This window comes from Notolepis coatsorum, assembly GCF_963971535.1.
Source record: "Notolepis coatsorum genome assembly, chromosome: 13".
NCBI classification, from domain to species: Eukaryota; Metazoa; Chordata; class Actinopteri; order Aulopiformes; family Paralepididae; genus Notolepis; species Notolepis coatsorum.
This window is the reverse complement of record NC_140177.1, coordinates 40,996,407-41,140,585: the sequence shown is the minus strand read 5'-3', so window position 1 is coordinate 41,140,585 and position 144,179 is coordinate 40,996,407. Positions and strand designations below refer to the sequence as shown.

Below are 144,179 nucleotides of genomic sequence, written 5' to 3'. Positions count from 1 at the left end.
CTCCCATCTCTCATCTCCAATCTCCATCTTCCAGGAGAATAATGACTATATTTCTTCTTGGTAGCTCCCTCTGAGACACACATGTAGACATTTCACCATCTAATTTAGATTCTAAATGGCAAATGGACTGCATTTATAGAGTGCTTTTATCCAAAGTGCTTTACAACGTATGCCTCACATTCACCCATTTATGATTTCCATGCAAGGTGTGGTTATGTGTCTTGCTCAAGGACACTTAGAAGATTCAAGATTCAAGATTCAAGAGATTTATTTGTCACATACAAGACATGTAGTGAAATGAAGGTGGCCATGCCCGCCTTGATTGTGCAAAAATACAAATAATAAAATAGAATAGATAATAAAATAGACATGATAAAAAGTAATAAGAATAAAATACAAAATGGGCAGCTGGGTGGCGCAGCGGACATTGCACTCGTCACCAACGCAAGAGCCGGTATCGAATCCGGCTGTCAGCATTGCCTCCGGCTTGGTCCGGCCGTCATACTGACTCAATTGGCAGAGCCAGCGGGAGGGGAGTCAATGGGTGGTAGTCTGGTCGTTGTAAACAGCGACTCCTACAGGTCGGTCAGGGAACCTGCACAGCAAAGACAGGAAAATGGCGGGGGCAGTGTGAGCCTCCTACACGTTACTCCTCGCCAATGAGAGTCCGCGCTGGCAGGTGAAAAGATGTGACTGGCTGCCTCCACATGTATCGGAGGGGACATGTGATGGGCTTGTATCCTCCCTACGACCGGCCAGTGGGGGACACATGTGAGCAACGATCAAGACAGGGGAGAATTGGCACGGCTAAATTGGGATGGGAGTGGATAAAAAAAAATAAAAAATACAATACAGTGCTAAGCTTATTAATTCAAGGTAATGAGTACTATATACAATAATAATATACAATATACAGTTATGTTTTTTAAAGTGACCTTTTTTGTAGTGTGTTTGTGTGTGAGAGAGTGCAAGTGAGGATGTGTGGTGTGTGTGTGTGTGTGTGTGTGTGTGTGTGTGTGTGTGTGTGTGTGTGTGTGTGTGTGTGTGTGTGTGTGTGTGTGTGTGTGTGTGTGTGTGTGTGTGTTCATGTGTGCTTGTGTTTGGAGATATCAGTGTTCAGTGCTGTTGAGAGGAACCGGAATTAGGCATGTCCCGATCACGTTTTTTTGCTCCTGATCTGATCCCGATCATGTGATTTTGAGTATCTACCGATCTTTCCTGATCCGATCATTTTTTTTTTTTTTTTTATTCAACAAACATGACCATGTTCACGTCTTAAACTCATACTGAGGCCTTCGTTTTGGTTTTAAATTGCATATCATCATTCATTTATTTATTGTCACACAGAGAATTTTGCCAAAACAAACAAACAAATAGTATCCAGCTGCAGAACGGCAGACCAGCCACACTCTCAGACCCAAACGCATTTCCTTTGATTTAATTATACATCAAATGATTTATGTCAAGGATTGCAATGCCTTGCTTGAATGAAGTTAACTTTTCACCTGGATAACGTCAACATTCAGGGTGAATGTAATGTGAGAAATTGGGATTAAAAAAAAAATAAATAAAAATTAATTTGGGTCTGAGAGTTGGGTCTGAGAGTTGGGTCTGAGCCGCTCTGCAGCTGGATACTATTGGTTTGTTTTGGCAAAATTCTTCTGCTCTGTGTGACAATAAATAAATGAATGATGATATGCAATTTAAAACCAAAACTAAGGCCTCAGTATGAGTTTAAGACGTGAACATGGTCATGTTTGTTGAATAAAATAAAAAAAGTTAAAAAAAATCGGATCGGGACATCCCTAACCGGAATCGACTGGGAACTTTCCGATTACCAGATGACTGCTCTATACCTCCTGAGCCACTGTTGCCCCACCTCTCTCTGAGACACATGTAGACAATTCAGGGTTCAGAGGTCAGGGTCAGACATTTGCGGCGCCCCTTTTGAGCATGTAGGGGTTAAGTCTCTCTCTCTCTCTCTCTCTCTCTCTCTCTCTCTCTCTCTCTCTCTCTCCCCCTCTCTCTCTCTCTCTCTCTAGGTATAAAGTTAGACTTTAAGTCGCTGGTGTCGGTGGGTCTGTCCTTGGACCTGTTGAAGCAGAAGAATGTTAGCAGGCCGTTCAACAGGCCGGTGTGGCTCAACGCTGACATCCTGACTGGACCCAACGTCCCGCCCTTCATCCCCCCCGTCAACGGCTCCAGGTCAGGAACAGCTTATTATTACTTGGTATGGGGTGTATTATTACTTGGTATGGGGTATATTATTACTTGGTATACGGTGTATTATTACTTGGTATGGGGTATATTATTACTTTGTATGGGGTGTATTATTACTTTGTATGGGGTGTATTATTACTTGGTATGCAGTGTATTATTACTTGGTATGGGGTGTATTATTACTTGGTATGGGGTATATTATTACTTGGTATGGGGTGTATTATTACTTGGTATGGGGTGCATTATTACTTGGTATGGGGTATATTATTACTTGGTATGTGGTGTATTATTACTTGGTATGGGGTATATTATTACTTGGTATGGGGTGTATTATTACTTGGGGGTGTATTATTACTTGGTATGGAGTGTATTATTACCTGGTATGCGGCGTATTATTACTTGGGGGTGTATTATTACTTGGTATGGGGTGTATTATTACTTGGTATGGGGTATATTATTACTTGGTATGCGGTATATTATTACTTGGTATGCGGTGTATTATTACTTGGTATGTGGTGTATTATTACTTGGTATGGGGTATATTATTACTTGGGGGTGTATTATTACTTGGTATGTGGTGTATTATTACTTGGTATGGGGTGTATTATTATTTGGTACGGGGTGCATTATTACTTGGTATGGGGTGTATTATTACTTGGTATGGGGTGTATTATTACTTGGTATGTGGTATATTATTACTTGGTATGGGGTGTTGTCACGATGGGGTAGGTAGAATGCAATAATACAGAAAGGGAAGGAATGGAGGAGGCAGAGGCGAGGAGTGAAGCTTGGAGAAGGGTGTTTACTGTAGAATCCAGTGCAATACAAGGAACATACAGAAACGACATAACAAACTTCACAATACAAAACAACAAACACTAAGACTTACTAGAGGGAGAACGGTGCGACACGACGTGGATAGGAACAGGGGGTAACTGGAGGTATGTCGCCACAAAGAAGGGAGGACAGACAGACACCTAAATACCCAGACTAATTAACAAATCAAGAACACCTGGTCAACACAGAATCACAACACAACGACCAAAGGCACTGACAAACTAAACAACAACTAGACACTACGGCAATGACACACAACAACACAACAAGGGGTGACATCACACATAGACAGGAGTGGCCCAAAATAATAAACAATTAGACACAAATTCTATTATTTGGAACCAGAGCAAAATGGCCGCCTGTACCAACAGGCTAGTCTGGCCACTAGAGGGTAGGAGACCAATGTCAGGCCGAGGGCCAATGTCAGATGGAGGGCATTGCCCAAAGTTAGGTGGAGGGTACTGCCCAATGTTACCATCCTGCCCAGTCCAGCCAGGACCGGGCCTAGGATCATGACAGTACCCCCCCCCTCAACGGGGGGCTTCCAGACCCCCGAAAACAACGTCCATAAGCAGGTGAGGGAGGAAGCCGGAACCCCGGAGAGGACCCAAGGAGAGGACCCGAAGAAGAGGGACCAGGAGGCTGAACGAAAAACCCAGGAGGGGCATAGCAGCCAGGGGGGTTGAAAACGGGCGCAGATGCCCGGAGAGGGGGGGTGGGGACGGGAACAGAGGCCCGGGGAGGAGGACTGGACCTGGGAACAGAGGTCCGACGAGGGGGGGTGGGGATGGGCACCGAGACCCGGGGAGGGGGGCAGAACCAGAGAACCGAGGCCCGGCGAGGGGGAGTGGGGACGGGCACCGAGGCCCGACGAGGAGGGCTGGACCTGGGAAGAGAGGCCCGACGAGGGGGGGTGGGTACAGGTGTAGAAGCCCGGGAAGGGGAGCTGGACCCTGGAGCAGGATCCCGGGCGAGAGACCCTCCAGCCGCCGGACCCGGGGCCGGTTCAGGAGAGCCGGACCGGAGGTGCGGCGGCGACGACCCCTGGAGCAGTATCCCACGCAGACCACGGCGAAGACCACGGCGAAGACCCCGGCGAAGACCACGGCGAGGACCAGGACGCTGATCACGGCGCAGAGCTGGACCAGACAGGGAGCCAGGATCCGTCGAAGAGCCGGGAGCCGGCACGGCAGCCGGACCAGGTGTAGAGTCCGGGCAGGGCGTGGAGACCGGATCGGTCTCGGCGGCGAGGCTTGGTGTAGGATCCGGAGATGAGGAGCCAGGATCCGTCGAGGAGCCGGGAGCCGGCACGGCAGCCGGACCAGGTGGAGAGGCCGGGCAGGGCGTGGAGACCGGATCGGTCTCGGCGGCGAGGCGTGGTGTAGGATCCGGGGATGAGGAGCCAGGACCCAGAGCTGAGGCTGGACTGGGCGTGGAAGCTGGACCAGCTGTGGAGGCCTTACTAGCCATACTAGCCTCGGGGGCTAGGCTAACTGTGGGCCCTGGACTCACTGTGGGAACTGTGCTAGCTGAGAATGCCTGGCTAGCTTGGGACATCTGGTCCGTCTCAGGTACTAGGCTCACCCTAAACCTGGAGCCTAGTCTGGCAGTGGAGACTGTGCTAGCTGGAGACATCTGGTCTGTCTCAGATACTAGGCTCACCCTGAACCTGGAGCCTAGTCTGGCAGTGGAGACTGTGCTAGCTGGAAACGGCCGGTTAGCTATTGAAACGAAGCTAACGGGCGGAGCTATGTTAGCTGGGGACGGCTGGTTAGCTATTGACACGAAGCTAACGGGCGGAGCTAGGTTAGCTGGGAGTGGCTGGTTAGCTATTGACACAAAGCTAACCGGCGGAGCTATGTTAGCTGTGGACGTCTGGTTAGCTGTCTGAGCAAAGCTAACGGGTGGAGCTGTACCCACTGGAGACGTCTGGCCATCGATAGTGGCGGGACTAACAGGTGGAACCGTGCTAACTGGGGACGACCGGTTGGCTATTGGCACGAAGCTAACGGGTGGAGCTATGTTAGCTGGGGACGGCTGGTTAGCTATTGACACGAAGCTAACGGGCGGAGCTAGGTTAGCTGGGAGTGGCTGGTTAGCTATTGACACAAAGCTAACCGGCGGAGCTATGTTAGCTGTGGACGTCTGGTTAGCTGTCTGAGCAAAGCTAACGGGTGGAGCTGTACCCACTGGAGACGTCTGGCCATCGATAGTGGCGGGACTAACAGGTGGAACCGTGCTAACTGGGGACGACCGGTTAGCTATTGGCACGAAGCTAACGGGTGGAGCTATGTTAGCTGTGGACGTCTGGTTAGCTGTCTGAGCAAAGCTAACGGGTGGAGCTGTACCCACTGGAGACGTCTGGCCATCGATAGTGGCGGGACTAACAAGTGGAGCTGCGCTAACTGGGGACGACCGGTTAGCTATTGGCACGAAGCTAACGGTCGGAGCTATGTTGGCTGTAGACGACAGATCGGCGATGGACATCCGAGCAGCCTCAGCGGCTGTGGGAGGATCTAGGCTGACCGTAAGCCTGAGAACAGTCGGCAGGCTAGCTACCCTAGCCTTCGGTTTATGCTTCTCTATGAGGACAGCAACATGTTCAGCCATCTCCCACATCGCCGTCTGCAGTGTCGGATTCTCAGTGGCGACCTGGTCGATCTTCCGGAGTAGGAACCCCCATTTGGCCAGTGAGTAACTCTTCATGTCACCGGCCATCAGGGTCAGGACAACGGTGATGGTATCACTTGCCCTTCCTGCTGCATTCGTTACTGTTGGTGGCGACATTCTGTCACGATGGGGTAGGTAGAATGCAATAATACAGAAAGGGAAGGAATGGAGGAGGCAGAGGCGAGGAGTGAAGCTTGGAGAAGGGTGTTTACTGTAGAATCCAGTGCAATACAAGGAACATACAGAAACGACATAACAAACTTCACAATACAAAACAACAAACACTAAGTGTTGTGAAGGATCAGATTAAACCGAATATATATATTTATTTATGGATATATATTTAATAGTATTTGTATATCGTTTGATATCCCTTGTATATTCCTTGTACATATACACTGAATATCCCTTTAGTCTACTAACAGCCCATAATAGTTTCATTCTCTCATTGGACAAGAACTTGGCGCCAGCAGCCAAGCCCCTTGGTTCAAGTTCAATCGTGCCGACGAACATGTCGTTACTAGCCCGGTTCCGCGTAGGAATACGTCTGGCGAAATACGAATGGTACTATTTGTTCACAGCGCATATATATATGGCGCAAGTAAAGTAGAACTTTCTTTTAGTCCCTTAGCCCTTAGTTCTTTACCCTCCAACCTAGTGGCAAGACGTTAAGCCTCACCCACGATACACGTGTGGTGCAGTATGGTCAACTTGGCCTCAGAATGGCATTGAGACATCGTGTGGATTAATAGTTGAATTGTCATAGTTTGGCACTATACCGTCGAGTGGGACGTATTTCTATTAAGTTAATAATAGTCTATTATGTATGGTGCATCGTTCGGTTAGAGTTATACAGTGAGTAGTACCCCCATCGTTTCCTCGCGTTATCTAGAGTCTTAACCAGGCTGGGCAGACCACGTGTGGTGCTTTCATCCGAGGAGTTCTGGGCTAGGACGAGTGGACCTGCACATTGGATTACCTTACCCGGACGACGGCGAGCCCTACACGGCTTGGATTATCTACTTGCTTTGGGTGCTTTGATTTATGCCATGGATAACAGCCAACACTGGTGAGTGTTGGAACTACCCCCCGAGAGGAGTCCAGGTGAGACGGCGCTCTACCCCGAGTGAGGTCGCCTCACGTCTCTTCGTTGTGGACCGGCAGCTACCGTCTACAAGAGGGCCCAACTGTATTCATCTGTGGACCAAGGTTCTGTGGGCACCGTGTTCAGCACTCTGAATTCTCCCAAGAAATCGTTGGCCAGATGGGATATCGCCGGCGGCTCTCCTAACCCCCCCCCCCTACTGACTTACAACCAGCAGGACCCCCCTTTAGTATATCCAGCTATAATCATTAAGTACCATCGCTATGGTTCCCTAAAGAACCAGGTTGTATACTTGCTTCCTGCGTAACCAGAGATTGGACATTCAATGTTGATTTGCCTACGAATACTCATTTGCCTTACAAGTGCATTCAAATCATAAATGTCATTAAGTGAACATTGTATATACCCTTTGCTATATATTAAATATTCGACTTATACATTTGTGTGGACTTGGTTTCATGGTGGGAAAGTGTTCATCATATCTATATCATGTACTGTGTGGCCAGTAGTTAAAGTACATAAAGCGGTAGTGGTTTAATGATACCATACTTATCAATACAGTCAGGGAATTGTACCCCTCAGTTACAATTGGTCCTTCGAGCCGGAGGGTAACTAGTGTAATATTAATATAGTGTTATTAATATTGAAATGGCCTATGATGAACACTCCACGAAACGGTCCTCCTAACGTAGAACGCCCGCGGCGCAGACGACAGACACCTCAGTACTTAGAGGATTACGCTGTCAGTCAACTACCTAGCCTTCGACAAACGGTAAACGTGGTAAAAGTAGAAAGTAAAATTATGTCTGACCTTAACGACCAGGTTACCCCGACCACAGAGGCCCTAGTGGGTTCTAATGTAACTGACCAAGCTCACGGTGGGGACCAGGAGGGAGCTGACATGCCTTTACCCCCCGCCAATACCGAAGAAGTAGTCCCCGACCAGCCCCGGGAGGAAGACAACCCTACAGAGAGAGAACTCTGCACGGAACAAGATGAGGAGAGCGCCGAGGAGATAGAGCTCCAGGACTCCCCAACGAGTACAGCCAGGAGCGGCTCACCTCTACAACCGTCTTCCCCCAGCGAAGCGGAGAGGATGCTATCACACGTTCCTCGTCAGCCTGACAGCCTCTACCGAACGCGATCGACTCCAGGGTGAACGCGATCGACTTCAGGGTGAACGCGATCGACTACAGACGCAGCAACGGAGCGAAGAAGAGCGCATACGCCTGGAGATGAGACGCCTTCAGACGGAAGAGAATATGGCAAGAGACCGAGCAGACACCCAGCGCGCCGCTGACGGTGCCCAAAGAGAGGCAGAGCGCGACCTCGCTCTCATCCAGCGCGAAACCGAGCGCGACAGACTACAGGGCGAGCGCGACAGACTACAAGCGCAGCTAATGGAGCAGCTGATCACCAAGGCAACACCCTCTCCCTCCGCCAGGGGTTCAAGGAACTCGTCGAGACAACAGTCAAGGGCAGCATCCCCTAACCGAGCAAGCGACCCTGAACTTGACCAACAGACCAAGCCTATACCCCCCGCAGACCCCCTTCCCCGACCGGTCCAAGCGAGACCCAGCTACAAGGAAGGAGCGGCATACACTGTGGAGAAGCTAAATAAACGACTACAGGATCTAGAGGACCTGATAGAAGAAGAAGAGGGAGAGGAGGAGAACCAAGCCCGACGACAGCACAGTACTCCACCGGACCAGGAGGTCCAGTACAGCCCAGGCTATACCCCCGCGGCGCTGCGCTACAGACCCCCGACTCTATTCACGGGTGAGCATGACGCACGACCAGCCCCGAGGAATAGCACCTGGACCAGCGGGCCATGGTACCCTGCCGGTACCAGCCCACAGAGAGGCGCAAGAGGAGACTCGCCTAGGAGGCCTCTCCCCCAACGCTCGCCGATGTATCAGCCATCCACGGCGTCATACATTGGCACACCGACGTTTCCAGACTTCACCTATGAGAATCGAGCACAGTACACGGAGCTCCGGATGTGCTTAGAGACAATGATGGTGGATGTCGCTGATGAACGCCACAAGTATGCAATATTACTGAAGCACCTGAAAGTACCCCGAGCGCACAATATAGCGCTAGCCTATGCCACCTCTACGACCCCATACACCGCGGCTCTAGCAGCGCTGGACCAGAGATATGGACGTATATGGGATTACGTAATCCAAGAGATAAGGCATATTGACCGCCTACCCCCAGCAACAGACAATCGCTCATTAGACGACCTGTCTATAAAAGTGCAGTCCTTGGTAGGGATGCTGGGAGCGCAACGAGAAAAGGGTATGCACGAGCTATACGCCAACTCTAACGTCGAGAGGATTTTAGAGAAGCTGCCACCCGCCAGACAAGAGCGCTTCAGGCGGCAGAGAGACCACCGTGATCCTAACGGTCCCGAACCATCCCTCCTCGATCTAGCCGACTTCCTGGCGAGAGAAGTCAGCAGCCTACGACTGGATACGTTCGTGCGGAGCACACCAAGCTCCAGAGAGGGACCCAGGAGAATAAACGATGGAAGAAGATCGGTGACTGTCATGCACCAATCAGAATCAGTACCGAGCAGTAAGAACCACAGTACCCCCTCGAGAAAAGAGAAGTGGAAGATGGTGTGCCCGTACTGCGAGAAGGAACACTGGCTGTCACAATGTGACCTGTTTACAAAGATGAATGCAGAAGAAGTGAGTCAATGGATAAAGTCCAACAGGCGCTGTTACCGATGTGCGCGCAGTCACATGGCAGCCGAGTGCCGCCTAAAGAAGAGGTGCAGTCGGTGTGACGGAGCCCACCTAGATGTCCTACACGACAGTAACAGAAGAAAGCCTGCACCTGCACCATCGAGCAGCACAAAGGCAAGTGTCATGTACATTGACCCCGCCAGCAGCAGCGGCGCCCAAGTGCTCTTAAAGGTAGTCCGTGTAACATTGAGCTACCAAGATAAAGTCATGGACACTTACGCCGTCCTTGATGACGGGTCAGAGAAGACCCTTCTGCTCGCGTCCGCTGCGGCCCAGCTGGGACTGCGGGGGAGCGAGAACCAAATGACGATTCGGACAATAAGAAGAGATTTAAAGACGATAAAAGGCGAGAATGTCTCCTTCACTATCGCAGCAAGCGGGCAGCCAGAGCGACGGTATAGGATTACAAATGCTTTCACCAGCCAAGAAATAGGACTATCACAGTACACCTACCCCATCGCCAAACTGATGGATAAATATGTGCACCTGCGTCAACTACCTATCCCGCTCATAGACGGCGCCACCCCGACCCTGCTGATAGGCTCCGACCATGCAGACCTCATAGTCCCAATAGACCGGGTCCATACAGGACCCAGAGGCTGTCCTGCAGCAGTCGAGACCCGCCTAGGATGGACATTACAAGGCCCCCTCGCTAAATCTCTTAACCGAACAGCAGCCACTAGCTGCCTCCACTCCAGAGTGACAGAAGAAGACACCACTCTCCTGCAGCATGTCGAGAGGCTATGGACACTAGAGACAATGCCCTTTAAGAACGAAAAGAAAGACATTCGTTCTAAAGAAGACATTTACGCCATAAACCTCCTCGAGCAGGGGACAAAGAGAGTCACAGTCAGCGGAGTGATGAGATACGCAACTCCACTCCTGAGGCGAGAGGGAATGCCCACCTTTCACGCAAAGAAAGACGCTACGGAGCGGTATCTATTGAACACAGAGCGGCGCCTAGCCAAAGACCCCGCTCAAGAGAGTGTGTACCGCGCTGAGATTGAGAAGCTAATCACAGCGGGACACGTGACAAAGATTGACATTAAAGAGGCCGATCAGACGACCGAATCATGGTACGTGCCGCACCACAAGGTCCACCACAACGGCAAGGATCGCATTGTGTTTAACTGCAGCTACCAGATCGGATCCCAAAATCTGAATAAAGAGCTCTTGCCCGGCCCCACACTCGGCCCCTCTCTACTAGGCATGCTACTACGCTTCCGCCAGGACAAGGTGGCTATCAGCGGGGATATCAAAGGGATGTTCCTGCAGGTGAGACTAGTGGAGGAGGACAAGCCCCTGCTGCGGTTCCTATGGAGAGAGAGGATCGGAGATGAGCACCCCGCCATCTATCAATGGGAAGTCCTCCCTTTCGGAACTACATGCAGCCCGTGCTGTGCTACATTTGCACTACAGAAACACGTCGCAGAGGACCCAGCAGCAGATGAAGAGGTCCGACACAGTGTGAAGAACAGTTTCTACGTGGACAACTGTTTACAAAGTGTTTCGACTCAAGAAGAAGCCGAGGCTCTCCTACTCAAGCTACGCGCCTCTCTGATCAAAGGCGGCTTTGATCTCAGGCAGTGGGCCAGCAGCGACCCGCACGTATTGCGCAGCCTCTCCCCCGCGGACAAGGCTGCCAGCAGCGAGACCTGGATGGCGACAATCCCAGGAGAAGCCCAAGAAATGACACTAGGACTAGTCTGGCGCTTCAAAACAGACTCGCTCCACTATAGACACAAACCCCTGACCACGGAGCAGGGAAGGTCGACGGCGATACCGACCACCAGACGGAGTGTGTACAGAACACTCGCCAGACAATATGACCCGTTGGGATGTATTCTACCTTACACCACCAGGGCAAAGATGATTGTACGAGCACTATGGGACAAGGACCAGGGCTGGGACGACCCAATACCCGCACCCCTTGCCTCCACATGGAGAGAGTGGGAGACGGAACTCCGCTCACTCCCAGGCGTCAATATACGCCGCAGCTACTTCCCACCCACAGTGAGGCCAGAGACATGCAAGATGGATCTACACTTCTTCAGCGACGCCTCCGAAGTAGCCTATGGATCAGTGGCCTACTTGCGTGCCCAAGAGAAGGGAGGAGAGATACACACCGCCTTCATCCTGGCTCGCTCAAGAATAGCCCCACGAAAGCAACAATCTATCCCGCGTCTAGAGCTCTGCGCAGCCCTAGCAGGAGCGCATCTAGCCACGTTAATCCAACGTGAACTCACCATTCCGGTGCACAGAACAATCTTGTGGTCAGATTCCACGACAGTACTCACATGGATCAAGTCTGATTCATGCAGATACAAGGTCTTCGTGGGAGTCAGAGTCACAGAGATTCAAGAGTTAACAGAAGCAGCGAGCTCACGTCATCACCCGGGGAATGTCCCTAGATGACCTCACCCGTCACAACATCTACAGTGACGGACCAGAGTTCCTCAAGCTCCCGGAAGGAGAGTGGCCTACGCCCACCCCACGGGAGGCGAGTAAAGAGGAGGCTGAGAACAAGAAACCTATGTTCTGTGGACTGAGCACAGTCGCCTCCACAGACCCCAACATAGATGATTGCCTCACCCTACAGAGTGCGCAACTAAAGACATTTCTGTGGCACCACCCAGAGATTCAGCCCACTGCCGACATTTCAGCAGCTGACTACGAAGAAGCAGAACTTCTTCTACTACAACGAGCCCAGAGAGACTCGTTCCCCGACGAGCTAGACTGTCTACAGGGAGGAAAGCCCGTCCCATCAGACAGCAGATTGCTCCACCTGGCACCCGAGAGCGACGCCCATAATCTCATCAGAGTGGGTGGTCGTCTGCGGAGGGCCCCCAATCTACCGGATGACGTTAAGTACCCGATAGTCTTGAACAGCCGACACAAGGTCACAGAGCTGATCATAAAGAAATACGACAAGGATGTACACCACGCAGGAGCAGAGAGAGTCTTCGCGGAGATCAGACGTCGCTATTGGATACTTCAAGGAAGAGAAGCAGTGCGACGCTTCCAGCGAACCTGTCTAGACTGCCGAAAGTGGCGCGCGCAGCCCAGCATACCCCGGATGGCTGACCTACCTCCCTGTCGCCTCCGACTCGGCGACAAGCCATTCCACTCCACAGGCATGGACTGTTTTGGCCCGTTGTATATAAAGAAAGGAATAGGAACCGAGAAGCGGTGGGGTATTGTATTCAAATGCATGACCACCAGAGCGATACATATCGAACTCCTTCCAACCATGAGCACAGACTCATTCCTTATGGCCTTCCGAAGATTCACATCACGGAAAGGAAAACCGTCTACATTGTTGTCTGATCACGGGACAAACTTCAAAGGCGGAGAAAGAGAGCTGAGAGAGAGCTTCCAAGCTATGGGCCCAGAACTTAAGACCCACCTCGCTCCATCCCAGATTGACTTCCAGTTTAATCCCCCGAACGCACCCCACTTCGATGGAACCTGGGAACGAGAAGTACGTTCTATAAAGACAGCCCTGTACGCCGTGCTTGGGGCCCAGACTGTAGCGGAAGAAGTCCTAATGACAGTCCTCACGGAGATCGAGGGAGTATTGAACTCCAAGCCCCTCGGCTACGTCTCCAGTGATATAGCAGATGTCGACCCAGTCACCCCCAACACACTCTTGATGGTGCGGCTGGACCCCGCGCTACCCCAGACAATGTACAGGCCTGAAGAAGCGAACGGCCGAAGAATGTGGAGGTACAGTCAAGTACTAGCTGACAAGTTTTGGAACAGCTTTCTACTCCACTACCTACCGTCTCTACAGACCCGCCAGAAGTGGGTAAAAGAGAGAGACAATTTGACAGAAGGAACAGTCGTCATGATTATCGACCAGTCACTACCCAGAGCTATGTGGCCGGCTGGCCGCGTAAGCAGAGTGATCACCGGTGCCGATGGCAAGGTCCGAGCAGCTGAGGTGCTCGTCCAAGGGCGAACTTACACACGACCCGTGGCGAGGCTAATAGAACTGCCCAGACTCCCAGACACTATCGATGACGACCATGACCCCACGACTTTGTGAGTTGACTGACCCTTACAGCGGACCTTGAGTGGTAGACAGTGCGGTTAATCTGTCTCTGCTTAGCTAATTAGGTGGGACTAATTACGGGGCGGCTGTTGTGAAGGATCAGATTAAACCGAATATATATATTTATTTATGGATATATATTTAATAGTATTTGTATATCGTTTGATATCCCTTGTATATTCCTTGTACATATACACTGAATATCCCTTTAGTCTACTAACAGCCCATAATAGTTTCATTCTCTCATTGGACAAGAACTTGGCGCCAGCAGCCAAGCCCCTTGGTTCAAGTTCAATCGTGCCGACGAACATGTCGTTACTAGCCCGGTTCCGCGTAGGAATACGTCTGGCGAAATACGAATGGTACTATTTGTTCACAGCGCATATATATATGGCGCAAGTAAAGTAGAACTTTCTTTTAGTCCCTTAGCCCTTAGTTCTTTACCCTCCAACCTAGTGGCAAGACGTTAAGCCTCACCCACGATACACGTGTGGTGCAGTATGGTCAACTTGGCCTCAGAATGGCATTGAGACATCGTGTGGATTAATAGTTGAATTGTCATAGTTTGGCACTATACCGTCGAGTGGGACGTATTTCTATTAAGTTAATAATAGTCTATTATGTATGGTGCATCGTTCGGTTAGAGTTATACAGTGAGTAGTACCCCCATCGTTTCCTCGCGTTATCTAGAGTCTTAACCAGGCTGGGCAGACCACGTGTGGTGCTTTCATCCGAGGAGTTCTGGGCTAGGACGAGTGGACCTGCACATTGGATTACCTTACCCGGACGACGGCGAGCCCTACACGGCTTGGATTATCTACTTGCTTTGGGTGCTTTGATTTATGCCATGGATAACAGCCAACACTGGTGAGTGTTGGAACTACCCCCCGAGAGGAGTCCAGGTGAGACGGCGCTCTACCCCGAGTGAGGTCGCCTCACGTCTCTTTGTTGTGGACCGGCAGCTACCGTCTACAAGAGGGCCCAACTGTATTCATCTGTGGACCAAGGTTCTGTGGGCACCGTGTTCAGCACTCTGAATTCTCCCAAGAAATCGTTGGCCAGATGGGATATCGCCGGCGGCTCTCCTAACCCCCCCCCCCTACTGACTTACAACCAGCAGGACCCCCCTTTAGTATATCCAGCTATAATCATTAAGTACCATCGCTATAGTTCCCTAAAGAACCAGGTTGTATACTTGCTTCCTGCATAACCAGAGATTGGACATTCAATGTTGATTTGCCTACGAATACTCATTTGCCTTACAAGTGCATTCAAATCATAAATGTCATTAAGTGAACGTTGTATATACCCTTTGCTATATATTAAATATTCGACTTATACATTTGTGTGGACTTGGTTTCATGGTGGGAAAGTGTTCATCATATCTATATCATGTACTGTGTGGCCAGTAGTTAAAGTACATAAAGCGGTAGTGGTTTAATGATACCATACTTATCAATACAGTCAGGGAATTGTACCCCTCAGTTACACTAAGACTTACTAGAGGGAGAACGGTGCGACACGACGTGGATAGGAACAGGGGGTAACTGGAGGTATGTCGCCACAAAGAAGGGAGGACAGACAGACACCTAAATACCCAGACTAATTAACAAATCAAGAACACCTGGTCAACACAGAATCACAACACAACGACCAAAGGCACTGACAAACTAAACAACAACTAGACACTACGGCAATGACACACAACAACACAACAAGGGGTGACATCACACATAGACAGGAGTGGCCCAAAATAATAAACAATTAGACACAAATTCTATTATTTGGAACCAGAGCAAAATGGCCGCCTGTACCAACAGGCTAGTCTGGCCACTAGAGGGTAGGAGACCAATGTCAGGCCGAGGGCCAATGTCAGATGGAGGGCATTGCCCAAAGTTAGGTGGAGGGTACTGCCCAATGTTACCATCCTGCCCAGTCCAGCCAGGACCGGGCCTAGGATCATGACAGGGTGTATTATTACTTGGTATGGGGTATATTATTACTTTGTATGGGGTGTATTATTACTTGGTATGGGGTGTATTATTACTTGGTATGTGGTGTATTATTACTTGGTATGGGGTGTATTATTACTTGGTATGTGGTGTATTATTACTTGGTATGGGGTATATTATGACTTTGTATGGGGTGTATTATTACTTGGGGGTGTATTATTACTTGGTATGGGGTGTATTATTACTTGGTACGGGGTGTATTATTATTTGGTACGGGGTGTATTATTACTTGGTATGGGGTGTATTATTACTTGGTATGGGGTGTATTATTACTTGGTATGGGGTATATTATTACTTGGTATGCGGTGTATTATTACTTGGTATGGGGTGTATTATTACTTGGTATGCAGTATATTATTACTTGGTATGGGGTGTATTATTACTTGGTATGGGGTGTATTATTACTTGGTATGGGGTGTATTATTACTTGGTATGGGGTGTATTATTACTTGGTATGGGGTATATTATTACTTTGTATGGGGTGTATTATTACTTGGTATAGGGTGTATTATTACTTGGTATGGGGTGTAATATTACTTGGTATGCAGTATATTATTACTTGGTATGGGGTGTATTATTACTTGGTATGGGGTGTATTATTACTTGGTATGCGGTGTATTATTACTTGGTATGGGGTGTATTATTACTTGGTATGGGGTGTATTATTACTTGGTATGCAGTGTATTATTACTTGGTATGGGGTGTATTATTACTTGGTATGGGGTGTATTATTACTTGGTATGGGGTGTATTATTACTTGGTATGGGGTGTATTATTACTTGGTATGGGGTGTATTATTACTTGGTATGGGGTGTGTTATTACTTGGTATGGGGTGTATTATTACTTGGTATGAGGTGTATTATTACTTGGTATGAGGTGTATTATTTACTGTGTGAACCCTCCTCCTTCCAGTTTCCTCCAGCTGATCCAGCAGAGTTTCCCAGGGGTCACTGTGTCTCCAGGATGGAAGGTACTGCTGCTTAACCCTTTCACTGCCACACAGCAGAAGGTTAACCCTTTACTATCACACAACCGACGGTCGCCACTGCAAGTAAGGCCCCCATTGCTACTGCAGCTAGCAGGAACTCTACTGTTAGCTTAGCCCCTGTAGCTAGTGTAGCTTCTGCAGCTACCCCCCTAACCCCCTCTGCTAGCACAGGCCCTACTGCTAACAAAGCCTCTGATGCTGGGGCCACCCCTTCGGCCGGCATGACCCCTGTGGTTAGCTTAGCCCCTGTAGCTAGTGTAGCTTCTGCAGCTACCCCCCTAACCCCCTCTACTAGCGCAGGCCCCACTGCTAACAAAGCCTGTGATGCTGGGACCGCCTCTTCGGCTGGCATGGCCCCCGTGGTTAGCGTAGCCCCTGCCGCTAGTGTAGCCCCTGCTAGTCCCCTAGCTCTGTCTGCCGGTATAGCATCTACAGCTGGTCCCATAGCCCCTTCTGGGGACAGGACAGGTGAGGCCTTAATCTCCATCAACAAATTCCTAAAAGGGGATATCTTCTCCTCCTCCTTTTTTTTATCCACTTTTTCTCCCATTTTCTATACTTTCTCCCATCCCAATTTTTGGGGATTTTTGTTTCTTGCCTCCCACAAGCCGGCTGCAATGTGGACTAAGTCATACATAGCACAAGTCCCCTCCGGTACTTGAGGTAACAGCAGTCGCATCTTTTCACCTGCGCAGCTCGATCTCTCAGTGGCGAGGAGTAACGCGTGGGGCTCACGCTGCCCCCGACACTTCCTGATTCTACTGCGCAGGCGCACCAACCGACCTGTAGGAGTCGCTGTCCACAACGCCCGATCCCCACCCATCAGTTTCCCACCCCCTTATACGGCCAATGTGTATTAGTACGGACGACCAGCTAAACTGAAAGCAATGTGGAGGGCTGGGAGCCTGGGATCGAACAGGCGATCCCAGCGTCTCCGCATTCGTGGCAAGTCCTGACCTGGCCCCTCAGCTGGAGGAGCAGGGCAGGAGCTGGATCAAACATTTGTTCCGGGATCTCCGGCCTCCTGCCTCCAGCCAAGCCACTGCTACCCCCTCAGCCCCTCCTGCTAGAGTAACCACTGCTAGCACCTTAGCCTCTCCTGCTAGAGTAGCCCCTACTGCTAGCACCTCAGCCCCTTCTGCTAGAGTAACTGCTGCTAGCACCTTAGTCACTCCTGCTAGAGTAGCCCCTACTGCTAGCACCCTAGTCCCTCCTGCTAGAGTAACTCTTACTGTTAGCACCTTAGCCCCTCCTGCTAGAGTAGCTCCTACTGCTAGCACCCTAGTCCCTCCTGCTAGAGTAGCTCCTACTGCTAGCACCCTAGTCCCTCCTGCTGGAGTCACTCCGACTGCTAGCACCTTGGCCCCTCCTGCTAGAGTAACTTCTACTGCTAGCACCTTAGCCCCGCCTGCTAGTGTAGTCACTACTGCTAGCACCCTAGTCCCTCCTGCTAGAGTAACTCTTACTGCTAGCACCTTGGCCCCTCCTGCTAGAGTAGCTCCTACTGCTAGCACCCTAGTCCCTCCTGCTAGAGTAGCTCCTACTGCTAGCACCCTAGTCCCTCCTGCTGGAGTCACTCCGACTGCTAGCACCTTAGCCCCGCCTGCTAGTGTAGTCACTACAGCTAGAACCTTAGTCCTTCCTGCTAGTGTAACCACTACAGCTAGCACCTCAGTCTCCCCCGCTAGTGTAGCACCTACAGCTAGCACCCTAACCCTCTCGGCTAGTGTACCCTCTACAGCTAGCACAGCCCCCACTGCTAGCAGAGTCTCTGCAGCTAGTGGAGCCTCTGTAGCTCACAAGTCTCCTAAGGCTAGCCTAGCCCCCGTTACCCAAGCCACAATCGGTGTGGTCACTTTGGTCCCCACAGCTGAATGAATGAATGAATGAATGAATGAATGAATGAATGAATGAATGAATGAAAACTTTATTTAACAGATTGCAGAATGGGTACAATACAGTACGGCTCACTACACACAATTGTTAAGGGGATGCAGACCAGAGAAAGACGTTTGTCTTGTTTACATCAGGGTCCCCCATTTTCAATTCATATTGACATTTATGACATACACAACATACATGACATTTATGGCATAGGGACATAGGCCTACAGGTATTTAGTACTGATACATTTGTGACATAAATGGTATTCAAATATACAGTACTGTTACCCATAGATCCTGACAGAGTATATACATATGATGGGGAGGGGACTGTACATTAGGAGGGGGTGGGCGGGTGGGAGAGAAATATACATACGGCGGGTAGAGAATATATACATGCGGTGGGGAGGAGACTGTCTAGACTGAGGGGGTGAGGAGACTGAGGGGGTGGGGGGTTTGGACATTTACGGTGGCCAGTTTCGAATTGCAGCCTCCCGTAGGTGCGGTTTTGAATGTGGGTAGGGATTCACATTCCTTTACAGCTTTGGGTAGGGCGTTCCACATTGATGTGGCATAATTGCAAAACGTGTTTAGTCCCTTGTTTGAGCCGAATCTGGGTTTAACATGATTTGTTGAGCTTCCTCTGGTGTTGTGGTCATGGTATTCACTGACCTTTGGGAAGTATTTTGACATGTACATGGGTACCTTAGTCGTATAGTGTATCTTGTAGACCAGGCCCATTGCAAGTTGCTGTACTCTGTCGTTTACTCTAAGCCATCCTAGGTTGTCAAAGTGGGCAGGGGTGAGGTGGGTTCTAGGGGTAAGGTCAAGTAATAGTCTGACCAGTTTGTTTTGTGATGTTTGTAATCTTGTTTTTAGCACCTTTGAGGTGCTTTGGTACCATGAGGTGCAAGCATAGTCGTAGTACCCTTGAGTGCTCCTGCCAGAGTCTTCAGGGTATTCTTGTTTACCAGAGAGGAGATCCAGTACAAGAATCTAGTTTGTTGGTTGACTTTTTTTATTACATTGGATGCCATTTTGACACAGGAAAGATTTGCCTCTAGGATGGAACCCAGGTAGGTAATTTCATCTTTCCTTGTGACAATATTGTCACCCACTGTAACTGAGAAGCCGTCGGTCTTGCTGAGTTTGTTATTTGAACCGAAGAGAATGGACTCTGTTTTGCCCATGTGTAATGATAGTTTGTTATCAGCGAGCCATATGCAGATTTTGCCCAGTTCCGAGCTGAGGGTTTTTTCAACCTGCAACTTGTTCTTCTCAGAGACCAGCAGGGCTGAGTCGTCCGCAAACAGGAACAAGTTGCAGTCACAACTTGGACTGCTCCTTCAGCTAGCTTGTCCTGCAGCCAGCACAGCCCAGGAAGCTAGCATGGCCCTTACTGCTAGCTTAGCCCCCGCTTGTGCTGCCCCGGCTGCTCCTGTCCCTGCTCCGACTCCTGGTCCGGGTCATGCTCCTGCTCCTGTCCCCGGGTAGTCACCTGCTTCCGGTTCTGCTTCTACGCCCGAGTCCGGCTCTATGCCCAAGTCCGGTTCTATGCCTGGTCCGGCTTCTATGCCTGGCCCAGCCGCTACGCCTGGTCCGGCTTCCACGCCCAGCCCAGCCACGCCCAGCCCAGCTTCTATGCCCGGCCCAGCCTCTACGCCTGGTCCGGCTTCTACGCCTGGCCCAGCCGCTACGACCAGGTCTGCTTCTACGCCTGGTCCCGGCTCCACGTCTGGTCCTGCCTTTGCGCCCAGGTCTGCTTCTACGTCTGGCCCCGGCTCCATGTCTGGTCCTGCCTCTGTGCCGTGGCCCTCACCGGGGTCTACGCCAAGGCCCACGTCTGGGCCTGCCCCTAGGTCTACGCCTTGAGAGACCCCCGTCCGGGGCCCTACTCCGGGGCTGTCGACTTCGCCCCCCCCTGCTCCAGCCCCCCTCGTTGGCCCTCTGTCCCCATTTCCGGCCCCCCTCGTCGGCCCTCTGTCCCCGTTACCAGCCCCCCTCGCCCGGCTTCTGTCCCCGTTTCCAGCCTCCCTCATCGGCCTTCTGTCCCCGTTTCCAGGCCCCCTCATCGGCCCTCTGTCCCCGTTTCCAGCCCCCCTCGTCGGCCCTCTGTCCCCGTTTTCCAGCCCCCCTCGTCAGCCCTCTGTCCCCATTTCCAGTCCCCCTGATCCCCCTGATGATTGGCTGCACTGATGCAGTGTGTGTCAGTGGGCTTGATTTCTACAGCTGCGCACAGTGGTCATTATTACTTGGCAGAGGTCTGTTATCGAGTAATAATGGACCTCTGACGAGCGCTATTGACCAATCACAATTAAGCATTTCTGCTAATGTTAAAACACCATGTAATAATGTAAGTTCTGTTCCATTAGGGGCTCTGCTTGGCATCACACTGCACTATCTCGCGTACGTGCACGCGCACTGAATAAATTCCACAAATGTACCTTTAATACCAGTATTAGTCTGACCACACCCCTCATCAGCTTACCTTCATAAGCAGGTGTGTGGTCACCTGCTCTCCTCCTTCTCGCTTTCACCACAAGGAAGTGCCTGGTAGTACCCCACTTGACGTGTTGTTAGTTGAAAAGAGTTGTGACGGGTTTACATTGTGCTTAATTTTTTCTTCTCTCACATTTGTTGTACAAGAAAAAGTTGGGTCATAATGTATTCCGTGGAGAGTAGACCCGCTAGACCTACTCTTCACCAGCGGTTCTCCATTCCCGCCTCCGTCGTGCGCCTTGGTGCTGGGCTGTTGCCACTTCGTGGTTGCCGACCCAGCCCGGGAGACTGCCGGTGGATAGTTTGCCTCACCGAAGAGCCGAGGAGTCGGTGCCGTTGCTCCGGCGATGGCCTGATCTCGACTCTGGTTCCTCTGGTTCCGGGGAATCGCCCGTTGGTGAACGGGGGGTTGTCTTGGAGCCAGAGGATTTGCGACGCAAACTTTTCGCGTCTGCCCGTTCACGTCGCAAGATGGTAGCGTGCAGGCGCGAACGGCCTGGGTTTGGGGAACTGCTGGAGACCAGCGAAGATGTGTCCGGCTCTGGATTTCCAATGGAAACTGAGGACTTCATGGAAGAGGCCGACGGGTTTTTGTATGATGGCCCCGTGGAGGAGAGTATCCCTCCTCAGGAGACCCCGGAGGGGGGGGAAATGGCTCCATGGGGCGCCCTGTTCGAGGATGTCGAGGAACTACCTTGGCCTCATCAGCAGGATGCCCTACTGTCGGCCACATCAGACTGTGGCTCCTTGACCAGTCGCAGCCTGCTGCATGTGAGGGATGCGGGGTCGGTGGAGGAAGGTTCGCAGGGGGAACTGCGGGCCTTGTTTCCCGAGCTCATGGCGGTAGCCGCCGCCGCAAACGGCGTGCCGCTGCCGCTGCCATTGCCTGCACCTGTCCCTGATGACCTCATAGGCCATCCCTGGCAGCGTCCCCCAGTGAGAGGGGTGGACGTTGTCTACCCATTTTTCCCATCGATGGGGGCCTATGTTCGTCGGGGTCAGGCGGTGTCCAACATCATGGGACTAACTCCTGCCTACGTACCAGTTACGCGGGTGTCGGGGTTAGTCAAAGGTATGGGGGAGGGCGTGCCTCGGCTTGACAGTTCGATGGCCACGCTCCTCTGTCCGGATATGGTGTGGGAACCCCTATGCAAGCCGGTCCTCCAGGGGAAATCGGCTAGGCGATTGGCTTATTGGGGTGACCAGTCATTCATCGCTGGTACACAATCGCTAGCTGCGGCGTCTAACATCGCCCACCTGGCTAGATTTGTATCGGGGATAATGACGGGCGGCACGGATCTGAACGAGGTGAAATGCGATCAGATCACCCAGGCTGCGGGAGCTGTCCTGCACCTTTCCCAGGTGCTGGCCATAGCCATGGGGAAAGTGCGCGCCCTGGCCACCCTGGGCCACTGTGGGCCAGCGTCACCTTTGGCTGGAGCAGGCCCGTGTGCCAGAGAAGAAGAGAGCTCCTCTTCTGACGGCCGCCCTCTCCGACGCTGGCCTATTCGGGAAGGCCCTGCGGTTGATGACCTCAACATGCAGAGAGATGGCAGAGGAGAGGTCCATTCTCCAACCCCATTTTCCGCCTCCCGTCCTTGCCGGTGGAGTCAGAAGGCTTCCGCGACGTCGAGCTGTCTCCGTCACCGCTACCACTGCCTCCGCCGCCGCTGCTGGCCCTGCCAAGAGGGCCAGGGGACGAAACGGCGCTTCTGCCACCGCCGGCCCATCCACGACCGGAGGAGACGGTAGGGAACGTCGTGTCCAGCAGACTGTAACCTACCGTCCCTCCGGGGCTCCTCGGGGTGGCAAGACTCGAGCGGCGCGAGGTGGCAGACGCCGTTGAGTGACTTTTCCCCTCTGTGTCCCCTCTCCTCTACACCCTCCCCGGCCCCTCTATGATTTTGTGCCTTAGAACACTTTATTTAGTTTAATAAAAAAGTTCCCCGATGTGAGGGGGACTGTGTTTTGGCCGAACAAACTGTGTGTTTCTTCAAACAATTCATATGGTGGGGTTGTGTATATATGAATCTGCCCTTTTACGTTGTGGGATGAGTCGTGTTGTGTTACGAGGTTAAGCAAGGTCTGCAACGTACACTCGGTAATAGGTTCTATTAGCTTGATGCTCCACATGCAGGTAGAAACTGGTGTTATTCCATTGCTTGAACTAAGTATATGTGTCTCACAATGCTGTGTTGTTTAGTTGCAGTAATACTCGTACACACACATTTCACGGCCTAGCCGTTTACTCTCGATCAGCGTTTTTTTCCTATGTACGACATAGTCAACGGGTGTAGGATTCACGACCAGGCGACTTGTGTTTTGTTGTAAAACCTGTTCACATTTTTGTGGGTAGCGGGCATTGTATTAGCTTATGCTATGCATTGCTTTCTACCGGAGGTTTTCAAGATGGCTACGGTTGGGGCCAAGCCGGTGGGACGTCTTGGCGGGGGGGGGGGGGGTTATTCTACCGACTCCTATTACATGACAGGAGCCGGCAGGTTTCCCCGCCCGTTGTAGCGGTGTTGCTATGGCGACGCCTTCCATGAGTTGGTGTCTTAAAGGTGTCGAGTTTAGGGCGTAGGGCTCACAGTTCTGCTGCGCCCGATTTTTATGTGTCAACTTGAGTCGGTTGGTCACGTGACTCACAGTTGGCATATCTTTTTCATGGCTATGAACTCATGTGGGAAGGTGTTTCTGGGAGGGTCTGGTCTTACACTCTGATTAAAAAGAGTGACTGGATTAAAATCATGTGAAAACAGGTTTTTTACTCCCAGCTGTGCAGTTGGGTCATACGGGTGATGCTTTTTCTTTATTATTATAAAGAGTTGGATGTGTCTATATGGATTGGAAATGAGGGTCCCTGATGGAAACAAGACTAACGTCTTTCTCAGGTCTGCCTCCCCTTAACCAATTGTGTGTATTGCCGTACTGGGTTGTACCCTTTCTGCAGTCTGTTGGGTAAAGTTTTTCATTCATTCATTCATGGAGTTGATTGCATCTCGCTCCTCTTGTCGTTCCCCTGGGCGTCTTGGGGATTCAATAAGGTGGTCTAAACGGCTTATTGTTGATGTGGGTATGTCAAAACGCACACATAGTGCTAGCTCAGGATGTTCTTTTGGGGCATTGGCTGACTGGCGCGCCTTGATTGCTTGGGGTTGAAACAGCGTTTTTATGAAGCAATTGGGATGGGGGTTTTTCCTCTTCCGACACCCTGTGTGGTTGTCGATGGGTTCCCGTTCATGTCAGGGGATGATAACGGAATGGGTCTGGACATATGGGGAAGGGTCTCACGCCCTAGGGGTGGGCCACCGGGCGCGGTTCGTACCGAAACGTCTGGGTGGCGCCTTCTTTTTATGTTTTGGGATCAACACGCATATCTGCCCCTTCTCCTGGGGTTGGCAGGTCGGCGTGATTAGGGCACGGGACTGGTTCTGGTCGCGCTGGTCCAGATCAGTTACACCCGTTGTCCGCCGGGGATGCAGATCTGCTGTTCTGGTACCCTGAGGGACTTGGGTTTTTTTCAGGGGGAAAAAATGCTAGGTCGGTCCGGGTGTCACAGGGTTGTGCGTTATGGAACCCTTGTTGGGTGCGTTGTATTCTGCACTGTCGTAATGGCTTACGGCCGTGCCAACCTGTACGCGCCCGATCTCGTCGGATCTCGGCCGCTGTGCAGGTTGGTCTTGGTTGGTACTTGGTTGGGTGACCTCCTGGGAATACCGAGTGCGGGGTGCTGGGGCTGGTCTTCCATTTTTTACGCTCTTCTCTTGCGCTTGGCGCAGAGGGGCCTGTTGGGGTGGTTTAGCCTCCTCGGGGGACCCTGTGCTCCCCGTATCACCGGGCCCGGTCTGGGGTAATGTTTCGTTGACCCGTAGGCCCGGGATAGCCCTGTTGGAAACCAGAACGCGGGCTGCGGCAGTGCCGCAGGTGTGTTTTTGTGGTTTCTTTCCTGAGGGGTTATGGGACCAACCATTGCATAGGGTAATGCCTGGGTGGTTGGTTCTCTGGTGTGTTGCTGCAGTGTCAACTCCCGGTTTCTCCGATTGGGGGTGCCCCTGCACGTTCATGACGTCTGCCGATCGTATCAGCCTTCTCTGTGGAGGCTTGGTTATGCGACAACGCCAGCATACGCCCCTTCCACCGGGGCGGCTGTGTTCAGCTGTCCTTTCTGGCGCCTGTCTCGTCCGCAGTCTCCAGGCTTGGGTTGACAGCCTGTTGCCTGGTCTTTTTTCCCGGTGCACTGCCTGCTTCCGTTGGTTAACTCTTGTGTGTTACGACCGTGCTGTCTGCCTGTTGCAGGGCCTGTGTGCCAGGCGGTGTACTGTTGGGGAGGACAGGGCCCGCTTGGCTGAGGGGCCTTTGTCCGAATACGCTGGCGATGTGGGGGGCGGGGTCACTAGGTGCCCACCTGGTGGGGTCTTGATGCTGGCATCATGGACTTCTCCGGGCCCCCATTCCAGGGAGTCCAGTCCTTTTGGTGGGTCTGGGTCTTCCTTCGCGCTCCGCTGCTACGGCCTTGCCACGGGGTTGGGTTTGCCCTTGATCCCGTGATTCTGGGGGCAGTAACGAGGTTGTTCCCTACGTTCGTTCCCGGGTGGCATGCGGGTTGTGCGTGGGTGTAGTCGTGGGGTCAAGCCACGGTCTGCTCACCCTGTGCGTTGAGTTGCTTGAGTGCCTCTTCGCGCTGTCGGGTCCGTCGCCCTCTCGGTAAACCTCTAATAGGGAGGGTGCCCTCCATTAGGGGGGGTCGGGGGGGCTCGGCCCTCCCTGTTCTGTTGGTTGTGGGGGGCCTTCAGCGGGGTGTATTTGTCGGCCAGCGGCTCCGCTTGGCCTCCCTTTGTGCAGTGTGATGCCAAGCAGAGCCCCTAATGGAACAGAACGTTAGGTTATGACTATAACCAAGTTCTGTTAATTAGGGGTGACGCTTGGCATCCGACGGCCGCTGCAGCCCTTGACCTCACCTTGTGGTGAAAGCTTGGGAAGGAGGAGAGCAGGTGACCACACACCTGCTTATGAAGGTAAGCTGATGAGGGGTGTGGTCAGACTAATACTGGTATTAAAGGTACATTTGTGGAATTTATTCAGTGCGTGTGCACGTACGCGAGATAGTGCAGTGTGATGCCAAGCGTCACTCCTAATTAACAGAACTTGGTTATAGTCATAACCTAACGTTATTGTCTCTGTGTGTTAGTGTAAGTTATTGTCTGTGTGTTAGTGTAAGTTATTGTCTCTGTGTGTTAGTGTAAGTCATTGTCTCTGTGTGTTTTTCAGGTTAATGTAAATTATTGTCTCTGTGTGTGTTTATCAGGTTAGTGTAAGTTATTGTCTCTGTGTGTTTTTCAGGTTAATGTAAGTTATTGTCTCTGTGTGTTAATCAGGTTAATGTAAGTTATTGTCTCTGTGTGTGTTTATCAGGTTAATGTAAGTTATTGTCTCTGTGTGTGTTAATCAGGTTAATGTAAGTTATTGTCTCTGTGTGTGTTTATCAGGTTAATGTAAGTTATTGTCTCTGTGTGTTTATCCAGGTCCTGTATGTTCCTCAGTTCCCTGACAAGACCTACAGCAGATCCATGGTGGAAGAGATGTATGACCTCATCAAACACCTGCCTCAGAAGGTCACTATACTTTACTTTACTCTACTCTACTCTACTCTACTCTACTCTACTCTACTCTACTCTACTCTACTCTACTCTACTCTACTCTACTCTATTGTACTTTGCTGTACTCTACTTTAAATGGACGCAATTTACATTACTCAACTTTACTTTACATTTCTCTACTTTACTTTACATCACAATCTTAATTTACATCACTCTACTTTACTTTACATCACTCTACTTTACATCACTCTACTTTACTTTACTTTACATTACTTTACATCACTCTACTTTACGTACAATTTCATAAATACCTCCCCGTGGTTGGTTTGGTTTAATTGTATTCTTTCTAAAAGTGAGAATATGATAATGTCTGACTGTTTTAAACCATGAGAACATGATCACGTCTGACTGTTTTAAACCACGAGAACATGATCACATCTGACCGTTTTAAACCATGAGAACATGATCACGTCTAACTGTTTTAAACCATGAGAACATGATAATGTCTGACTGTTTTCTTCAGGTGACATTTCCTGCGCATGCTCTGATGGTTCGTAACGCCTGGCAACACTTTAGCTGGCTCCTCAGCCAGTCACCACGGTAACTACAGTACAACCACACTAGTACACCATGTAACACAACACTATTTCATTCCGATTATCCAGGTTGCTCACCATGTTGCTGCTCTAGAAATTAAATAGGGAACAATGTCCTCCATAACATCACCATGGTGACCAACATTCTAAAGGTCAGCTGGTATAGAATCATAACATCACAATGGTGCCCAGCATTCTAAAGGTCAGCTGGTATAGAATCATAACATCACAATGGTGCCCAGCATTCTAAAGGTCAGCTGGTATAGAATCATAACATCACAATGGTGCCCAGCATTCTAAAGGTCAGCTGGTATAGAATCATAACATCACCATGGTGACCAACATGCTAAAGGTCAGCTGGTAGAGAATCATAAGGTCACCATGGTGACCAGCATTCTAAAGGTCAGCTGGTATAGAATCATAACATCACCATGGTGCCCAGCATTCTAAAGGTCAGCTGGTATAGAATCATAAGGTCACCATGGTGACCAGCATTCTAAAGGTCAGCTGGTATAGAATCATAAGGTCACCATGGTGACCAGCATTCTAAAGGTCAGCTGGTATAGAATCATAACATCACCATGGTGCCCAGCATTCTAAAGGTCAGCTGGTATAGAATCATAACGTCACCATGGTGACCAACATGCTAAAGGTCAGCTGGTATAGAATCATAACATCACCATGGTGACCAACATGCTAAAGGTCAGCTGGTAGAGAATCATAACGTCACCATGGTGCCCAGCATTCTAAAGGTCAGCTGGTATAGAATCATAACATCACCAGGGTGCCCAGCATTCTAAAGGTCAGCTGGTATAGAATCATAACATCACCATGGTGCCCAGCATTCTAAAGGTCAGCTGGTATAGAATCATAACGTCACCATGGTGCCCAGCATTCTAAAGGTCAGCTGGTATAGAATCATAAGGTCACCATGGTGACCAACATGCTAAAGATCAGCTGGTATAGAATCATAACATCATATTTTCCCCAAAAGGGGGTGTGGTGATCACAAATCAGTGCTGATGACGTGTTGCCATTATGACTAATTGTGATTGGTTGACAAAGGTTCCTTCAAATTCTGTTGTCATTGGTCAGCTATAATCTGACTTTGCATTCTGATTAGTCTGTTTTTCAATCGAACCCTGTATTATAATTGGCAAGGTGTAATGTGAACCTGTGTTGCGATTGGTTCTCTCCAGGTTCAGTCTCACCCTATGGCAGGGCAGTATCCACCCTAATGTGAGCGACCTTCTCTTTGTACGAGACAACAGCAACCCAGCCAGAATCTACTACGATATCTACGAACCAACGCTGTCAGCATTCAAACAAGCAGCCAGTAAGAAACCAGTCGGTCAAACAGTCACCCAATTAACTATCAGCCAGTTAACTATGATATATACATCAACGCTAGCTGTAACTGAGGGGTACAATTCCCTGACTGTATTGATAAGTATGGTATCATTAAACCACTACCGTCTTATGTACATTCCTACTGGCCATACAGTACACAGGTATCTAATGATGAACACTTCCCACAATGACTCGGTTCCACACAAAACTGGATTTAAGTATTTATTAGCAGCAAAAGGTACATAATATACTTTACTTTACTTTACTTTGGATGCGCTTATAAGGCAAAGGAATGTGCGTAGGCAAATCAATAACGAATGTCCATTCTCATATTACGCAGGAGATAATCATACAACCTGAATCTTAGGGAATTATATCTATGGTACACTAGTAATATAGCAGGAGATACTGGTAGGGTCCCCCCGGTTGTAAGCCAGCAAGGGTAGAGGATTTGTCGGTAGTAGAGTCTGGGTCAACGATGATAAGGAGACTCCAAGTACAGGAGACGGTGCAATAAGATCTTGATCCGCAGACGAATACAGCTGTTCTCCGTAGCATGTAGCTCCACATGGAAGAAAGCTAGCCGGCCTCAGACTTCTGAGAGGCAGACTCGACGTGGCTCCTCACAGGTTAAATCCCACACACTTGTGGGTGTCGGCGATTCTCCGCTCCATTAATTACAGGACCAAAAGCAAATATAATCCAGCCGAAAAGGGCTATGCAGTCGTCGGTAGGTTATCCAGTGTACATAATCCACACGGTCCTCGTCTAGGGCCCCTCGGGTGAAAGCGCCATGGTAAGCAGCCCAGCCTGGATAAGCACTCTAGCTGATACGAGGAAACGTTGGTGATGCTGGTCACTGTAGAACTTTAGCCGCACGATACACTATACACAAATAGACTATTACTGACTTAATAGAATAGGTCGAACTCGACGGTACAGCGTTAAACTCTGACACTTCAGTTATTAATTCGCACGCGGTCTCAATGCTCTATTTGGGGCCAAACAGGCCATACTGCACCGCACGTCGTATCGTGGGTGAGGCTTCAACTTATTGGGTAACTCTACTTCTGTATTCACCTGCACCGTATTTATACGCTTAGATGAATAAACTTGTACCAGCTTTATTCCTGTCTCATATCCTTGCGCAGTACCGTTCATGTCCAGGCATGTCCCCGGCGGTGACTTTGAACCAGACCTTGAAGGTATGGCCATGGCGCCTGTGGACCGCTGTCCAATAGGAGAATGAAATATTATGGTCTGTACTAGGCTAAAGGGATATTCCGTGTATATGTACAAGGAATATACAAGGGATATCAAACGATATACAAATATTATGCAATATATATCAATCAATAAATATATATATTCGGTTTAATCTGATCCTTCGTAACAGCCGCCTCCTAATTAGTCCCACCTAATTAGATAAGCAGAGACAGATTAACCGCACTGTCCACTACTCAATGTCTGTTGTGAGGGTAGGGCAGTTCACAAAGTCATGGGGTCATGGTCGTCATCAATAGTATCGGGGAGCCTTGGCAACTCTATTAGCCTCGCCACGGGTCGGGTGTAGATCCGCCCTTGGACGAGCACTTCGGCCGCTCTGACCTTTCCGTCGGCACCGGTGATCACTTTGCTTACGCGGCCAGCCGGCCACATAGCTCGGGGTAGTGACTGGTCGATAATCATGACGACTGTTCCTTCTGTCAAATTGTCCCTCTCTTTCACCCATTTCTGGCGGGTCTGTAGAGACGGTAGATAGTGGAGTAGGAAGCTGTTCCAAAACTTGTCAGCCAATACTTGACTGTACCTCCACATTCTTCGGCCGTTCGCTTCTTCAGGCCTGTACACTGTCTGTGGTAGCGCGGGGTCCAGCCGCCCCATCAAGAGAGTGTTGGGGGTGACTGGGTCGACATCTGCTACATCACTTGAGAAGTAACCGAGGGGCTTTGAGTTCAATACTCCCTCGATCTCCGTGAGGACTGTCATTAGGACTTCTTCCGCCACGGTCTGGGCCCCAAGCACGGCGTACAGGGCTGTCTTTATTGAACGTACTTCTCGTTCCCAAGTTCCACCGAAGTGAGGTGCATTCGGGGGATTAAACTGGAAGTCAATCTGGTATGGAGCGAGGTGGGTCTTAAGTTCTGGGCCCATAGCTTGGAAGCTCTCTCTCAGCTCTCTTTCTCCGCCTTTGAAGTTTGTCCCGTGATCAGACAATAATATAGACGGTTTGCCTTTCCGCGATGTGAATCTTCGGAAGGCCATAAGGAATGAGTCTGTGCTCATGGTTGGAAGGAGTTCTATGTGCATCGCTCGGGTGGTCATGCATTTGAATACAATACCCCACCGCTTCTCGGTCCCTCTTCCTTTCTTTACATACAGCGGGCCGAAACAGTCCATACCGGTGGAGTGAAAAGGCTTGTCGCCGAGTCGGAGGCGACAGGGAGGTAGGTCAGCCATCCGGGGTATACTGGGCTGTGCTCGCCATTTACGACAGTCTAGACAAGTCCGCTGGAAACGTCGTACTGCTTCTCTCCCTTGCAGTATCCAATAACGACGTCTGATCTCCGCGAAGACTCTCTCTGCCCCGGCGTGATGCACATCCTCGTCGTATTTCTTTATGATCAGCTCTGTGACCTTGTGTCGGCTGTTTAAGACTATCGGGTACTTGACGTCATCCGGTAAGTCTGGAGCTCTCCGCAGACGACCACCCACTCTGATGAGATTATGGGTGTCGCTCTCGGGGGCTAGGTGGAGCAATCTGCTGTCTGACGGGACGGGCTTTGCTCCCTGTAGACAGTCTAGCTCATCGGGAAACGAGTCTCTCTGGGCTCGCTGTAGGAGAAGAAGTTCTGCTTCTTCGTAGTTAGCTGCAGTAATGTCAGTAGTGAGCTGAACCTCTGGGTGATGCCACAGGAATGTCTTTAGCTGCGCACTCTCAAGGGTGAGGCAATCGTCTATGTTGGGGTCTGTGGAGACGAGTGTGGTCAACCCACAGAACATAGATTTCTTGTTCTCTGCCTCCTCTTTACTCGCCTCCCGTGGGGTGGGTGTAGGCCACTCTTCTTCCGGGAGCTTGAGGAACTCTGGCCCGTCACTGTATAGATTGTGACGGGTGAGGTCATCCAGGGACATTCCCCGGGTGATGACGTCAGCTGGGTTGTGTTTTGTGTCCACATACCTCCAGCTTGCTGCTTCTGTTAAATCTTGGATCTCTGTGACTCTGACTCCCACGAAGACCTTGTATCTACACGAATCAGACCGGATCCATGTGAGTACTGTCATGGAGTCTGACCACAAGATTGTTCTTTGCACCGGGATGGTGAGTTCACGTTGGATTAACGTGGCGAGTTGCGCTCCTGCTAGGGCTGCGCAGAGCTCTAGACGCGGGATAGATTGTTGCTTGCGTGGGGCTATTCTTGAGCGAGCCAGGATGAAAGCAGTATGTATTTCTCCTCCCTCCTCTCGGGCACGCAAGTAGGCCACCGAACCGTAGGCTACTTCGGAGGCGTCGCTGAAGACGTGCAGGTCCATCTGGCACGTCTCCGGCCTCACTGTGGGTGGGAAGTAGCTGCGGCGTATGTTGACACCTGGGAGTGAGCTGAGTTCTGTCTCCCACTCTCTCCATGTGGAGGCAAGGTGTTCGGGTATGGGGTCGTCCCAGCCTTGGTCCTTGTCCCATAACGCTCTTACAATCATCTTTGCCCTGGTGGTGTAAGGTAGAATACATCCCAACGGGTCATATTGTCTGGCGAGTGTTCTGTATACACTCCGTCTTGTGGTCGGTAGTGCAGTCGACCTTCCCTGCTCCTTGGTCAGGGGTGTGTGTTTATAATGGAGCGAGTCTGTTTTGAAGCGCCAGACTAGTCCTAATGTCATTTCTTGGGCTTCTCCTGGGATGGTCGCCATCCAGGTCTCGCTGCTTGCTGCCTTGTCCTCGGGGGAGAGGCTGCGCAATACTTGAGGGTCGCTGCTGGCCCACTGCCTGAGATCAAAGCCGCCTTTGATCAGGGAGGCGCGGAGCTTGAGTAGGAGGGCCTCGGCTTCTTCTGGCGTCGAGACGCTTTGCAGACAGTTGTCCACGTAGAAACTATTTCCTACACTTTGTCGGACCTCTTCATCAGCTGCTGGGTCCTCTGCGACGTGTTTTTGCAGTGCAAACGTAGCACAGCATGGGCTGCATGTGGTTCCGAAAGGGAGGACTTCCCATTGATAGATGGCTGGTTGCTCGTCCCCGATCCTCTCTCTCCATAGGAACCGCAGCAGGGGCTTGTCCTCCTCCACTAGTCGCACCTGCAGGAACATCCCTTTGATGTCGCCGCTGATGGCCACCTTGTCTTGGCGGAAACGTAGTAACACGCCTAGTAGAGAGGGGCCGAGTGTTGGGCCGGGCAAGAGCTCTTTGTTCAGATTTTGTGATCCGATCTGGTAGCTGCAGTTGAACACAATACGATCCTTGCCGTTGTGGTGGACTTTGTGGTGCGGCACGTACCATGATTCGGTCGTCTGATCGGCCTCTTTAATGTCAATTTTCTTTATGTGTCCCGCTGTGATTAGCTTGTCAATCTCAGCGCGGTACACAGTCTCTTGAGCGGGTCTCTGGCTAGGCGCCGCTCTGTGTTCAATAGATACCGCTCCGTCGCTTCTTTTGGGGCATGGAAGGTAGGCATACCCTCTCGCCTCAGGAGTGGAGTTGTGTATCTCATCACTCCGTTGACTTTGACTCTCTTTGTCCCCCGCTCGAGGAGGGCTATAGCGTAAATGTCTTCCTTGGAACGAATGTCTTTCTTTTCGTTCTTAAAGGGCATTGTCTCTAGTGTCCATAGCCTCTCGACATGCTGTAGGAGGGTGGTGTCTTCTTCTGTCACTCTGGAGTGGAGGCAGCTAGTGGCTGCTGTTCGGTTAAGAGACCTAGCGAGGGGGCCTTGTAGTGTCCATCCTAGGCGGGTCTCGACTGCTGCAGGACAGCCTCTGGGCCCTGTGTGGACCCGGTCCATCGGGACGATGAGGTCTGCATGGTCGGAGCCTATCAGCAGGGTCGGGGTGGCACCGTCTATGAGCGGTATAGGTAGTTGACGCAGGTGCACATATTTATCCATCAGCTTGGCGATGGGGTAGGTGTACTGCGACAGGCCTATGTCTTGGCTGGTGAAAGCGTTAGTGATCCTATACCGTCTCTCTGGCTGCCCGCTTGCTGCGATAGTGAAGGAGACATTCTCGCCCTTTATCGTCTTTAGATCTCTTCTTATTGTCCGAATCGTCATCTGGTCTTCGCTCCCCCGCAGCCCCAGCTGGGCCGCAGCGGACGCGAGGAGAAGGGTCTTCTCTGACCCGTCGTCAAGGACGGCGTAAGTGTTCATGACCTTGTCTTGGTAACTCAATGTTACGCGGACCACCTTTAAGAGCACCCGGGCGCCCCCGCTGCTGGCGGGGTCAATGTACATAACACTTGCCTTTGTGCTGCTTGAGGGTGCAGGCTTTCTTCTGTTACTGTCATGTAGGACGTCTAAGTGGGCTCCGTCACACCGACTACACCTCTTCTTTAAGCGGCAATCGGCTGCCATGTGACTGCGCGCACATCGGTAACAGCGTCGGTTGGACTTTATCCATTGACTCACCTCGTCGGTGGTCATCTTCTTGAACGTGTCACAGTGTGACAGCCAGTGTTCCTTTTCGCAGTACGGGCACACCATCTTCCACTTCTCTTTCATCGAGGGGGTACTGTGGTTCTTGTTGCTCGGTACTGATTCTGATTGGTGCATGACGGTCACCAATCTGCGGCCATCGTTTGCTCTCCTAGGTCCCTCTCTGGAGCTTGGTGTGCTCCGCACGAACGTATCCAACCGTAGGCTGTTGACTTCTCTCGCCAGGAAGTCGGCTAGGTCTAGGAGGGATGGCTCGGGACCGTTAGGATCACGGTGGTCTCTTTGCCGCCTGAAGCGCTCTTGTCGGGCGGGCGGAAGCTTCTCTAAAATCCTCTCGACATTAGAGTTTGCGTACAGTTCGTGCATACCCTTTTCCTTTTGCGCCCCCAGCATCCCTACCAGGGATTGTACCTTGATAGACAGGTCATCTAGTGAGCGATTGTCTGTGGCTGGGGGTAGACGGTCAATATTCCTTATCTCTTGTATTACGTAGTCCCATATGCGTCCATATCTTTGGTCGAGTGCTGCTAGAGCCGCGGTGTATGGGGTAGTAGAGGTGGAATATGCCAGCGCTATATTGTGCGCTCGGGGCACCTTGAGGTGCTTTAGTAGGATAGCATATTTGTACGGTTCATCAGCTACATCGGACATCATTGTCTCTAAGCACATTCGTAGCTCTGTGTACTGTGCTCTGTTCTCGTGTGTGAAGTCCGGGAACGTCGGTGTGCCAAGGTACGATGCCATGGATGGCTGGCACATCGGTGAGCGTTGGAGGAGAGGCCTCCTAGGCGAGTCTCCTCTTACGTGTCTTGGTGGGCTGGTACCTGCTGGGTACCATGGCCCGCGTACCCAGGTGCTGTTCCTCGGGGCTGGTCGTGCGTCAAGCTCACCCGTGAATTGAGTCGGGGGTCTGTAGCGCAGAGCCGCGGGGGTAAAGCCTGGGCTGTACTGGACCTCCTGGTCCTGTGGAGTACTGTGCTGCTGTTGGGCTTGACTCTCCTCCTCTCCCTCTTCTTCTTCCTCTGGCAGGTCATCTAGATCCTGTAGTCGTCTATTTAGCCTCTCCGCGGTATAGACCGGTTCTTCCCTGTAGCTGGGTCTCGCTTGGACCGGTCGGGGAAGGGGTTCGGAGAGGGGTATAGGCTCTCTCTGGTGGTCGGGCTCAGGGTCGCTTGATCGGGTAGGGGAGGGTGCCCTTGACCCTTGTCTTGACGAGGCCCTGGAGCTCCGTGCGGAGGGAGGGGGGGTTGCCCTGGTAATCAGCTGCTCCATTATCTGCGCTTGTAATCGGTCGCGCTCGGCTTCGCGCTTGGTGAGAGCGAGGTCGCGCTCTGCTTCTCTTTGGGCACCGGCAGCGGCGCGCTGGGCTTCGGCGGCGGCACGCTGGGCTTCGGCGCGGTCTCTTCCCATATTCTCTTCCGTCTGGAGGCGTCTAATCTCTAGACGTGTACGGTCTTCGTCACTCCGTTGCTGCGCTTGAAGGCGTTCTCTTTCCATGGAAGAATGTTCGCGCTCACTAAGCGTCTGTGCTTGGAGTCGATCGCGCTCGGTTGAGGCTGCCAGGCTGGCGAGGAAGGCCTGCGCCAGCATCTTGTCCGCCTCGCTGGGGGAAGACGCTGGTTGAGGTGATCCGCTCCTGGTAGTACTCGTTGGAGATCCGTTCTCCTGTGGCGAATCGAGGAGATCCATCTCCGGGGTGCTCGTCCCTTCTTGTAGTGGGTCGAGTTCCATCCCTGGAGGGCTTTCTTTATCCTGGAGCTCTCCGGGGACTACTTCTTCGGTCTTGGCGGGGGGTAAAGTCATGTCAGGTCCCTCCTGGTCCCCACCGTGAGCTTGGTCAGTTACGTTAGAACCCACTAGGGTCTCTATTGGCGGGGTAGCCTGGTCGGTAGGGTCGGACATAATTTTACTATCTACTTTTTCCGCATTTACCGTCTGTAGAAAGCTAGGTAGTATACTGGCAACGTAATCCTCTAAGTACTGAGGTGTCTGCCGTCTACGCTGCGGGCGATCTATTTTAGGAGAACCGTTTTGTGGAGTGTTCATCATTGGCCATGTCAATATTAATACCACTATATTAATATTACGCTAGTTACCCTCCGGCTCGAAGGACCAATTGTAACTGAGGGGTACAATTCCCTGACTGTATTGATAAGTATGGTATCATTAAACCACTACCGTCTTATGTACATTCCTACTGGCCATACAGTACACAGGTATCTAATGATGAACACTTCCCACAATGACTCGGTTCCACACAAAACTGGATTTAAGTATTTATTAGCAGCAAAAGGTACATAATATACTTTACTTTACTTTACTTTGGATGCGCTTATAAGGCAAAGGAATGTGCGTAGGCAAATCAATAACGAATGTCCATTCTCATATTACGCAGGAGATAATCATACAACCTGAATCTTAGGGAATTATATCTATGGTACACTAGTAATATAGCGGGAGATACTGGTAGGGTCCCCCCGGTTGTAAGCCAGCAAGGGTAGAGGATTTGTCGGTAGTAGAGTCTGGGTCAACGATGATAAGGAGACTCCAAGTACAGGAGACTGTGCAATAAGATCTTGATCCGCAGACGAATACAGCTGTTCTCCGTAGCATGTAGCTCCACATGGAAGAAAGCTAGCCGGCCTCAGACTTCTGAGAGGCAGACTCGACGTGGCTCCTCACAGGTTAAATCCCACACACTTGTGGGTGTCGGCGATTCTCTGCTCCATTAATTACAGGACCAAAAGCAAATATAATCCAGCCGAAAAGGGCTATGCAGTCGTCGGTAGGTTATCCAGTGTACATAATCCACACGGTCCTCGTCTAGGGCCCCTCGGGTGAAAGCGCCATGGTAAGCAGCCCAGCCTGGATAAGCACTCTAGCTGATACGAGGAAACGTTGGTGATGCTGGTCACTGTAGAACTTTAGCCGCACGATACACTATACACAAATAGACTATTACTGACTTAATAGAATAGGTCGAACTCGACGGTACAGCGTTAAACTCTGACACTTCAGTTATTAATTCGCACGCGGTCTCAATGCTCTATTTGGGGCCAAACAGGCCATACTGCACCGCACGTCGTATCGTGGGTGAGGCTTCAACTTATTGGGTAACTCTACTTCTGTATTCACCTGCACCGTATTTATACGCTTAGATGAATAAACTAGTACCAGCTTTATTCCTGTCTCATATCCTTGCGCAGTACCGTTCATGTCCAGGCATGTCCCCGGCGGTGACTTTGAACCAGACCTTGAAGGTATGGCCATGGCGCCTGTGGACCGCTGTCCAATAGGAGAATGAAATATTATGGTCTGTACTAGGCTAAAGGGATATTCCGTGTATATGTACAAGGAATATACAAGGGATATCAAACGATATACAAATATTATGCAATATATATCAATCAATAAATATATATATTCGGTTTAATCTGATCCTTCGTAACACTAGCCTTTAAACAGTCACCCAGCCAGTTAACTATGATATATACATCAAAGCTAGCCTTTAAACAGTCACCCAGGCAGTTAACTATGATATATACATCAACGCTAGCCTTTAAACAGTCACCCAGCCAGTTAACTATGATATATACATCAAAGCTAGCCTTTAAACAGTCACCCAGGCAGTTAACGTAAGGTTATGTATATAACCAAGCTCTATGAATTATGGTGACGCTCAGCGTCATCTGCACGCACTTCACTTCGTGCACGAGCACTGAATAAAAAATTCCACAATGTACCTTTACATCCCAACATTCGTCTGGCCACACCCCTATCCGCTTACCTTCATAAGCAGGTGTGTGGTCACCTACTCGCCTCCTTCCCAAACTTTCACCACAAGGTGAGATGAAGGGCCGCAGTGGCGTCCTGACGCTGAGCGTCACCATAATTCATAGAACTTGGTTATATACATAACCTTACGTTCTATTTCATTATGGCTGCCGCTCAGCGTCATCTGCACTACAGGAGCTGAGCGGGAGCCTGAAGCTCGACAAATGTACCCTACTGAGGCCCCCCACAACCATCAGACCGGGGAGGACCGAGCCCCCGACCCTCCCTAATGGAGGATACCCTCCCTATTGGAGGACGGGAGGGAGACGGATCCGACCGTGCGAAGAGGAACTCAATCAACTCAACGCACAGGGTGAGCAGATCGTGGCTTGACCCCACGACTACGCACACGCACAACCCGCATGCCACCAGGGAACGAACGGAAGGAACAACGCTCGTTACTGCCCCCAAAATCACGGAGTCAAGAGCAAACTCAACCCCGTGGCAAGGCCGTAGCAGCGGAGCGCGAAGGAAGACCCAGACCCACTGAAGGGACTGGATCCCCTGGAAAAAGGGGGGCCCGGAGAGGTCAATGACGCCAGGCATCAAGACCCCACCAGGCGGTCACTTAGTGACACCGCCCCCCACATCGCCAGCGTATTCGGATAGGGCCCCTCCAAGAGCGGGCCCTTTCCCCCCAATAGTACACCGCCTGGCACACTGACCCTGCAACACAGGCAGTCAGCATGGCCGTAAGCACTCAAAAAAGGTTAACCAACGGAAGCAGGCAGCGCACCGGGGAAACCAGGCAGCAGGCTGTAGACCTGAGCCTGGAGCACTGCGGACGAGACAGGCGCCAAAGGGGTCAACTGAAAACAGCCCCCCCGGCGGAAGGGGCGTATGCTGGCGTTGTTGAGCACCATGACCAAGCCTCCATCAAAAAAAAAACCACCCAGAGGGGTCGAGGCGGAGAAGGCTGACACGATTGGCAGACGACATGAACGTGCAGGGGCACACTCAACCGGGTAACCCGGGAGTTAACTCTGCTCCAACACACCAGGGAATCAACCACCCTCTCGGTACACAGACGGTGGTTGTTCCTATAACCCCTCAATAAAAACTCCAAAACACACCTGCGGGTATACACCAGCTATACCGCAGTACAAGTGTTTCAGTTTCCAAAAAAGGGTTATCCCAGGCCTACGGTTACAACGAAACATTACTTCGGACCGGGCCCGGCGGCTCGGGAAGCACACAGGGTTACCAGAGGAGGTCCAAAAGACCACCCCAACAGCCCCCTCTTCGCCACGCGTGAGAGAGGAGCGAAAAGAATGGAGAACCAGCCCTAAGCTCACCGCACTTGGTATTCCCAGGCGGTCTCCCAACCAAGTACTAACCAGGACCGAACCTGCTTAGCTTCCGAGATCGGACGAGATCGGGCGTGTACAGGTTGGTATGGCCGTAAGCCATTACGACAACATGTACCCAACAAAGGGTCTCCATAACGCCTAACCCTGTGACACCCGGGCCGACCCGGCATTTTCCCCCCCGAAAAAAGCACAAGTCCCTCAGGGTACCAGAACAGCAGATCTGCATCCCCGGCGGACAACGGGTTAACTGACCTGGACCAGCGCGACCAGACCAGTCCCGTGCCCTAACCACGCCGACATGCCCACTCCAGAAGAGGGGGTAGGTATGCGTGTCGATCTAAAACATGAAAAGAGGGCGCCACCCAGACGGTCCCATTTGGACCGCGCTCAGTGGCCCACCCCAAGGGCGTGAGACCCCTCTACCTATGTTCTGATCTATTCCGTTAACATCCCCCAGATATGAACGAGAATTCATCGAGACAACCTAGTAAACTGGCGCTCGGAAGAGACAAAACTCCATCCCAGTTGCCCTATAAAAACGCTGTTTTAATAACAAGCAACCAAGGCGCACCAGCCTCATGCGTGATTCCCATCAGAAACACCCAGAGCCAGCACTTACATACGTGTCGAGACCCAAACACATCAATGGATAGTCTAGCAAGACACCAAACATTGTTCCTCCAAGTCGCCTGGGAGAACGACAAGGAGCCGGCGTGCTTCATGTTCCTTCCTCTTTTTATTCAAAAAAGAAAGAAACACAGACTGACATGAATCCCACGTGACGCAGCTGAGGGTAATTTTTTTTACATTTTTACATCCCACCACCCTCCCACAGGGAGGAGACGGAAATCCCCAGAGAGACTTCCCACGCGAGCTGTATAGATTGAAAAGAATATATTGCAACATTGAGCTATGTAACACTTGGTTTAGGGCTCTCCGAGGAGGAGGCACTGAACCAATACACACTCAACAATCGAATTGAATCGAATACACACACAATAGAGCAGAACTCCTTTTTGAAGTTCTACTCACCTTGACAATCTGAGGAGGAGGCTCTGAAACTCTGAGGAGGCTCCCTCACAGGGAAGGAGAGTCCGAACTCACAGAAGGCACTTCTCCCCGAGGAGGAGCTTCGTGAGGAGGAGCTCTGACAACTCCCTGAAACAGATCCATAACATGGACCTGAACAACCCACGGAAGTCTTACCAACAGAGACGCGCTCAGTGACGTACTCTATGGCGGGGGAATTTCCGCGGTGCAAACGCCTTCATCACAACAAAAAATGGCAAGTACACTCTTGCTACAGAGGAACGCCGTTTTTCATAACGAGAGAATACAGAATCCTCGATTACGTATTGGCCACAGGCCTTGCTAAGCACACATGATAAGTGACCAAACAATCTTTTCTTTAGGAAAAAATAGTTTCTCAAGCGGAAAGCACAACCCCAGCAATTAAGCTGAGGGTTACATCGTATCCCCACAAACACAGTGACACAATATATTGTAAACAACATGTCTGAGAGGAGGGGGGGAGCCCCAGGGAAACCGGGGGGATCACCCCTCCTTCCTTACCCTTGATACGACCAAGTTGAACAGGTAACCCTGTTAATATGTGAACACACTGTTCATTGTCATTACAGGCTGAGAAAAGAATTCATTCCTCAATCACATGTCACTAAGCATAGCTTCATAGGTTAATTAACCCCCTTAGTTGTGAATTCACGTTACATGAACACACATGTTCTCATCACAACTAACCAGATAATTTTTACACATGTAAACAACAACCCGATTTCTATGGAGAGAGAAGCTATACCAGTGACAAGACAATTCACACACAACACGCGTCGTATCCTCAATGTATTGCAGCAACACACGTTTTGGAAAACATCGTTATTACAAAACATTTAGAAGGGAAGGAAAGAAGAAGTGTTTAAAGTCCGGTCGGGACTCCTACCCTGAGCGCAGGCCAAGAGAACTACAATCTGGTTAACGGGACACCGAAGTTGAACACAGCATCTCCTGTGTTGGCGACGAGGGTAACGTCGCTGCGCCACCCAGCCGCTACGTTTCTCCATGTTGACGCAGTCCTCGCTGGCAGGGCTCCCGGTGTAGGTTCGACTAACATCCTCTGTCAAAGATGACATCGTAGTCAGAGTGTTTAAGGCATGTTATAGTGAAGTGGATTCCCAAGCTGTCTCGGTTCTGCTCTGATCAGAACCTGTTTGCTGGTGGTACTCTGCGTTGTGATTCAATACCTTAAAGCTCTGGGAATCACTTCTGTTCAAACTGAGACGTGCAGGCAGAAGGAATTTAGGAGGAAAGATAGTTTAACAGTTGTTTAATCAAAGTTTAAGAGTGTATACAAATTACAATAAGAAACTGCTATGGTTGTGATCACGAACACTATGCCGTAAGTGATAACAACCAGACTAATATTACAGTATAAAGAATGATAGTTGATAAGTTGTTGCTGGTCTTTGTCGTCTGGCTGACAAAACAAAGCAGTTGGTTTTCCCTCCAAAAAGTCCTTTGTTCTCCTGCTGACCTGCTCGCCTTGAGTGTGGAGGGTGGAGAGGTCTGTCCTGTTGGGTTGGTTGGTTCAGAGTTCTTCGGTTGTTCCTGAGTTCCTCTCCCCCCATCACACACCCATTCTTATAGCCCAGGCCCAGTGTCTCGGAGTTGATGACATCATCACATTATTTGCCCCAATCACAAGCCTGCTAAGCTTGTATTTGAAAAATAGGGGTTTGGCTTAATAGCCCAACCCCCTTCACATGGAGGCTGTCCTTAACCATCTACCTTAAACATTGCATTATTTTCATTTCAACATTTATATTTGAATTACAATTGCCCACATAAACACAGATATATTTCTTTATCACTAAGTCTACTGACTTTCAGAAAATATCTAACAAATCTAATCATTTAGCTTAATAGAATACAAATCAATACCATAACAATCAATTAATCATATTGAACATAAATGAAAACAGCACAGACACATTAACTAATTGTAGACATTTAAGTATGACCAAACCTAATTATATTTTAACTTACTTCAATGACTTAATTCAAGATTATAAGTACAATATACCAGGATTTCAATAGTGATCTTCTCTGTGTGTGTGTGTGTGTGGATGTGTATGTGAAAATGTGTGTGTGTGTGTATTTGAAAATGTGTGTGTGTGAGTGTGTGTGTGTGTGTGTGTGTGACTATGTGTGTGTGAGTATGTGAGTGTGGGTGTGTCTGTGTGTGTGACTATGTGTGTGTGTGTGTCTGTGTCCCCCAGGCCGTAAAGCAGCTGATAACACTTCATGGGCGCTTTGATCCTTTTAACCTCTTTGTGTTTGCTAGGACTGAAATCCTTCCTGTCCCACCTTAGGAACCAGATGGTTCTATTGTTATAAACATTCTACCTCAGTAAACCCACAAGTTACTACTCAGATTTAGCCTTTACAGCCGGCTATTTTAAGTGGCCCGGGACACCATCTGTTTGGGAGGATTCTTGTTTTGATTCACTCAGGCAGCTGTTATCCCTAAATATAATACCTTAGTTTGATTGGATCATTGATGATCTTATGTTTGGATTTTACAACAGTCCCCACTTGGATAGTTTACCTATCCTTAATATGTCAAACATAGATATCAATCTCTACACACTACTATCTAGATAACACTTAAGACATTTTAAATCATATTAGGATAACATATATATGGGTTTGCCACACTCAGATCCTAAAATTCAAATTAGCCATTTCAGTTTTTGTGATCATGTGCACAGTCTTTAATAACTTGTTCTCGTACCAAGATCAATTTCGAGCTGATGCAGTATCATGACTGCTGGGTGCAACTGCTCCCATTTTTGGAGGTGGAATTTAGAAAGCAAATTGCCTTTCCCATCACACTCCAATCTTCTGTCAAGAACATCTTGACTATTAGGGGGTAGAGCCCCCTGCTGTATCTTCTATTGCTGTCACAGCGGTGGGGAGGTCGTTGCTGGCTGCCCAACCCCCGTTGACCCTCGGATTAGTGGAAGAGGTTTGTTTCTCCTCCCCTCCGCCTGGTCGTCGATAGGGGCGATAGCAGCTCCCCCCCTTCGCTTGTTGACCCCCTGGTCAATAGTTGAGGCCTTGCTTCTGTTGACAGCCGGAGTTGTTGCTGAGGCCTAGCAGCCTGTCTCCTCGTTGGTTGTCTGTCGTTTCCCTCTGAAGCCTCAAGACTCGGTCACTGCGTTGGCCAAGACTCTCCCGGCCTGAGAGGTAGGTGTCTCCTGGTTCTCCGCAGTGTTGTGGCTCCCCATGGAACCGCTGGGTAGACACTAGCCAGTGTCCTGCATCAACAGTTCCGATGGAGTCCTCGGTCTTCCTTGTACCATTCTCTGATGACTGCGGATCCCCCAATCTCCCATCCGTATCCTGTAGTGAATATATATCGCTCCGGGGCACAGTGGGGATCACTTCTACCACAACAATTGATTGAGAATCCATAATTTTCCTCCCTCAGACTCTCTTTACTGGTCTGAGCTTTGACAACTTTCTTTTCCAAATCATTTATCTATATATTTCATGGCTTCTAGATCATTAAATTTCAAAATTCTGAAAAATTGACATGGCTCTCATTATATTATGCTGTCAAAACAGTATACTCCTCCACCTCTCGATGTGGAATACACATTCAAACATCGTTACCGTCTTCCTCTGGTTTTGGACAGCTGCACCCCGGACCGGACAGTCAACACTGACACATCCACTCTCCCAGTAACCTGTGTATATGGCAGCAAATCACAGACCGCCTTAAACACACATCTCCCACACCACAAGCCAGTTATCAATTGCACATGTTCACACCCTACACAAGACTAATTCGGCCAATAGCGACCAAATCTATTGAGCTTCATTAACGTACAGAGAATCATGCTTCCCAACACTATTACCAATCACGACACACCCCCAGCCCCTAAAACTGGGTATCCAATGGGCGGAGAACAAAAATCCATAACTAGCTCATGTTCCTTCACTTTGTTCTCAGTCCATTTTACAGACATATACTACCCCGTCCTGATGTGTCGAGATCACTCCCAGCTTGCCAGGTACCCTAAGAAAAAATATACAGAAAGAAAGAAAACAGAAAACAAAACACAAAGAAAACGCTGCCAAACCAATAAATGAAAAAATAAACCAAACTTGTGAGCTTATTCTTTTTTCTTCTGAGCTCATTTTTAACTAAGAAACAAAAAGGGAAATCAAATGAATAAACAAAATGTACGCTCCCGGCCTAAGTCAGGAATTGCTCGTAACACACTAGAAAAGAGAAGTAAAAATAAAAGTAAATAAACACCTATCCTATTGCTCATAACTGTTAATACGCTTCTATCAATACTATAAAATACTAGAAACAACTATGAGTCTTTTCAATTTCTTAATCATGCAGTCCACCCTTTGATCAATCTGAATGTTGACCAAGCATGGATAATTTACTGATCACTAGCTGCCGCAGTGTCACATCATCACACTGTCTAATATTGATTAACTGTTTAACATAATTTGATCCTCTCGTTAGTCTGATTAGTTCATGCATTTGTCAGTCACCCATACATCCGTTTTTAGTAACTTTCATTCATAATCTAATCACCTAACACCTCTATCTATTTTTATTTTTTATTCTAATCCAAATAGGAGCATATTTTATCATTCAATATATCCCACCTCTACCCTAGTCAGTTGCATATATTTTTATTCTGCCGGTGGCCTCTGCAGACATGACCCTTGAAAATGACCTTTCACTCCACAGCCCCAACAACACTGGCGGTCTCCCCCGGGTTGTGGGACCCGGTGGGTCAGTTGCCTGTGACCGGATGACCCTGGGGTCATCGGGCCCAGAACATGTCCTGGTGGTATGCCATCATCGCCATGGTTCCCTGGAGCCTGTTAGGAGGAGAAAGCCACGTACCTATTTGGTCCAGTCACAGTTCCTTGAGAGGGGCCCGTGGTTGGGAGGGGCCCGCCACCTGTTTCCGTACAAACACGCCCTGTTGTGGATAGATGGTCCCGCTCTGCACAGTCCCGAGAAATGTGTCCGAGGGTCCCACACGTCCAACAGTGCACCTGCCGCACACGGTAGCCAATCGGATTCCTGCCTCTGCCTACACCTTTTCCTCGTGGTTGCCACCTCGTGGGTGGTCTTATTGGGGTTTGTTGTTGTTCCGGCACGGGACCCCCTTGTGGCCCCAACTGGGCCTGTCTCTGGCCATCTGGTTCTCCAGAGGGAGAGGGAGAGAGGCGATTGGAACCTGTCTCCCCTCCAGGCTGTGTGGACTGGAGTAGGCCTTGGAGATAGTCCACTACCCGTCTAGCCTCGGCTAGCTGTTCTTCGAGAGGGAGGCACGTCTGTAACTGGCAGTCATCTGCAACGGACACTTCAGCTTGGATTGACTCGGGTAATACAGCTGTCTCTGGGTCGCTTGCTGCAACGACTCCCTGTGGCGGAGTAAAAGACATTATTTCCAGTCCCTCCGTCTCACTGGACACTAGAGGGGAGTCGATCAAATTCCAGTCAATCAAGTTAACGTCCAATTCGGTCAATGTAATGTCTGCAGAGGTCATCGGCATTATCTTGATTTGGGTACGCATTCTATACCGGCCTCCTTTAACTACAAGGTTCTGTAATGGCCTGAATATCTTTGGCCATCTTCTCGTCACTTTTATTGTGACATCTCCAGTCGTTGAAATAGACAGATTGTCTACCCTTTCTATGGTCAGTGCATCTAACCCTCCGGTTGCTCCTATCTGTGTATTTTCCATTCTCACCTTCCTTCAATCACTCGTAACGTCACCGTTTGGAAAGCAAGTTTCTCTGTATTCAAACTATTTTTACCAAACTTGAGTTAATTTCACTCACACTTCTATATTGGTGTAAACAGGAATTCATAATCTCGGTCTTGTGATACTATACCCCCTGACTGTCAACAGTCTCTTTGATTTCCCTGTTGGGGTTCGGAATTGTCAGCGCTGGCCATCCGTCCTGGAGCAGCTGTGAAGAGAGAAACAAAAAATACACTTAATTATCAGTGACATTTGCCATTCACAATCCATCATTTGTCTTTAAGCATGGAATGTCGGGCATCTCCTAGACTATGATCACTTGAGAGCATTTGTGCAATTTTCGTTTTTGATTTATCAATGACACAGCCTTAATCTTTTTCCAGTTGTCTCCATTGGAAACTCAGACTCTCAATCCTGTTGTCCTGATCCTCCTTAACACAACTCCGGGGAACTCATTTTGCATCAGCCTTTTCCTTCTGTTGGTCAATCAGAAAGTTGTTATTTACAGCCTATCATTTCTAAACATCTGTATCGGACATGGTAATTTAGGTGAATTATCTCACTTTTACTCTAATCGTTCTTTGCAAATGACTATGTGTATGTGTAACTATATTTATTTCTGTCCGTGAAAGCCTAGTATGTATTTCGCTCATATTACATCATACATATCAATAACATACATATCTTCCATTCACAATCTCTCACACAGTTATTATATATCCCCCGTAACACCTAACCCTTTAGGTGTTAAAATAACGCTCTTCTCACGGGAACAGAAATCAATTTTCAGTGCCTTATGTCACTGAAGTCCCCGTGCATTTAGAACAGTGTCACACAACCCGTTCATAACCACAGGCGGCGACACCATCCCCACATTGAAAATCCTGTCGACCAATGACATTCCACTGGCCAACTCGTCCTGTGGCCCACGGCATCACCCCCAGTTTCGAACCTGGAATGCGAAACCCCGGGCCCCCTACTCAAGGATAATCAAAGATCATTCCACTCACAACCACTGCCACACACATACAGCACCTCTGACATACCACCGTAACCAGTCACCCAAATACTCACACACAATATAATTCGACGCGCGTAGTGTGGCAGCGAGCCTCTGACGAGTGCACGCATAGCGCACCCCCGTTAATGCGTGGTGGCAGACAGCGAGCCCACCCCCGCCACGACGTTTAGCAGTCCCCGTACCCCTGGTAAAATAAAAAATGTGCACAGTGTGACAGCGAGCACCGACGAGTCGCACATAGCGCACAAAGCGTGGAGGCAGACAGTGAGCCACGACGAACTGTCTACCCACACCCCCATTGCAGGCGCAGCCGAGTAGAGTAATTATGCTCCGACTTACGGCCCACCAACATGAACTGGCACGGAGCCCACGTCCAAATGTAAGGAAAGAAGTACGAGCGCCCTGTCGAACAAAGCGTAGCGCCAACGCCAGACAATACCACTGCCAGCACTAGAAATTCCCTAAAAATAACAATAAAACTGAATATGGAACAACAACATACGCATAATAAGTCCCAAACTCAACCTACCGCCTTTGAAACCTTACAGTAAACGGCAATAAACAATATACCTAGCACTACACCTGCGTTTGAAACCCATAAAAAAAACTCTATATACAGGCCCTAAACTAGGAGAGAAAGAGAAAGCGTTTCGGGGGGGCCGAGGGGGGGGAAACATATGGAAGAGAGGCGGTGTGGGAATGAGGGGAGTGAGCGAGAGGGGGGGGTAAGAGAGAGAGAGAGAAAGGGAGGGAGAGGGAAAGAGGGGGGGAGGTGAGAGGGAGAGGGAGAGAGGGGGGGAGGTGAGAGGGAGAGGGAGAGAGATGAAAGGGAGAGGGAGGGAGGAGGGTGAGAGAAGGAAAGAAAGAGAGGGGGGTTGAAAGAGAAAGAGAGAGAGGGAGAGGAGGGGAAGAGGGGGGGAGGTGAGAGGGAGAGGGAGAGAGGGGGGAGGTGAAAGGGAGAGGGAGGGAGGAGGGTGAGAGAAGGAAAGGGGAAGAGGGGAAGAGGGGGGGAGGTGCGAGGGAGAGGGAGAGAGGGGGAAGGTGAGGTTGAGAGGGAAAGAAAGAGAGGGGGGGTGAAAGAGAAAGAGAGAGAGAGAGAGGGGAGGTGAGAGGGAGAGAGAGAGAAAAGAGAAAGAGAGAGAGAGAGAGAGAGAGAGAGAGAGAGAGAGAGAGAGAAAGAGAGAGAGAGAGAGAGGGGGAGAGAGAGAGAGGGGGAGAAAGAGAAGAGAGGGGGAGAGAGAGTGTACAATGAAAACGTTCTGTGAGCAGAATCCAAACATATTCATCCTGTACACTTCTGCCCCCTACTGTATTCCTAAATAAACTCCACCTTCCCCTTAACAATGGACGCTTGGTGCCCTCCCAAGATGGACGCCGGCGCCCCTCCCAAGATGGACGCTCGGTGCCCCCTACTCAAGATGGCCGCTCGGAGCCCCTACCAAGATGGCCGTCCGACCGCGCACCCTTACGACGTCACAACCGGCGACCGCTTTAGCCGTTAGCGTGGCTAGGTAGCATTAGCTTAGCTTCCCCCATGATCCCATAAAAACGTTCCCCAACGACCCGTTCCGCCGCGCGGGCCGTCTCCTCGCAACGTTAATATAACCCCACATTCCCCACAACAGAATCCTATTTCCCTCAAAACGCCAGTGTAGTGATCTAAATATAAATATAAAAACATAATAGCAAAACACTAGTTTGACCCCTCTGTCGTCATTTCCGGCGAGCTTAGAACGACTTCCGGGTCCCCGTCTAGATTATCCTAACCACCTTAAACATTACACATCTATTTTATCCGCCACGAATATGAAAACTTTTAAGTGCCTTACATATCCCCGTAATCTCAAGACACTATCGATCGACCTTATACATTTGAATCACGTCTACTTTTCCCTCCGCTTGCTCCGGTGCCTCAGAGGCTAACACAACAGCTAACCGCTGCTGCGTTCGATGGGCCTCGGAAAACCGGCGTTTCCATTAAACTTCCCCACGGCCAATCGGTGACTTAAATTACATAATAACACAACCATACTCTCACACGTCCCACCAATCACTCCTAACCATAAACATTCGCCAACCATACATTCATACACGCTTCCTAACACAATTAAAAAGTACAAAATCAGCATTCACGCACATTACCGTCTCTCGAACGCCGCACAGCGGCGCGACCGGTAAACCTTTCATTAAGTACTATTATGCTACAGCCTAACGCCGTCTAATTTCAACACGCCCGCCCGTGCCCAAGGCTAAAACCAGACCTACTTGTGCTAACTCTCTACTTTAGAAAATACTACGCACGCGTGCTTCAGCCTCTACTCCTAAGACATACAACGCACGGTGTTTACCTTGGTTTAACCCTGAGCACGAATCTAAGACATGTTCCTGTTCCGTTACTTGTTCCGACTGGCAGCGGCGCCCCGTTCATTGTGCTAAATCTCTACATCTAGAAAATACTACGCACGATGTTTACAGAGCCGCCTTCCCCAGCCAGAACATTCAATTTAATTTTCCCTTACATCATGATTACATGAGGTCAAATTCTTAGCAACCCCCTCCGTGGTTCGAATAGAGCACCCATACATTATCACACTCACCTCTTAGTAACTATTCCTAGTTACTTGAAGACGACCGATCGATCAGTTGTTCTCCTCGTCGACCGGCGTGTAGAGAAAAACATTTCTTTTGTTCTGGTGATAACACGAGCGCCCTGATTCACTGAAGTCCGGCACCAAAATGAAGTGGATTCCCAAGCTGTTTCGGTTCTGCTCTGATCAGAACCTGTTTGCTGGTGGTACTCTGCGTTGTGATTCAATACCTTAAAGCTCTGGGAATCACTTCTGTTAAAACTGAGTGAGCAGGCAGAAGGAATTAGGAGGAAAGGTAGTTTAACAGTTGTTTAATCAAAGTTTAAGAGTGTATACAAATTACAATAAGAAAATGCTATAGTTGTTATCACGAACACTATGCCGTAAGTGATAACAACCAGACTAATATTACAGTATAAAGAATGATAGTTGATAAGTTGTTGATGGCTTTGTCCCCTTGGCTAGTGAACAAAGAGTTGATTTTCCCTCCAAGAAGTTCCTTTGTCCTCGTGCTGACCTGGCTTCCTTGGTGTTGATGGTGGAGAGGTCTGTCCTGTGGGTTGGTTGGTTGTTTTCAGAGTCCCTCTCCCCCATCACACACCCATTCTTATAGCCAGGCCCAGTGTCTCGGAGTTGATGACATCATCACATTAGTTCCTCCAATCACAAGCCTGCTAAGCTTGTATTTGAAAAATAGGGGTTTGGCTTAATAGCCCAACCCCCTTCACATGGAGGCTGTCCTTAACCATCTACCTTAAACATTGCATTATTTTCATTTCAACATTTATATTTGAATTACAATTGCCCACATAAACACAGATATATTTCTTTATCACTAAGTCTACTGACTTTCAGAAAATATCTAACAAATCTAATCATTTAGCTTAATAGAATACAAATCAATACCATAACAATCAATTAATCATATTGAACATAAATGAAAACAGCACAGACACATTAACTAATTGTAGACATTTAAGTATGACCAAACCTAATTATATTTTAACTTACTTCAATGACTTAATTCAAGATTATAAGTACAATATACCAGGATTTCAATAGTGATCTTCTCTGTGTGTGTGTGTGTGTGGATGTGTATGTGAAAATGTGTGTGTGTGTGTGTATTTGAAAATGTGTGTGTGTGAGTGTGTGTGTGTGTGTGTGTGTGACTATGTGTGTGTGAGTATGTGAGTGTGGGTGTGTCTGTGTGTGTGACTATGTGTGTGTGTGTGTCTGTGTCCCCCAGGCCGTAAAGCAGCTGATAACACTTCATGGGCGCTTTGATCCTTTTAACCTCTTTGTGTTTGCTAGGACTGAAATCCTTCCTGTCCCACCTTAGGAACCAGATGGTTCTATTGTTATAAACATTCTACCTCAGTAAACCCACAAGTTACTACTCAGATTTAGCCTTTACAGCCGGCTATTTTAAGTGGCCCGGGACACCATCTGTTTGGGAGGATTCTTGTTTTGATTCACTCAGGCAGCTGTTATCCCTAAATATAATACCTTAGTTTGATTGGATCATTGATGATCTTATGTTTGGATTTTACAACAATAGTCATAGCAACGTTCAACAGTGTAGCATCAAGCTAACAGCCGCTCTCGGCTGATAGCAACAAGCTAACGTTTCCTAGCCTAGTGACACAACGGGCTAGCGCCGCAGCTAACAGCTGACTGGCTAACAGGTAGGCCACAACTAGCACGCAAGCTAAGCAGCTATCACCTGAACTGTACACAACGACATAACAAGCCACACTTCAGACAGGCCGCCGTCTGAAACCCTCCTCATCCTTTAAGAGAGAAGAGAAAAAGAAATGTCAACACAGTTTACAACAGTGATTTTACCAGACATACGGCGGAGCCGGCACAAGTCCCATCTGGGCTGCAGCCGACTTGAACATGGATCTTCCGATAACGAATATCCATGCCCACATTTCCTCGTTTAGGGTGTACTTTCACTCAAGTGAAAGATGGGGCCTGCACGGGACAGAGAAGCATCCGCTTGTCCAGAGAATCCTGGGATCACCAGGTCCTGGTCGCGGCCCACTAGTTGACCATCATGGGCTTCAGACCAAGATCCTCCGCCGTCACCTAAGAGGCCGAACAGAGGACCCTAATCTGGGGCCGGCTTTCGTAAAAATGGTCAGCTAGCCCCCATAGCACTAACATAAGGTTATGTATATAACCTAGTTATATGAGTACTGGCTAAGCGTCCCGCTCTTTAAGCCTATCGAGATATACCTCATCTCATGTACCTATTGTACTCCATCAACGAAAAAACAAGTACACCTACACCTGCCGGGTCCCGCCCCTATGGAGGCGTAGCCTATAAGACAGTGGGCCTGGTCACCAAACACTCTTCCTCGCCAAAAATCCCGTTTCCAGTAAAATATCCCTCAAAAGGGAACTCAGGGCCGCTTAAGAGCGGGACGCTTAGCCAGTACTCATATAACTAGGTTATATACATACATTATATTATCGTACTTGGCCATCGCGTCCCGCTCTTTAAGCCTATCGAGATATGGGTTAGAGCGGACGCGAGGCCCGACAGATGCACCCCCTGAGGACCCGTAAGCCCACATCAAGGGGTTTGGGGAGCCCCGTCACCCCATCCTTCCTAATGAAGGGGGGGCGCAGTCAACTCCACCTGAGTGCGAGCAAGAGGGAACTAGAACCCCTTGAACACACAGCACAGGCGGAACCACGTGTGACCTAACACACTGTGGCCCCTACCCACACACTCCTGCTACCCTACCAAAGGACGGGAAGCAGGAAAGGCCACAGACCCCAGAACCGCCTGGGAGACAGAACCCCCGGTCATGTCCATGAGGTAAAACCTTACAAAGGGGCCCGGGGAGGACCATGAAGCTGCAGCACAGATGTCCTCCACCGAGGCCCCACCCAGGAGAGCGGCAGAGGCAGCCACCCCACGAGTGGAGTGCGCTCTGACGCCCCCAGGGGGATCCTGCCCAGCCAACGTGTAGCAGAGGGCAATGCCCTCGCACAACCAATGGGACAGGCGCTGTTTCGACAGTGCCTTACCGGCATGAGAACCACCGTGACAGACAAAAAGCTGATCGGTAACCCTGAAGTCCTGATTACGGCTGAGGTAAATTCCCAAAGCACGGACCGGACATGACAGGTGAAGGCTCGCATCTAACTCACTAGTGTGAGGAGGAGGACGAAACGCCTGAACCACAATATCCCGGGAGCGGAAGGAACTCCGGATATTCTTAGGCATGAAAGCAGGATTAGGTCGCAGAGTGGCACCGCAATCGGCCCGAAAAGACAGGCACTCTGGACGTACCGAAAGAGCACAGAGCTCACCCACGCGTTTAGCGGAGGTGACAGCCAGCAGGAACGCGGTCTTGAAAGACAGCTGTCCCAACGGCGCCTGCTCGAGCGGCTCAAACGGGGCCAAGGACAACCGACCGAGGACCAATTGAAGATCCCAAGTCGGAGCCAAAGAGCGTTGCACCGGCTTAACGCGTCGAGCACCAAGCAGGAAACGCTTCACAAGAGGGTGGCTGAACAAGACATTCCCCTCAAACCCCTCATGATAGGAGGATATAGCCGCCGCATATACCCTCACCGTTGAAGCCGACAGTCTACCAAGGAGAGACTGGAGATAACCCAGGACAGCATCCAGGGGGCAGGAGACTGGGTCCTGGCCCCCCGCCTTACACCATTCTTGGAACATACGCCATCTGCCCGCGTAAAGCGTGACAGTGTAGGGAGCATGTGCATTTCGGATGGTATCAACCACAGAAGGGTCCATCCTCTCCAGACTCACCCTCCCACCAGCCACACCAACAGGCGTTGGCCCAACATCGGGTACTGGAACAGTGACCCGTTGTGCTGTGAGAGGGCCGTCGCCGACCAAGGAATAACCCAAGGAGGAGCGACCAGAAGCTGGATCAAGACCGGGAACCACACTGCCGTGCCCCGGTCCGGCGCGACCAGGATCACCGTCCTGCGCTCCCTCCGTATCCGCTCCAACAGCTGACCCAACAGCTGTACAGGAGGAAAAGCGTACAGAAGACCGGGCGGCCATGGAAAGGTCGAGAAGGCATCCACCCCCAAGGGGGGATGATCTGCTCGACTGACCGAGAACCACAAGGGGCACTTGTGAGAGCATCGGCTCGCAAACAGATCTACCGAGGCCTCCCCGAACCGATCCCAGACCTGTCTGACTATGTCGGGGCGGAGTTCCCACTCGTCGTAACGAGGACCGCCCCGAGACATCATATCCGCCCCCATATTCTCTGCGCCAGGAATGTGGAGCGCCCTCAGACTGCGCAGCCTGCGAGATGCCCATAGCCAAAGTTCGACCGCCGCCCAGAGCAGGCGGATGGAACGAGTCCCACCCTGCCTGTTGATATACACCGCTGCCATCATACTGTCTGTCCTGACCAAAATGTGCTCGCCTACCACCAGGTGGTCGAACCGTTTGAGGACCAGGAGGACCGCCTTCAATTCCAACACATTGATGTGCGGGGTAGATGGGCCAGCATGAACCTCCGTCCAGCTGCCCCCCACTGCGTGGGTCCGACACGTCCCTCCCCAACCCGTGAGAGAGGCGTCAGTGAAGACCGTGACGTGTGAGCGCCTGCTGCCCATGGGGACCCCAATGGTGAGGATACCCAGCCTCTTCCAATGGGCGAGATCTCCCCATATCGACAAAGGAACCGTCAACCGTTTCCATTTGTCCCTCACCGGATCTATTCTCATAGAGAAAAACCACCTCTGTATCCTCCTCATGAAGAGGAGGCCAAGAGGAACCACCGTGTGAGCAGATGCCATCATACCGAGCAGACGCATCACAACCCCAGAGCGCGCGAAGGATAGACACCCGGCGCTGCTCCGAGAGGGTTACAATCATGGGCCTCGACCTCAACGTCAAGCCCAAGTACTCCACCTGTTGACTGGGAAGAGGCGTACTCTTCTTCCAATTCACAGCAAAACCCAGCCTGGTGAGGAATTCCACCACCAGCCTGGTATGAGACCTGGCAACCTCCTCCGAACGACTGAGGAGTAGAATGTCGTCAAGATAGAATAGAACCCGTATCCCCCGACGACGTAGAGGCTCCAGCGCAGTCGCCACGCACTTGGTGAATGTGCGGGGAGCCAGAGAATAGCCGAACGGCAACCTCTGGTACCCGTACACTACGCCCTGAAACAGGAACCGTAGGAACTGCCTGTGAGGAGGGAAAATCGGGATGTGAAAATACGCATCCTTCAGGTCTATGGAGGTGAACCAGTCTCCCCTCCTGACAGCAAGCAGAAGGAGTTTGACGGTCAACATTCTCAATGGTCTCGCTACAATCAACCGATTGAACGCGGACAGATCCAGTATAGGTCTGACCCTCCCTGTTTTCTTGGGTACCAGAAAATAACGGGAGTAGATGCCTGACATCGCGTCCTCTCTCGGAACCACGACGACGGCCTGCTTCGCCAACAGAGATTGGATCTCGTCGGCCAGGGCTGTCACTGCTTCTGACCCTGACAATAGGGTCGGCACCAAACCTGAGAACGGAGGGTGGGGTTGTGCGAACTGCAAACAAGCCCCTCCCTCAACGTTCTCTCTATCCACCCCTCCAAACGGCATTCTTGTCGCCATATGTGAAAATAATCCCACAGCGCACCCGCCGTCAACTGACGCTGGGCCGCAAGGAACAGTAGATAGTTGGCCCGGTCCCTCCCGCTGTGCGACGCACCCAAGGGGGGACCCCGACAGAAAGGGCCGGTTTGATACGGGAGAAGCTGTCATCAAACTGGTTGACACACACCCCCCCCCCTGAACACCCCTCTAGCGCATGCTGAGGAGTTGTTCCGCAGCTAGACACGCAAGGCATGAGGACCCCATGGGCTCCTACACGCCGAAGCCCTGCAGTGATATTGCTACCACCCAAATCACGCTCGCCTCTTCTTTGCAGACCACTGCCGCTCTCACGGGAGTGGGAGGCATCAGCGCGATACCCCACCTGGCGAAGGCGAGGCCGGGGTAACCCTTGCTGTGCATTCAACAGAAGAGGCCTCGAGTCCCCCTGCTGACCACCGTAGCTAGTGGCAGCTGTAACACCAGGCTCATCCATCACACAACGTGTGGTGCAGGAGCCACGCAACAGCACAACATTCTCACGGACAGACCCAGGCTCAGCCATCAACTGGGTGTCAGCCCCTGTCCCCATGAGAAGTGAAGAATGGGGCTGCATGCGCTTCAAAGAAGGTTTGCGGCCCGCAGCCAAAGGAAAACGATCAGAGCCCCGCTTCCGTGGGTAACAGAGAGAGGAGTGAACGGGGAGCGGGCTGCTCGTGGCAAAGTGACGACGGCTTGTTTTATCCAAGCCGAATTCACCCAAAATGGCCGATCCCTCGGCCGCCAAGGCTGTCGGCCTTGTGGAACCCTGTTGACTCTCCGCCCAGGGCACCACTGGCGGGGGAAACATGGCCGCCTGTCGAGGGTCTCGCCACAGTCGTCGACAAGACCGTGCTCCCACCTCTGGCTGCACAGCGTGAGGCGTGTAGGACCCAGATCAACAACCGCCTGCGCTTCCACAGAACGACCAAAAAGACTTTCCGTGGAAAAAGGAGTCGTGAGGAGAGAAAACCTATCCTCTTCCCCAAGAGGAGAGTGTTCCAACCAAACATGCCTAACAACAAACGTTGATAGCATCCTAATCCTCCCCGCAGTTATAGCTTGCAACTGAGTCAAGATCTCTATAACACCACAAACATGCAACATGTTTACAATGTCGGCTGGACCCATAGCCCTACTACCCGACGTCAATGTGGATAGGAAACTAGCCAGCTGAGCCATAACACTGGCCGCCGCTACAAACCATCCTGCAGCAGTATACCACTCATCCGTCCATACTGCCACCCTCCGAGCCGATTCGCTCTCAAGCATCGGCCGGATGGGACATCGTTCATCCCCGCCGGGGCACAGGAACAAAGCTACCTGGCTACGTAGCCACGGTACACCCGGCCTGCACCCTGTTGTTAGCCCGTTTACCCGTAAAAAAGGTAAATAGGACTCAGCGAAACCCCCCACATTAGCAACCGACTGACCTTCATCAATGAAGCGGGCAAGAGGAGGGAAAAACGGCAATGTCCCGCGGCGGGGATTATTAGAACAACGACCCATTTCAGCATCAACATTAGCATCAGCAGTAGCATTAGTAGCATTAGCGTTAGCAGCGTGCTCCAGGATCGCCAGGAAATCATCCACTGCAGTGGAACGTTCACCAAGCCACCCCGGCCCTGGCGCTGAAACATACTCCACAGCATTACCAATACCAACATTAATGCCTGATGACACAGGGCCTACCTTTGTACAAGTCGGCTCGATAGTCAAACCTTGTACGCTGCCCCTTGGTCTGCTGCCGTCAGACGAGGAAACATCAACACAGGCCCGACGTGTCGCTGAAACATGCCTCGAAGATGCCAGGGGTAAGCAAACCTCCGGTAAGCATTCAACATTACGCAATTTCTCTAATCTTTTCATAACAACTAGTTAACATAAGGTGCACTGCATCCGTTATGATGGAAACGAAAATAGAGGAAGAGTGTTTGGTGACCAGGCCCACTGTCTTATAGGCTACGCCTCCATAGGGGCGGGACCCGGCAGGTGTAGGTGTACTTGTTTTTTCGTTGATGGAGTACAATAGGTACATGAGATGAGGTATATCTCGATAGGCTTAAAGAGCGGGACGCGATGGCCAAGTACGATAATATAACAGACAACTGGCGCTCGCAACGCTATCCTTTAAACAGTCACCCAGCCAGTTAACTATGATATATACATCAACGCTAGCCTTTAAACAGTCACCCAGGCAGTTAACTATGATATATACATCAGCGCTAGCCTTTAAACAGTCACCCAGCCAGTTAACTATGATATATACATCAGCGCAAGCCTTTAAACAGTCACCCAGGCAGTTAACTATGATATATACATCAACGCTAGCCTTTAAACAGTCACCCAGGCAGTTAACTATGATATATACAGATATATACATTGTTTGTTTGTCTATTAATTTGTGTGTTGCAGAGCAGCAAGGTGTTTGTGTGTTTATTGCTGTGTGTGTGTGTGTGCGTGTGCGTGCATGTGTGCGTGTGTGTGTGCGTGTGTGTGTGTGTGTGTGTGTGTGTGTGTGTGTGTGTGTGTGTGTGTGTGTGTGTGTGTGTGTGTGTGTGTGTGTGTGTGTGTGTGTGTGTGTGTGTGTGTTGGTCTGCAGGGCAGCAAGGTCGTCTGAGGCGGTTTTATCCTGGTGGAGATCTGATGGACTATTTCTACCCCACACACAGTCACTTCCTGTTCACAGACACCCACTTCCTGTCTGGAGACACACAGGTGGACAGTCTGAACATCCCCTGGTTCACAGTCTCTAATCGAGCCTCGCTATTGGCTCAGCTAACAGGTAAAGTAGAACTGGCTGGTGGCCGAGACCATTGACTCTCAAACATTTTCATTTCAAGGACCCCCAAAGTGATATATAATATTAGAGTGCAGACCCCAATCTTTAGTCCTAGAGGCCCTGATCTGCTAAGATTTAGTCTCAGACACTCGTCTGCTAAGATTTAGTCCTAGAGACCCTCATCTGCTAAAATATTGTCTCAGACACTCGTCTGATAAGATTGGGTCCCAGAGACCCTGATCTGATCAGATTTAAGACGCTTATATACTCAAAACTGACACGTGGCTGCAGACTGTTTATAGTAAATTGTTGGTGTCTGTAAGAAGCGTACGTGATCCACACATGCACACTAGGATCACACTCCAGGCCAGTAGGTGCGCATATCCATGGGGGTATCCGCACGGTCACAAAATCTGGGAGGCACGCAGACACCCGTGCGGACGTCACGCATACCCACGTGCACCCGGAAACTATAATTTGGCCTTTAGTCCCGGAGACCCATCCGATAAGATTTAGTGCCAGAGACAACTACAACCTAGCTACATCCAGACACAAACGTGACCAGATTATGTTCATTGTCCAACTTAGCGCTCTGCAAGGTAACTTTAGCTAGATAGCGTTTATTCATATAAATAAACGGCAGGGGTTGAGATGCTCATGGTGGATACTAAACATGTATTAGGCTACTCTAAAATGACAAGTGGTGAAAATGACATTCATCATGATCATTTAGGATGAAAATTACATTCATCATGATCATTTAGGATGTGTCTACTTTAATTTTGAAATACATGTCTGGTGAACAGGATGAATTGTATCAAACAGCGCCTTTTCCCGCATTTCAACTCCATTCATGTCAAAGCAGTTCCATTTAGATGTTGTAGCTGCATTTCCTGATGCTGGTATCATTATGACGTCTGACCTATCCTTGGTAAATAGTCCTTGATGAATTACAGGACATTTGTTTCGTCATCTCCTTTCTGAACGGTCTCTGACTATGTCTTCACTTTAGACTTGGAGGTGTTTTGCAGCTATACAGCCTATGCCCAGGACCAGCCCCTCCCTCCCCCACTCACTCATTCTGTCTTTAATTCACTCACACACTATTTTATTTTTTTTTATCCACTTTTTCTCCCATTTTCTATATTTTCTCCCATCCCAATTTCGTATCATCCAATTCAACCCTCCCCTGTCACGAACGCTGTTTCTTGCCTCCCACAAGCCGGCTGCAATGTGTACTAAGTCATACATAGCACAAGTCCCCTCCGGTACTTGAGGTAACAGCAGTCGCATCTTTTCACCTGCGCAGCTCGATCTCTCAGTGGCGAGGAGTAACGCGTGGGAGGCTCACGCTGCCCCCGACACTTCCTGATTCTACTGCGCAGGCGCACCAACCGACCTGTAGGAGTCGCTGTCCACAACGCCCGATCCCCACCCATCAGTTTCCCACCCCCTAATACAGCCAATGTGTATTAGTATGAACGACCAGCTAAACTGAAAGCAATGTGGAGCGCTGGGCTCGAACAGGCGAGCCCAGCGTCTCCGCATTCGTGGCGAGCGCCTTGCCCACTACGCCACGTAGCCGCACCTTCACTCACACACTCTTTAATTCTTTCTCTAACGATCAGAAACGGGGAAACTATTCAACAGAGAACGGGGCGTTATCCACTCCTCGTTCCTAATTTATGCAAAACAACCCACACATTTCATATTTTGGCTATTTATCATTCTTATGTATGAGGAATTCATTAGGTGATAGAAACAAAATCTTGAACATTCACATTTACATTCTTTTGACGCTTTTATCCAAAGCAACTTACAGATTGTGAGCAACAAGTCAGCAGGAAGGGTACGACATCCAAACTCAAAAACGTTGGTGATCGGGCCTTCTCTCGCACTGCACCCTGACTCTGGAACTCCCTCCCTCAGTCCATCAGAGACTCCCCCACACTCTCCACCTTCAAATCCCGCCTCAAAACCCACCTGTTCTCCCTAGCCTTCAACCCCACCCACCCATACCCCCCCCCCCCCCCCCCCCTCCAACCTGATTGATGTCTGTTCCTGTCGCTCTATGTCTTTGTGTTATCTCATGCTGCTTTCCCCTGTTTCCCCTGTGGTCTTATGTTCCTTTTTTGTTTCTTTGTTTTTACTATGTTCCTATACCTACTGTCAGCGACTTCGGGTCCTTGAGAAGCGCTATAAATAAAATTAATTATTATTATTAACTCTGGCAGTAACACAGTGTCCAATTTGAGTGTTAAACTCTGAGTGCATAGTAGTATAGACATATTAGCATGATAGGTAATAGTATAAGTATAGAATTAGCATAGTAGTAAGGTACATACTAGTAAAAGACAGTAAGAAAGCAACATGGGCCAATTTGAATTTGTAGGAGACAAGAGCATATTTTAAAGATTTGTTCCTGACAATACAGTAAGTGCTGTGCTTAGACTTTTACCCCGCTCTATGAAGCTGATTTTGTTTTAAGAACATCACGCAAATATTAGATTAGATTAAACTTTATTGTCAGGGCACATCGACATCTTATGGGCAGCCAGACCAGGCTGCAGAAACAAATTAGTGGGGGGGCATAAAATGTTCTCGGGGGGGCACAATGGTTTTTCAACACAGGTTCCCTTTTATACGTTTCAGCTGGGACAGCGGCGCTGTGGCTTGCTTGGCGCTGCCCACGGTGCTGAACTAAACAGCAGAGAGGCAATTGAAAAATCTAATTTCTCTCTATCTTAAGAACTTTCACTTATACAAAAACAGACTGAACAGATATATATAACAGACCTGCTGGGGCAGCGGACTGAGAGCAGGGGACACAAACAGGCTGGATAAGATGGTCAGGAAGGCCAGTAGCGTGGTTGGGGTGGAGCTGGACTCTAGCGAGGGTGGCGGAGAGGAGGGGCCTTGCTAAGCTCCAGGCCATCAGGGAAAACCCCTCCTACCCACTATACACAGACTTGGCTGACAGGAGGAGCATGTTATAGGCTCACACTACCTAAACGCAGCACTGAACGGCACAGGAAGTCCTTCATTCCGACAGCCATCAGACTATACAATGCATCACTGTGCCTCACTGCATCACTGAGCACAGAGTGCTCTTCCTGGACTCTTACTTTTTAAACAGCACTGTGCATTATTACACCTACTGTAGACTTCAGTATATTTTTACTGTATCTTTTATTCTATTTTTATTCTATTTCATTTTATTCTATTCTTAGGCCATTTGTTTTGTTATTCTTATTTGTGACTTGTTCTGTCTAAATGTTTAATGTTGAGTGATTTGCAGTGTCAAATTTCCCTCAGGATAATACATTTCTATTCTATTCTATTCTATTCTATATCTTTGAAAAGTCTCCATTTATTCAACACTTCTGAATTCACTGACAAACTGAACTGAACTGACAAAAATAAGGTGCATAAAAAAGCAAACAAAATTCCTCCACAGGCTACTCACCATCATAAGTAGAGAGGCAAGCAGCGTTTGGGGACAGAGTGAAATCTTCTTAAAACACTGCCCCTCCACTCATTCCTGAACTTTTTTGTTAAGTCCTTCTCAAATGCCAACTGAATTAAATTGGCCTTAGTTGCGTCGATGAAGCATACTAAGGCGATGTTCTGTAAAGACATTCTTGAGGGTAGAAAACGAATTCTCACAGAGTGCCGTGCTAGCTTCAGTAGTGTTGTTGTTGACATCAGTGCCCACTAGGGCTGTCCCCGACTAAGGATTTGGATAGTTGACTTTGATTGAAAAAAAAATCATTTTTTTTTACCAGGGTGGGCACAGCTGACTCAGTGGGCGGGCCCGGCCCCCTAATGCCCGCCCATGGCGCCGGGACTGTGGGCAGCCTACATATTAGTCTACACTGCAGGCTGCGTAGAAAGAACACATGGCACTGCTTTAGCAGGGGAGGAGAAATGGTGTCGTTTGACAAAGACACATAACACAGAAGTATGCAAGGCCTGCTGGTCTATTAATTCAATCCCTCCCTCCACCCCTTTTCTGCATTCTTCTGCTCGCTTATTCACACCCTTATTCTTAGTAAATTATTTGTGAATTGAATTCAGTCATCTATATCCTTAGACCTGATTGTAATGACCCTGTTTGTCCTGTAAATGGTTGTGATAGAAATGTATTCATCCATCAGATGGAATTCTGCCCTGTGTTGACCTGGTTGTAATGACTCTGTCTGTCCACTAGGTGGTGGTGGTGGTATGCTGGTGGTGAGACTGGGTTCTGACTCGGCCCGGCCCGGTGTTCCTCTGGTGGAAGGTTCTGGTACCAACTCAGACCCTCTCACACTACAGGTACTGGAGAGATGTGGATCCCAATCACCGTCACACATTGGTTAATATGACATAAGTATTGATCATTTAAAACATTCCCTGCAGGACTGTGTGGTTCTGGTCCGGTCGGCCCGTGGGCCCTGGGGTCTCTATCTGCAGGTCGCCAACCAGAACCTCCTGGAATCGTCTCTGAGCCTGCTGAGATCATCCTATAGCAAGGAGCATCTCTATAGACCTGTCTGGGTTAGCATGGAGGTACTGGTTTGTCTGTCTGGGTTAGCATGGTGGTACCTGTCTGTCTGGGTTAGCATGGAGGTACCTGTCTGTTTGTCTGGGTTAGCATGGAGGTACCGGTCTGTCTCTCTGGGTTAGCATGGAGGTACTGGTTTGTCTGTCTGGGTTAGCATGGTGGTACCTGTCTGTCTGGGTTAGCATGGTGGTACCTGTCTGTCTGGGTTAGCATGGAGGTACCTGTCTGTTTGTCTGGGTTAGCATGGAGGTACCTGTCTGTCTGGGTTAGCATGGAGGTACCTGTCTGTTTGTCTGGGTTAGCATGGAGGTACCGGTCTGTCTCTCTGGGTTAGCATGGAGGTACTGGTCTGTCTGTCTGTCTGTCTGTCTGTCTGTCTGTCTGTCTGTCTGTCTGTCTGTCTGTCTGTCTGTCTGTCTGTCTGTCTGTCTGTCTGTCTGTCTGTCTGTCTGTCTGGGTTAGCATGGAGGTACTGGTCTGTCTGTCTGGGTTAGCATGAGGTACCGATCTGTCTCTCTGCTTGACTGTCTGTCTGTCTGGCTCAGCATGGAGGTACCGGCCTATCTCTTTGCCTGCCTGCCTGTCTGGGTTAGCATGAAGGTACGTGCCTGTCTGTCTGTCTGGGTTAGCATGGAGGTACGTGCCTGTCTGTCTGTCTGAGTTAGCATGGAGGTACCTGTCTGTCTGTCTTGGCTAGCATGGAGGTACCTGTTAACATGGACAACAGCTCCACTCACTGACCATTAAGAGTCTTAGATCAGGATCAGAGTCTTCTAACCTGCTGCTCTTAGACCAGAGTCTTCTAACCTGCTGCTCTTAGACCAGAGAGTCTTAACCTGCTGCTCTTAGACCAGCGAGTCTTAACCTGCTGCTCTTAGACCAGAGTCTTAACCTGTTGCTCTTAGACCAGAGTCTTCTAACCTGCTGCTCTTAGACCAGAGTCTTCTAACCTGCTGCTCTTAGACCAGAGTCTTCTAACCTGCTGCTCTTAGACCAGAGTCTTAACCTGCTGCTCTTAGACCAGAGAGTCTGAACCTGTTGCTCTTAGACCAGAGTCTTAACCTGTTGCTCTTAGACCAGAGTCTTAACCTGTTGCTCTTAGACCAGAGAGTCTTAACCTGTTGCTCTTAGACCAGAGAGTCTTCTAACCTGTTGCTCTTAGACCAGTCTTAACCTGCTGCTCTTAGACCAGAGAGTTTTAACCTGCTGCTCTTAGACCAGAGTCTTAACCTGTTGCTCTTAGACCAGAGTCTTAACCTGTTGCTCTTAGACCAGAGTCTTAACCTGTTGCTCTTAGACCAGAGAGTCTGAACCTGTTGCTCTTAGACCAGAGTCTTAACCTGTTGCTCTTAGACCAGAGTCTTAACCTGTTGCTCTTAGACCAGTCTTCTAACCTGTTGCTCTTAGACCAGTCTTCTAACCTGTTGCTCTTAGACCAGAGTCTTCTAACCTGTTGCTCTTAGACCAGAGAGTCTTCTAACCTGTTGCTCTTAGACCAGAGTCTTCTAACCTGTTGCTCTTAGACCAGAGTCTTAACCTGTTGCTCTTAGACCAGAGTCTTCTAACCTGTTGCTCTTAGACCAGAGTCTTAACCTGTTGCTCTTAGACCAGTCTTCTAACCTGTTGCTCTTAGACCAGAGTCTTCTAACCTGTTGCTCTTAGACCAGAGTCTTCTAACCTGTTGCTCTTAGACCAGAGAGTCTTCTAACCTGTTGCTCTTAGACCAGAGTCTTCTAACCTGTTGCTCTTAGACCAGAGTCTTAACCTGTTGCTCTTAGACCAGAGTCTTCTAACCTGTTGCTCTTAGACCAGAGTCTTCTAACCTGTTGCTCTTAGACCAGAGTCTTCTAACCTGCTGCTCTTAGACCAGAGAGTCTTAACCTGCTGATCTTAGACCAGAGTCTTAACCTGCTGCTCTTAGACCAGAGTCTGAACCTGTTGCTCTTAGACCAGAGAGTCTTAACCTGCTGCTCTTAGACCAGAGTCTTAACCTGTTGCTCTTAGACCAGAGTCTTAACCTGTTGCTCTTAGACCAGAGTCTTAACCTGTTGCTCTTAGACCAGAGAGTCTGAACCTGTTGCTCTTAGACCAGAGTCTTAACCTGTTGCTCTTAGACCAGAGTCTTAATCTGTTGCTCTTAGACCAGTCTTCTAACCTGTTGCTCTTAGACCAGAGTCTTCTAACCTATTGCTCTTAGACCAGAGTCTTCTAACCTGTTGCTCTTAGACCAGAGAGTCTTCTAACCTGTTGCTCTTAGACCAGAGTCTTCTAACCTGTTGCTCTTAGACCAGAGTCTTCTAACCTGCTGCTCTTAGACCAGAGTCTTAACCTGCTGCTCTTAGACCAGAGTCTTCTAACCTGTTGCTCTTAGACCAGAGTCTTCTAACCTGTTGCTCTTAGACCAGAGTCTTCTAACCTGTTGCTCTTAGACCAGAGTCTTAACCTGTTGCTCTTAGACCAGAGTCTTCTAACCTGTTGCTCTTAGACCAGAGTCTTAACCTGTTGCTATTAGACCAGTCTTCTAACCTGTTGCTCTTAGACCAGAGTCTTCTAACCTGTTGCTCTTAGACCAGAGTCTTCTAACCTGTTGCTCTTAGACCAGAGTCTTCTAACCTGTTGCTCTTAGACCAGAGTCTTCTAACCTGTTGCTCTTAGACCAGAGTCTTAACCTGTTGCTCTTAGACCAGAGTCTGAACCTGTTGCTCTTAGACCAGAGTCTTCTAACCTGCTGCTCTTAGACCAGAGAGTCTTAACCTGCTGCTCTTAGACCAGAGAGTTTTAACCTGCTGCTCTTAGACCAGAGAGTCTTAACCTGCTGCTCTTAGACCAGAGTCTTAACCTGCTGCTCTTCGACCAGAGTCTGAACCTGTTGCTCTTAGACCAGAGAGTCTTAACCTGTTGCTCTTAGACCAGAGAGTCTTAACCTGCTGCTCTTAGACCAGAGTCTTAACCTGTTGCTCTTAGACCAGTCTTAACCTGTTGCTCTTAGACCAGAGTCTGAACCTGTTGCTCTTAGACCAGAGTCTTCTAACCTGCTGCTCTTAGACCAGAGAGTCTTAACCTGCTGCTCTTAGACCAGAGTCTTAATCTGTTGCTCTTAGACCAGTCTTCTAACCTGTTGCTCTTAGACCAGAGTCTTAACCTGCTGCTCTTAGACCAGAGTCTGAACCTGTTGCTCTTAGACCAGAGAGTTTTAACCTGCTGCTCTTAGACCAGAGTCTTAACCTGTTGCTCTTAGACCAGAGTCTTAACCTGTTGCTCTTAGACCAGAGTCTTAACCTGTTGCTCTTAGACCAGAGAGTCTGAACCTGTTGCTCTTAGACCAGAGTCTTAACCTGTTGCTCTTAGACCAGAGTCTTAACCTGTTGCTCTTAGACCAGTCTTCTAACCTGTTGCTCTTAGACCAGAGTCTTCTAACCTGTTGCTCTTAGACCAGAGAGTCTTCTAACCTGTTGCTCTTAGACCAGAGTCTTCTAACCTGTTGCTCTTAGACCAGAGTCTTAACCTGTTGCTCTTAGACCAGAGTCTTCTAACCTGTTGCTCTTAGACCAGAGTCTTAACCTGTTGCTCTTAGACCAGTCTTCTAACCTGTTGCTCTTAGACCAGAGTCTTCTAACCTGTTGCTCTTAGACCAGAGTCTTCTAACCTGTTGCTCTTAGACCAGAGAGTCTTCTAACCTGTTGCTCTTAGACCAGAGTCTTCTAACCTGTTGCTCTTAGACCAGAGTCTTAACCTGTTGCTCTTAGACCAGAGTCTTCTAACCTGTTGCTCTTAGACCAGAGTCTGAACCTGTTGCTCTTAGACCAGAGTCTTCTAACCTGCTGCTCTTAGACCAGAGAGTCTTAACCTGCTGCTCTTAGACCAGAGTCTTAACCTGCTGCTCTTAGACCAGAGTCTGAACCTGTTGCTCTTAGACCAGAGAGTCTTAACCTGCTGCTCTTAGACCAGAGAGTTTTAACCTGCTGCTCTTAGACCAGAGAGTCTTAACCTGCTGCTCTTAGACCAGAGTCTTAACCTGCTGCTCTTAGACCAGAGTCTGAACCTGTTGCTCTTAGACCAGAGAGTCTTAACCTGTTGCTCTTAGACCAGAGAGTCTTAACCTGCTGCTCTTAGACCAGAGTCTTAACCTGTTGCTCTTAGACCAGAGTCTTAACCTGTTGCTCTTAGACCAGAGTCTTAACCTGCTGCTCTTAGACCAGAGAGTCTTAACCTGCTGCTCTTAGACCAGAGTCTTAACCTGTTGCTCTTAGACCAGAGTCTTCTAACCTGTTGCTCTTAGACCAGAGTCTTAACCTGTTGCTCTTAGACCAGAGTCTTCTAACCTGCTGCTCTTAGACCAGAGAGTCTTAACCTGCTGCTCTTAGACCAGAGTCTTCTAACCTGCTGCTCTTAGACCAGTCTTAACCTGCTGCTCTAAGACCAGGATCAGAGTCTTCTAACCTGCTGCTCTAAGACCAAGATCAGAGTCTTCTAATCTGCTGCTCTAAGACCAGGATCAGAGTCTTCTAATCTGCTCTAAAACCAGGATCAGAGTCTTCTAATCTGCTGGTCTAAGACCAGGATCAGAGAGTCTTCTAACCTGCTGCTCTAAAACCAGGATCAGAGTCTTATAATCTGCTCTAAAACCAGGATCAGATAGTCTTCTAACCTGCTGCTCTAAAACCAGGATCAGAGTCTTCTAATCTGCTCTAAAACCAGGATCAGAGTCTTCTAATCTGCTCTAAAACCAGGATCAGTCTTCTAATCTGCTCTAAAACCAGGATCAGTCTTCTAATCTGCTCTAAAACCAGGATCAGTCTTCTAATCTGCTCTAAAACCAGGATCAGAGAGTCTTCTAACCTGCTGCTCTTAGACCAGGATCAGAGTCTTCTAACCTGCTGATCTAAGACCAGAATCAGAGTCTTCTAACCTGGCTATTCTCCTTCCAGGGCTCCATCCCCAGTCACCAGTTTGTCTCCACAGTCAACGGTCTGTTCCCCTTCGTCACCCTGGTCTTTAACTGGCCTCCAAAGGACCCCCACGGGCCCCTATGGGACACCAGTGGACCCCAAAAGGCCCGGAGAGGAGCCTACAGCCAGGCCGTGCTGACAGACCTCCAGGCTGCAGGAAGGGGCGTGTCCCAGCGTGTGGCTCTGCAGCTAAAGGCAGAGTTATTTCCCTGTGAAGGGGTGGAGCTAGCCATGCTAATGAGAATGACGGACAGATATGACCTGGTGGTGGTGGTGGAGGAGGGGAGGGAGGGCGGGGCTGAAACAGTGTCAGGTTTGAAAGCTCTAATGGACCAGCCAATCAGGAACAGAGATAAGAGACTCTATCTCATACCTGATCAATCCACAGCCACTATACTCGGACACAAGGACCAATCCTAAACCAGGACAAACACTGATCTTTTATAACCGGACCAATCCACAGACACAAAACTCAGCAACACTGATGAACCATAAAGCAGAATGGACACTGGTCAAACCATGACCAACCCAGGATTAGGATTACTTTAGAGATTTAGAGGTTTTATTGTAAAACTTTCAGTAATTCTTCTATTAAGTCATTTTCTATTCAAGTTGTACACATATTGAATCTGTTAATGCCATTGATTGCGCAATATATTTTTTATTCAATAATGCAACATTGACAACAATACTGTTGAAAATGTATCATAAAATATATTTCAAAGATATTTCAAAACCATTTTTAGTTAAAACAGTAGTCGAAAAAGAAAAAGAAAATGTTTGTCCTGATTCCAAAATAAAGTGCCCTGTTCAGTAAAAGAAATTTAGCATTTGTAGCATTTCTTTGTAAAAAATAAACACAATGTTTCAAATATCAAATGTATCAAACTTGAAATGTATCAAAAAACAGAGAGACCCACTGCTGGCACATTTCTCTCCGACATGTCAAGAGCTTAGGCTCTCAGCAGGACGGTCCAGCAAGGAATATTAATCAAGAGGCCTTGGTTATAACTCTGCACAGCCCTCTCAATGGTGCTGAAACCTTGGTGATGCACTGCTCTCTCCATGGTGCTGAAACCTTTGATGCACTGCCCTCTCCATGGTGCTGATGCCACCCTCAGTTAGTTCCAGCATCCCAGAACCACCCCTCTCCATGCTAGCTCCTACTTTTCCATGATATCCACATGCTAAACCTCTATGTTATCCTATGTCAACAATAGAACAATTCCTGATAATATCACACATGAAACAGCAACAAGAGAGGAAAAGGAATATTATTTTAATACTTTTTCTAGTATTATCTTAGTACTTTTTATCATGTCTATTTTATTATCATGTCTATTTTATTATCTATTCTATTTTATTCTATTATTATTTGGCGGGCATGGCCACCTTCATTTCACTATATGTCTTGTGTATGTATGTGACGAATAAACCTCTTGAATATTCTTAACCTTTGTTTACTTTGGCCCCCTGCTGACATTATTTCTCCAACTACCCGCTGACTACTAGGCCAGGCCTCAGGTTAGTGCTAACTATCTCTCGTGGAACAATGAGTTTTCCTCCCAAATCTACATCTATCCTAAATTGCTCTATCTGTTCACTATCATTCAACTCCTCATCATACCACCTATCCAAACCTTTCACTGGCTTGTCCCTTATAGATGGAATTTCTACTTAATCTTTCGCTCTACTACCTTGTACCTTCCCTCTGGTCAATGAAATGCTTCTCGATTTATTAGGCTTAATCTTCACCCTAGCCCACTTGAGATTATCATTTAACTTCTCTTTGTACAAGGCACTGTCCTAGTCACTAATGTCATGTCATCCATGTAAGCCCTAATTGGTGGGAGGCGCAGCCCGCCCTGCCGTCTCTCCCCACCTACCACCCATTTTGAGGCTCTAATAATTACTTCCATCGCCATTGTGAATTCTAGTGGCGAAATAGTACACCCTGCCATAATGTCTATCTCTATAGCTGCCATAAAAAATATGAAATATTATCAAATCTGTAGTACTAAAACACATTATAATATCTTGGAAGTATCCTTTCACCAAGTTTACAATCACCCCTGGCACTCTGAAGAATCAAACGCACTCCAAATAAGGCTATGTGGTACCGAACCAATCGCATTTGCCATGTCTTAAAATACCCAATACCTAAATATCTAAAAATATGTAAATCTCTTTTCTCCATCTTGTCTGATTTTATCTGGTGCCATATCATGCTTGTGTGTTCTATGCATCCGGAAACCCCTGGGATTCCTGCTTTCTGCACTGTGATGTCTATTAAACAATTCCTGTCTAGCCTCTGTACCACTATAATAAAGAAGATATTCACGTTCTACATTCAGGAGGGATATGATCCGAAACTGGCTTAACAGTGAGGACTCTTTCTCCTTGGGGATAAGGATTCCTCCTGCTCTACTCCTTCTCAATAACCTCCACAAGAATAGTGGAGTGGAGTACATCAGGCACACTTTTATAAACCCGGTAGGGGACTCCATTGGGCCCCAGGGCTGAAGAAGCCTTTGCACGCCTTACTACAGCTTCCACTTCCTTCCGCCTTGGTGGCCTAATACCTAATACATTTCATTTATATAGCGCACTTTAAAATCAAACGATATCTCAAGGTGCTTCACAGCAAAAGAGAAAATACAAGGTTAAACGTAAAAACAGGAGCAGCAAAATAGGCCCTAGTAGTGGAAGACAGAGTGAAATAAGTGAGTCTTAAGGCTGGTTTTGAAAGCAGCAAGGGAGTCTGAGGCCCTGATGGATCCTGGCAGCTGATTCCACAGATGTGGCCCCAGTGTGTAAAAAGGGTTGACAGCCCATGGTTGACAGCCTGGTGTGTGGTATGGCGAGGAGGTTTTGGCTGCCAGACGTAAGTGACCTGGATGCAGATTGAGGGGAGAGGAGGTCCTGGAAGTAGGTCAGACCGGAGTGGTTTATGGCCTGTAGACCAGCAGGAGAACCTTAAAGTTAAGGACTGGGGTGATGTGCTAAGTTTTCCGGGTTTTGGGGAGACACCATTCTGGAACAGTTAAGTTAGTTTGTAAGCCAACAGGCTGCTTTCAGACTGATGGGAGGCGGTGCTTGGGCTTCTTTCAGACTGATGGGAGGCGGTGCTTGGGCTTCTTTCAGACTGATGGGAGGCGGTGCTTGGGTAGCCCTCCAGGGGCATGACGGGTCTAGTCTAGAGTTGGGTGCTATGTAGGGAGGACGCCAGGCTGCAGATGGGAGGCGGGGCTTGGGTTGCTTTCAGACTGATGAGAGGTGGGGCTTGGGTTGCTTTCAGACTGATGGGAGGCAGGGCTTGGGCTGCTTTCAGACTGATGGGAGGCGGGGCTTGGGTTGCTTTCAGACTGATGGGAGGCGAGGCTTGGGCTGCTTTCGGGCTGATGGGAGTTTGGGTAGCCCTCCAAGGGCCTGACAGGTCTAGTCTAGAGTTGGGTGCTGTGTAGGGAGGATGCCAGGCTGTCAGTCTCACTCTCAGAGGCGGAATCTTCTATGTTCCTGCTCAGGAATTGGCGGGTTTGTTCCTCGGGGGCGGGCTCTAGCCGGTTCCTGGCCAGGTATTGGCTGCAGGTGCAGAAGTTGTGGTAGAAGGAGGAGGAGAGACCAGCGACGTCAGTAGAGATGTACGGAAGCACCTCTGGAGATGCCTGGTTATAATAGCTGACCTGGAATCGGATATTAACACAACATTAGAGAGGTCTGGTTATAATAGCTGACCTGGAATCAGATATTAACTATTAGAGAGAAGAAAAGTCGTACCAGTGAGGTAGTGTTACTGGTTTCCAGTATGGTGAAGCCGGCACACAGAACCTCTCCTCTGTTGAGGTCGTCGGTGGGGGGATGGGTGGGCAGCAACACAGAGCGCAGGGCTATGACATACGGGTCTCTGAGAGGGACACACCACACCAACACGCAATACCATTATAACACGTAATACCATTATAACACAACACCATTATAACACGTAATACCATTATAACACCACACCAACACTCAATACCATTATAACACAACACGCGCCAATACGTTCAGTGGAGAGGCAAATTGGAATAGGCTGCCGCCACAGATAAAGAGCATAGCTAGCCAACCTCTTTTTAAAAGGAGGGTAAAAAAAGAACATGGCTCACAGACAATATTAGCGCTTAGCCATGGGGTGTGATTTTTTCCCGTAGCCTATGTTTGCGGAGACGCTCTCTGATTGGCCACATTTCCGGCTCTAACAGCCTGCAAACTACCTAACGCCTAGTTTATCACTGGTTAAGCTTAGGCGACTCTTTCGAAGTTGGTTAACACATTGAGTGCCAGCGACGTCATATCTCGTTTGATCAGCCCCCCCATTGAGTGCCGACCGATGCGAAATGTCGTTTTGTTTGCCGTATTTTTTTTATTGGCGATTTGAATTCATATTTCATCAATCGAGCCATGGGTTAGTGCTGCAGAATCTCTCTGAGCTCAATTGGGAAGATACCGCCCCCTATCGTCTCTCCCTGTGTAACTGCACCCCATCAGCTCAGACTGATAAAGGGGGAGTGGTCAGTTTGCTCATTGAATTTTTCCGTCAAGGCATCTGAAGAGACCAAGTGATCGCCGGCCCTCAGAACAGCGACGATTATGTATTTACAGTACCAACACTGTAATCAATAAGCGTGATCGATATTTGGAATGGCGATCAGGAATTGGAATAATCTTTTTGGATAACATCTGATCTCAGGTAAGGAATCTATTTTACCAGTCTTAGGATAATCAGACCTGTTTTCACGGAGATTTCAGCATTTGCCCTATGTGTGATGTGGCTGTTTGGCTGTGATCGCTCGCTGATGAGGAAATAAGAGAATCGATTTTTCAGCTCGCGTCTATAGCGTGCATAAGTACACATACTATCGATAATCTAGCGTTTATTTGAAAACGATTCATAAATAGGCCGACAAATGACAACGTGTCTAGTGTATTCGAGAATATTCCAATAAATGCAGTTTATGGGGGAATCTTTCAATTTTCAGAAAATTTTCTAGAGAACGATAGCTTTTCGAAATGCTATAAAAAGGATATGAACAGATTCAAAAACAATCCGTTTCGACAATGTTGACTGCAAACAAGTCATTGATAAGCGACGGGCAGATTAGACACATAATTTTAAACATATATTAGGCGTTTTTAACGCTAACATTGAAGTGGATGATGGTATTCAACAGGGTAAAACAAGGTTGGCACTGAAACTGTTAAGGTTAGAGTTTGGAATCAGGGCTGGTGTTCTATCGCCCTGCTCTAAGACAAACTCTAACCTTAACCAACTTCGAAAGAGTGCCTAAGCTTAACCGGTGATAGAAACAGGCGTCACACGATTGGCGCACATGTCACATGACCAGAAACGTCAGTGGCCAATCAGAGAGCGTCTCCGCAAACATAGGCTACGGAAAAAAATCACGCAGCCATGTGAGGTAGGTGACCAATGGTGGTACCCAGGTGTAGGTCATTGGCATTTGGAACATAGTGAATGTAAGTGATTATTTAGTGATTACATGTTATATGTTTGTCTGTTTGTTTTTAAACATCTTTGGGACCATGATGGAATTAAGTGTTCGCACTTTTCATGTCATCCTTTGGATTCTTTTGTCTTGCAATTTGCCATAAATAAAATTTTATCAAACACCATTATAACACCACACCAACACTTAATACCATTATAACACCACACCAACACCATTATAACACCACACCAAAACTTATAAAAAATATATAATGAGATGGATCCCTGTGGTAGTTTAACCAGAGACAGTCTATATAATGAGATTAAATAAAAGTAGATGAGTAGCTGATTACAGTCAGGCGAGCAAGCTTCAAGTCGGACAGCTCAGAGTTGACTACACCAGCAACAACAGACAGCTCAGAGTTGACTACATCAGCAACAACAGACAGATCAGAGCTGACTACACCCCAACAACAGAGAGCTCAGAGCTGACTACACCCCAACAACAGACAGCTCAGAGCTGACTACACCAATTCTAACCATCATGCAATGTGCTTGGCAAGGCAGCAGTCTAAACTGCGTGGATTCGACTCATCTCAAATGAGCCTATCAACACTATCTGAGATGTCTAATCATACTGACCCGCTGCCACAGGGTATCCTCCTGGAAGCCAATAGGATGAAGTCCTGAAGAATCCCTCCTCCCTGATTGGCTGAGCTGGGACTTGTGACCCATCCCTGTCCCACTGACGGAGTCACCACCCGATACAGGCAGTCATCTTCATCCACCTGGCGAATCAGCTCGCACTTCCTGGTTAGGGAAATCACAAATGAGAACGTGTGTGTGTATGTTATTACTATTAGACATACTGGTAGTGTATGTGTGTGAGTGTGTTTTATTAGTAGGGCTGGGACTTTATCGTGTTCATTTCTATTAATTAACTACAGAAAAAATGTAAAAAGAAATTAAGCATTTTATCGCACGTCACAGCACTTTGCTCTTGCCTGTCGGCTCCGGGCTGCGTTTTCGACGATCAACCAATACATTGTTGGAAAGTTTAATTTGCCGCCTTTCGATCGTCACCCCACTCATGCGTGCTTTGGGTCTAGAGTTAGAAGACTGAAGGATTTCACTGGTTTTCTTTTTTTTTTTACTTTATTTTTTAGCGTTTATCGCTTTTCTGGTCAAGCATGACCGACAGTTGTAGGGTGAAACGGGAGAGAGAGCAGGGGGAGACATTCGGCAAATGACGGCGAGTCCGGGAATCGAACTCGGAGTCAACCAGATCCGTGACGCAGCACGGAGTCCCGCGACGCAGCGCGGTAACATGGTGTGCTACTGGAGCACCCCCTTTCACTGGTTTTCACTGGTCGATGTGGTACTGAACATCAACCAAAGCGAGCATGTAACCAACAAGCATCTGTACAGGGGAGGCTGAGCGACAAGGTGGCATCCAGGAGGATGAAACTTGCAGGTCACTGCCACCGACACCAGGAACTTCCGACCAGCAAGCTAGTGCTCTGGGAGGCAACACACGGGCGCCGACCAAGAGGACGTCCCACGCCGACATACGTGGACATACTGAGGAAGGACGCCGGTGTGGAGAGCTCTACGGAACTGGCCGGATGTACGGAGGATCGGGATGATTGGAAGCTCCGCTGGCGAACCCGTCTGAGGACGACCAAATGAATGAATATAACAGAAGAAGAATTTAAAACACCTTTTAATTAAGGCAAAGTCAATATTAGACTGATGACACACTGAGACATTTCTCTGTAGAAGCAGGGCCTGTGAGAGACATCAAAACCATAACAATAGCTCAGGGTCAACATTCCGTGCAGAGTGATAAGGAGCCAGCTACAGAGCAGAGTGCTAGGATTGCAGTAGGTTTCTTTGGGTCAGGGGTGACGAGCTGCTGGAGAGACAGAGAGACGGCCGTTGCTAGGGTGACAAGTAGCCAAAACAAAGCGAGAGCGAGACAGAGTTAGATTCAAGAGAAACATTGCGAGAGAGAGAGAGAGAGAGAGAGAGAGAGAGAGAGAGAGAGAGAGAGAGAGAGATAGAGAGAGAGAGAGAGAGAGAGAGAGAGAGAGAGAGAGAGAGAGAGAGAGAGAGAGAGAGAGAGAGAGAGAGAGAGCGAGAGAGACTTTAAGCCGTTAGTTCTTCCGGTAGGGAGGCAGAATAGTTTTGGAACGAAAGCGAGACAGACTGACATCAAACAGAGAGCAGAGGGAGAGGGGAAAGCTATGAGGAGATAGGCCGCAAGCGAAAGCTAGGAGAGATGAAGAGAGAGATGGAACTTTAGCTTTCTTACACCTCTAAAGACTTTCAATTCGTGTCATGCTGTACGAGAATTTTGGATTATGCAAATAAACAATCCTCCTTTCCGATATGAGACAACGACTCCAGTACCTTTTGTCCGGATGCATTAACGGGGTGAATCAGTGCTTCAGCCAGTAAGCGCGTGGGAAGATAGACTTCCACCGAACGATTGCCTCAAACAAACAACAAACAAACAAACAGAACACAGAGACTTCACGGAAGGTGATAACAATCAACGAGGAGGCTGTAAACATGATAATCCAACAAGACGAAACATCCGGCAAGCGTCATTTGACAAGCCTTTCAGCGAGGAAGGCCTTTGTTTTGACTCGAGGGGCGAAATAAAGGCAGTGGACGGCCATTTTGGATAATCACGCTGAATTATTGCGGTACACACATTACAAAAACCTTTGTAAAATACAAATTTCCCGTGCCATTTCTATAAACTTTGGACCTGTATGACTATAAGACTTCAGGCTATGGAACCGTTATGTTTTCCAGCTTCTACCTCTCAGCTGGAACTTAAAAACAGGCATCTGGCAACAAGTCAACAGAAATGTGAGAAAATGTTGCTTTTCGCATCAAATATTGATATGCGTTTAATTTAAATGCGATTAATTTAGATGAATTCATTATAAAGCTTCGAATTAGTTAGATACAACTTTTTAATCGAGTCCCACCACTAGTTATTAGACATATTGGTAGTGTGTGTATGTGTATGTGTGTGTGTTATTAGACACACTGGTAGTGTGTGTGTGTGTGTGTGTGTGTGTGTGTGTGTGTGTGTGTGTGTGTGTGTGTGTGTGTGTGTGTGTGTGTGTGTGTGTGTGTGTGTGTGTGTGTGTGTGTGTGTGTGTGTGATTAGACATACTGGTACTATGGTAGTGTGGGTGTGTGTGTGTGTGTGTGTGTGTGTGTGTGTGTGTGTGTGTGTGTGTGTGTGTGTGTGTGTGTGTGTGTGTGTGTTATTAGACATACTGGTAGTGTGTGCATGTGTGTGTGTGCGTGTGTGTGTTATTAGACATACTGGTAATGTGTGTGTGTGTGTGTGTTATTAGACATACTGGTACTGTGTGTGTGTGTGTGTGTGTGTGTGTGTGTGTAGGTGTGTGTGTGTGTGTGTGTGTGTTATTAGACGTATTGGTAGTGTGTGTGAGTGTGTGTTATTAAAAAAATTATATATATATATATATATATATATATATATATATATATATATATATATATATATATATATATATATATAAAATATATATGCGTGTTTATTTATGGGAAAGTTCGAAGAGGACTTCATTTACAACAATACGCTATATAGACCCCATATAAAATACTTTGTTCAATTTATCGATGATATTTTCATGGTCTGGTCAGGGAACGAGGTAGAACTGTCATCATTCTTGTCCTATTTAAACTCTTGTGTAGAATCCATCACTTTCAGCATGGAAAAGAGCCGAGAATCCATTCACTTCCTAGACGTAAAACTAACTAAAGTTAATAACCTAATCGCCACAACCATCTACAGAAAACCAACGGATAAAAACAACCTCCTACAGTTTTCTAGTCACCACCCGGTGCCTTTAAAGAAAAGCCTGCCTGTAAGTCAATTATACAGACTCAAACGTATATGTAGCTCTCAGGAGGAGTTCCACTCCGAAAGTGAAAGTATGTTGGGAAGATTTGATGAAAAGGGCTACCCAAAGCAGTGTCTTATGGCCACTGTAAATCAAATAGAAAGAAAGGAACTATTCCGTAAGAAAGAAAGAAACAAAACATCAAAAACACCATCAATTATGTCCTTACTTATGATCTATTTAGTTCCGTTATTAAGTCCACAGTCATGAAACACTGGCACATTCTATCATCAGATAGAACCTTAAATGACCGCTTCCAACACCCTCCACGCTTTAGGCATAAACGGGCTACCAACCTGAAGGACCGCCTAGTTAGAGCGGACTCGTATTCAAGGCCAGAGCCTTTTATGTATGGAAGCTTCCCATGTAGAGCATGTACATCTTGTAGCCACATGATCAAAACAAACACATTTCACGACTCCCACACCGGGAAGAATTACAAGATAAGATCACTAATAACATGTAATTCCACACACATAACATTTATTATTCTGCCCATGTAAAAAATACTATATCGGACAGACATCCCGCAAATAAAAAATCAGATTGAACGAACACAGAAGCAATATAAAGCGGGCCGACATTAATTCCCCTGTGGCACGACATTTTAACGAAATGGATCATAAAATGATCAATGACTTCAAGTGCATAGGTCTAGAGATGGTTTTTCTTAACACTTTGAGTGCCAGCAGGGGGCGCAGAGACTTGAGTGCCAGCGCTCTATTCAATGAGAGGGCGAGCACATTTGCGAACGCATAAACTACATCTTAAATTATGGCTATGTGTCTAATACGCCCGTCGCTTATCAATGACTTGCTTGCAGTCAACATTGTCAAAACGGATTGTTTTTTTCATCGGTACATTTCCGTTTTATACCATTTAGAAAAACGCTAGTTTTTGGAAATTCTGCAGGAATCACCCTTTACTGGAATACACAAAAAACGTTGTCATTTTTCGGCCTATTTATGAATTGTTTTCAAATAAACGCTAGATTATCGATAGTATATGTGTACTTATGCATGCTAGAGAAGCGGGCTGAAAATCGATTATCTTATTTCCTGATCAGCACACACACATATAGGGCCCACGTTGATATATCTGTGAAAAAAGCTCTGATTACCCCAAGACTGGTCAAATAGATTCCTTACCTCAGATCAGATGTTCTCCAAAAAGATTATTCCAATTCCTGATCGCCATTCCAAATATCGATCGCGTTTATTGATCCAACGCTCGGTGCTCGAAACACATATTCCACGCTGTTCTGAGGGACCACAAAGACTGCAATCGGCTCGGATTACATGCCTGTAAAGTAAAATGTGGATTCCGGATTTTCTTTTCCCCATGCGTTTTCATTCAGTCCAATCCAATGGGTGCATTATCATCCGGGAGACGATAGGGGGCGGTATTTTCCCTGTTCGAGCTCAGAAAGAGTCCCAGTGGTAACGTGAGGCTAGATTGATGAAAAATGAATGGAAAAAAAATAACGATTAATAACGAGATTTCTCGTCGTTGGCACTGAACGGTTGGCATGAAATAACGAGATTCTCATCGTTGGCACTCAAAGTGTTAATAGAAGGGGTGGTAACCATGAACAACTTCTTTTACAATGGGAATGTGTGTGGATTCATCAGCTCAAATCTATGTATCCATCTGGGATGAATGAAGAGTTCAATTTGGCTCCATTCCTTTAGGTGAAAGCTATTCTAAGTTGTCTACTGTATAAACAATAACTAGTACACTGATTAATGAACGGTCTAACAACCTGATACCCCCAATGTACTAGTTTTTTGTTCCATACAGATTTGTAAATATTGTATTGTAATATGTATTAATATGTGTTGTTTCATACATAGCCATTATACGCATTCATGCAATACTGTGATGATATCTACCTGTCAATCTAGCCCTGCTAATTACTGATCATGACGTCAACCTAGCCTGTTTGCTGATTGCTCCCACCTGCATGTTGTCAAGTACAGCCTAGTTAAGGTTTGTTTGTCACAACTATCATTGCACACTGATGAAGGCCGGATGGCTGAAAACGTTTTGTGCGTATACAACTTGTGCATATTAAAATAAAAACAACGACTTTCCTCGAGTGCGGTCCCTACTCCATTTTTTTTAACTTAATTCATGTTGGACTACGCACCTGTCTGAGCGCAGTGGTTACCCCTTTTTCTACTTACAAGTGTGTGTTATTAGACATACTGGTAGTGTGTGCATGTGTGTGTGTATGTGTGTGTGTGTGTGTGTGTGTTATTATACATACTGGTAGTGTCTGTGTGTGTGTTAGACATACTGGTGGTAGTGTGTGTGTGTGTGTGTGTGTGTGTGTGTGTGTGTGTGTGTGTGTGTGTGTGTGTGTGTGTGTGTGTGTGTGTTGTAGCGGTGTCCACTTATAGTGCCTATAACATTTACCGTTGGGCGCCAGACAGGGCCAAACCCTGCCAATGAAGATCAAATTACCTTTTTGATTTGATTAATTAGGCCTATAGCTCCGGCATAAGACTGTACCACATAATAGACAAATAATATAATAATTTGATTAATAGTAGGCCTGGACTAAATAGCCAAGCTAAATCCTAGGTTAGTTTGCTAACAAAGAAACACTCAGAAGTCATGCTCAATTCAGAGTCAAAATGTCCATGTATTGGATTAAAGTCAAAATCATAAGCAAACATTTTATAACACAAAACAATTCATTTTCAGACCAGCCTGTGATTAAACTCCCATAAACCAGTCCGTTCACTCAGTTCAGTTCATTTTGTGAACAGGTATAGGTGTTTGCCAATAGTTCCGACTTTCAAGAGTTCGTGATGATCGCAACGCAACTGAGCGAATTAATGAAAAAATAGAAAGTATCTAAAGAAAATATGTGTGTGTGTGTGTGTGTGTGTGTGTGTGTGTGTGTGTGTGTGTGTGTGTGTGTGTGTGTGTGTGTGTGTGTGTGTGTGTGTGTGTGTGTGTGTGTGATGCGAGAGCAGGGGGAAGAGAGGGGCGTTTGGCTTGGGCTGGAGGGTGCAGAGAGAGAGAGAGGGGTCTTTGGCTTGGGGCTGGAGAGTGCAGGGAGAGAGAGGGGTCTTTGGCCTGGGGCTGGAGAGTGCAGGGAGAGAGAGAGAGATGTTTGGCTTGGGGTTGGAGGGTGCAGAGAGAGAGAGAGAGGGGCGTTTGGCCTGGGGCTGGAGAGTGCAGGGAGAGAGAGAGAGATGTTTGGCTTAGGGTTGGAGGGTGCAGAGAGAGAGAGAGGGGCGTTTGGCCTGGGGCTGGAGAGTGCAGGGAGAGAGAGAGAGATGTTTGGCTTGGGGTTGGAGGGTGCAGAGAGAGAGAGAGGGGCGTTTGGCCTGGGGCTGGAGAGTGCAGGGAGAGAGAGAGGGGTCGGCTATGTGTAGCCGCCGGCAGGAAGCTTGGAGAGGGGAATGTTGGAGTCGGAGACGCTTGCGTCACAGCCTTGGAACAGGAGCAAAACGAACAGTGCAGCGTGTAGCCTACCGCACCGAAGTTCGCGTTGGGTGAAGATGATCAGGTCGTAGACGTCCGGACTATCCACGTTGGTCATCCATCCCGTGTCAGGTAAGGTTTACTTGCGCGTTTTCAACGTTATCTAAATACGGTTCACGTTCTTACTGTTCTCTATATCGGCTGCACGTCTTCCTTCAGTGAAACAACATCCAACTCGCCGCTCTCACTTCCGCGTCATGACTCCTCTCACTTCTCACATCTCACAAGGCCAACCCACCACCGTCTGACGTCTCTCCTCTTATCCGCTATCAGAGCCTGTATGCGCGCATCCGAAATTGACAGCCATAAAGGGACAGGCGCACTTTTACTAGGCAGGTTAAAGCCGCTCTGTTACAGTGTGTGTGTGTGTGTGTGTGTGTGTGTGTGTGTGTGTGTGTGTGTGTGTATGTGTGTGTGTGTGTGTGTGTGTGTGTGTGTGTGTGTGTGTTATTAGACGTACTGGTAGTGTGTGTGTGTGTGTGTTATTAGACATACTGTTAGTGTGTGTATGCGTGTGTGTTATTAGACATACTGGTAGTGTGTGTGTGTGTGTGTGTGTGTGTGTGTGTGTGTGTGTGTGTGTGTGTGTGTGTGTGTGTGTGTGTGTGTTATTAGACGTACTGGTAGTGTGTGTGTGTGTGTGTGTTATTAGACATACTGTTAGTGTGTGTATGCGTGTGTGTTATTAGACATACTGGTAGTGTGTGTGTGTGTGTGTGTGTGTGTGTGTGTGTGTGTGTGTGTGTGTGTGTGTGTGTGTGTGTGTGTGTGTGTGTGTGTGTGTGTGTGTGTGTGTGTTATTAGACATACTGGTAGTGTGTGTGTGCTATTAGACATACTGGTAGTGTGTGTGTGCTATTAGACGTACTGGTAGTGTGTGTGTGCTATTAGACGTACTGGTAGTGTGTGTGTACGTGTGTGTTATTAGACGTACTGGTAGTGTGTGTCCCAGGAGGCTCTGTTCCTCAGGTCGGCCAGCAGACTGAAGGCTCTGGCAGCAGGAACGTCCACCTCCGCCTCCACCCTGATACTCAGCACGGCCTTGTGCTCCAGGGTGTACAGCTTCACCTGAGAGATCATTAATAAGTACAAATATTAATAAATATACTAATAATGGACCACATTAATAAATATACTAATAATACAGGCCGTGCCTAATTGTATCGCCGCTTAGGTTGAAGGAACAGCCTTGATGTCGCCGGAGCGTTTCATTATATAACCGTCTTGCAACGTTTAAGATAGATAAGATATCAATCGTGCATTGCAACGTTAGAATAGTTAGGATCAATTGTGCATGAAAGGACTATATTTATATATTGTTTGATTAGTATTGATGAGATTCCCTTGCAGATTATTACAGTCAAAATCTGTTGATCAACTTGACAGTTTCCATTCATTTGCATTCACATCACTGAACTCACCAAAGTTAGTCCAGCCCCTCAAACATTTTCTTTATCTCATTTCCATTTTGTATATTCTCTCTCCAAGTAGTTGGAAAAAGTGTTCCGTCCCATTTGCTGTGTGCCGCCTGGTGATGCTAACTAGATCCCCGAAAGCGAGTGGCTTCGGATGAGTCATGGTCGTTAACGTTAGACTCAGCTACTAGCTTCGTTGAAGCATGGACAGTAGATAGGATCTTTGAGCCAAAACACAAATTACATTTAACTAAAAGTCTTTGTGCTCTACAAAAGAGAAATAGTGAGGATATCCATGTGTAAAAATGTGAGTAGTGGGCGCCGCCATGACAGTCAAGAGTATAGTAAACAAAACACCCCGCAGGTGAGTGACAGACGGGAAGGAGGACTGCGCTGGATCACTACCGCTCGCTACCAATCTACATAAAAAGAATGCAGTAACGAACCATTCAGTAATGGTAACTGCGTTACTGAATTTCAAAAGTAATGCGTTAGAGTACTAGTTACCGCCAAAAGTAACAGCGTTACTGTAACACGTTACTTTGTAACGCGTTACTCCCAACACTGCTAATAATACACCATGTTAATAAATATACTAATAATAGACCATGTTAATAGATATACCAATAATACACCATGCTAATAAATATACTAATAATACACCATGTTAATAAATATATGAACAATACACCATGTTAATAAATATACTAATAATACACCATGTTAATAAATATACTAATAATAGACCATGTTAATAAATATACTAGTAATACACCATGTTAATAATAATAATAATAATAATAACTTTATTTGTATAGCACTTTTCATACAGAGGTTGCAGTTCAAAGTGCTTCACAACAGTAAAAAATACAGGCATAAGCGAGCATAAAAAGATAGACAGGTAGAATCACAGTGTTTCACATTAGGATCTAGCATCCCAATAGGCTCTCCGCTTACAGTTTTCAGTAACACAAATAGTAAAAATAGTTTAAAATGATTCAGTTTAAAAATAGTAAAAAAATTATAAAATAGAACGGACATAAAAAATACAGGCATGAGCGAGCATAGCAAGATATGGCAAATCACAGTGTTTCACATTTGGATCTAGCATCCTAATAGGCTCTCTATTCAGTAATACTCCTGTAATTCCCAACATACTTCCCAGTACATATTGCTGTAACTTTAGTGATATTAGATCACAGGGACACGAACCCACACTGTAACTTTAGTGATACTAGATCACAGGGACTCGAACGCACACTGTAACTTTAGTGATACTAGATCACAGGGACTCGAACCCACACTGTAACTTTAGTGATACTAGATCACAGGGACTTGAACCCACACTGTAACTTTAGTGATACTAGATCACAGGGACTCGAACCCACACTGTAACTTTAGTGATACTAGATCACAGGGACTCGAACCCACACTGTAACTTTAGTGATACTAGATCACAGGGACTCGAACCCACACTGTAACTTTAGTGATATTAGATCACAGGGACTCGAACCCATACTAAATAGTGGGACCTATTGCATGAACAAATAATCACAGTGTTTCACATTTGGATCTAGCAAATAATAAAAATAGTTAAAAATGATTCAGTTTAAAAATAGTCATCAGTAAGAAGTAAAAAGTGCAATAACCGACACATGAATTTGATAGGCAGTGTATAAGAGTAGGCAGGGTAAGAATAGTGCAGGTAAATACAAATTGTGTCAGGATATCCCTGATGTTTCCTCTTGCCACTAGGTGGTAGCAGATATCTATCAGTGAAATGCCTGAGCAAAGAGGTTTTAAGCTGTCTTTTAAAGATGTCTAGCGAGTTGGCTTCCCTGATGTTTTGGGGTAGTTTGTTCCATAGTTTTGGGGCATAGTTGATAAAGGCTGCATTACCGATCCTCTTTTGACTGCTTCTGGGAGCCTCTAGTAGTCCAGCAGCTGATGATCGCAGTGTTCTTGCTGGTGTGTAATTTATTAGAGTGTTGGCGATGTAGCTAGGTCCCTGTCCATTTAGAGCTTTGTATGTAAGGAGAAGGACCTTAAAGTCAATTCTAAATGTTACAGGAAGCCAGTGTAAAGCAGCTAAGACTGGACTAATGTGCTCTCTCCTTTTGGTTCTAGTTAGCAGTCGGGCTGCAGAGTTTTGGATTAGCTGAAGCCTCTCTGTGGTTTTCTTAGGGAGACCTGTGAAAAGTGCATTACAGTAGTCTAACCGGCTATATATGAATGCATGAATTAGCTTCTCAGTATCGTTCTGATTAATAAATGGTCGTACTTTGGCTATATTTCTGAGATGGAAGAACGATGTTTTCGTCACTTTGCTAATATGAGAATTGAAGTTCAGTTCTGAATCTATGATAACCCCAAGACTAGTGACCTCAGATTTGATCCAAGGGGTTAGTCCCCCCAGGTTCTTTATTAATGTTTCTTTTCTAGTTTTGGAGCCGATAATTAGAATTTCAGTTTTGTTCTCGTTTAGTTTCAGGAAGTTCTTACTCATCCATTTATTTATTGCCAGTAAGCAGTCTGTAATGGAGCTAATCGCTGTAGCATTTGGTTCAGCAGATATGTACAGTTGTGTATCATCCGCATAGCTATGGAAATCTACATTATGTTCTCTGATGATATCACCCAGCGGTAACATGTAAAGGGAGAAGAGTAAAGGACCTAAGCAACTCCCTTGTGCAACTCCATAGTTGTTGTCGTATATATCAGACATGTGATCTCCTAGTTTAACATAGAATTTCCTCCCTCTGATGTATGTTTTAAACCAGCCCAGCACATGTTCTGAGAAACCGACATGGTTTTCAAGACGATCGATTAGAATATCGTGATCGATTGTATCAAATGCTGCACTGAGATCTAACAGGATAAGGATGGAGATCTTATTCTCGTCAGAGTTTAGTCTGAGGTCACTGATTATTTTGGTGAGGGCAGTTTCAGTGCTATGATATTTTCTGAATCCTGACTGAAATTCTTCTAAGATGTTGTTTTCTTCAAGAAAGGAATTTATTTGAACTGAAACTATCTTTTCAAGTACTTTACTAATGAATGGTAGGTTGGATATTGGACGATAATTTGCCATTTCATTACTATCCAAGTTAGGTTTTTTTAGTAATGGCTTTACAACTGCTGTTTTAAAGGCATCCGGGAAAATACCAGTCCTAAGGGAAGTGTTTATGATATCTAGCACAGGACTTGAAACACTATTAAATACCCGTTTGAAGAAAGCTGTAGGTATAGGGTCAATGTCTGAGGTGGAGGAGTTACATTCTGAGACAGTTTTGCAGAGTACATCTAATGTGATGCATGTGAAACTTCTCATGGTTACATTGCACGGTTTGCCGCAATCAGCTTTATTTCCATCATGAGTAATGCTGGCCCTGATCAAGGTTATTTTGTTGTTAAAGAATAGTGCAAGTTCTTCACACTTAACCGTTGATGACTGAGGAGGTGTAGGGGCAGTGTTGAGTAGTACATTAATAGTGGAAAAGAGGATTCTGGAGTTTCCAGCATTTTCTGTAATGATTTTAGAGAAGTAATCTTTCCTTGCTAAGCGGATGGTTTTATTATAAGCAGTTAAAGCATCTTTGTACAGTATATATCACAGCATATGGTGGTTTTTGTTTTTCTCCATTTTCGCTCCGCTGCACGACATTTCCTTTTTTCTTCGTTGACCGTATTATAGTTTAACCAGGGCGAGGCTCTAGTTTTCTTCTTTTTCGTTTTTAATGGGGCGACAGAATTTAATATAGATGACATTGCATCATTGAGATTTTCTACCATTTCATTTAGAGAGCTGTCATGATTGTGTGGTTCATGTAGTCTGATAAGATCAATGAACTTTGATTCAGCTTTGTCGTTTAAGAGCCTCTTTTTAACTATGATTTATTTTTTTGTTTTAGTAAGGGTTATTTGAGTATCAAAAAATATACAGTGATGGTCGGAGAGAGGTAATTCAGTTATTGAGATATTTGTTATGCTTAGCCCAGTTGTTGTTATAACTAAGTCTAGTGTATTCCCAAGCCTGTGAGTTGCATTTGTTATATGCTGTATTAGCAGCAGGTAACTCCGGCGCAGTCATGAGCAGTCGCATTACAGAGAGCTCTCACCATCGAACCAAAACAACAAGGTTTTGTGCACATTTTCTCCTCCTGCTAATATGGATTACGGATTTATACCTCAATTCATCAATGAAGCAACATCAAACAGAAGTGGAGAGAAGTGAAAACGGTTTTAACGAGACCCACAGTGACTTCTACCTTCTCAATGGCTCTGAAAAGAAACATCTACACGTCGGAACGGCGGCTATACACACGTTACTAACAGCGAGCCCGGTACGTAAGAACTTACCCCCGAATGGCAGATTGGACCGTAGGACCATGATCATCCTGGTTCTGCTACTTTCGGGAGACATTCATTTAAACCCAGGCCCGGTCTTGACCAGAACTCAGGCTAGAAGACTTGGTCTGGCAGCGCAAGAAGCGAGGGAGGAGGGAGCTCCAGTAGCTCACCGCGTACCTCGAGCGCTATTTCGGCGCCGGGGACAACCGTGCTCGTCACGGATCTGGGGTTTAGCGAGTTCGAATCCCGGACTGCAGCCGTGCCTTTCCCAGAGTGTCTTCCCCCCCATCTGTACCCCCATTCAGCCTGTTTCTGTCGCTCATTCTTGACCAGAGTAAATGCGATAAACGCAAAAAAGAGCCAGCGGAATGGCCAAAGTTTAAAAAAAAAAGAAGCGAGGGAGGTTTCCATCGCGACCAACAACAACATCAACAACTCGACCCGTGGCAACATCCACTGCGCGGACGGCAACTCTTCCCCAATGACGCCGCAGCAGACGAGCACATGTGAGGCAGAGACGAGAGGAGGTGAACCGAGGGTCGAAACCATGACGACCATCTCGACGCGGGATTTAAACATCTCAACGCCCGATAGCCGGCTAGCCAGCGGAGCTAACAGCGAAAACATCCAGGAAAAAAGGACTCTGGAACGAGTCTTTTGTTGTACCAGCACGGCGCGGGACCCGACCCCCCCCTCCCCCCTTCCCACCCACAACAACAAAGCCCCCCCAACCGGCAACCCCACGGACAAATCGCCTGCTAAATTAGCCAACCTAGCCAGGCTGGCTATGTTTACCAGCCCAGGAGGACAAAGGGTTGCCGCCAGAGAAGACACAGGACAAAGGACCCCCCCCCCCCCCTCCCCACACACCAACACACAGACCTCACGGAGACAACAACAAAGCCCCCCCCACCCTCCCCCACAGCAGCACCAGACACAGACGAAGTCAATTACCTGGAACTTGACGACATCAATACCACAGCATATAAAAACGGACTACACATTTTTCACCTGAATGTAAACAGCATAAAGCATAAGCTGGATGAAATAAGAAACCTGTTTATGAGCGGTAAGGTAGACTTAATATGCTTTACTGAAACTAAACTCACACTGGATCCATCTGTAACAGACCCTGAAATAGAGTTAGAGAACTATACTATAGTCCGTAATGACAGAAACCAGTATGGAGGTGGTGTTTGTATGTACACAGTGGCGTCGCGTGGGTAAAATAACAGGGGAAGCCAAAAAAAATTATTAAAAAAAATTTATTAAATATTTTTATTAATTTTTATTTTTATTTTTTTTAAGTCAAGTAGTCACCATGTACACTACAGTATGGCTCGGCGGCCAGTCAAACTTTCTTAACAGATTGCAGAATGGGTACAATACAGTACGGCTCAATACACACAATTGTATAAGGGGATGCAGACCAGAGAAAGACGTTTGTCTTGTTTACATCAGGGTCCCCCATTTTCAATTCATACTAGTGACATTTATGACATACAAGACATCATGACATCAAATATACAGTACTGTTACCCCTAGATCCTGACAGAGTATATACATATGATGGGGAGGGGACTGTACATTAGGAGGGGGTGGGTGGGTGGGAGAGAAATATACATACGGCCGGTGTTGTTTTCGAGGAGGGACTCGGGAGTAGGATTCCGCAGAACACCGGGAGAGACAAACGTGACAAGACAAACGTATTTCTCTGGTCTGCATCCCCTTAACAATTGTGTGTATTGAGCCGTACTGTATTGTACCCATTCTGCAATCTGTTAAATAAAGTTCTCATTCATTCATTCATTCACGTGTCTGTTGCGCCGCGCGCCCAGCCATCAGAGCGCTCCTACTGTAAAATGCGGAAGCAGTCATTTCAGCCTCAGTTTTACTCGTTTATAAAAATGATTTAAAACCCCGCCGCATCTGTCTGTGAAACCCTAATGGAACGCTGGGTACCTTTGACATTTATATCCGATATATTTTGGACCCACCGCTAGCTTTTAAGCAGTGCTTGATGGTGCACATTAACCTGGCTACTACGGAGGAATAAGTTACTGCGTATTCCAGCCCCTGGCTTGCATTGCAGTCATGAAAGGGTATACAAGCTTGCCTGATAACGTTAGTTAGTCCTTAGTCAGGCTGCTCAGTTCTTACCTGGTCAATAATGTGGTCCTCCTCTTGCCAGATAGATTTGTTAAATCATAATATCCACAGTGGTGTGCTCTGCGCTGGTCCTCAGTACTAATGGGATGTCACGTTAGGTAGTCAGGTGGAAACGTGAACTTCTGACCTGCCCCGCCTCCAGGTGGAAAATATGCTGAACGTCTTCCTCCCAGCTCCGTTTTAAACTTTTCGGGTGTGGCACAGTGTCAGTCAGCTCGAATCTGATTGGCTAGGATCGGATTTGGAGTTTGGACTCACTCTATAATGCTGGAAGCCTGGAGAAAGAGACCTACCCACTGCTTCTCTCCTATACTAGCTGCAGTAGTGAGCACAGTCTGACAGTGTGTTAGAGGGAGTGAGAAGGACAAGAGGGAGACATTAAAAAAAAAAAAAAAAAAAAAAAACACAGATGCACAGATGAAAAAGAATGTAAACTATATTAAATTTTTTTTTTTTTTTTTTTTTTTTTTTTTTTCATATTTCATAATTTGATATGAATTGATATGAATATAGGGAGGCATGGCTTCCGTTGGCTTCCACAAGGATTCGCCACTGTATGTACATACATAAGGACACCAAATTCATTACCCGTACTGACCTTCATCATGAGACAATTGAAACCGTATGGGTGGACATTTTATTTGAAAGGGCAAAATCTGTTCTAGTCGGCACAATATACAGACCGCCAGATCAAACTGGCTTTTATGATACTCTGGATGTGTGCTTAGCTGGAGCTGAGGATGCGGAAAAAATTCTTATTGGGGATTGGAACACGGATATGCAACAAAAAGATGCACCCGTCTTCAAATCCTTCAATAGGTTTTGTGATCTGCACAGCCTCAGCCAACTAATCACCCAACCCACAAGGATATGTGAATCAACTCAGACTACCATTGACCTCATACTGACCTCTGACAAGTCCAAGATCTCCAATAAAGGGGTTATAGCATGTGGGTTAAGTGATCATTATATGATATTCTGTACCCGCAAAAAGCTAAAACTAAAGGCTGGCTGTCACAAAACAGTCACATCTAGAGACCTCAAAACCTACTCTAGCGAGGCCTTTAACCTTGAACTGGAGAGTCTGGACTGGTCAGATGAACTCAATGGTACACTGGTTGAAGAAACTTGGCTTGGCTTCAAAACCAAATTTTCATCAATACTAAACAACATGGCCCCCCTAAGAACCACCAGGGTAAAAAATCACGCTGAGCCGTGGATGCACACTGAAATACTGACCGCTATGAAAGCCAGAGACAAAAAATGCTCTGAGTTTCGTAAAAGCCAGTCAAAGCTTACCAAAAGCACGAGCAGTGAACTCCAAGACCACGTGACTGAACTCAAACTAGAAAGAAACAGACTAAGAAATGACGTAAACTCCATGATCAAAACTGAGGAAAACAAAAATAAACCATGTGAACTTTGGAAATTACTCAACAATCAACTAGGCTGCAGTAAAAAACGTAAAACCAGGTTCTCAAACATAAACATAAAGACGGACAACACGCTCTTCACAAACATAGCCACAACACTGGTAAACAAACTACCCTCCCACTCAGGGCAGTATGGGGTAGAACACATAGTAGCATACTACAAGAACCTAGGCGTCCACAAAGACGACTTCAAACTGGAAATGGTAACTACAGATGAGGTACTCAAAAAACTGAGCGCCCTCCAACCAAACAAGGCCACTGGCCATGACAACATCCCCTCCAAATTCCTCAGAGACTCAGCAGCAGCCATCACCCCAGTCATCACACACATAATAAACCTCTCCATAAAACAGGGACACGTCCCCAAGGACTTCAAAATTGCGAGAGTAACACCCCTGCACAAAAAGGGCAGCAAATTAGACTCGGGTAACTACCGCCCTGTTTCTATCCTTACATCCATCTCGAAAGTCATGGAAAAAATAGTATACGAACAGATCGAAAAGTACCTCGCGGAAAAAAATCTAATCTACGAATTCCAATCTGGCTTCAGAACATCCCACTCCACGGACACATGCCTTCTCTACTTGAACGACCACATCAAACAAGAGGTGGACGTGGGCAAATACTGCGGCATGGTCATGCTGGACCTTCAAAAGGCCTTCGACACTGTCAATCACACCATTCTGATTGACAAGCTAAAAGCAATTGGTTTTGATAGTTTATCAGTGAGCTGGATACAATCCTACCTGGAGGGGAGGGAACAGATGGTGGAAGTAAACGGTACCCTATCCCCCCCCCTCACAGTGAGCTGTGGTGTTCCACAAGGAAGCATACTAGGACCGCTACTATTCCTAATTTATGCAAATGACATGTCGTCAGCTTGTGACTGCAACTTGTTCCTGTTTGCGGACGACTCAGCCCTGCTGGTCTCTGACAAGAACAAGTTACAGGTTGAAAAGGCCCTCAGCTCGGAACTAGGCAAAATCTGCATATGGCTCGCCGACAACAAACTATCATTACACATGGGCAAAACAGAGTCCATTCTCTTCGGTTCAAATAACAAACTCAGCAAGACCGACGGCTTCTCGGTTGCAGTGGGTGACAATATTATCACAAGGAAAGATGAAATGACCTACCTGGGTTCCATCCTAGAGGCTAATCTTTCCTGTGACAAAATGGCATCCAATGTAATAAAAAAAGTCAACCAACGAACGCGATTCTTGTACCGGATCTCCTCTCTGGTAAACAAGAATACCCTGAAGACTCTAGCAGGAGCACTCATTCAAGGGTACTACGACTATGCTTGCACCTCATGGTACCAAAGCACCTCAAAGGCACTAAAAAACAAATTACAAACATCTCAAAACAAGCTAGTCAGACTACTGCTTGACCTAACTCCTAGAACCCACCTCACCCCTGCCCACTTTGACAACCTAGGATGGCTTAGAGTAGACGACAGAGTACAGCAACTTGCAATGGGCCTGGTCTACAAGATACACTACGCGACCAAGGTACCCATGTACATGTCAAAATACTTCCCAAAGGTCAGTGAATACCACGATCACAACACCAGAGGGAGCTCCACAAATCATGTAAAACCCAGATTCGGCTCAAACAAGGGACTAAACACGTTTCGCAATTATGCCACATCAATGTGGAACGCCCTACCTAAAGCTGTAAAGGAATGTGAATCACTACCCACTTTCAAAAACACTCTCAAAAAACACCTACGTGAGACTGCAATTCGAAACTGGCCCCTACAAATGTCCTAACCTAGTTGTACAGGAAATGACCAAGTAAGGCTTTGTCAGTATTCCAATGTACAGTGTAAAATGTGTGTGTGTCCCCTACCCAACCCCCCCCCCCCCCCCCACCTCCAATGTACAGCCCTCACCCAACCCACCCAACCCCACCCCACCCACCCAACCTCCTCCAATGTACAGTTTCTACGCCAAATGTATATACACTCTTTTTCTGGACACTTTTGTATCACAAACAGTACTGTATTTGCAAATCTGATATGTCATAAATGTATAGATGTAGCAGTACTGTCTATCTGTATGTCATGTATGTCATATATGTTATGATGAATTGAAAATGGGGGACCCTGATGTAAACAAGACGAAAGTCTTTCTCTGGTCTGCATCCCCTTAACAATTGTATGTATTGAGCTGTACTGTACTGTACCCATTCTGCAATCTGTTAATAAACTTTTCAATCAATCAATCAATCAAGGTCAAAGCTATCCAGTAGATTTTTTAGTTCTATAGTTTTGGAGTCTGTTTTCTTATTAAAATGGATGTTCAAGTCTCCATTTAGGATCACCTTATCATATCCGGTAACACATAGTGAGATCAGTTCAGAGAGCTCCTGTATAAATATTGGTGAGTGTCTAGGCGGGCGGTATATTGTGACAATAATAGTTGATTCTGTTTTTAGTTCAATGGCAAGATATTCCATTGACATGAACTCGCCTAGTTCTGTGATTCTAAACAAGAGTTTTGAGGAGAAGATTGCTGCAACTCCTCCGCCCCTTTTATTTTTTCTGGGTATTTGAAAAAAGTTATAGTCTGGTGGACAAGCTTCTATCATTATTGATGTAGCTGTGTCATTATTTAGCCATGTCTCTACTAGGCAGATGCAATCTAAGTTATTTTCTTTAATCAGATCATTTACTAAGAATGTTTTATTATTCAGTGATCTGACATTTAGGAAAGCTAATTTTATTTGTTGGACTTCTTTAGAGGAGGTCTGCTTTGGCTTGACCGTGATGGCCCTGAGGTTAATAGCAGGTAAACGCATTGATGGCGTATATTTTTCACCATGCCATTGGCTGGTTATGATTACTGGTATGTTTTGAGAGATGGCATGGCAATTGTGCTATACTGCACTGCACTGACTGTACTGTGCTTTCGGGGACATTTGATCAGACGAGATGGCCTTGTGTGATATGGGGGGGGGGGGACGGGGGGGACGCCTTGTGCTGCTGCACTTCGTGGTGAGATTGTGTCCTTCATGACTATCTCTCGTGCTGGTATGAGATTAATATTCTTGGAGGCCATCAAGGCATGACGCATGTTTGCTGCTAGGAGCTTTGAACCTAAGCGATTTGGGAAGAAGCCATTTCTTTGAAAACGTTCTGGGTTATTCCAGAAAACATTGAAGTTGTCAATGAATTTCAGGCCGTGTACAAGACATGTAGCCCCTAACCATGAATTAAAATTTAGGAGTCGACTGAATGCTTCTTGTCCTCTGTGAAAGCATGCAATTGGTCCACTGATGGACACATCAGTGTCTATGTACACAGACTGATGTTTGTCTAGTGTGTTCATTAAACGTGTGAAATCGTCTTTCAAAGTCTCTGTGCCAGTCTTCTTTCGCAGGATGTCAAACGATCCAGAGTGAATGACAATTTTTGTTATTCCCGGTCTGATTAGTGTTGGAAGTTTTTCGGCCAGCTCTTTCACAGATGTATTGTCTAGACAGATATTTTCTGTGTTTGCCATCTCCACATACCTTGTTGTGGAATCTCCAATCAGTATGCAGTCTATTTTCTGTGTGAGGTTAGCATTTTTCTTTCCAACAGTTTTGGGGCCGTTTGTTTTTGGGCTAGGCCTAGTCTGCCGGTTCTTTCCACAGTCCTGTGGCCTTGGTGAAGCCTCGTTAGCCTTCTCAATAGCCGGCATGTTAACGCTGGTCCCGTACCTTCGGCGTTGGCTACCGCAACGTTCTCCTCGGCGCATGATAGTCTCTTCGCTGTTAGCCGTTCGCTCGGTCTGGGTCGTGTTTGCTAGCCGTGTCGCTCGTGGCTCTGTTTTCCTCGTCGTCTCGTCGTTAGCGTGTGCTCCGATGTGCCGGCTGTTAGCTTCGCTAGCATTAGCGTGAGCTCCGGCATGCCAGCTGTTTGCTTCGCTAGTGTTAGCGTGAGCTCCGGTATTCTTGCTATTAGCGTCGTTAGCGTGAGCTCCGTTACGCTCGCTGTTTGCTTCGTTAGCGTTGTTAGCCACGCTTCTATGTCTCTTTGCTTTGGGTGTTGATATGCATGTTTCCGAGAGTAGGTTGAAACTATTTCCTGGCGGTACCGGGGGTGAGGTCCTGGTTCGTTTTTTTCTCCTTTTATCCTTGACGGTGATCCACTGCTTTGGTCTAGCTCCTTGGTTGTGCCAAGGACTGTCTTTTGGGTGGTGCTGTTCTGTAGCTACTAGCATAGGCCAGGTCTCAATCATGGTATTGTTGGCTATATTTGTAGTAGCTTCAAACATAGAGTCAAGGAATTGCTCATCCTGCTGTATTTGGTACAGGGTAGAAACCCGAGCCTCCAGCTCTACAATCCTCATACTCATCTTCAAGCAATTAGTACATTCTGTGGGAGAGCCGTGTCCCGGCATCTTCCCTTATTTCCTGTGTTTTCAGGTTAGGCTAAACTGAAGCTAAGCTAGGTACTTAGCTGGTGGTGGTGGTGGTGATGATGATGATGATGGTGGTGATGATGGTGGTGGTGGTGGTGGTGATGGTGGTGGTGGTGGTGGTGGTGGTGATGGTGGGTCACTCACTTCACAACCGGGGTCTTTATGAAATATCATACAAGAGAGCTGTCCGTCGCTCTCTCCCGTTTCTCTCCCCTACACGGGGCAGTTCCGTTGCCCTGGAGCTGTGCTATTACTCACACGACCAAAACCACTGTCGTCTTCCGTCTCGTTAAAACTCAAAATAACAAGGAAAACCTTCCTCGTCTTTCATAAATATCCTTGCCTTCCGACATAGTCCTTTGTGTGTAGCTGATAAGACGGTTCGCTATTCCTCCCACGGAGAATCTTGCGACTCGTCCTTTCGACTGTGGTAAAAAATCTGAATAGATAAGAAGATTCACAGTTCTGGAGAAGTACCATAGGAACTGGGAGTTAACATACAGAGTAATTAAAGTTGAAAGGGCTGTAATAAATCATTATAATAGCGATAGGCAAAAGCAGCGGAGCGGAGCGACAGTGAAAGCAGCTTGCTTTCACTAATAAATATATATATATACTAATAATACACCATGTTAACTCATTCAGCCCCAATCACGGAAAAAGTCGGGTTAACTCGCCAACCGCCAATCACGAGAAAAGTCGGGTTTTAATCGTTATTTCTTTTATTAGATATATCCATTAATTTTCATCCATCCAGCTTGATGTTATCATTGGGAATGGGTCTGAGCTAGCAAAAGGGCAAATACCGCCACCTACGCCTTACAGCCGCACTCCTGCACTCTATTAGAAATGGTGTAGTTTCTTTTCTGGGCCGATCTGAGTCGTGCAGGCGGGGTTTAAATACTCCGGCAGGACTAGCGTTTACAACGTTACATCTGCGATGCTGCCCCCCCCCCCCCCCCCCCCCTTCATATGCAATGCCTGGCAATGTGGGACGGACCTCCAAGAGCAGTATTTGGAATGGCGACCAGATAATTGGATTCTTTCTTTTTTGCATTACATCAGAGACCAGGTAAGGACTCTATATATAAAATCTTGCGTTGATCTGATATTTCTTTCTACCGAGATCGAAGCTGTCTGTGTGTGTGTGGGTTTCATTGAAGAATCACTCTACTTTATTTAATCTAATTACTGAATATTAGTCAGTGCCAAACCCTGATAACCTGCCACACAGCATATCTGGCTGACAAGGCTGCAGTACCTTGTCCTTCTCAGAGCTGAGGAGCCACTTGTTTCTAGCAGCCAACATCTTCAGAGCAGAAACGTTGTTATAGCTGAGATACACCTGAAATACACACACACACACACACACACACACACACACACTGTTATAGCTGAGATACACTTGGAATACACACACACACAGTTATAGCTGATATACACCTGGAATACACTCACACACACACACACACACACACACACACACACACACACACACACACACCCTGTTATAGCTAAGATACACTTGGAATACACACACATACACACACATTGTTATACAGTAGCTGAGATACACCTGGAATACACACACACTGTTATAGCTGAGATACACCTGGGATACACACACACACATTGTTATAGCTGAGATACACCTGGAATACACACACACACACACACACACACACACACATTGTTATAGCCGAGATACACCTGGAATACACACACATACAACCCGTTATAGCTGAGATACACCTGGAATACACACACACACACACACACACACACACACACACATTGTTATAGCTCTCTCTCTCTACTATACCAAACTTAAATAAACTAGTAAAGGACCAATGTTCAGAAAGTTTGATTGTAATTCTTTATTCACTATTTCCAATCATTATCCATCCAGGGAGCCTGTGTTACCATAGGGCAGGGGTGGCCAACCCGCGGCTCGCGAGCCGCATGCGGCTCTTTGCCCGTCAATGTGCGGCTCTTCCATCCATAATTTTTTTTTCCATTTGCATGTTCTTGGTATCTGAATCTAGGGACATATATGGATCAGTGTCAGAAATAGTGTGTCTGTTACTAGGCTTGAGTAAATTGTAATGAACCAAAGGAGAATATCAATTCTATTTAAAACAATTTTTTATCTTTGACTGTGAATAACACCATGCTAAAATTGACCAGACCTGAAAAATCGAAGCAAATGAATAAAGGGAAGATGATTAAACAGAAGGTTTTGTAGATACAGTACTGAATTCTGCCATCTTTTTTATAATGTAAATTTCTCCACCATTTTTCATCGTATTGCAACACCGTTTTTTGCAAGACGTTCACAGAAAGGTAGAGAAACGAACTGCGTTCTCTTTTATGGCAATAACGTTCAGGTTTGTGGGAGATAATCCCAAAAAATAAGAGAAATAAAAAAGTAAATCCAGAAGTCAGATGATTGACAGGGGCTGGTGTGAGCTGGGTAGGGTAGTTTTTCGAAATTCGATAGCCCTGAGTCTCTTCCTTCAAAAGACTACACTCACTTTTGGCTGTGCCACTTCCTCCTGTCAATATGCGCCGGTTTCCGACTCAATGCCCTGATATTTCTATAATCTTATATTTCACTAATAACAGTTAAAATAATTGGTAAACAAACGTAATGCTGAAAATATACACTTTTACTGTATATCTCGGGCTTAATAATAATAATAATAATACATCTATTTTATATAGCGCTTTTCCAGGTGCTCAAAGACGCTTTACATGGGCAGGAGAGACAAACTATGGCAAAACAAAAAACAGAACAAAACAGAACAAAATAATACATGACAAAATAAAATAAAATAAAACCGACAGAATTAGAGGTCAAAAGCAAGATTGAAAAGGTGAGTTTTGAGGGCTGATTTAAAAGATGTCAGGGGAGGGCATTCTGGGGAGGGCATTCCAGAGGGAGGGGGCAGCAGCAGCAAAGGCCCTGTCGCCCCAGGTCCGGAGCTTGGTCGTGGGAGGTGTTAGGAGGTTGGCATCTGCAGACCTAAGGCGACGGGTGGGCGTGTGACGGTGGAGGAGGTCGGACAGGTAGGGAGGGGCAAGGTTGTTGAGGGCTTTAAATGTGATGAGTAGTATTTTAAAATGTATCCTGTATTTGATTGGAAGCCAGTGGAGGTCGTGGAGGACAGGGGTGATGTGATCAGAGCGACGGGTGGAGGTGAGCATGCGGGCAGCAGAGTTTAGGACATATTGGAGCTTATTGAGAATAGTGTTTGGTGAGCCGTAGAGGATGCTGTTGCAGTAATCTAGTCTTGATGATATGAATGCATGAACCAGTGTTTCAGCAGCGGAGAGTGATAGGGAGGGGCGAAGACGAGCAATGTTCCGGAGGTGATAGAAGGCCGATTTGGTTATGTGGTTCACATGGGGGAGGAAAGAAAGGGTGGAGTCCAGGATGATGCCAAGGTTACGGACGTGAGTGGAGGGGGTGACAATGGTACCATCAATATTTAGGGTGAAATCCTGGGTGTGGCTGGTGAGGGATTTTGGACCGATAATGATGATTTCTGATTTATTGCAGTTTAATTTGAGAAAGTTATTTTGCATCCATGTTTTGATGTCTGTGAGGCAGGTGCTGAGGGTGGAGAGAGTGGCTGGAGTGATAGTCTTGGTGGAGAGGTAGAGCTGAGTGTCGTCTGCATAACAGTGAAAACGCAGGCCATGTTGGCGGAGAATCAGACCAAGTGGAAGGATGTAGAGGATGAAGAGCAGGGGACCAAGTACTGAGCCTTGGGGGACACCATGAGTGATGGGGGCAGTGGGGGATTTGCAGTTGTTGATAGAGATGAATTGGTGCCTGTGTGAGAGGTATGATTGGAGCAAGGTGAGGGGGATTCCGGAGATGCCAACGGAGGAATGGAGACGAGTGATGAGGATGGGGTGACTGATGGTGTCAAAAGCAGCGCTGAGGTCTAGGAGAATGAGGATGGAGAGGGAACCAGAGTCGGCAGAGAGGAGTATGTCGTTGGTGACCTTTAGAGGAGCAGTTTCGGTGCTGTGTTTGGTGCGGAATCCGGATTGAAATGTATCATAAAGGTTATTGTTGTCGAGGTAGGATTTTAATTGGGAGGCAATGGCTCGCTCAATTATTTTTGAGAGGAAGGGGAGGTTGGAAATGGGGCGGAAATTATCAAGGGTTTCAGGGTTGAGACCGGGTTTTTTTAGTAAGGGGGTGACAGAAGCAATTTTGAGGGCGGGGGGAAATAGGCCAGTGGTCAGAGAGGAGTTTACGATGGAGGTGATTAGGGGAGAAAGGGCAGGGAGACAAGCCTTGACTAGGATGGAGGGGATAGGGTCCAGGATGCAGGTTGAAGTTTTCATTGTAGAGAGAATGGAGGATAGGTCCGATGCGGTATTTAAATGTAAATTGACCATCAAGCCAGATGCCAATATATTCATACTCAGCAACTCTCTCAATGTTAGATCTATTCACAGTGAATATATGCATACTATTATAATCAATATGCCTGTCCAGCATGGATTTTGTTTTATTTGCATTAAGTACCTGTTTAAGATGAATAAGTGTATCTTGTAATGCACTAAAGGAAAGTTGCAGGTTCTCAATTGCTAGTTGTACAGAATCAGCAATACAATACACAATAGACAGGCGGTCCGATGCTTAAGAGGTTAACCCTGTGAGGCCCAAATTAAAAAGACATTAGCAACTTCAGAGGCCAGAGGGTAGGACATATAAACACATTTACTATCAAATAGCATTGTGAGGCTGACCAACAGGACCAATTGACTAGGGATGTCCCGATCCGATCACGTGATCGATCACGTGATTTTCCGAAGACCGGGATAAAAAAAATAAAAATAAAAATCTGCCTTTTTTTTTTACCATGTTCACATCTTAAACTCATACTGAGGCCTTAGTTTTGGTTTTAAATTGCATATCATCATTCATTTATTTATTGTCACACAGAGCAGAAGAATTTTGCCAAAACAAACCAATAGTATCCAGCTGCAGAACGGCAGACCAGCCACACTCTCAGACCCAAATTAAAATTTTTATTTTTTTTAATCCCAATTTCTCACATTACATTCACCCTGAATGTTGACGTTATCCAGGTGAAAAGTTAACTTCATAAATCATTTGATGTATAATTAAATCAAAGGAAATGCGTTTGGGTCTGAGAGTGTGGCTGGCCTGCCGTTCTGCAGCTGGATACTATTGGTTTGTTTTGGCAAAATTCTTCTGCTCTGTGTGACAATAAATAAATGAATGATGATATGCAATTTAAAACCAAAACTAAGGCCTCAGTATGAGTTTAAGACGTGAACATGGTCATGTTTGTTGAATAAAAAAAATAAAGTAAAAAATAAATAAAAATGTTGATCGGATCGGGAAATATCGGTATCGGTAGATACTCAAAATCACATGATCGGGATCGGATCGGGAGCAAAAAAACGTGATCGGGACATCCCTACAATTGACTATACATGTGCTTAACATTTTTTAAATAAACATTCTTTTTTTAAATGGCTAAAAGTGATTTTGTAATTTTGCAACCGTGGGTCTCACAGGGTACTTTTAACCCTGTGAGGCCCAAATAAAAAATAGTGTCTGTCTGGTTGGCCACCCCTGCCATAGGGAATGAGTCTGAGATCTCAAAAGTCCAATACCGCCGCCTGGTGGTATGCGGCCAATGTTGCACTCCCTTTGAGACTCTGTGTATCAAGTCAAGTCAAGAGTTTTATTTGTCACGGCATACAAGTATACAATGAAATGCGGGTGGTCTTGCCCGCAACGATGTGCATTACAGTGGTACAACATATATAGAATCCAATAAAAAAAAAAAAAACATTGTGCAATAAACAGGTAACAGGTAACAGGTAACATGGTGTGACATCTCGGTATCTGTACATAGTTATTTACAGAGCATATAGGACATGCTAGGTAGCTTTAGTAGTGCAATACACTGTTCCTGTTGTTATACTAATTTAAAGTGGCCTTTCCTTTTGGCCATAAGTGTGCGTGTGTGCGGCATGAGTGTGTGCCCGCTCATGTTAAAGTGTTAAAGTGGCTGCTAGTGTGTGAGCGTGCACAGCGTGCGTGTCGTGTGTGTGCTCATGTGTGCTTGTGTGTGGATAGTTCAGTGTTCTGTGGCACTCAATGTTCATTGTTCAAGGCTCTGATGGCCTGGGGGAAGAAGCTGAGCCTAAGCCTCTCTGTCCTAGTAGCTGGGGTTCGCAGGCGTCTGCCTGACCTCAGCAGTTGGAACAGGCTGTTATTGGGGTGGTGGGGGTCTTTCATTATCCTGCAGGCTCTGGATTTGCACCTCTTGTTGTATAGAACCTGCAGGGGAGGTAGCGCAATACCCGTGGTACGCTCGGCTGAGCACACCACTCTCTGTAGGGCCTTCTTGTCCTGTGCCGTGCTGTTTCCATACCAGGCAGTGATGTTTCCGGTCAAGATGCTCTCTACAGCTCCTGAGTAGAAGGACTGGAGTATCTTCCCCGATACTCTGAACTTCCTTAACTGTCTCAGGTGGTAGAGGCGCTGTTTCGCCTTCTTTACTACTGTGTCTATGTGTGTTGACCATGTCAGATCCTCTGAGATGTGGACCCCCAGGTACTTAAAGCTGCTCACCCTGTCCACGGTAGCCCCGTTAATCATCAGTGGTGTGTGTGTCTCCTGCTGTCCTCTCCTATAATCCACGATCAGCTCCTTCGTTTTACCAATGTTCAGGAGCAGGCTGTTGTCCTGGCACCAGCGTTCCAGTACCTCAACCTCCTCCCGGTAGGCCTTCTCGTCGTTGTATGGGGCTGTGCGTCGATGAAATTCCTCCGGGCGGACTTTTCTAGTAACCTGGACTGAGGGCTTCACCCGATCGCATTGAATAGTTTTCGGGACCCCAGATTCATTATGCTGTGGTGGGTTATGTCGTAGCCCAAATGGACATACGATCTACCAGATGGCAATCAAATAATTGGAATATTCTTTCTGGAATCCCACCGGCCACAGGTAAGAGCAATTTAACGTCAATTTCAGCTTGATTGTGCCTTGTTTTCATAGCCATCGCCCTGATCAGCGTATGGGGTTGTACTAACGAATGCCGTTATTGACAATCAATTAATCAGAAACGACCCCCCCCCCTTTCATGCATTCATGATGGAACATAATACAGATCATATGCATTTGAATTTTTAAGTGTAGCGTGTGTAGGGACGAAATGCCAATGGATTTAATATAATACACGTATCGGGCTATTACTAGCCTCCCGGGAATTACCCTAAACCGCTCTAAAACCATACTTATATTCACCACGGTATAAAACGGGAATGTATGGATGGAAAAATTATTTCTTTTTCACATCTTGAACGATAGATACTCGATGCCAAATGGGCCATAGTATTGCATCCATAGCTATAATATAGAAGATATTATAGCCCTGCAAACAAGGTGACCGACCCCATTGGTTTAATGCGTGGCAGCACATAGCCATATATCCCGTTCCCAGCGTGGCAGAGAAAAGAGTTTTATTTTTATATACACTTTTTCTCCCATTTTCTATATTTTCTCCCATCCCAATTTCGTATCATCCAATTCAACCCTCCCCTGTCACGAACGCTGTTTCTTGCCTCCCACAAGCCGGCTGCAATGTGGACTAAGTCATACATAGCACAAGTCCCCTCCGGTACTTGAGGTAACAGCAGTCGCATCTTTTCACCTGCGCAGCTCGATCTCTCAGTGGCGAGGAGTAACGCGTGGGAGGTTCACGCTGCCCCCGACACTTCCTGATTCTACTGCGCAGGCGCACCAACCGACCTGTAGGAGTCGCTGTCCACAACGCCCGATCCCCACCCATCAGTTTCCCACCCCCTAATACGGCCAATGTGTATTAGTATGAACGACCAGCTAAACTGAAAGCAATGTGGAGCGCTGGGCTCGAACAGGCGAGCCCAGCGTCTCCGCATTCGTGGCGAGCGCCTTGCCCACTACGCCACGTAGCCGCCCTGGCAGAGAAAAGAGTTAACACTATGGCGACCGGCGCCCCGCGGCGATTTAGGCCTCAGAGGACAGAGGATTGTAAACAAACCGATGTACTTTCTAAGAGCTTTATATATCATTTATAGTATTGCTATCTGTCCATTCTCATTGTCACTTGAGTGCATAAACTGTGCCTTCATAATGGCTTAAAGAAAATAAAATCCATCGGTTGGTTGTCATTTTATAGCGTCGTGAATATAAGGTATATCGCGCTTTTCGTCTAGGCTTTTCTGCAGGAGGCTGCAAAAAAGGCTAAACGTTGGCGCCGTTATATCAAACGCCATTTCTGCTGTATATATACGAATGAAATAAAACAAACTGCGTAGCATCCGGACTATTACAGAGCATCTATGGATGAAATGGGGGCGGCGGGGAACGCCGATTACTATTATTGATTAGCAATACAGTGTGCGTTCAATATAGCATTTTCACTGATCGATCACGTTACGTTATAAAACAATGTCCAATCCAGCTGTAATTTGGGGTAATATTATCCTACCGTCAGGCCATGTGATCGCCGGCAGCATTTCCTCACCAGTCATCGGATTCTGGTAGATCGATATGCACATTGGCTAATCATAAATCTCATTATTCCACGCTGAAAAAAACGTTCGGCAAGCTGATCCAAGATGGAGGGTCTTCTTTTGGAATCAAGGATCTATGATCCGCCCACAGAACTGTAAAAGCATTTTTTTTTATCCCATCAATGATACTGCAGTGGAGTGATGGCGCCCCTAAGCGGATCTGGCCGGTACTGCATGTTTCAAAAATCAAATATGTGGAAAGATCCTGCTAGTGGATCGGGTACCTAATAAGCGTTATAAATATGGAATAAAACAATAACAACTTGCCAGGAGTATATACGTGGCTCTGGTCCACAGCGCTCTTTTTCGAAACACGTATATACTCGTGAACGGACGCCAGGGAGTGATGTCTGTTGTGTCTGTGTCTGTTGTGTCTGTGTGTGTGTCTGTGTCTGTTGTTTTGCCGATTTTGTTCAGGTTGCTACTTCTGGTTGCTACTTCTGGGTTGAAGCGAACATGATAAACGAATAACATATAAAGTTAATATTTTAGCGATAACGTCAATCTGTCTTCGTATGTACAATCAGTTTCCACTGTATTTAGAAACACAGACTTGATAGAGAAGCTAACGTTGACAAGCTGTTGTAATGTGGCGGTTAATGTTACAGTTAAGGTTAAGGTCAGTTACAGAATGCTATGCCTATGGCTTTATTGTGTTAATTGGAATCCTATTGGTAAATGGAGAAATATATACCTGTTCTTATTGTGATCAAATGTATATGTGTGATTTTCCATTCTAAATCAATAAACTATTCAATCAATCAAGTAATGTCCCCATAATTCAAATAAACAAACATGTGTGTGTGTGTGTGTGTGTGTGTGTGTGTGTGTGTGTGTGTGTGTGTGTGTGTGTGTGTGTGTGTGTGTGTGTGTGTGTGTGTACCTGGTTTGTGGGGTCCCATGGAACTGACAGAGGGACCTCAGTCTGTTTACAAGAAATGATGTACTTCCTGAAACAGTCATCACCCCCATCATCATCAGTGACATCATCATCAGTGAAATCATCATCAGTGACGTCACAATCATCCACCGCCATCATCATCATCCTCATCAGTGACATCATCCTCATCCACCTGATCATCATCACCATCATCTTGTTAGAGATTATTATGCTCACCTGTCCAATCTGATCTTCTTCCTTGCTATGGCCTCCTGAAACCTCCTATTCCCCTCCTGAGAGAGTTGAGAGAGTTGAGAGAGAGAGAGAGAGAGAGAGAGAGAGAGAGAGAGAGAGAGAGAGAGAGAGAGAGAGAGAGAGAGAGAGAGAGAGAGAAAGGAAAGAGAGTAAAGGAGAGTTGAGAGAGAGTTGAGAGAGAGATAGTAAAGGAGAGAGAGACAGAAAGAGTAGAGAGAGAGAGTGCATAAAGGAGAGTAGAGAGAGAGTAAAGGAGAGTAGAGAAACAGAGAGAGTAAAGGAGAGATGGAGAGAAAGGAAAGGAATTGAGAGAGGAAAGAGAAAGATAGAGAGAGAGGAGTCATTACTCTGCTTTGATAAGTTGTTAGTCTAGTTTCCGCAGCTTTATATTGAGGTTTCTAGGTTTTACAGGCAGATTATTGTGTCTGACCTTAAAGAGGAACAACAGACATTTTCCAAATTAATATTATTTAAAGGGTAAATAATAGTACAACATGCTGTAATGTACTCATACCTGTAATGTACTCAATAAGCTTTTTGTTTACCATTGCTGTGTATAGGGTTGAGTCAGTACAGTAATATTGGTGGCAATATTTGTCTATTTTAAGTCAGGAAACACGCATAGAGTGTAGAAAGATGTATCAATCCAGAAGCGTGCAGTAAAACAAGCCCCGTCTGGACGGACACCCTAACCTCTCTGAGTGGTGACCACCGAAAGCTCAATGGACAGAGAGAAAACAAGCTAAATGTAACATAGAGGTGTTTCCTCTGCCTGTCCCTATTCGCTGACAGACCAGAGGTTCTGAGTGTTCCCATTGGTTTGACTGACCAGAGGTTCCGGTCGTATCCGTGGTAACGTGCGTGGTTTTCCGTGGACGTCGAGTACTTCAAAGGTCATGAAGGCGGAGTTTATGTGTCTGTTAGGCCCCGCCCCTTGGTACGCCTGTGCCTGTACACCCACCTCCATACTGACACACACACAGAATCAAATGATGAGACATACACAACCACAGACACACTCACACTGTCTGTCTGTCTGTCTGTCTGTCTGTCTGTCTGTCTGTCTGTCTGTCTGTCTGTCTGTCTGTCTGTCTGTCTGTCTGTCTGTCTGTCTGTCTGTAGTACCTGTTTTTAAAGGCATTGTTGACTATGGCTCTCAGCAGCAGTCTGTCTCCAACCTGAGACGGTCCTCTGAAGGTGAACATGTCGATGGTCCTCAGAGTGGGATGAGCCTGACTCAGACGACTAGAGAGAGAAAGAGGTAGAGAGAGGTGGAGAGAGAGAGGTGGAGAGAGAGAGAGAGGGAGAGAGTGAAGGAGAGAGAGAGAGAGAGAGAGAGAGTGAGATAGAGATAGAGAGAGGGATGGAGCATATTTCAATGTAATGTAGCAAAAGAAAAAGCTATCTTTTGACCACTGCCAGTGGTGCTCAGCAGAACCCTCTCTCTCAGCAGAACCCTCTCTCTCAGCAGAACCCTCTCTTTCTCTCTCAGCAGAACCATCTCTCTCAGCAGAACCATCTCTCAGCAGAACCATCTCTTTCTCTCTCAGCAGAACCCTCTCTCAGCAGAACCATCTCTCAGCAGAACCATCTCTTTCTCTCTCAGCAGAACCCTCTCTCAGCAGAACCATCTCTCAGCAGAACCATCTCTCAGCAGAACCATCTCTCAGCAGAACCATCTCTCAGCAGAACCCTCTCTCTCTCTCAGCAGAACCCTCTCTCTCAGCAGAACCATCTCTCAGCAGAACCATCTCTCAGCAGAACCCTGTCTTTCTCTCTCAGCAGAACCCTCTCTCTCAGCAAAACCCTCTCTCTCAGCAGAACCATCTCTCAGCAGAACCCTCTCTCTCTCTCTCTCTCTCTCAGTAGAACCCTCTCTCAGCAGAACCCTCTCTCTCTCAGCAGAACCATCTCTTAGCAAAACCATCACTCAGGAGAACCATCACTCAGGAGAACCATCACTCAGGAGAACCATCACTCAGGAGAACCATCTCTCAGCAGAACCATCACTCAAGAGAACCATCTCTCTCAGCAGAACCCTCTCTCAGCAGAACCCTCTCTCAGCAGAACCCTCTCTCAGCAGAACCATCTCTCAGCAGAACCATCACTCAAGAGAACCATCTCTCTCAGCAGAACCCTCTTTCAACAGAACCCTCTCTCTCAGCAGAACCCTCTCTCTCTCAGCAGAACCATCTCTCAGCAGAACCCTCTCTTTCTCTCAGCAGAACCCTCTCTCTCAGCAGAACCCTCTCTCTCTTAGCAGAACCCTCTCTCAGCAGAACCCTCTCTCTCTCAGCAGAACCCTCTCTCTCTCTCAGCAGAACCCTCTCTCTCAGCAGAACCCTCTCTCAGCAGAACCCTCTCTCTCAGCAGAACCCTCTCTCAGCAGAACTTTCTCTCTCAGCAGAACCCTCTCTCTCAACAGAACCCTCTCTCTCTCAGCAGAACCCTCTCTCTCAGCAGAACTTTCTCTCTCTCAACAGAACCCTCTCTCTCAGCAGAACCCTCTCTTTCTCTCTCAACAGAACCCTCTCTTTATCTCTCAGCAGAACCCTCTCTTTCTCTCTCTCAACAGAACCCTCTCTCTCAGCAGAACTTTCTCTCTCTCAACAGAACCCTCTCTCTCAGCAGAACTTTCTCTCTCTCAACAGAACCCTCTCTCTCTCAGCAGAACCCTCTCTTTCTCTCTCTCAGCAGAACCCTCTCTTTATCTCTCAGCAGAACCCTCTCTTTCTCTCTCTCAGCAGAACCCTTTCTCCTACAATGCCAAAGAATCAACAATGTGTTGTTTCCTCAGGGGGTGTGTGTGAAACTGGGGGATATTTTCTGTGTGGAGTTTCAACTCTCTCTCTCAGCAGAACCCTCTCTCAGCAGAACCCTCTCTCTCAGCAGAACCCTCTCTCTCAGCAGAACTCTCTCTCTCAGCAGAACCCTCTCTCAGCAGAACCCTCTCTCTCAGCAGAACCCTCTCTCTCAGCAGAACCCTCTCTCTCAGTTGAATGTAAAATAATCCAACACACCCACTGCAGCACAGTCGGTCTGATCAACTAACCTCCATATAAGAAAGAATGTCATTAGCACTCATGGAACATGAATCATACAGCAACATATACACATATCAGAGGTATTAGCTATGGTGTGTGTGTTACCTGGCAGCGATAGTAGCCACATTCACCATCCAGGCCATGATCTGACCTCCAAACGTGTTGACCTGTAGTTCACAAGAGTTAGTGTCACTCACTGTTTAATAACTAAGACTGTGGTAGTACCGGTAACTACACTAGTAAAGACAACAGGGGAGATAATACTGTTTATCCTATTATACAATGGCATGCAAATTTCTCGATTCTGATTGGCTGAAACAGTCAAGTTACACATGGTTATTTCTAACCCACACTCGTGGTCCCAGAACCCGCCCACAACCGAATTACAATCACTCCGCCGTTCGTGGTGTTAGAAATGAAAGCAAGATGGCGGACAATAATCTTTACGAATGGATATGTTGAAAGCGTCATAACGACTAAATCAAAAACAATTGTCACTGCGAATGTGTTAGTTTCTTACAGAATGTTGGATTATGTAATTGGTGGGTCATGAGTAATTGTGGAACAAAATATAAATCGCGGGAAGTCTGCCATTCGTCAAAAGGACATTCATTTCACTGTTAATAAAATGTTCAAGCAATCAATCAATCAAACCAATAACACACGCTCACGCGGAGGTGCACTGTTGTAAGTGAGCGTGGGTTATTGAATTGATTGATTTATTGAGAATTTTATTAATGTCTGCCTTGTTTCGAACTGGTTAAAAACTGTTAAGAACTTCATTCTTAGATGCTTCTATAGAAAGTAGGTTCAAAAAAAGAAATGAAAGAAGTTTTCTTTGCCCTATAGGAGGCAGATTTATTTTTTGAACCTACTTTCTATAGAAGCAGCTGGGAGGTGCACTGTTTTAAGTGAGCATGGGTTATTGAATTGATTGAAAATTTTATTAATGTCCGCCTTGTTTCGAACTGGAACTGTTAAGAACTTCATTCTTAGATGCTTCTATAGAAAGTACTGTAGGTAAAAAAAAAAAAAAAACTTTTTCTTTGCCCTATAGGAGGCAAATATATATTTTTAACCTACTTTCTATAGAAGCAGCTGGGAGGTGCGCTGTTTTAAGTGAGCGTGGGTTATTGAATTGATTGATTGAAAATTGTATTAATGTCCGCCTTGTTTCAAACTGGTTAGGCTTAGGCCCTCTTTCGAAGTCGCCCTCTTTCGAAGTCGGTTATGCTTAGAGTTTATCTTTAGAGCAGGGCGATAGACCACCAGCCCTGATTCCAAACTCTAAGCATAACCAACTTCGAAAGAGGGCGACTTCGAAAGAGGGCGACTTCGAAAGAGGGCCTAAGCCTAACCAGTTTGAAACAAGGCGGACATTAATAAAATGTTCAATCAATCAATTCAATAACCCACGCTCACTTAAAACAGCGCACCTCCCAGCTGCTTCTATAGAAAGTAGGTTCAAAAAAGAAATTTGACTCCTATAGGGCAAAGAAAACGTCTCTTTTTTTTTTAACCTACTTTCTATAGAAGCATCTAAGAACAGTTCTTAACCAGTTAGAAACAAGGCGGACATTAATAAAATTTGCAATCAATCAATCAAACCAATAACCCACGCTCACTGCATTCTTGCCTTGAAACACTGCACCTCCGAGCTGCTTCCACATGGAGGCAACTTTTTAATTTTTTTTATTTTATTTTTGGAACTACTTTTTCTGCGGATGGTTGTCAATAAATCTTCAATTAATGTGTGTTTATTGTATAGCAATAAGGTTGGATGAATTCGGCCATTGTATAAAAGCATTACATCACACGACAGAGTGTGTTATATAGGCGTGATCTAATTTCTATAACCCACTCTGTCTCGTGATGTAATGCTTAAATATACCACAAAAAAACTAAATAGTAAAGGACCAATGTTCAGAAGGTTTTATTGTAATTCTTAAGAGTTCAAACACATACGGCTCATTATAGTAATATTCCACAATTATTACAGTTGGTAGGTAGTAATAATGGCACACATAAATTCACACCAACATGCGCATTTGTTGATACATGCAGGACTAAGTCTTGAGACCGAAGTATGTGTATCACCGCTGCCATGTTACCGGCGCGGTGAATTGGGAGGGCGAGACATCACCAGCTTCCTGTGTATATGTGTGTCTGTGTGTGTGTATACCTGGTGGTTAGCATGGGGGGGCAGCACCAGTTCAACACTCTCCACTCTGGTCCTCTCTGCTGATACAGTACTTTCTACAGGTACACCGTCAGCTACACACAAACACACACAAAGACATATACATTGAAAGTTCACAGTTTGGACATTTACGGGGGCCATACAGGTCTGAAGACATATACTGTATAATACAGTACTGTTTACTGGTACATTGTTAGCTATATATGTCTGATGATGATTGTCTGATGTTTTTTTTTTTTTTTATCTTTTTCCCCCTCCATTTTCCTCCGATTTTTCTCCCATCCCCAATGTTAGTCGTTATGCCAATTCCCAATCCCCTTCCTGGTCGCTGCGCACTTACCCCCCACAGTCAGATCATCTGGGAGAGTGGAGGCTATCACGTGCTTCCTCCGACACACGTCCAGCCAATCAACCGCTTCTTTTCACCTGGCAGCGCGGATATTCTCCGAGAGGGCGTAGCGTGTGGAAGGATCACACTATCCCACTCAGGTCCCATCCGCGCTTAGCAGGCGCCCCGACCGAACTGTAGGAGTCGCTGTTTACAACGACCCGGACCCACCCCGCCAGCTTCTCCCACCCTCTAATACTGCCAATTGTATTAGTGTGAACGGCCAGCCAAGCTGGTGACAACCCCGGAGCTGTGAGCTGGATTCGAACAGGCGAATCCAGCTCACAGCTCCGGGGTTGGTGACGAACGCAATCTCCGCTACGCCACCTAACCGCCCGATTGTCTGATGTTTCTGTATTTATTAACGCACTTGTGAATGTAACATCTCGACGACACTGTAAATGAGTTGAACTACTCAGTGTATTTATCGAGTATCAGTAAAGATGGAATGAATGATGAATTCCCAGCGCTGTAATCATATATCTATAATACTGGAAATTACGATTTCTCTGCATTACCAAGGCAACATGCTTTTACATTTAAGTGTAGCTCCATGCGCACGAGGCTGTTGGCTAGTGTAGAGAAACGGAGACACTTTAATGTGATCACAGCGCCAGGATTTCATTCCTGGGATGAGAGACACAACACCACCACCTTGTGGTCTGCATCTTATGTGTATACTATATACTTACTTCATCAGAGCATATATTTAGCATTTTTAGATTATATATATATATTGTAACTATATTTATTGTATGGCAAATATAACTGAGAGGAACTGAGAGGGCATACATACCCTCATCTTGCACCTTGACCTTTTTACACTGGCTGCCCATATGCGCATGTCCAGAGTTAATTATATTGTTATATTGTTTACACTGACTATTTTTATAAAATGTTTACTTCTCCATTGTAATTCTATGTATCATGTCTTCTACTACCTGTACCTCCCCTCTCCCCTCTCCCCCATGCTGCTACGATGCCTGAATACTAGAACTTATCTTATCTTACCACATCACGTGGTGAGTCACACTGACTTCATTGAGGGTCATTTAGTTTATGTGCTGCTTTCAGACCCAGGGGAGAGCTGGGTTAGCCTGCGTAGCATTCCATGGGTCTGATGTGTCAGGCTACACACAACCCTGCCCCTTGTTGGTCAGAGGAGGTTGCCATGGTGACCTACCCTGCTGGAAGGCCCTATCGGTGAGCAGATCCTTGATGATGTCATCATGTAAAATCCTCATTCTACGTCTCTCAGCAGCCAGGCTGTGCACCACCTGTTCCCTCTGGCTACTGGGAACTAGGGGCTTCAGACACACCTACACACACACACACACACACACACACACACACACACACACACACACACACACACACACACACACACACACACACACACACACACACACACACACACACACACACACACACACACACACACACACACACACACACACACACACACACACACAAGCACACACAAGCTGTTCAATAATGACTTAAAAAGTAGAATCTGTAATGTTGTCAAATAGCGACCTCTAAGCAAAAGAGCCCCGCTTGGTATTGCACTTTGCTTAAATATTTTTTTGGTCTGATGTGTGGGTTGGAGTTGAGTGGGGTTAGGGGAGGGGTTGCAAGGTCTGGAGAAATGTACATATAATAATGGTAAGTAGGTGAATACTACACATCTGACAATATCATAATTATATATTATCTATTTTATATCCATAATCATTCCTATATTGTTTTCATGTCTTTTTCATGTATCTAGTTTATTTCTGAATATACCTTGTATGTAATGTTCAATAGGGAACATCCTTCTCACACAGAAAGGTTAAAGGTCAGTGAGTTCCCATGTCCTGGACTGACTGAGCTAAGAGAAAGTGACCCAGGGATTTGAGTATGACCAATTAGTTTATTACCTCAGTGATTGTTATCGTGAGGAACACCTGGCACCCTGCCATCTTATCTTAATGCCAAGGAAAGTTAAACATCTAGTTGACTTACATGTCCTTAAATGCACCGGCTGCACCTCTGCTCTTTCTTTGTCTGTAAGAGGATATATGACACTACCCTGTGTTAGTCACTCTTTCCTTACCTCGTCTCCTTCCTCACTCTTTCCTTACCTCGTCTCCTTCCTCACCTCGTCTCCTTCCATACTTTCCTTACCTCGTCGATTCCTCACTCTTTCCTTACCTCGTCTATTCCTCACTCTTTCCTTACCTTGTCTCCTTCCTCACTCTTTCCTTACCTCATCTCCTTCCTCAGTCGTTCCTTACCTTATCTCCTTCCTCACTGTTTCCTTACCTCATCTCCTTCCTCACTCTTTCCTTACCTTGTCCCTCACTCTGTCCTTAACTTATCTCCTTCCTCTCTTTCTTCTTAACTAGTTTTATTTTGATGAATTATCTTTTGACTATTGCCTTTGTATTCTTGTATGGATCCATCTCTGTAATAAACCATCATATTGAACTAGAAATCGTATCCTAATTATTATAATATCGGACAGCAATTAAATATTCCTTTCTTAAAATATCATCTGAAAACATCATTACAATATACTATAGCTAAAGCTATATATATTATACTGCATTATAAATGTATATATTATAGCTACTGTATATAGTAACATATAGTGTACATTTCTCCAGACCTTGGCAGAGCCTCAGGTGTGTAGCCAACAAAAGCAACCCCCCTATCCCCACTCACATCAGACCAAGACAAAACATGTAAACAAAGTGCTCTTCTGCTTAGAGGTCACAGAATTACAGATTCTCCCTTTACAGGTTAGGGTTAGACTATATCCGTTTGTCTATTGTATGGCAATTCTCCAACACACTCACACACAGCCCTACCTTAGCGCCAGTCTGCGTGCGCTGGGTGACGAAGGTAGCGTAGGCGTGGCACACCCTCCAGTGACGGTCTGTAAACAGGTCCTCACAGCTCACCACAATACCTACCTGTTAGATTTACATTATATACAATATATCCATCTGTTAAACATATCATATTTACATTATATATACAATATATCTATCTGTTAAACACATAATATTTACATTATATATACAATATATCTATCTGTTAAACACATCATATTTACATTATATATACACAATATCTATCTGTTAAACATAATGTCATATTTGCATTATATATACAGTATATCTACCTGTTAAGATTTACTTTATTATAAACATGGCTTAATGTTGAGAGGCTGTGCGGTTAAATGCATGTGGCACCTCAACTCTCCAATTTTTCATAACCAGCAACTACTTGTTGGGCACAAACCTGTTAATATTCCTCAATGGGAGAGGAGGGGAGTTCATACTCTGGAAGATATATGATAAAAATGGTCTTCAAGCGTTTCAGAACCTAAGAGTTTTATGATATACCTGGTGAATCATTCTTTCTTTACCTACAACTAAGACCCTGAGTTTGACTGGGACGACGTTTTGGACAAATGATTTATTAGCCTCCCGCAACCCTAATCACCAACAAATTAATTTTAATTATATTCATAGGACGTATCTCACACCTAGGAAACTGTTTGCCATGGGACTGGTGGCCGACTCCCGGTGCACTTTATGCTCTCTAAGAGCCACCGGCATGTAAATGCATAATGTTCTGGGATTGCCCACCAGTGGCCCACTTTTGGAAATCTATAGCAACTAAACTCTCAAACATCTGTAATATATCAATTCCATTCACGGCAGCAACATTACTTCTAAACAATATATCTTTAGTACCAACATCCATACAACAGAAAATAATTATTCTGGCAGGCGTTACAGCAGCCAAAAAGCTGGTTGCTATGAGTAATGTCTTTTGTGTTGTTTGTGGTGTTGTAATTTTTTACTTGGTATTTTGTATTTATTAGTTCAGTTTTGGTCTGTATTTATTATTCCTTATTGTCTTGTCATTATTATTATTATTATTATTATTATTATTATTATTATTATTATTATTATTATTATTATTATTATTATTATTATTATTATTATTATTATTATTATTATTATTATTATTATTATTATTATTGTTGTTATTGTTGATGTTGATGTTATGTTGTTATCTAATGAAAATTGAAAATAAAAAGATTTGATAAAAAAAAATTACTTTATTATAATGTAATCTTTACATTATAAATACAATATATCCATCTGTTAAACATAATATTATATTTACATTATAAATACAATATATCTATCTGTTAAACATAATAATATATACATTATTGTCACGATCAGAGCTCGTGTCTGCCAGATGAGGAGCAATCAGCGCGGCTGCAAGAGATCACCTCATCAAGCGTTCCCTATACTTCAACTGGCAGAACCCGTCATCCAACGTCGCAGTGTTAAACTGCCTACCGAGGTACGACGATGCTAACCTTCTGTTTCTTGTGCCCCAGGACTTCGCTCCGGCGCCCTTCCACCCTGACGTCTCGAGCCCCAGCGTCCTTCCACCCTGACGTCTCGAGCCCCGCAAAGAGGACTCCTGCTCGCTCTCAAGCGCAAGACCTGTGTCCTCTCTCTCTCGCTGCCAACAGCCGCACTGGAGTGCACCTGCTCTCATTCTTCTCCCCCCCCCCCCACAAGAACATTATGACCTCCGTGTTGTTCACATTCCTGTTTCACATTCCTGTTATACTCTGCTTGGTTGGGAAGAATAATTAAAGAACCCTAAACCGCTCCATTCTCTCCTCCTGTGTTTTGCTATTGGGCTCCGCAAGAACCCCCCATCCTCACAGAACACTGCAACCATGATGTCGGACTCAGCAGCACAGGAGGCCGGTGAATGGAGCACCAGCATCCAGGCCGCCGTCAACGGACACGCCAGTCTGGTAAATCAACACTCACAGATACTGGATGAGACTATTGCCCAACTCAGCGCTCTCACTCTTAGCGCCGCGGAGCGAGACAAACGATTTGAGCGTTTCGAAGCATATTTAACAGCCCAGTCAATTCCGCCTGCTGTCTCTCCACTCGTGGTATCCCCACCTATAGTATCCCAGTCCCGTGAACCTCATGTACCCTCGCCAGAGCGTTACGACGGAAACGTTGCCAAATGTCGTGCCTTCCTCTTCCAATGCTCTTTAGTGTTTGGGCAACAACCTCTAACATTCCAGAGCAACAAATCCAAAATATCCTACCTGTCTGGTCTGCTGACAGGGCCCGCGTTAGAATGGGCGACAGCCCTCCACTTCAGCAATTCCCCCCTTTGCAATTCGTACTCCGGGTACATCGCCGACATGCAAAAGGTCTTCGACCATCCTCCCGGTGGTTCGGATAGAACGGCCGCCTTGTTTACCATCCACCAAGGACACCGTAGTGTGAGCGAGTACGCTATCGAATTCCGTATTCTGGCAGCGGGTTCCCAGTGGAACGATGAACCATTACGCGGAGCCTTTCGCCAGGGCCTCAGCGAAGTTCTAAAGGACGAATTGGCGTCGAAAGAGAAGCCTACTTCCCTTGACAACTTGATTAACTTAGCCAGAGAGCTGGACACGCGTCTCCGGGAATGCCGACGTGAAAGGGCCAGCACCGTCAACAGTGTCCCGCTGCAGAGCCGCTGAACAGGAGCGCCCCGTTAATAGTGTCCCGCTGCAGCACCGCAGAACCGACGATTCAGAGCCCATGGACCTCGACCGCTCTCGCCTTCCTCTCCGCGAACGCCGTCACAGACTCAGGTCAGGGGCATGTCTGTACTGCGGGCAACTAGGCCACTCCATCGCCTCATGTTCGGTTCGCCCAAACGACGGGGCTCGGCTGTGACGCTGGGCACATGCACAAGCCTTAAATTTGTTCCCAGTTCCGGTCCGAATATGCAATTCAGTGCCACGCTTTACCACAACGGTCAATCCCTCCCTCTTTCCGCGCTGGTCGACTCGGGCGCAGACGAAAACATCATCGACGCTGGGGTAGTGTCCCACTACCACATTGCCACCGACGCCTTACCCATCCCCCGAGATGCCCAAGGCCTAAACGGGAAGTTGCTCTCGCAAATAACACGCCACACCACGCCTCTCTGCCTTCAACTCTCCGGGAATCATAGCGAGGAGATCCGTTTTCACGTCACTGATTCTCCCCATAACCCAATCGTTCTAGGCATGCCTTGGCTAAAGCTACACAACCCTGTAATAAATTGGCCAACGGGCTCAGTCACGAGCTGGAGTGCTCACTGTCACTCCTCTTGTCTCCGGTCGGCGCGGTCACCACTGGGGGCCACTGGTTCTCCCGTTCCCAACGAACCTGTTGACCTCTCGACTGTTCCTCCAATTTACCACGACCTAGAGGCTGTGTTTAGCAAACAACAAGCTCTCTCCCTACCTCCTCATCGCCAGTATGACTGTGCTATAGACCTGCTCCCGGGAGCCCCGCTCCCCGCTAGCCGCCTGTTTAACCTCTCACGCCCAGAGAGAGAGTCTGTGGAGAAGTACGTCCACGAGTCCCTGGCCTCGGGCATTATTACCCCCTCCTCCTCTCCTGTCGGCGCGGGCTTCTTTTTTGTGTCCAAGAAGGACCACTCCCTTCGCCCCTGTATTGACTACCGGGGTCTCAATAACATCACGGTTAAGAACAAGTACCCCCTGCCCAGTGATGGGCAAGCTACTTGGAAAATGTAGCAAGCTACACTACAAGTTACTCTCGATTAAATATAGCTCAACTACAATGGAAGCTATCCCCAGATACATTTAGCAAGCTACACTACAAGAACATGGCAAAAATAGCTAGCTACATCGGCACAACTTTTTTTTTTTTTTTTTTCTTTTTTTACTTCATGATCAAGTTTCCACCAAACAAATAGACAGGCAAAATAAATGCTCAGTTTGATTGTTTATTATAAAACTGAAACAAGCCCTCGGTCTGGCTTTTTGTGTCATCCTTTTAACATGAACTTGTATTATGTACAAAATCCAGGAAGGCAAGTTTAGCTGGGTGCAGCCTCTACAAAAGAAAAGAAAGAGACCATTTGGTTTGATCGTTTTTATAGTAGTTTGTTGATTACTTTTGATGCAGTAATGGTCTTTTTCTTTTCTATTCTATCTTTATGTATTATTTATCCCTAAACTCTGCATCTTCTGGCTGCCTGATACCCTCTCCTAGCTGAAACCTGCCCACTTTATCAACCAAAAACACACTTCTTCAATATCTGAATTTTAACTAATAATAACTTACTGCATTTTACTATTATGCTACCATGTCTATACTACCACCAACTATGCTAATATGTCTATACTACTACAGTACAGTATGTACTCAAGAGTATAACACTCAAGCTCGACACTGCTAGACAAACAATACTACTTATCCTTGGCTGCTAGATGTACCACTCCTGCTGACTTGTTGTACACAATTTGTAAGTTGCTTTGAATGAAAGCGTCAGCTAAATGACCAAATGTATTTAAATATGTAACTCACAAAACATTCCATGGCCCCAAAATCAGTCCTGACCCACAGGTTGAGAACCACTGCTCTAGGTGATATTTTCCCTCTTAGTGTATGTACTATTTATGGTAGTTTGTTTTTTCTTTTCTCCACCCCCATAATATTGTTCATTTTCTGCCTACAGTGAAACATGTTAGTTAAATCTGTTGACAAAGAGTGCACTGACTTGTGTGCTGTTTGGGAACAGTTGACAATGTTTATGTAAAGCTTTTCATCAGCTTACCTGAATATATGTGTTCACAAGTTAGTGCTGGGAGTGTGGGATGTTGAGAGAAGCTTCGTTTTTGGCGGACACAATAAACACATATGTTGTTGTTATTGACATCATCTTCATCAATGCCATCAGCCCTGGAAACATCGAATCCTTCTGCTATTTCGCGCGGACTGGTTCGTTCATTCATTCATGGTCTGTGTTTAGATTTTTTTTACTTCCTGGTTTGCCGAGCTGGAGTGGCATGTCCCGCCCTATCCTGCCTCTGATTGGCCTACCCGTAATGTTTTGGCCTAATCGTGAGTCGTCATACTCATATCTAAACCAACCAACCAATCATAGTGGGTTTTTTCCAATAGCATCCAGCTGCAGGACAGAAGAACACGACACTCTCAGGACCGAAGACACTCTTCTTTATTTTGTGTCTGTTTCTCCGGATATGTAGCGTGTAGCATTTTGCTTACGCTACGTCACTACTTGATTCGAAAACTAGCTGCGCTACAGAGATCGCTACTTGATTCAAAAGTAGCGACGCTACCATCACGCTACTGAAAAATGTAGTTAAGCTATGTAGCGTCGCTACTTGTAGCTAGCTACTGCCCATCACTGCCCCTGCCTTTGATTAACTCTGCTTTCGAACCCCTGCAAGGCGCCACCATTTTCTCAAAGTTGGATCTCAGAAATGCCTATCATCTGGTCCGCATCCGAGAGGGAGACGAATGGAAGACGGCCTTCAAGACCCCGCTCGGCCACTTTGAGTACAAGGTGATGCCTTTAGGGTTGACCAACGCCCCTGCTGTCTTCCAGGCCCTTGTCAATGACGTTCTCCGTGATGTCCTGAACCGCTCTGTCTTTGTCTACCTGGACGACATTCTGATTTTCTCCCGCTCCATGGAGGAGCACATCCAGCATGTCCGCCGGGTCCTCCAGCGCCTACTAGAGAACAAGGTGTTCGTCAAGGCGGAGAAATGTGAGTTCCACGTCTCCTCCATCGGGTTCCTCGGCTACATCATCGAGGGCGGCAAGATCCGGGCGGACCCCGAGAAGATCAAGGCGGTGACCGACTGGCCCCGTCCCACCAACGTCAAGCAGCTCCAACGCTTCCTGGGGTTTGCTAACTTCTACCGGCGTTTCATCAGGGACTACAGCCGGGTCGCGGCACCCCTTACTCAACTCACCTCGCCTTCCATGCCCTTCGTCTGGTCAGACAGAGTGGACTCCGCCTTCGCCGAGCTACGCCAGCGCTTCACCTCCGCGCCCATCCTCGTTCAGCCGGACACGTCCCGCCAGTTCGTGGTGGAGGTAGACGCCTCAAGTACCGGAGTGGGGGCGGTCCTATCCCAACGCTCCGCCCTCGACCAGAGACTGCACCCCTGTGCCTTCTTCTCTCGCCGCCTGACCCCGGCAGAGGTCAATTACGACATCGGGAACCTGGAGCTCCTGGCAGTCAAACTGGCACTGGAGGAGTGGAGGCACTGGTTGGAGGGATCGGAGACCCCCTTCCTGGTCTGGACCGACCACAAGAACCTTGTCTACGTCCAGACGGCCAAGCGCCTGAACTCCCGCCAGGCACGCTGGGCACTGTTCTTCACCAGGTTCAATTTCACCCTAACCTACAGGCCTGGCTCCAAGAACACCAAGCCAGACGTCTGTCATCCGGGAGGCCCAGCGCGTCCAGCCTGATCCAGGTAACGGCCCACCTAACCGGCTTTTTGTTCCCGACCTTGTCCGCTCCCAGGTGCTCGAGTGGGTCCACGCCTCCCGGTTCGCCTGTCATCCTGGGATCAACCGTACCTTGTCCCTGCTGAAGCGACACTTCTGGTGGGTCACCATGAGGGAGGACACCCGCGACTTCGTCCTTGCGTGCACCGTCTGTGCCGTGGAAAGGCTTCCCACCAACCACCAGCCGGGCTCCTCAGGCCGCTCCCTGTTCCCGGTCGGCCTTGGTCGCACGCCGCCCTGGACTTCGTCACCGGACTGCCTCCTTCACACGGTAACACTGTCATTCTCACCATCGTGGACCGGTTCTCAAAGGCCGTGCATTTTGTCGCTCTCCCCAAACTCCCCTCTGCTTCAGAAACCGCAGACCTGATGGTGCTCCACGTCTTCCGTCTCCATGGGATCCCGGTGGACATCGTCTCCGACAGGGGCCCGCAGTTTATCTCCCAAGTATGGAAGGCTTTCTGCCGGCTTTCTGCCCTGGGGGCCACGGTCAGCCTCTCCTCCGGGTTCCACCCGCAGACCAACGGTCAATCGGAGCGGGCCAACCAGGACCTGGGATCCGCCCTCCGCTGCGTGACCACCCGGGACCCCTCCGGCTGGAGTACGTTCCTGCCGTGGATCGAGTACGCCCACAACTCACTGTCCTCCGCGGCCACAGGTCAGTCTCCCTTTGAGTCCTCCCTGGGCTACCAACCCCCACTGTTCCCTGCACAGGAAGAGGAGATCGCCGTGCCTTCGGTGCAGGACCACCTTCGCCGCTGCAGGAGGATATGGGAGGACACGAGGGCTGCGCTGCTCCGCACCGCTGAGCAGAACCGTCGCTTCGCCGACCGCCACCGGACTCCGGCTCCCGACTACCAACCAGGTCAGATGGTTTGGCTCTTGTCCCGAGACCTTCCACTCAAGTCCTTGTCCCGCAAACTCACCCCCCGTTTTGTTGGTCCATATAAAATCCTGTCCGTTATCAACCCCTCGGTCGTTAAGCTCCAGCTCCCCGCCATCATGCGCATTCACCCCTCCTTCCATGTGTCGCAGCTGAAGCCGGTTCTCTCCAGTCCCCTGTCTCCTCCTGATCCAGAGCCTCCTCCTCCGCTGATCATTGATGACCACCCGGCCTACATCGTCCACCAGCTGCTGGACGTGCGTCCCCGTGGTCGTGGGTACCAATACCTCGTGGACTGGGAGGGCTACGGCCCAGAGGAGCGCAGCTGGGTCTCCCGAGGGATGATCCTGGACCCTAAGGTCGTCCGGGATTTACATCGCCGTCACCCGGACAAGCCTGGGGGCCCGCCAGGAGGCGCCCGTCGAGGGGGGGGTCCCGTCACGATCAGAGCTTGTGTCTGCCAGATGAGGAGCAATCAGCGCGGCTGCAAGAGATCACCTCATCAAGCGTTCCCTACTTCAACTGGCAGAACCCGTCATCCAACGTTGCAGTGTTAAACTGCCTACCGAGGTACGACGACGCTACCTGAAGACCAGCTGTAACTACCCCTGTTTATGCTTGCCCTAACCTTCTGTTTCTTGTGCCCCAGGACTTCGCTCCGGCGCCCTTCCACCCTGACGTCTCGAGCCCCAGCGTCCTTCCACCCTGACGTCTCGAGCCCCGCAAAGAGGACTCCTGCTCGCTCTCAAGCGCAAGACCTGTGTCCTCTCTCTCTCGCTGCCGACAGCCGCACTGGAGTGCACCTGCTCTCATTCTTCTTCCCCCCCCAAGAACATTATGACCTCTGTGTTGTTCACATTCCTGTTTCACATTCCTGTTATACTCTGCTTGGTTGGGAAGAATAATTAAAGAACCCTAAACCGCTCCATTCTCTCCTCCTGTGTTTTGCTATTGGGCTCCGCAAGAACCCCCATCCTCACAATTATAAATACAATATATCTACCTGTTAAACATAATATTATATTTACATTATATAGACACAATATATCTATCTGTTAAACATAGGGGTGTAAAGGTACACGTATCCGTACCGAACCGTTTCAGTACTGGACCTTAGGTTCAGTACGGCTGTGTACCGAACGAATACAACGGTATGTTAACCACTAACGACCACCCACCGGGGGCTGTTTTTTTTACAATCTAATATAGCCTAATTATTATTTTTTTTTATCCACTTTTTCTCCCATTTTCTATATTTTCTCCCATCCCAATTTCGTATCATCCAATTCAACCCTCCCCTGTCACGAACGCTGTTTCTTGCCTCCCACAAGCCGGCTGCAATGTGGACTAAGTCATACATAGCACAAGTCCCCTCCGGTACTTGAGGTAACAGCAGTCGCATCTTTTCACCTGCGCAGCTCGATCTCTCAGTGGCGAGGAGTAACGCGTGGGAGGCTCACGCTGCCCCCGACACTTCCTGATTCTACTGCGCAGGCGCACCAACCGACCTGTAGGAGTCGCTGTCCACAACGCCCGATCCCCACCCATCAGTTTCCCACCCCCTAATACGGCCAATGTGTATTAGTATGAACGACCAGCTAAACTGAAAGCAATGTGGAGCGCTGGGCTCGAACAGGCGAGCCCAGCGTCTCCGCATTCGTGGCGAGCGCCTTGCCCACTACGCCACGTAGCCGCCAATATAGCCTAATTATACGAATTTTTATTTTCTTTTTTTTTACAAGTCGATTATTAATTTCAATATAGAATATTCATTGACAGTCTTAAAAGTACAATTAGTTACTGCACACTACATCGTCCCTGAGTGGAACATGGAAAGCCAAACTTTCCCCCACTGTACCGAAAACCCGTACCGAACCTTGACTTCAAAACCAAGGTACGTACTGTACCGTGGTTTTTGTGTACCGTTACACCCCTAGTTTGTGTACCGTTACACCCCTAGTTAAACATTATTTTATATTTGCATAATAAAATTATTAATAATAATATAATATTATGATTGCATAATCTAAGTGGGGGGGGGGGGTCAGCAGAAAAACTCAAAGACATGTTTAGGGAACCTTAAAGACATGTTTAGGTAACCTCAAAGACATGTCTAGGTAACCTCAAAGACCTAGTTAACTAAAGGACTACAATATGGGACCTTTAATTTCATTCATTGGAAGTTAGTCCAATGACAGAATGTATAAGAGTTATTATTCTGATCATAGGTTTCACTCTCTCATCTGCCCAACTACAGTGTATAGATAGTTATGGAATTATGACTATCTTCTCAGATAGGGACCCTGGGACAACAATTGAACAGGGGCCGTGTAGTGATAAATACATTGTGTTACAATTTGTGTTTATGATAAAAACAGATAATGTCTGACCTCCATGCTGGTGTTAAAGGCTCTGTTCACTTTCGCCCTGATGTTCACCACCTGACCCACCCTGGAGAAAGAGAGAGAGACACACGATAAAGGTAGTAATAAAGGTAGTCATAAAGGTAGTAAGCACATTTAGTAAATACATGACCTCCACTTATACACATCAGTCCAGTATTGAATAATATTTTTTTAACATAACTTTAAAATGATATAGATAAGAATTTGAAAAGTGACAATGGCCTATGCTACTTTCAACCATAGAGATGCAGAGTGTGTATAGTATAGTGAGAGAGAGAGAGAGAGAGAGAGAGAGAGAGAGAGAGAGAGAGAGAGAGAGAGAGAGAGAGAGAGAGAGAGAGAGAGAGAGAGAGAGAGAGAGAGAGAGAGAGAGAGAGAGAATTAGAATGTGAAATGGTGCACACGGCAGACCACTTGGAACCACGTTATGTTAAAAATGTATTAATTCATTTAAAGAAATATATATATTAAATGATAGCCATCAAATAACCAACAAATAATCCCTAATCATGTCATATATTATGGCCTTAGATCCAAACCAAAAACAACAATAAGTGAGACATTCCTGATGTCATAAGAATAGAATAGAATAGACTTTTTAATTGTCATTGCACACAAGTATACAACGGCATTTCAGGGGAGCTCCCACAGACCGTAGTACAATATACATGTAACACATAACACTGTACATATAACAGAATATTTTAAATAATAAAGTGCATGATGAGCGGTAACATAGTGGTTATCAAGTCCAGGTAAAGTGCATGGTGCACGTGAGGGGACAGTCAATGAGAGTTTAACAGTCTGACTGCTTGGGGGGAAAAGCTGTTCATAAATCTTGAACTCTTCGCATGTATGGACCGGTATCTCCTCCCTGAGGGACGCCCTTGGCAGCCATTCTGGTTAACTTCCTCACAGTATCATATAACATCATATGACATCATTATGGTTCAAATGAAAACAACATAATATACATACATGTTTGTGGTGCACATCTGTCCCTCAGACAGACACACACACACACACATGCACACACACACTGACCCAATGGTGTGTTCAAAGTGGATGTCGTCCATCGAGGCGGTGACACACGGACACCCAGCATGCCGCTCAGCTAGTGACAGGAAACAGAATGGTGTCACTTCTTGTCTAGGTTGTCAGTGGTTACAACATACTTTAGACACACAAAACAACCCACGTGACTCATACAGCCTACCAGACAGACAGACGGACATGCAGGCAGACAGGCAGCCTACCAGAGAGACAGGCAGACAGACAGACATGCAAGCAGACAGACATGCAGGCAGACATCCAGCCTACCAGACAGGCTGAGGCAGGCAGACAGACAGACAGACAGACATGCAGGAAGACAGGCAGCCTACCAGACAGGCTGAGGCAGGCAGACAGACACAGACAGACAGACAGACAGACATGCAGGCAGACAGGCAGCCTACCAGACAGACAGGCAGACAGACAGAAAGACAGCCTACCAGACATACAGCCTACCAGACAGACAGACAGGCAGCCTACCAGACAGATAGGCAGACATGCAGGCAGACAGGCAGCCTACCAGACAGTCAGACAGACGGACAGACAGGCAGACAGACAGACAGACAGGCAGGCAGGCAGGCAGGCAGGCACACAGACAGACAGCCTACCAGACAGACAGACAGCCTACCAGACAGGCAGACAGACAGACAGCCTACCAGACAGGCAGACAGACAGACAGCCTACCAGACAGGCAGACAGACAGCCTACCAGACAGGCAGACAGACAGATAGCCTACCAGACAGACAGACAGACAACCTACCAGACAGGCAGACAGACAGATAGCCTACCAGACAGACAGACAGACAGGCTACCAGACAGACAGACAGACAGACAGTCAGACAGACAGATAGCCTACCAGACAGACAGGCAGACAGACAGATAGCCTACCAGACAGACAGGCAGTAGAGTCTATCCATTTGAGCAGTTGTCCCTCGCTGAGCTCCTGGCGGTGGTTACTGTGAGACGGCATGACAATCTGACTCATCTTCACCTCCGTAGGATTAGTACTGTGTCCCTCCTCCTCCTCCTCCTCCTCTTCCTCCTCTTCTCTCACTCTGAAACTCATCTTTCAACAAGAACATCCAAGCTGAGGCTAAACTGACCTTATTTTTTTTTTTTGATCTTTTTCCCCCTCCATTTTTCCTCAGATTTTCTCCCATCCCAATGTTAGTCGTTATGCCAATTCCCAATCCCCTTCCTGGTCGCTGCGCACTTACCCCCCATAGTCGGTCTGGGAGAGTGGAGGCTATCACGTGCTTCCTCCGACACACGTCCAGCCAATCAACCGCTTCTTTTCACCTGGCAGCGCGGATTCTCATTGAGAGGGCGTAGCGTGTGGAAGGATCACACTATCCCACTCAAGTCCTATCCGCGCTTAGCAGGCGCCCCGACCGAACTGTAGGAGTCGCTGTTTACAACGACCCGGACCCACCCCGCCAGCTTCTCCCACCCTCTAATACTGCCAATTGTATTAGTGTGAACGGCCAGCCAAGCTGGTGACAACCCCGGAGCTGTGAGCTGGATTCGAACAGGCGAATCTAGCCGCTCCGGGGTTTGGTGACGAACGCAATCTCCGTTACGCCACCTGACCGCCCTCTAAACTGACCTTATTAACACATTCCCTGCCACGCACTTTCAGCATCTTATACCATTCTCTGCCAGTACTGTAAGTCTATGGAGATGTTCACCTTCTTTGCAGGGCTATACATTTTTAAATTGTATTGCTAAATTGACATTACTAGTTCAAGTTTCAAGTTTCTTTAATAGTTGTCATTAGGCCTGCCACGATAACACATTTTGCTGGGCGATTAATTGCCCCCGAAAATATCGCGATAAGCGATATTATTGCGACCGGTTAGAGAATTTTTTTTTGAGAAATTTATTTCCCAAAACTTTTATTTTGAAGCCCACCGCTCCGTCTTTTCCTGTGTTTTAGACTTTTATTTTGAAGCCCACCGACCGGACCGGAAGTATTGTTGTGATTATCAGGTACTTTGGGTACCAGAAAAGTCACGTGAAACACTGCAGACCACTGATTGGTCAGAATAGAGACGCGTCTCTAGGATTTCATAATCATTATGTTTGCAGCAGGCACAAGTGCAATAAACAAAGGATACAGTCACTGTGTATTCTGCCTCATTTATTGATTAAACAAAACCGACATCAACACAATTTGCCACCGAGCGGAGAGTTTAGTCTCGCAAAAAGATCGCTGACTTGTTAAGGCTTGTTGTTAGGTTAGGTGCTAATGTTGTGCTAGCGTTTTAGCATGGCTATCGTACATAGCGTGATCAATATAACTCGCTATTGATTGTTTGTATGAGTAACGTTAATGCTAGTAGAATAGACACAACGTGAGGTAATCACCATCCATTTTAAACCGGTTATTACCTAATGCTAACGTTAGCAAATAGACGCGACTGGTAACGTTAACGTTAGCATAGACAGCCTAGCTAACGTTAACGCTTGTAGAATAGACACAATGAGAGGTAACGTTAGCGTTAGCAGAATAGACACAACGAGGGTCTCGTTAATGTTGTTATTGATTGATTGAAAACTGTGTTTACTCTGTTTGTATGAGTAACGTTAATGCTAGTAGAATAGACACAATGAGGGGTAACGTTAGCCCCACGGAGCTCCTGTGCTGTGCTCTGTAGTAAAGCCAGCGGCCCGCCTCCCAACACGGACAGTGACTGACAAGGGGCACTGGGTCCGCCTCATTAAAACAAACGCGGCAGGCCTAGTTGTCATACAGAAGTACAGAATACTTTTATACAAAATGCTTCTTACTGTTATGCTCCAGAGACTGTGCAAGACAAGATAAGTATGAAATAAAATAACATAGTATAGCATGTAAATTAGAAGTAAAAAAATTAGGTCACAGTGTTCAGTATAGACATATGTACAATGTTCGATGCAGAATAGACGTAACTGAGTTACCATATAATATACAATATACTATGCAGTGTACTAATATACAATACTATATAGTGCAAGGCAGAAATGGGATGAGGTGCAAAAAAGGTACTATGGCCCATTCAACATCGATTATCTATCGTTCAGGATGTAGGAACGTTTTACTTTTTCATGCATACATTCATACGAAAATACCGTCTAGAATATAAATATGTTTTTATCGTTTTCTGCAGTAATTCCTAGAACGTGAGATATAGGCATAAATGCATATATAGATTATCAAATGCCGTTTGTTGCCGATCCATGCTATATTAAAAATGTCAACTGTACATGATCCTAAACGTTATGACTGATCATACGCGGATGAACGGAGGGGGGGGTTTATAATTCCGTGATCGTCGTTAAATGCTTTATGTAGTATGGGTGATCAGAGCGGTTTGCATGGATAATAATAAACAAACAGGCTGAAAGTAACGTCAGCCTCCTCTTACCGTTGGGCGATGAGACTGGAGCAAAAAGATCCCAGTTATTTGATGGGGATCGAGTCGATTCATTTCCGGTTTGTATAATAATAATACACGCCCAAATCATGTCGATTATTGAGTTATGGCAGCGATCGCTACACATGGACGTGTGTATACAGTCCCACAACGATATGCGAGTGGCCGGACGCATTTCGGAGACGCACCAAGATCCAACCGTCCATTTCCGGTTTGGCAACTCGCCGATCATCCACCAGGGGGCAGTATTGAAGCGTTGCAGAGTTGTGCCGGCTCACACCGCATCAGACCAGGCTCCGTGAGGGAAATATGAATAACATGGCGAAAATATGATCTCAATAACGTCGTACGCCGTGGATTGGCAGAATTCGCATGAACTTGAAACCCGTCGTACAACGTTTATGGCGCAGGATGTGTTAAACAGTTCACACTAGATTTGAGATCATTCTCTAATTTTAACTTTAGTTCACACAGTTTGGTCCTGTAGTTTAAACCAGACTGGTCCTGTTTGGTCCTGTAGTTTAAACCAGACTGGTCCCATTTGGTCCTGTAGTTTAAACCAGACTGGTGCCGTTTGGTCCTGTAGTTTAAACCAGACTGGTCCCGTTTGGTCCTGTATAGTTTAAACCAGACTGGTCCTGTTTGGTCCTGTAGTTTAAACCAGACTGGTGCCGTTTGGTCCTGTAGTTTTTTTTTATCAATTTTTTTTTATTATTAATTACATGAAACAAGACAACACATTAACCACAATCACAATACACATAACTTCACAGGAAAATAACAAAAACAATAATAATACAGAAATAACAATTTATAAATTATAAAGACAAAAAGAAAAGAAAATAGAGTTCAACCTTTTTAAATTTTAAATTTCAAAATTTCAAAATTTCAAGGTTTCAAGGGGGGCTATCTAATAAATGACCAAATAGTGAAGAAATAGCTAAATAGCTGCCCCCCAATAATATCCCCATTTGGTCCTGTAGTTTAAACCAGACTGGTCCCGTTTGGTCCTGTATAGTTTAAACCAGACTGGTCCTGTTTGGTCCTGTAGTTTAAACCAGACTGGTCCCGTTTGGTCCTGTATAGTTTAAACTAGACTGGTCCTGTTTGGTCCTGTAGTTTAAACCAGACTGGTCCTGTTTGGTCCTGTAGTTTAAACCAGACTAGTCCTGTTTGGTCCTGTAGTTTAAACCAGACTGGTGCCATTTGGTCCTGTAGTTTAAACCAGACTAGTCCTGTTTGGTCCTGTAGTTTAAACCAGACTAGTCCTGTTTGGTCCTGTAGTTTAAACCAGACTAGTCCTGTAGAACCAGACTAGTAGTCATGTTTAGTCCTGTAGTTTAAACCAGAATAATGGTTATCCAGTACCAAGTAAATAAAACAGAGCAGTGGACTAATAGTCTGAGGTTGCTACAGTCCGATTCATCAAATGAACTTCCTCTACCCGAGATCTCTTCCTATTCAGGATGTGGATCTAGCTACACAATATATAAAGACTAGTTGGGCTGTCATGGGCAACATATCGAGAAATAATCCAAAATGTTCTTATCAAAAGGAGTTGAATGGTAGTGACCTGAAACGCCCTAATAGACTTTACTCCTGTCAATACAGTTATATGAGGACAGCAGGTCTGTATGAAGAATGACTGAAGTGCATTGTTCTTGCTCTGAGCCTTTCTCTGGTGCTATAAATCGATAAATTAATTCAGTATATTAAACACCAACAGAGATCTAAAGACACTGGTCGAAGATAAAGTCATTATCGAGAAACTGTTGTAACACAATCAAAGCTGGATACAGTCATACAGTCAGATCACTTTTACATCGGCTAGTTAATATCCTGATTAAAAGCCATTACATGTGGTTTAGTGATAATAACCAACACCTTGCTGTATAGCCCCTTTCGGGACTGTCAGTCTGTGATGCACCGCACTCGCCCAACCGGTTTGTTGGCGTGTGCATTGATTGATTGATTGAAAACTTTATTAACAGATTGCAGAATGGGTATACAGTACAGTACAGCTCAATACATACAATTGTTAAGGGGATGCAGACCAGAGAAAGACTTTCGTCTTGTTTACATCAGGGTCCCCCATCACAGTCACGAAAGGGGCTATGCTGTTGTTATAACCTACGTCTGCGGGCTGCATAGGCATTATTCACACACACGTAAGTGGAGAAAAGTTATGAGCAATGACTTTTTTTTGACTGTATATCTGATACAGTGCAGATACAATACACACATCTTACCTCCACCACGTCTCTGTGCGAGTCCTCTGTGCTGTGCTACGCAGTGATGCGTGTTGTGGTGTGTTCAGTTGTGTGGTGTGGTGTTGTCACGTGTGTTGTGTGGTGTGGTGTGATTGAATGTGTTGCGTTGTGTGTGTGACAGACAGCAGGTCGTAGCAGCTTCGGGTTGTTTTAACCATAGATTTCTATAGAACACTAGATAGCTTAAGGCGGAGTCACCAGCGTCACTGAACCGCCGCCATCTTGCTCCAGTTAGCCTTGAGTGAGAGTGAGTGAGCTGCACAGACAAAAATACTCATAACTCGCTGAAATATTGACGGATTTACAAACGGGTTGGTTTGCTATAAACATCAAAGATGTAGTTATGATACTGCATACTTATAAAAAAAATCTTTTTTAAAGATGTTTTTTTTACAAACCGCTTGAATCATAGCCACGTTAATAATGCTTGTAATAAACCAAACCGGTTGTAAATCCGTCAATATTTCAGCGAGTTATGAGTATTTTTGTCTGTGCAGCTCACTCACGCTCTCAAGGCTAACTGGAGCAAGATGGCGGCGGTTCAGTGACGTCGCTCTCCATTGGCCGGCAAGCTATCTAGTGTTCTATATATATCTATGGTTTTAACAGCGATCCACCGAGAGCCACTCCTCCCCAAACTCATTAAGGTGGAACGATTTGTACTGTCACAGTCGGTATGCGTCGCTCTCTGACTCGGTCTACCTTAACAAATACATGCGCTCCAACACGTCGGTGGTAATATGCCAGCTCAGAAGAATGTGTCTAGACCCAGAGGCCTAACAACTGACTGACTACACCCTAACCCTAACAACTGACTGACTACACCCTAACCCTAACAACTGACAGACTGACTCCCTAACCCTAACCCAGCTCAGAAGAATGTGTGGTTGTGTCTAGTCCCAGAGGCCCCCTAAGCCCTAACAACTGACTGACTACAGCCGAGCAGACTGCTCTCCTTCTGAAGCAATTAAACACAACTTGTATTTCCAGTTTCAGTCGACTTATACACCTGCACATCGATGGCTGAAGAACAAAACCTCCTAACTGCATAAAAAAGTGTCGGAAAATCTTATATCTGCATTAAAAAAAAGTGGGGGGGAACCTCCTATCTGCACTTTGCAAGGCACTAATACATGGTCGTAATTAATATAGTCCAAAAACTGTGTATTGTATTGGGTATCCTTAAAAATAGCATTCTGCAAGAAAACAACACGAAAACAGCATTTTCTCAAAAATGAGAATTTTTCAGATAGGTTTTGTTCTTCGGTCATCTATATAACTATGATACAGTATATATATTTATCCACATCGGTCTGTTTAATCACCTGTACATTGTATATTACTATTGCACTTTACTGTTACATTTGCTCTCTGGTTGGATGCTAAACTTATTTTCGTTGTACTTTACTTGTGCTGTATAATGACAATACATTTTAATCTAGTATAATGTGCAACCAAACCTTTCACAGCTGGCTGAGCGACGCATAGCGTTGGTCGTGCCGTGGGTCTGGACATGTTTTGTGCTTCTTGAATTCTGTTGCCTTGTTTGTAACCCATCAGTCTACATTCATTGCACACATCCACATGCACACACTCACTTTAAACATTCACCTTAACACTCACTTTAGACACTTTAACACTACACCATATTTGATCTATTACTAAAATATTTGCACATCCCTACCATCTTTTTGCATTGTAAAAAGTTTACATTTTGTACTTTAGTTTGTATATTGTATATTTTGTATAGTGTTTGGTCTTTGTGCTTCCTTTTTTTACTGTATGAAGCACAATCTCAGGAGGCTCATACAGAACCAAGCATTTCACTGTAATGTATGTACCTTATATGTGACAAATAAAACAAACCTTGAACTTGAAACTTTAACAAGGCATTGAAGTGTTATCAAGACAATGAAGACACTTAGTTACAGACTGGACTCAAGTTTACTTAGTTTGACATAGACGCTCATACACACTGGTGCACCCATATCTATTGTCCAGGTCGCACCCCGGCATTATATAGTACCTACTGCATATCACTACAGGCATGTCAAAGTAAAGTTACCTAAAGTGAGCCGTGAGTATTATGGAAATATGACAAAACCCACTTGAGAAACTATCCTCCTGGTTGTCACCATAATCATCTAACCATTTCTGACGGGCGGCCTAGTTGAAAAGATTCCTGAAAAGATTGTGTAATGTTACCGTTACTCTGATTGATCCATCAGTCAGTCAGTCAGTTGTCAGCAGTTTTAAAGGATATCAGCTAGTTAGTCAACAGACGAGGTGACTGTTTTTGTAGCTGTCAAAAACATCCACAGCAACCATGACAATTTGTTTGTCATCTGCTAGTACAGGCAAGCCAATGTTAATCTCCCATAGGAACCAACCACACTGGTCCCATGAATTTGTTTACATTTTGAAATCTCCATGTATTATGACACTAACTTCATCCTAACATACTGAGAGTTGGCTGTGCTCAGAGAGGGTGCACTAAAACAATTATAACAAATCAAATGATACATCTGAATAAATTAGACTCCTGCTATTAACATTCCACAATATGCCTTTTCTGACTGAATCAATGTATTGGTTCTTTATGAATTCTTTACAATATTCTACAAAATAGTCCATAGCAGGTATTACTTCAGAATAAGAGTCCTAACATAGCAGGTATTAATTCAGAATAAGAGTCCTAACATAGCAGGTATTACTTCAGAATAAGAGTGCCAACATACCAGGTATTCATCTAGAATAATGGACAGTCTTTATTGGGTGACGTAACATACATGACAGATGACCAATAAACAAGTATTGTGTCATTAAAGTGTGTAGCAGGGAAAGCAAGTAAAATGTCCCTGGAAACAAATTAACTTGAGTTAGTCTGTGGTAGGTTCTGATTGGCCAGGCTGAAGTCGACTCCCACACAGGTCCCCATTAGACAACATCACACATCAACGCTGCCCAGACTGTGTGTGTTTGTATGCGTGTGTGTCTGTGTGTGTAGACTGACTGACACAGTGTAGACAGCCAACCAGCCAGCAATACACACAAACATATTGCACATGCAAACCCACACACTAGTGAGACAGACAGACAGACAGACAGACTCAGACGGCTCCGTGCAGGTAGAGAGACAGGAACTTGTTGAAGGTCTCAGGCTTATATCCTGATAGACCAGCTGGAACCTAGAGAGAGTGAGAGTGAGAGAGAGAGGGGACAGAGAGAGAGAGCGAGAGAGAGATACAGAGAGGCAGAGAGAGACAGAGAGATCTTATTTGACTCGGTAGGTTGATTACGTTTGTTATTTCCCCCTGGATCTTTACTTTCTAACCACCAGAGCTTCGTATCTGGGCTGTATTTTTAGTTTAGTTTATTTGACAATTGTTAAAATACATTACATGTTACAACAAGTCATGCATCCTAAAATTATCAAGGATAGCACAAAAAAGTCACAGACTTATTTCCATTGTGGTCCTTGGTCTCAGCAGCACATGGTATTTACATAAACATGTATTACACATATTACCATCAGCCTACAGTATATTGCTAAAAATAGAATTAAAAAGTAAAATACATTATTAATAAAATATACAAATACAATATACACAATTTACAGACACACTAAAACTACACTACATTAAAAACTAGAACCTTCCTTAGTTACTCTGGGACATTTTCTAGGAGCCATTTCCTAACGTTCACCTTGAAACTATACAGGTTCACGATCTGTTTGGTGGTCAAAGGCAACTCATTCCACTCCTGTGTTCCTTTGTGAGCAAATGAGCACAGTCCCATCTTTGTTCTACACCTTGGAGGATGCGGGTTTGCTATGCTAGATCTCGTTCTGTGGCTGTGTGATTCACTAACACTAGGAAAATAGTTACTAAAATATTTGGGGGCCCTGTTATTTATTATTTTGTGTACCATGTTGAGCCTAAGCTGGGCTACTCTGGCCTCAACTGGTAGCCAGTTGAGCTCCTGAAAATGTCTCCTCCCAACATGATCACGAGGTCCTAGGCCCATCACAACCTTGATCAGCTTATTCTGTGACACCTGTAGTTTCTTCTTTAATGAAGCTGACAGCCCCTCAAACCAGGCTACACTAGCATAATCAAAATGACACTGCACCAGGCTGTTGGCCAATAGTCTAAGGCTTTCCCTGTCAAGAAGATTGGCCTTTCTAGCCAAAAACCTGGTGCGGGCATTTACCTTACCCAGCACCTGTAAGGCCATTCCCTCCCCCCCCCAGACTGTCATCCAGCATACAGCCCAGGTACTTCACTGCCGTTCTTGCTGCTATAACCTCAGACCCTAATTCTACCTTGAGTTCAGGAGCCTTTTTTAATCTGGGCTTAGATCCGAACAAAATAGACTCTGTTTTGCCTAAGTGAAGTGAGAGCCTATTGTCAGACAGCCAATTCCTGACCTTAGAGAGTTCCTCTCCTAGCCTTCTTTGGAGTGTACTCCGATCCTTATGGGAGATGAGCAAAGCTGAATCATCTGCAAATAAGAATAAATTACAAGAACATGCTTCTCTCATATCATTTATGTACAATAAAAATAGCAATGGTCCTAAAACACTTCCTTGCGGCACCCCACAAACTATTGGTTTGGCATTCGACAAAAAACCATTGACCTCTACCCTCTGGTCCCTGTCTGTCAGATATGAGGCAATCCACTTTACAGCTGTATCATTCAGTCCCAGAGCTTTCAGTTTATTAAGCAGTAGACCATGATTTACTGTCGAAGGCTTTCTGAAGATCAAGTAAGACCATTCCACACAGTTTCCCTTCATCCATCTCCTTTCTAATAAAATCAGTCAGATAAAGGAGGCATGAGTCTGTAGAATATGACTTCCTAAACCCTGATTGAAATTCATATAGAAGATTGTCCTTGCTAACATATTCTGATATCTGCTCGTGCACCACTCTTTCTAAAATCTTGGACGTGACACTCAAAATGGATACTGGCCTGTAATTACCAGGCTCAGAGCTATTCGCTTTTTTATACAAGGGAATAATCTTTGCATGTTTAGTACCACTTGGTACAATGCCTTGCTCCAGTGAGAGGTTAATAAGATGTGCAACACAGGGAGCTATTTCCTGTGCCCCATCTCTTAAAAACTTTGCAGAAATGTTGTCCAAGCCAGTGGCTTTTGCTATATTAAGCTCGGCCAACATTTCTGCTACTTTCTCAACTGTCACTTTGGTCAAGGTGAACGAATTGGCCAGTACCCCTCGGCCAGAATAAAACCTCTGAATAAACTCCTCTCCATATACTCCTGTCTTAGGCGGCAATGCATCAACAAGCTTGTTGGCTACTGAGGTAAAGAAGGCATTCAATTCATTAGTCACCTGTGCTTTATCAAATTCTATTTTACCTTTGATATTTAGGCCAATATTTGGCTTGCCACTGCTGGCTTTGCCCCCACAACCCATGTCTTTCAGAGCTTTCCATAGCTTCTTAGGTTCATTTTTGTTTTAGTAGGTAAAGTAGACGTTAAGTTCTAAACTATATCACCTCCAAATCAATTAGCTATGTTTGTTCAAATGTGCCGTATGAATGACTACATACCAGGGCGGAACCGGAAGTCCTTTGCTGTGGGTGTATGGGCTTGAGAAGTGATGCAGAGATTGCTCTATTTCTGCTCAAATCGCTTGGGAATAGTTAGATGTGGACCAAACTGCTAAGATAGCTCATTCTGCTTGTAACAAAGATAACTGTGAAGAAGTAGAACAAGAGGCTTGCTGTTTTTCATTCAGAATTGACCCGGAAGGCTAATATCTGCCTTTCTAGATACTGTGTCAGGAGTACAGGGAATTAGTGGTCCCACCCCCTGGTTGAAAGAGACTGTCGTGGAATATATTATCATGTCCTTATAGATCTGTGTTGAGATATCATGTTATACAGCTTGACTTTCAGGGTGACCAGCTTGACTGGTTAATGTGTGTGTGTCTCTTTAAGAAGACTCCAAAGTAATGACATCTCCCCAGTCATAACAATGTTGTTGTTGCTTCCAGTGACTGAGAACCATTTTTGTTTACCTTCGTCATCATATCTGATATATTATGTTACGTCTGACAACTGTGTATTTAATTACGTCTGACTAGAGCTCTTGGTCAGTCTATGGCCAGACGCTAATGTGTTAACATATTGTCTCTGACCATAAACTGTCCTTTCATTGTGGCCGTGGTGAAATAAACTTTCCTATTATTATTAATAATGACTCAGAATGATTTGTAAACGGCTCATCGTTTAGTCCTTTAATATTTCCCATTACAAGACTTAGATTAAGAGTTCATTTAACATCAGATTTAACATCAGATTTAACATCAGATTTAACATTGATAACGTTAGATTTAACTATATATTTTACATTAGAGATAACATTAGATTAAACTTCAGATTTAAGTTAACATAATTTAAGTTAACCGTTCAGTAACAGTTCTTTCATATTATATATATTATGTATGTGAATAGACAGACAGACAGACAGACAGACAGACAGACAGACAGACAGACAGACAGACAGACAGACAGACAGACAGACAGACAGAGAGACAAGACAAGAAAGACATCTTACCTGCACCTGTTTCTTCTTGATGAGTGGGCGGACCTTAGCGTAGTCATAGAGTAAAGCATCTTCTTCCACCCAAACCTAAACACAACCACAGAATCACACAACCATGTAACAACAATACAACAGAATCACAAGTCTTAACAAGTGTTGTCCACAGCCATATACAGGGTGTCCATCCCATAATAATACTGTACCTGGTTCTTAATGCCATCATTGCCATGGAGATCAGTGGTGTTGAGCTGGAGCACCACAAACTGGAACATTCTCCCATTGTGGCACACAGCCTGGATTGTGATTGGCTGGTCCAAGACACGCGGTTCGGTCTGGGGGGTGGATGAGGAGTGAGAGTGAGTGAGTGAGTGAGTGAGTGAGTGAGTGAGTGAGTGAGTGAGTGAGTGAGTGAGTGAGTGAGTGAGTGAGTGAGTGAGTGAGTGAGTGAGTGAGTGAGTGAGTGAGTGAGTGAGTGAGTGAGTGAGTGAGTGAGTGAGTGAGTGAGTGAGTGAGTGAGTGAGTGAGTGAGAGAGAGAGAGTGAGAGAGAGACCTCTTCTCATCCTAACCCATGGTGTGTTTGTATGTATAATTATTTCCCCAAGGGGATCAATAAAGGAATATCTTATCTTAACTTATGTGTGTGTGTGTGTGTGTGGTCTTACCCCATACAGTGTGTGAGCACGTGCCAAAGCGTTGCCAAACGCAAACATGATCATCTTGGCTCGAGACTGTTCTGGGCGGAGCTTACCCTCCCCTAATCCCGTTTCCAGGAAGTACAGCGTGTGAGCGTGGGGGTAGGGGTAGTCATCCCTGAAACCTGATTGGACAAGAGAACTGTCAGAAATTGCACCGCAAAGCAACACTACTCTCATTTAGCAGATTGAGTCATAACTGAATAATTCCCTCTGTGTGGCCAAAGACATCTCTCCTCAGAAACATGGAAGGTGATGATCTGGTAGATGAACAGGTCTGGGTGATGGACTGACCAGGTCTGGGTGATGGACTGAACAGGTCTGGGTGATGGACTGACCAGGTCTGGGTGATGGACTGAACAGGTCTGGGTGATGGACTGAACAGGTCTGGGTGATGGACTGAACAGGTCTGGGTGATGGACTGAACAGGTCTGGTTGATGGACTGAACAGGTCTGGGTGATGGACTAAACAGGTCTGGGTGATGGACTGAACAGGTCTGGATGATGGACTGAACAGGTCTGGATGATGGACTGAACAGGTCTGGTTGATGGACTGAACAGGTCTGGTTGATGGACTGAACAGGTCTGGTTGATGGACTGAACAGGTCTGGGTGCTGGACTGACACAGGTCTGGTTGATGGACTGAACAGGTCTGGTTGATGGACTGAACAGGTCTGGGTGGTGGACTGACCAGGTCTGGGTGATGGACTGAACAGGTCTGGTTGATGGACTGAACAGGTCTGGGTGATGGACTGAACAGGTCTGGGTGATGGACTGAACAGGTCTGGTTGATGGACTGACTCCTCCCTACCTGTGTGGTTCTCCAGCTTGTAGACGTTGATTTTCTGCAGGTCGATGGTTGGAGACACAGGGTAGAACGTCTCCAGGACGTGTTCTGCCGTGCTGGCTACTTCCTCTTTCCCAGCAAGCACTGGGAGAGGAGCCATGCTGTTCAGCAGCAGCCCATTCTGACCTCTGACCTGGAACAACTCATCACCTGGGACGGACGGACAGACATACACACACACACTTTGGTTAACAGCGTTTCAACCCTTGAAATGAATGTGATGATGACCTGGCATGGAGATATATAGTGTGCACTTCTGAAAAACAGTTCCTCATGAAAAACACATGAAAAACACAGTTCCTCATGAAAAACACATGAAAAACACAGTTCCTCGTGAAAAACACATGAAAAACAGTTCCTCATGAAAAACAGTTTCTCATGAAAAACACAGTTCCTCATGAAAAACACAGTTCCTCATTAGTCTACTATATTAATATTCACAGTAATATGATTAGTATAGTAATAGTATAGCAATAGTAGTATTATGCTACCTCTACTCCAGGCGGCAGACAGAGTGTATTTCTCAGCCAGGATTCTCTTGCCCAGTGCCAGGTGTTTGGACTGCAGACCTCCACACAGATGGAGAAGATTATACAGCAGGGTGGAGCTATAGAGAGAGAGAGAGAGAGAGAGAGAGAGAGAGAGAGAGAGAGAGAGAGACATTTAAGCATTACATCATGCGCAGGAGTGCGTTATGAGAATTAGAGCATGCTTAGACCCCCCTAGGTATGCTCTAATTCGACTGCACGTGGTGTAATGGCTTTTATACAATTGGCGCATTCATCCAACCTTATTGCTATACAATAAACACATTAATTGAAGCATAATGGAGATTTATTCACAAAACCATCCGCAGAAAAAGTTGTTCCAAAAAAAAGAGACGTTGCCTTCGTGTGTAGAAGCAGCGCTGTTTCAAGGCATTCCATTTAAGAATGAAGTGAGCGTGTGTTATTAGATTGATTGATCGAACATTTTATTACAGATAGACAGTGCTTACATCTTTATACAATTGCCGAATTCATCCAACCTTATTGCAATACAATAAACACATTAATTGAAGCATAATGGAGATTTATTCACAAAAGCATCCGCAGAAAAAGTTGGTAAAAAGAATATAGGAGGCAAATTTGTTTTTGAACCTACTTTCTATAGAAGCAGCTCGGAGGTGCGCTGTTTAAGTGAGCATGTGTTATCTGTAACTGTCCCTCTTGCAATGATGAAGCAACTCGTCTTTGATGTTTACTGATTGGCTTTATTTCCGTTCGAAGAGAACATCTTTATTCCGAACCGTAAAACTGTGAAAACATACATGAAATACAATCAATCACGGATCAAACCATAACAACATACATACAATTTATCGGTCGTTACAAGGGTGGTTGTTAACCCACTGAACTTAACTACAAGCGCAGTACGGTCCCAAACGTACCTTAGTGACTGCATGCAATATGAGAGGACTGTTATGGAGCTTGGTGTCGATGTGGCTTGTCTGAAGATGGTGAAGAAGTGAAGGGACGAACCTTACGGGCTCTCCCTATTTATACACTAGTGGCGATCTATTATGACATCACAAGGCAGCAGGACCGTACACACAGGGCGATCTATTATGACATCACACTGCAGCTAACTAGACTTACACTATGACACTCCTGCAGTTACACTCCCACCAAGCATATATGCATTGTATATGATTCTTACGATAACTGCCCACATAATGCCTAAACGTAACGCAATAACTACAAATAACTACAATAACTATGGTCCTTGGCCGCCACCGGACGAATCACCTCAGCCTGAGGGAGAGAAAAAGATAGAATGATAGAGATATAGACAAAGCTAGAGGGCGCAAGAGGCTTCATTCTGCTTCCACCAACGTCACCGTCTTATGGATGGGCCTCTCCAGGACGACTGGTGTGGAGATGCGCTTGCCTTTCTTATCAAGATTGGGGTCGCTGATAAACAACTTAAGGCGGCGCACTCTCCCGTCTCTCCCTGGGTACACCTCGATAACCTTCGCCATCCTCCACTGGTTACGTGGTGTGGACTCATGCTGTAGGAGTACAATGTCGTCGACCCTTGCGTTCCTACGATCCTTGGTCCACTTCTGTCTCGGTTGGAGGTGCAGGAGGTACTTCTTCTTCCATCTTGTCCAGCAGTGGGTGGATAAGATTTGAACTCGACGCCATCCTTTGCCGATGTACAGATCTTCCTTGACGAACTGTCCAGGAGGTGGAGCGAGGATTGTGGCCTTCGTGGTCAGGATGTGGCTTGGTGTCCGGGGCACTGGACTAGATGAATCATCAATCAATCATTCCAATAACACACGCTAACGCTAACCGAGCTGCTTCAAAGCATGCCGTCTAACAGTGAAGTGAGCGTGTGTTATAGGATTGATTGATTGCTTGAAAAACTTTATTAACAGTGAAATGATTGTCCTTTTGACGAATGGCATCTAACAACAGACTTCCCGCGATTTATATTTTGTTCCACAATGAGTCATGACCAACCAATTACATAATCCAACATTGTGGAAGAAACTAACACATTCCATGTGACAGAATCGTTTTTGAATGAGTCGTCATGACACTATCAATACATCCATTCATAAAGATTATTGTCCGCCATCTTGGTTTCATTTCTAAAAACTCGAACTGGCGGAGTGATTGTAATTCGGTTGTGGGCGGGTTCTGGGATCACGAGCGTGTGTTATGAGAAATAACCACGTCTAACTTGACTGTTTCAGCCAATCAGAATCAAGAAATGTGCATGCCATTGTATAAAGATAGATAAGACACAGACAGCATTTATATAGTGCTTTTATGCAAACCACTTTACAACTTATGCCTCACATTCACCCATTCACTCACACATTGATTACCAACGGCAGAGGCAACCATGCAAGGTGCCAACCTGCTCATCAGGAGCAGATAGGGGTTCAGTGTCTTGCTCAAGGACACTTCGCCACGCCGCCAGGAGGAGCCGGAATGGAACCGGGAATCTTTTGACTGCCAGGCGACCACTCTACCTCCTGAGCCACTGTCGCCCAAAGGGCAATTCCACCACAGAACATTAAACCTGGGGGCGACAGTAGAGCAGTCATTTGGTAATCTGGAGGTTCCCGGTTCGATTCCCGCTCCTCCCAGGCAGCATTTCAAAGTGTCCTTGAGCACGACACTTGCTCCCGATGAGCAGGTTGGCACCTTGCATGGTTGTGTGCCGTCGGTGTGTGAATGTGTGAGTGAATGGGAAAAATGTGAGTAACAAAAATTGTAAAGCGCTTTGGATAAAAGCGCTATATAAATGCACCATTTACCATCTAAACCCATCTACCAGATTGAGGCATAATAACCGATTCATTCTCTCTGTGGTCAAATACATGCTCAGAAAAATGGGGAGTAGAAGTTGGTAGAGTTGTCTGTCATAATGACAGGTAGCTCCACCCTCCGCCTATTTAGAAGAACTACAACAATGATAGAGTTGTCTGTCATAATGACACGTAGCTCCACCCTCCATCTATTTAGAAGAATTACAACAATGATAGAGTTGTCTGTCATAATGACACGTAGCTCCACCCTCCATCTATTTAGAAGAACTACAACAATGATAGAGTTGTCTGTCATAATGACACGTAGCTCCACCCTCCATCTATTTAGAAGAACTACAACAATGATAGAGTTGTCTGTCATAATGACACGTAGCTCCACCCTCCATCTATTTAGAAGAACTACAACAATGATAGAGTTGTTGTCTGTCATAATGACACGTAGCTCTACCGTCAGTCTATTTAGAAGAACTACAACAATGATAGAGTTGTCACTTGTCTGTCATAATGACACGTAGCTCTACCGTCAGTCTATTTAGAAGAACTACAACAATGATACAGTTGTCACTTGTCTGTCATAATGACACGTAGCTCTACTGTCAGTCTATTTAGAAGAACTACAACAATGATAGAGTTGTCTGTCATAATGACACGTAGCTCTACCCTCAGTCTATTTAGAAGAACTACAACAATGATAGAGTTGTCTGTCATAATGAGACGTAGCTCTACCCTCAGTCTATTTTGAAGAACTACAACAATGACAAGAGTTGTCTGTCATAAGGACACGTCAATCTCTCAATCAGCTTCCCACTCTCTCTCACTAGGAAACAGAGTACCTGGAGGTAAAAGCCCCCCTCCTTGTGTGTTTGTTCGGAGTGACAACATTTGACTGGCGTCCTCTGACGACTGACACCCTCCCCTTTTTATTTTTTTTTACCTCAGTGCAGCCCTTTATAAAGCAAGAAGTTGGAGCATGCTCAGCTTGCCTTCAACCCCCCCCCCCCCCCCCCCCCCCCCCCTCCAACCTGATTGATGTCTGTCTCCAGTCTTTTTGTGCTATCATGCTGTCTTCCCTGTTCCCCCCATGGTCTCATGTTCCTTTTGTTTTTGTTTCTTTGTTGTTTCTTTGTTTTGTTTCCTTGCTTTTGTTTCTTTATTTTTACATTTGCTCCCGACTATTGTCAGCGACTTCGGGTTATTGAGAAGCGCTATATAAATTAAATGAATTATTATTATTATTATTAGATTAGGGCTTTGTCTCTGGCCTGATGACATGTACAGAGCTGACTGGGGGGCTCATTATACTCATTATACTCTTGGTATATCTGGCTGTCTCACCAGTATTTGTCCCTGGTTGGTCGTTTCTCAGTGCTGTTCCAGAAGCGAGCGTGTCTGATGGCGTTCTGCACACGCTCATCCTGCTCTGGGATCTGATTGGCTGGGTCCTGGGCCAATGCGAGCAGCTGAGGGGGCAGACCGGAGTAGAGCTTAGACTTAGTCAGCCACAGAGCCTGACGCACACCTGATTGGGGGGGGGGGGGGGGGGGGGAGGGGGGAGAGAGAAATAAGAGACAAAATATCAGGACAGCATAAGGAAACAATAGTAAGCAGATAGAACCGAGAGACAGACAAAGACACAGTCAGACGGACGGACGGACAGACAACATTTAATTCAGAATTCTATCAAAGGAACCAAAGCAGGGGCCAAAGTCGGTCAAATGACTTCAGCTGCGTTCTCGGATGTGCTGCCTGTCAGCACCATCTACTTTCTCATTGAGAAATGTCTCTTATTATTTTTTTTATCCACTTTTTCTCCTTATTTTTAAATTTTTTATCCCATCCCAATTTCGCCTCGCCAATTCTCCCTTCAATTCTCCCCTCCCCTGTTTCGAACGTTGCTAGACTATGCCTCCCACTGGGCGGCTGCAGTGAGGACCAAGCCTTGCATCACGTGTCCCCTCCGGTACACGAGGAGGCAGCTGTCGCATCTTTTCACCTGTACAGCGCGATCTCTGTGGCGAGGAGTAACGCGTGGGAGGCTCACGTTGCCCCCGTTACTTCCTGATTCTGCTGTACAGGCGCACCAACCGACCTGTAGGAGTCGCTGTCCACAACGTCCAATCCCCACCCACCAGCTTTCCCACCCCCAACACTGCCAATTGTGTTAGTATGAGTGACCAGCCAAGCTGGCAGCAACGCCGAGAGCTGGGCTCGAACCCAGCATCTCCTGCGTTAGTGGCGAGCGCCTTGCCCACTGCGCCACTTAGCCGCCTGAGAAATGTCTCTTCTTTAGTGATCTACATCATTTAGAGTTGGGCTGACTGTGACACATTCATAGCCTACTAATAGCCACTGCTCATTGTATTTTTTTTTATAATCGCCTGCTGTTTGCCTACCACTTAAACACTCACCTTAACATTCACTTTAGACACTTTAAACACTTTCAACACATATATTTTTGCATTTGTACTTCATTGATTGCATTTTGTACTTCACTTTGTACTTTAGGTTGTACTTTAGTTTTGTATAGTATATATTTTGTATAGTGTTTGGCCTTTATTCCCTTAACTTTTTACTGTATGAAGCACACTCTCGGGGGGCTCATACAGAACCAAGCATTTCACTGTAATGTACATTATATGTGACAAACTAAATGGAATACTATGAATGTGTAATAAAAAAAATAAAAATAAAAAGTCCTATACAAAGTAGGCCTAGCGTAGCCTATCGTAGAATAATAGTAGAGTAATATAAATATCCATTTACCTTCTAGTACATTCGTCCTCTGGTTGAACACGAAGCATGTCTTGTCCTTATAAAGCGGCATGTGATGAAGAGGAGGAGAGTCATAGTGTCTGTGGTCTTTAAAAGTCTTCTCCCATTTGGGCTGAACCGACCTGGCCAGGCCCGGGACGAAGTGCATCCTGTCCCCGTATGTGACCTGCTCCAGTCCGGGGATGTGGATGATTGCCCTGGGTTTGCGAGGCAGGGGGACCTTGGCGCAGAGAGAGCCGCTGACATTGAGGTGTCTCCGGCTGTGTGTTGTGCAGGCTCCGCCATGTGGAGAGAACAGCCTCACATCCTTCAGTAAAACAGTCCGACACAGTGAAGGACAGGATTTCAGACGACAGACTGTTTCTGTCAACATTCTTCCCCCTGAAGTGCTATAATTATGTTTTAATATAAATATAGAATGTTATTCCCAGCAAATCATCCTCCGGTAATCTTATGTGCTACTGGACGCCGCCATGTTTGTCCAAAAGTCTTCTTCGGTAATTTTTCTGACAAGTGGGTTCACGCCCCCTACAGCCTGGGAGTGGTGTGGGGAAAAAAGAAAAGAAAATACAAATAAAAACAATAATAATATGAATAATTAATCATATAATTAAGAATAATAAGAGAGTTATCATTTAGAATATATTGTCAGCTGTATAGCTATTAGCTAGTGTTTATGACCAGGTTGACAAGCTAAAAGCAATTGGTTTTGATAGTCTATCAGTGAGCTGGATGCAATCCTACCTGGAGGGGAGAGAA

The 144,179-nt window shown here is 46.7% G+C and overlaps 3 protein-coding genes across 3 annotated transcripts in view; 1 reads left to right on the top strand and 2 right to left on the bottom strand.

The window, feature by feature from the left end:
* The window catches only part of fam151a (family with sequence similarity 151 member A), a gene marked incomplete at both ends in the record, with an annotated part of 95,283 nt that extends 27,157 nt beyond the window's left edge, over window positions 1–68,126 (top strand). Inside the window, 12 exons of the mRNA XM_084327645.1 lie at window positions 2,043–2,205; window positions 16,565–16,622; window positions 17,610–17,622; window positions 20,018–20,364; window positions 26,366–26,371; window positions 26,548–26,637; window positions 27,146–27,222; window positions 28,418–28,554; window positions 58,032–58,214; window positions 62,422–62,528; window positions 62,613–62,762; window positions 67,686–68,126. Coding sequence (XP_084183771.1) covers window positions 2,043–2,205; window positions 16,565–16,622; window positions 17,610–17,622; window positions 20,018–20,364; window positions 26,366–26,371; window positions 26,548–26,637; window positions 27,146–27,222; window positions 28,418–28,554; window positions 58,032–58,214; window positions 62,422–62,528; window positions 62,613–62,762; window positions 67,686–68,126 — 1,772 coding nt within the window. The remainder of the gene's footprint in view (window positions 1–2,042; window positions 2,206–16,564; window positions 16,623–17,609; window positions 17,623–20,017; window positions 20,365–26,365; window positions 26,372–26,547; window positions 26,638–27,145; window positions 27,223–28,417; window positions 28,555–58,031; window positions 58,215–62,421; window positions 62,529–62,612; window positions 62,763–67,685) is intronic.
* A 2,695-nt stretch (window positions 68,127–70,821) lies between these two features.
* acot11a (acyl-CoA thioesterase 11a) lies at window positions 70,822–129,314 on the bottom strand. The gene is made up of 17 exons (XM_084326989.1): window positions 129,189–129,314; window positions 124,412–124,589; window positions 123,518–123,587; window positions 122,459–122,519; window positions 112,660–112,764; window positions 110,988–111,123; window positions 109,399–109,490; window positions 107,322–107,383; window positions 105,298–105,417; window positions 105,002–105,140; window positions 104,155–104,210; window positions 103,921–103,987; window positions 95,680–95,763; window positions 81,577–81,710; window positions 73,834–74,001; window positions 71,484–71,610; window positions 70,822–71,389 (listed from the first exon to the last, which is right to left on the bottom strand). Exons 2-17 carry the CDS (start codon window positions 124,587–124,589, stop codon window positions 71,150–71,152), a joined length of 1,839 nt encoding a protein of 612 aa, XP_084183115.1. The 5' UTR covers window positions 129,189–129,314; the 3' UTR covers window positions 70,822–71,149.
* A 2,639-nt stretch (window positions 129,315–131,953) lies between these two features.
* mrpl37 (mitochondrial ribosomal protein L37) lies at window positions 131,954–143,896 on the bottom strand. The gene is made up of 8 exons (XM_084326990.1): window positions 143,412–143,896; window positions 141,984–142,167; window positions 137,815–137,930; window positions 137,288–137,473; window positions 136,447–136,601; window positions 135,987–136,115; window positions 135,796–135,870; window positions 131,954–132,397 (listed from the first exon to the last, which is right to left on the bottom strand). Exons 1-8 carry the CDS (start codon window positions 143,791–143,793, stop codon window positions 132,320–132,322), a joined length of 1,305 nt encoding a protein of 434 aa, XP_084183116.1. The 5' UTR covers window positions 143,794–143,896; the 3' UTR covers window positions 131,954–132,319.
* Window positions 143,897–144,179: the final 283 nt, after the last annotated feature.

Excerpts from the sequence above, each read along its gene's own strand:
- mrpl37 (XM_084326990.1), bottom strand. The coding sequence starts at position 143,793 with ATGTTGACAGAAACAGTCTGTCGTCTGAAATCCTGTCCTTCACTGTGT. Across the intron at positions 142,168-143,411 it reads GAGGACGAATGTACTAGAAG|GTGTGCGTCAGGCTCTGTGG; the intron begins GTAAATGGATAT and ends CCCCCCAATCAG. Across the intron at positions 137,931-141,983 it reads CCAACCAGGGACAAATACTG|CTCCACCCTGCTGTATAATC; the intron begins GTGAGACAGCCA and ends CTCTCTCTATAG.
- acot11a (XM_084326989.1), bottom strand. The coding sequence starts at position 124,589 with ATGAGTTTCAGAGTGAGAGAAGAGGAGGAAGAGGAGGAGGAGGAGGAG. Across the intron at positions 104,211-105,001 it reads GGATACGACCGGAACCTCTG|GAGGGGAATAGGAGGTTTCA; the intron begins GTCAGTCAAACC and ends CAACTCTCTCAG. Across the intron at positions 95,764-103,920 it reads CATGGGACCCCACAAACCAG|GTGTATCTCAGCTATAACAA; the intron begins GTACACACACAC and ends TGTGTATTTCAG.